Genomic DNA, 121,896 nt, shown 5'->3' with positions numbered 1-121,896 from the left:
GTGGTTCCAGGACCAGGCATCAATATCATGAGCTGGGAGCATAAACTAAAATTCACATTCTAGGCCCATCAATTTGAGAATCAATCATCTAGACCAGTGTTGTCCAAGAGAACTTTCTGTGATGATGAAAACATTCACCTGCCTATTTAACAGGGTAACCACTAGCCAAAAGTGGCTAATGAGCACTTGAAATGTGGCTATTGAGACTGAGGAGTTTTTTATTTAATTTAAATGTAAATAGTCACACATGGCTATAACCTATTGTGCTGGACAGGTCTGATCTAGATAATTCACTCTGGTCAGAGGGCATGAATTTACGGATCCAGATCTATGAATGCAAAAGGAATCCATGAGGGTCACTGGCTACAGAACTGTCTTCTCCTTGTAATGAAGACAAAAGCCAGGTGTTAAAAACAATCCATTTATTGCGTTTTAAACTAGTTACACAATTGAAATAATCAGTTTGGCACTACACTATACAGGGATTACGCCTGTGTATGCTGACACTTAAATACTGTACCAGGACCTCTGCTGTGCTTAGGTCTGTATCGAGTCATTCAGCAAGTAGATACTAAAAAATATACCGTAGTGTTCCTTTAAGGAAGACTGTACAGGGCGGGCTGCAAGATGACATTCACCAACTTGTGAATTACTTGAACCTAGAAGATACCTTGCCTTCTATAAACTGGCCATAGGCAAACATGTGGTGTTCGCATTTAGAGATGCGCACAAAAAGTTACATAAAAGTTCAGACATTCTAACGATAAATAAACTCAAAAAACCCACACCTCAGCTTTTGTAACATGAAAAGATAAAGAAAATAATTTAAAAACACACAAAAAATGGCATTCAATTGGTACAAAAGCCAAAAAAATCACTATAATAAAGAGCTATATGTGTATCTTTACAAATTAATTACACAATGGTGTTGTGTAAGAGGTTGCATCTGTACAAAGTCTTGCCAATGCTATCTCTACAGTTTATACAGTCTTTTACATCTATGTAACATTTATTAAACAAGTCAAATAAATATTAAGACTTATTAGTCTCAACGATTCTGCAGGCAAAAAAAAAAAAAAAAAAGGAAAAGGAAAAAAAAATTAAAAAGAGAAAAAAAATTACAGAATTTCCACAAACACAGCAGACTTCTATTAGTCAAGTGTAACAGTTTTCAAAGAGGGTCAAACAATATTTGCAAAGAATACAGGTAAAAATCAACCAGTCAGGGTTTTTATTGTTGTTGCTGTTTATTTGCAAAATCACACATTGTATACATACATATCAATCAAAAATTTATTCACCAAACCCCTAGTTTTTCAGCAACTGCTCTTCTATTCAGCACCAAAAACTCCAGTCTGTGGGAAACACGTGGACACAGACTTCACTTCTGTGTCTTGGTCGAGCAATCCATCAGGTCCTTGGCTGGGTTCAAGACTTGCCCTCTTTTCCTTCCCTCTTCATGGCTCTCCAGGCTTCAGATTTGTGGCCCACAGGCCTACTACCATCTAAACCCAACAGCCATTTGGGAAGAATTCAAAATAATTTGAGATGAATGAAATGACAGGATCTGTATTACAGATGGGCCTTCTCTATTCCAAGTAAACTGTTTCGTAATGAGTTCCTAGACTCTGTCTGGTCTTGGATGCCATGATCATATTGGGTAATTATTTCTAGCCTGAGACATTATGGCTTTGTCTGATGCCTCAAAGAAAAAGTGATTAATATTCCGGAAATACTTCTGGACAAGTTAGGAAATCAAATGGCAGCTGAGAACCTGTGGAACGCAGACTAATGAGACCAAACACAGAAACCACCAAAATGATGAGAGCTCAACAGAGGCAGAGTTTTAAAACCTGCAGAAAGCCACCACAGATGGTACCTGAGGATCTGGAATTTTTGATGAAAAGAGCTCGAAGTGAGGACTACTCATCTGTATCAAGGAGGAAAAAAATTTCAGTTAGACAACAGGACATCCAACTCTAAGAGCCCAGTAAATGAAATCTTCATTCATCCTATCTCAGTAGAAAGGTTTCTGGGTCCTCCCTCTTTAATACAAAATGGATGATAAATACTTAAGAATCCAGATGAAATGTTTTCACAACTGTAGAACCTAGAATCCCTACGACAACCCAAAATGGCCAGGACCCACTCAGGAGGCAATTAAGAGTAAGATCTCTTTTCTTTTATCTAACCATAAAACCACTCATGTATAAAGGCCCAAAAGCAGTCACATCAATTCTCTGCTTAATACCTAAAGCAGAGAAGAAAGGATAAAATTCTCTGGGAACTTACTTCCACTGGCCATAGTAAAAGTCATGAAAGAAAAAACTTAGGAATACCCGCTTCTCAGTTATCAAACCAATGACCTTTGAGGATGTCAGATTTCTTTAAACTTTGCTGCCTCACCTTTCTATGCATAATAGCAGGGTGACACGAGGAGATCGGTGAGAACAAGCAGCTGGTCATCAGTGAATTGCTGTTTGTGTTCTTGCCAGTTGTCATGGTGCGTCCTTCGGAAATTGGATAAGGTCTTTTTTACAGTCATCTGTAGAGTAGGCAACCCACATACATTTTATTTTAACCTCTCCAGGGTTATATTTAGGATACCTTCAGCTAAATAACAATCCTTCTAGACTTCAGATCTTACACTTCACCAAGAGCTACAAAACCAATAAACCAATCTTACTTCAAAAAGCCACCAAGCTTACTTCTTTAGAATTAGTACTAGCTGCAATTTAGGACAAGCGACCAGAACTCGCACCACATTATTAAACCAGCTTCAATATATACTTACATCTATTTATCAAAGTGAAAAGGACAAAGTCATTGCTCTTCCAAGTTGTTTAATGTAGGAACACAGGTGTTCGCTAAATAATACCGTCACTTTTCCTGTTTAATATTAGCTCCCAGTTAGATACTTCCTAGATATAAAATGCTAGTGAAATAGAAGCATAAAATTTATTCTGACAACACTGACAATACCTTACTTCCACTGGACTCGGAGGGAAAGAAGCTATGGTAATTTCCTTGCTACCAAAAGATCTCAAATATACAGGCAGCAGGGTCTCTGCAAGATTTTAATAATTATTGATAAGTAACTCGGCTCTGGCAGAGGTAGGAGTAGTAGCTTTATCAAAGCAGAAGATCCACAGTATATATATATTAGTATCAATGGTTTCTTACAAAATATCACTGATAATATATGTGCAAAGAAACTAACAAGGGAGAATTTTACCTCAATAGGCTGAGGATCATTCAGATGTGCACTGAGATTCATAAGGAGCTGGGGCATCCAGGTGGGAACATCGTAAGGACTAGAAAGAACACATGCACCGAGTCCCAGCACCCCGGCATGGCGTTTGACCAACTCTGCAAAGAAAACAGCAATATATGTGCAAATATTTACAGGACTCTACTGCACTTGCTACAGTGAAATAAATTAGTTTTCGATCACGCTAGTTGTTTCCAATGTTTGAATTTCTGCATTTAAATATGACTCTGTATGCACACATATCAAAAACATGATTTTAAGGCTAAACTAAAAACATCCTATAGCCGTCCCTCAATGACAGCATAATTATATTTAGGTCCAGAAATGTGTCATGTATTTGGTAAAACTAACATAGTAATGGCTTCTTCTGATCAATTCATATCATATGTGACAGTGCAATCCCTGATCCTAAAAAAATCGCCAGTCAAAATTAGATCCCACTTTTCTGGATGTGACTACCTCCTACAGAATGCATCAATTCATTAGGTAAACACACCGTGAATGTGGAATGTCTGTATTCCACAAAACAGAACTGCTATGTGTCTGCATTCTACAGGGTCTCTTTTCTTCGTTTTTAGTGAAAGAAGTTACATTAAAGTGCTTTCAAATTCTCATTGTTTTTTAATAGAGATGTGTGCGTGTATGTGTTTGTAAGTCTATTATATGTGTGTCCATGTAACGTTGTGGATAGGGAGTTGAAATTAAGAAAAAGGGAATCTGGAGTAGTCATAAACAATGCCATTTGGTTATAACAAAAACCTAAAACTACTTTGGTACTTAATTATTAAAAACACAGTTTTCAAGCAAAAAAACTAGAATATATATTGGTATTTTATTGGAAATTGCTATTAGGTAACTATATGACATAATCAAAACCCTGGCAGACACAGAGAACAGACTTGTGGTAGCGGGGCGCAGGGGTAGGCGGGAAGGACTGGGAGTGTGGGGTCAGCAGAGGCAAACTATTAAATACAAGATGGATAAATGGCAAGGTCCTACTGCAGAGCACAGGGAACTATACTCAGTATCCTGCGACAAACCATAACGGGAAAGAACATGAAAGAGAATGTATATATGTATAACTGAGTCACTATGCTGTACAGAAATTAACACAACACTGTAAATCAACTATATTTCAATAAAATGAAAAACAAAACTGAAACCTTGCTATAATCAGCACTTAAGAGCCTCATATTCCAAGCATTTTCTGCAAATTCAGTCAGCTTTCCACTTAATAATAATCTATGTTTTCCATTATTCTTGTGACTATTTGTAGTTAACAGTGGCAAGATCGGACGCTTCTTTGCAATCACATTTAAATTTCTCTTTAAACATGACACAGTCATCAGATCTCATTCTCTTGTTTACCTTCATGCTCAATTAGAGTGGAAGCTCCTGTAGAATAATGAGTGTTCTCACCCTCTATCAAATGCCTAGTGAAGTAATGATTTTCCTCTCTCCAAATGAAAGCAAGCCTTGTTTTGTTTACTTAGTTTTTTCTCTTAGTACATTTACACATAAGTTATAAATTCTAAAAACAAATACTTTAGATCCTCCAAAATAACTAATTCTGGATACCTCTCTTTATAAAGAGATTTCAGGTGGGTGGGTACAGGCTTGATTTACTACAATAGTTGTATGCAGCCATGTACACATTCCTTTGTACCTCTATCAATTTCAGCCTTTACACCCCAGGTCTTGCCTTCTATATGCAAAGCTTCTCAAAAGCAGGGTCAGCCATTCCCGGTACCTAGCATAGACCTAGGCACATACAAGCATTCGATAAATATTTGTTGAGTTAAGCCTGGTTAATTCCCAAACGGTGTTTTCCACCAGTCTTGTTACCTGCAGAAGGAATCGTATTCGTATCTCCTACAAAACCAGGGTCTCGTTTCCTTTTCTTCGGTAGTTTTGTTTTGCAAAGTTGCTCAAAATGAATCTGCATAGGACTGTCCATGGTAAGGAAGTTACACTGTAACAGACCACTTAAGGTGGTAGCAGCCATTTCTCGAACCTATAGAAGACAATCACTTCCATTAGAGCCAAGATCCTAAGCCTGGGGAGGTGAAGAGAGTGGTAAGGCAACTGGGGTGGGGATTTTCCCTGACATTTGTAAACAAATTGTGTAAATGCTCTTCTGCAGTTTCTTAATAGAGATTTCATCAGATTCTCAAAGGGTCTGTGGCCTCAAGATGGATGAGTCACTACACCAGGTTCGCAGAAAGTTTAATGGTTAACCATGCTATACAAAATTAAATTTCTCCATACATTAATTATTTTCTCACTGACTGATAGTTCTTATCTGGGGTGTGACTGTAAAAGCAGTGCCAGAGCCTGACATTAAAATAAAATTTTCCTAGACTCTACATCTCTTAAAACAACTGCTGTTGTTGCTTTCACTGGTAATAAAGATACAGGATAATATCTATAATTGGCATACATAGTAGAGATTTATATCCATTTTAACTCTTATGAATTTCACAGGCTGTTGTCAGACTATAAATACAGTTTATAGAAGTACTAAATGAAGAGTGTTTAACAGTCCATTTCAAATTGAAATGGGAACTCAAGTTTTGGGAAGACAAAAAAGCTGTAAAAAGTTATCTCAAATATATCACAAAAATTTCTTTTAAATAGTCGTAAGGAAAGGCAATAATAATTTGAAAAAAACCCACTCAAATGCTTTGCTACTTATTCATTCAAAAGATTTTTTCTTAAATTTTTCAATGTGACAGTTTGGGGGTTCTTAACATATTCTTTGCTACTTTTATTACATTATTATATGAAATACATTATAAAATGTTTTACTAATTCATACTTGGTTGCATTATTTCCTTTCATACCATGATTTATTTTTATACTCAACTATTGACTAGAATGCTTTCAACTTCTCACTACTATGCTATAAAACACTTAATTTATATAATTTTTCCATATTGCAATGTATTTTCTTAGGACATGGCTAATTCTAAGAATTGGGATTACTAAATTTCAATGTATCTCCAATTTTACTATTAATTTTGTGGCTACTGGTTGCTTTTCAAAGAGCCAGTGCTAACATACTATGATACAAAACTAATGGGAATACTAGGTTTTAACTTACCAACACTGGTTATTATTATTACACATTTTTGTCTTTGGTGGGTGGAGAGAACATGAAATTAATAGTCTCATTGTTTTAAGTTTGTATTTCTCTGGTCATTAAGAGAGGTTTCACTTTTGTTTACGGCTTATATTGTTTTCACCCATACATATATGATACCACCACCACTATCTACTCCTCAAGATCTTAATGGTCTTCTAATGCTACAATGTTCTTCTCTAGTTTGATGCTTGACCAATTAAACTAATTTCTAATATTCTTGTGGTCAGATTTGTCTATCTCTGGATTTGTGAAATCTATTGACTTAAATACTTAGAATGTCATTCTCGGCTCACAGTTCACATAAATATCCAAATTCATTTCTCCTACTTTCTCTAAGTAAAAAGTGTGTGTTTGGGGTGGGGGTGGGGGTGTAGCTATACTATATCTGGAATACACTTCAGTGTGAGATGTTCTAATCTATTTTCTTTTCTCCAAACTGCTATCAAATTACCCAAACACCTCTAACTGAATTGTTCTTTCCCAATAGTGGCATCTACTTTTGTGATATTTTGTTCCAAGGGTCAGTCTGTACATGTCTATAATAATTAATTTTACAAGGTAAGCAAAAAAAGTATTTAGCTTTATCTATAAAAAATTTCCCAACATTTCTAAAAATTTTCCTTTAAATCTAATAAAGTTTTCTTTAAACATTTCTCATTTAGAGTACCACAAAGTTTTTTTCCCCCAATATTATCATGAATACTTCTGGCTAATTATTACTGATATTCAGTACCACATGTTTTAAAACTGATAGTTTTAATAAATGTCATGCTTATGTTTATAGTAACAGCTAAGTTTAAGCCTACTACATGGAATAAAATACAAGAATAATCTATAAAAATGTTCTAAAACGAAGTCCAGAAAACAGTCCATTTTGCTATAATATTTAAAGGTAGGAAACACTGACTTTTGAGATTTCCACCTTTCCATTTCCAGTCCTTTAAGTTTAATGAAAAAAAAAAAAAAAAGAATACTCTAAAAAAAATTTACAGATAGCTACAAATATTTTAATCGAAGCCTGTCAGAGTTATAACCACTGGGTGAGTACCCTAGGAACTGGACATATCTGCTCCCAGAACACAAGAAAGCTGGAATGCAAAATGCATAGGTTCATAAGGGAGGTGGAGAAATTTCCATTCCCAGTTTCCTAGGGATACAAATCTATTTTCAGTGCTCTCAAATAAAATACAGATAATTACTGGGAGTGCTCCACTACATGGAAAACCCGTAAGTCCATAAAATAAAATAAGCAAACATTTCACAAAATTTTCAATTACATTTTCTTTACCTATGGCCAATTTAGACAGTTATATCTTATTTAATGCTACTTCAGCAAAAAAGTTGACTTTAATTTCTCTACCAAGGAAAATAAAAAGGGACAACAATGTTATCTTAAATCTACTGAATAACAGTACCTATGTGTAGATTTTCATTCCATGGAAACTGCTCTCATACACATTCCTATTAGCCCTTTAAAAATCAGTAAGGTAAGTAGAGTATTAGCACCTGCAATCTCATAGATTAAGAAAACTTTGGTTCATAAATGTTATCTGCCCAATTGCAAAGAGAAGCCAGAACAAGAAGAACATGTCCAATGTTTGTTTCCATCTGTACTACAGGAAATGATTGGGGTATAAAAACTAATCACACAGGGCTATGTTAAAATTAAAGTTACTTTTACTTTACATATCAGTGTGTAAATACTTCTTAAAAGAGGCGCCATAATGCTTTCTTTAAATTTATTAAATTTCGGTTTGCTATAACCTAAATTTTACCTCTAGCTGTTCATCCTCCAAAAGACTTATAACCAGCCACCTGATGTCTTTAACTGCATCTTCATTGTTTAGGAAAATAAACAGGTTATAAAATACCATGGTCTGGAGGTAGGTCAGTACTGTATATCTAGCATGCCAAGAACTGCTTCTTGCTGTCTGTGAATGAGAAATTAGTAGAAATAATGAAAACAGTGCTGACAAGAACATGAGATGACAGTGAAATTACAAATAATCTAGACTTCCAACATAACTCTACTTTTACAGGTATAGCTAGAGCAAGCTCATCTTACATTTCCTTCTAAACAAAAGGCTGCACAAGCTATTTCAGGTAAAAGTTAGTTATTCTGAATGTATGAATGAATGGTTGAGAGTAAAGGGAAAGGAACACAGATAAAAGTCAATTTTAGAAGAATTATTTATAATTAAGGACTCTTAAATCCTCCAACGCTTGCACATTATTTTATTTTACTTTTGATAGTAGCCGGTAGGTAGGGTAATGAAAGCAAACAAAATTGAGAACTACTAAATTCTACTGCAAAAAAATACCATTTGAGGCTGTTAAAAAATATCTTTCAGGGGAAACCATGGGAACATGTCCATTTTTTATATTATATAACGCATGTGTAACCTGCATAAAGCTGAGCACATAGTACACTAAAAATGCAGCCACAGGACTTCCCTGGTGGTCCAGTGGTTAAGACTCCACGCTTCCACTACAGGGGGCGCAGATTCAATCCCTGGTCGGGGAACTAAGATCCCATAGATCCCACATGCCTTGCGGCATGGCCAAAAATAAATAAAATAAATAAATAAAAATGCAGCCAGAAAATATATACTCACTTAGGTCTTTCTACCACAGATCAGAAAATACAAGTGAATAAAATAAAGGGGAAATGGTAAAAGAGAATGCCCACCCCCTCCCTCATAAGCACTTTGTATCCAAGGTGCTTCAATAATTAGCTCTTTATGAATATAGAAAATTTAGGGTTGAGTGACCTGCCCAACGTCACAGAATTCGGTGGCAGAGCCAGGTACAGATTCTAAATCTGTTTCTTTGGTCAACATATGTCTCCTCTCATACTAAAAGAAGATTCAAAATGAATGCAAGTAACAGGTGTTGTGTGTACCGCAGTTGACTTTGTGAAATTCTTAGAACTGTAAACCAAAGATATAAGTGTTTGATATACACTCTTACTTGTTTTAGCACCCGAAGTACCAAAGGCACTTGATGAGGGTAAAGCAACCCCTGAGACATTAGTGATAAACATAACTTTGCATCTCTTTTCAGTTCATCATAGCTATTGTCATTTTCCACTGGGGCGATCTAGAGAACAACAACAAAAAACAAAGACATAAACTGAGAAATAGCTAATAAGTACAAAGGCATCCTTACATGAAAGAAATTACATTTTTAATTTTAACAACTTGTACAGAAAAATCCAAACATACACAAAACTAGAGAATAGTATAATGAATCCCCATGAATCAATCACTTCTTCAACAATGACAAATTCATGGCTAATTCTTTCATTTTTTGCTCCACTGTGGTTCCCCATCCCCCAATTAAATTATTTGAAGCAAATCCCAGACATATTTCATCCATAAATATTTTATTTTCGGGAATTCCCTGGCGGTCCAGTTGTTAGGGCTCTGTGCTTCCACTGTAGGGGGCACGGGTTCAGACCCTGGTCAGGGAACTAAGATCCCACAAGCCACACAGCATGCCCCCCACCCAAAAAAAGTTATTTTTATCTCTGAAAGATAAAGTCTCTTATTTAAAAAACCTGTAATGACATCATACATAAAAATTCATTACAGTTAAAATATATTCAGTAGTGCTCACATTTCCCCAACTATTTGATGCCTGCATATCCCAGATCCCACTTACCATGAAGGCCTAAAGGAGATTCTCAACCTCGATATTTGTATATTCAGGTTAATTGTTAGGCCCGTCACTAGCAAATTATGCAGTACAGCAATCTAATGATACACATTTTTTTTGCAAATTTCAAGTGGATTCAAATAAATCATCCTATCAACCTCATTCTCATATACTATTTGCTTTCTGACTTTTTTCTGAGTGAAGAAAAGGGGTGGAACTCCAGCTATCCCAACATTCACTGCACATTACCCATTTACGAACATATGACATCATGTTCCATACCCACTATGTGGTAGTGGAAAAAAGTTTAGGCACCACTGCCCTAAAGACAAACCATATCTACACCAAGGACCTACAAGTAACAAAGACCTATCTATACACTAATGGCTACTGTCCACTTTTATATCCCAAAAGATCCCAAAGGTATCCATGGGTATCAGGCCCTACAGAGCACTTTAAAAAGTATTTTAGTAGTGAATCCTTCGAAAATTTCCAGGAGTGTTATCTTTTTGAAATTTCCTAAAGACAAAATATACCATGGCAGATGAAAAGTTTAGCATGCCATTTGCTAATAAACAGTAACAAGGGCCCTCCTTCTTAAATAATAACAACTGTACTGACCAATAATTGTCAAGTAGTGGTGATGTCTGTGCCAAGCCTTCCCAATTTGCAATAAGACTAGACTGTTTTCTTAACCACAACCAACCACAGCATCACTACCAACTATAATTTTGGAAACTACCATATAATCTTAGTTTACTAGCTTTATCCACTGACTGGATAGATGAATAATTAAAACCACCTCAGGTTATATCTTGCATCAAATAAAACTTCAATATGATTACCAGACACAAGTTACTTCCTGCAAATATTTGTTAGAACCAACTATATATAGTGCCATTTAGCAATGTAAAATAAATACAATATACTGAACATTTTGATTTTCAAACGTATTATACGTTGAATTAAAAAGTCAGAAATAGCTATATTCAAAAATGTCATTGTGGCTTTTTTTTTTTTAAAGCTATCAATATTTTCCTAAACTATTACTTGAAACTGGCTCTCGGTAAAACAATGTTCTGTCTTTAGACTTTTCATGTAACTGTCAAGATCCTACACTTACCTAATATTGGAAAGATTATTTCAACAAATATTTAACCACTAACACCTAATGATTTTCCTGTGACTATTCTACCTTTCAGAGATGCAAACAAATCATACACAGTCTGAAAACCTATCAACCATCTGATGATAATTATAAATTCCTTTTGAAGGTCAAAAGGGGATGCATTTTTAATTTCAGACATAAACTTACCTTAAAAAACAAAGGTAGAAGCTGAAGTTGTTCAGTGACTGCTGTAGAGAAGGATCTTCCTGCACTCGCCATCAGCCATTTCAATACTTTATGGAAACAAACACAAAGAGTCAGTCTTTGCTATCCAGTTAGAGACTACAAAGTAGAGTGATTCTATAATGCTAGTGTCAGCCACTCTGATAGCTCTTCAGTGTAAAGAAAGAGGTCTGTGTTACCTCACAAATTAGATCAGCAGTGTGACAGGATCCATAACAAATGGTATCAACTAATCTACGGGACTGAAGCCACCCTCAAAGAATGAATCAGCAAATTATTAATGGTCTACAAACACTCACACAAAGTACAAATTAAAACTAGCTTTCAAAAATCCTAACAAAGCAAAGTTAGTTGTTTATACTTAGAATCCTTGAAAAAAATTTTAGATATAAAAACAACAGGGGGGCTTCCCTGGTGGCACAGTGGTTGAGAATCTGCCTGCTAATGCAGGGGAGACAGGTTCGAGCCCTGGTCTGGGAAGATCCCACATGCCGCGGAGCAGCTGGGCCCGTGAGCCACAGCTACTGAGCCTGCGCGTCTGGAGCCTGTGCTCCGCAACAAGAGAGGCCGCGATAGTGAGAGGCCCGCGCACCGCGATGAAGAGTGGCCCCCGCTTGCCGCAACTGGAGAAAGCCCTTGCACAGAAACGAAGACCCAACACAGCCAAAAATAAATATAAAAATAAATAAATAAATAAGACCCGGTGCAACCAAATAAATAAATAAATATTTAAAAAAAAAAAAAAACAAGTTTATCTTAAAAAAAAAAAACAAAAAAAACCCAACAGGGAACCCCCAATAATCAAGACAATTTTGAAAAAGAACAAAGTTGGAGGACTCACAATTCCAGATTTCAAAACTTAATACAAAGCTATAGTAATCAAAACAGTGTGGTACTGACATAAGAACAGACATAGAGACCAACTGAATACGCCAGAGAGCACAGAAATTAATGCTCACACATATGGCCAATTAATCTTCAACAAGAGTGCCAAGATTATTCAATGAAAAAAACGACAGTCTTTTTAACCAATGATGCTGGGAAACTGGGTATCACAAGCAAAAGAAGGAAGCTGGATCCTTATCTTATACCATAGACAAAAATTAGCTCAAAGTGGACTGACGACTGAAATGTAAGTGCTAAAACTATAAATCTCTTAGAAGAAAACTTAAGGGACAAACTTCATGACACTGGATTTGGCAACAATTTCTTACACATGACACCAAAAGCAAAGGCAACAAAAGAAAGAAGAGGTAAATCAGACTTCATTAAAATTAAAATTTTTGTGCATCAAAGGACACTATCAAGAGAGTCAAAATGGGAGAAAATATTTGCAAATCATTTTCAGATAAGGGATTGATATCCAGAATATAGAAAGAACTACAACTCAACGACAACAAAACCACCTAATTCAAAAATGGGCAAAGAACTTGACATTTCTCCAGAGAAGAAACAAAAATGGAAAATAAGCCAATGAAAAGATTTTCAACCACTAGTCATAAGGGAAATGCAAGTTAAAACCACAAGATACCTTCTTCACACCCATAAGGAGAGCTATAGTCATAAAAACAGAAAACAGGTGTTGGCAAAAATGTGGAAAAGTTGGAACCCCTCTGCACTGCCGGTTGGAATGTAAAATGGTGTGGCCACTGTGGAAAATAGCTTGGTGGCTCCTCAAAAAATTAAACATAGAATTACCACATGGTCTAGCAATTCTGCTTTCAACACCCAAAAGAATTGAAAGCAGAGACTCAAACATACTTCTACATTAATACTCATAGAAATATTATTCACAATAGTCAAAAGGTGTAAACAACCTGAATGTTCATGAACAGATGAATGGATAAACACTGAAAACACTATGCAAAGTGAAAAAAGCCAGACACAAAAGGACAAATATTGTATGATTCTCCTTATATGAGATAACTAGAATAGGCAAATTACAGAGACAGAAAGTAGAATGGTGGTTGCCGGGGTCTGAGGGAGGGGAGAATGAGGAGTTATTGTTTAATGGGTACAGAGTTTCCGTTCTGCAAGATGAAAAGAGTGTAAAGATGGATGAAGGTGATGGCTGTACAACAATGTAAATGTATTTGATGCCACTCAGCTATAAATTTTATATTATGTACATTTTACCATAATAAAAAGGGGAGGGGGGAGAAGTCAATAGGATAATCTAAAATGTCTGTTTTTAGAGGGAGTTTCTACTAAGTTTAGCCACTCACTAGTTTTTAAGAGTTTTATGCCCTGGGTTCGTTCATCTTCTTCACCAATTCCATTTTCTTCCATAACATGGTTCTGAATTTCTTCATCTACATCCATGAGGGGTTTCAATTTATCTAGAATTCGAGCAGTAAACTCAGGGACACGAGGGGATGCTGTTGGTGCAGTGTTTGGCAAAGAAACATCTATCATGAATATATAGGTCAGCACACTGTAAAATAAAATACATATAATAAGAAGAGATCCACATTATCAATAAAACTAAGGTTCAAAAGTATGACCCAACCAAAGTAAATTTTCCCAAGACAATCCCTAGAGAGGGTCTTATGCCTGTGCACACAATTCTGAGGTATTAAAAACTACAGTGTGGTGACTACTCCCCACTGGCTTGTGAGCACACTACCATTCTATTTTACATTCAGAGACTCTTGTCTAATGTCCCACAATACAATATAAAACAAAATCTGAAGAAGAGGATATCATGAAACTCAACAGTAACATAACCAGTATGTATTACTAGACATTAATATTTGATAAAAAGAACTCAAGAGGTATACCACACCACAGAGAAAATAATACCTACCTCCCTATTCTTTCCCTGACATTTTTGTAAACCTGGGTGAGTTTGGGTTCCAAGTACTTCAGTAGTCTATGCAATAGCTCAGGTACTCTCCACTCCTGCTGGGCAAGGCCACCTTGCAAGACATAGAGTCGACTAAAAGTAAAGGACAGTAGAGTTGTGTTAGTGCCCGTCTCTACCTTTACATGTTTTTTTTTTTTTTTTCCCCTGTGGCATGTGGGATCTTAGTTCCCCGACAAGGGATCAAACCCGTGCCCCCTGCAGTGGAAGTGCAGAGTCTTAACCACTGGACCGCCAGGGAAGTCCTGCTTTTACATATTGACAGTATAGATTAATGATGTCTGTATTCCACTTAAAAATTGTTTCATTTTCAAACTAACAATTTAGAATAGCACCTTTAGGAAGATTTTATTAATTTTTTCTACATCATTTTCTCTGTATCTCATTTCATCTCCACTGCTATACAATCAAAGGAAACACTGACTTTAGAATACTCATGGAGTTAATCTCTAAGCAGCAGAAGTTTCCTCACTAATTAATAATAATAAAAAATTATTCTTCTTGTTACAGGATTATCTAGATTTTGTCCTCTTGTTCAGTAATTTTTGCAGTTCCTTATGACCAAGCATATTTTTTTCTTAAAAGGATTACTATCTTCTTTCCTAATAGGAAAGAGTGAAAAATTAGAACATGTGATAAAGAAGTTAATGATACTGTCATGGTACAAAAAAGCAGTCCTGATATAAAAGATGTGACAGCGGAGTAGGCTGGACCTACTTTATGTTTGAATTGCTCAGGCTGCCTCCATTTCTCCTACTTGTTCTCAATTGAGAAATAACTGTATTTAGAATCATATGTTGTATTGAATTGAACTATGGTCATCTCCCAGAAGAAAGTGTTACATTATGTAGCCTTTAGGAGTATAGACATTTCACTTCTACTTATACATAAAGAACAAAGATGTTATCTTTCGTTGTAAAATCTTTTGTTAACCTCATAAGCTTCCTTCTCATTTACCATGCATCTACAAAGGATCCTCCTTCACCACTCAGTGGTGATTCCAACAGCAGCTCAAAAAGCCAATGAAGTTTCCGGGGATCTCTGCTTTCCTGTGTTGAAAATATAAAGCAGCAGCAATTAAAACAGAGGTCATACAATTTTTCAAATAAATCAGACATCGTTATTTTAGAAATATAAATAAATATAAGTATAGAGGAAGAAAATCAAACTAAAACTCATAGGCAAGTCAAATCCAAATGTATTCTTATAGCTCATGTTAGAAAGATTAACAGTGAGAAAATTGTTAGCTAAATGGACTCTCTTAAATCAAAGTATAACTGCCCTGGACATATAAGGTGTCAAAAATAATACCTATAACCTTGTATCATCTGGCTTTTACTGTATGTAAGTTACACTTCTAGATATAGGATTTGACTTGTCATTTAATCTAATAATGCAATTACCATGGCAGAGAAGGTATAACAATCACTTAAGAGTTATCACTCAAGGCTTATTTAAAAAGCTAAACAGAACCATCTCCAGTCATGTAAGATGATAAAATTTCAGGATTCAAGAGGTATAATGAGATTTTACACATTTTGAGACATGGTATGAAACAGTTTGAATAGATCAGTGAGACACAAAAATGAATAGGAGAACTTACACAGGACGTTGCTATACAAGTTCCCCAGTCGTTATAAGTTTCTACTGTAATGTTGGACAATGCTGTTCGAAGCAGAGGACACAGAAGCTCCGAAAGCTTCTCCACCTACTCAAAACAAAATACACAGGAAAAAGTTAATGATACTCAGAACATTTTTCTTCAACTATCTTTTTCTCCAAACACACACATACAAATACACAACCTGATACTTCCTTTATTTCTTAGAAGACCCAAATAATCCAAGAAAGTAACTTCACCATGTTACCATGATACATATCCAGGTAATAAGGCCATCTTTTTCCAAAAAAAAAAAATCAGAAAAGAGGAGACACTTTATATGGTTTCTTACAAAATCTCTCATACTATTAAAAAGTTCTCTCTTTAAATGTCTGAATGACATAGTACACTGGGCTGAAACAAAACCTCAGTCATCTCTGTATTTTGCATGCTTATGGAGGTCACTTGATTGAAACCTAATATAGGAAGCGATGACTTTTCAATACAATTTAGTATTAGCCTGAAGTATAACCTTTAAATTCCAAGTTTTGGATGACTATAAATAGCATTTTAAAAGTGTTCAGTTATACAGAGACTGTGAATATATATATGTGTCTAAACATTAAACTGCTTCTCACAGTTTAGTGAGAACACAAATCACCTTGAGATCTTGATAAAATGCAGATTCTGATTCATTAGCTCAGGGTGGGACCTGGGATCCTACTTTTCTAATAAGCTCCCAAGTGATGCCCAAGCTGCAAGTCCATGGACTATACTTTAGTCAAAAGGACCTACGTAGCACAAGTGGGGAGAGAGGGCTTGGGATAAAATTTCCAGTGGTAGCACTAGGCACTGAATAAAAAGAAAAAAACAAGCTATATCTTAAATAACTTATACGGAAATGAGATGTGTTCTAGAAATGAGGTGACTCAAAAATGACAGAGACAGGATGACAAGGATATATATGAACATGGTTAAATAAAACTGTTTCATATGGGAGCAGGAAAATGGCAATATTACAAACTAACGAATAGTTTAATACATGATTCGAATATGTATAACTAAACTAATATATTAAAAAGTGTTGATAATCCTCCTAAAAAGTATGTGTAATTAAGTTTACCAGGAACAATATTTGCGTCTTTTCTTTGAAAAATGGCAGCCTACCTTTTACTCCGGCATTCTGGACATTTTACCAGGTTATTTTCAGTCTAGTGCTTCTTGCTAAGAAACTAACCTTAGGGTGGATATGTAAAACTTAATCTTACAATTAAAAAGACAGATACTCAAAAAAAGGCTGTCAAACTCAAACCATCCACGAGACCAAATGAGTAATGTAAATTAGCACAGAGGCTAAGAGAAAAGATTTAATGAGAAGCTAGAGAGTGCCTCAGGAAGGGAGAAACCCATGCACAGCCCCAGCCAACTGATACAGTGCAGCAATGCGGGACCAGTATTCCACGATCTTCCTATTTCTCAAGAGAAACTAAAATCTTTTTTACAGGATGGAAAATAATTCAGATTTTAAAAGATATTCAATGCCACCTATAGACCACGACTTTGTGACCTATACTCAAAAGCAATATGAAGTTAAACATTTCATATTTTAGGTGTTAACATCTTTTTCTTTTTCTAAAAGATGTGTGTGCCCTTGATGCAGCCGTGAATATGTTCTGATAAACACACAAACCTGCCGTCCACCTTAGAGCTCACAGGCGCCACGGGCTAACCCCATGGAGACGAGACAAGCGGTAGGACCACTGTCCGCCCCGCCGCTGCCCCCATCAGCCGCCCGCCCGGCCACCTGTCGCCTTGCTCCCTCCTGAGGACCGCCAGCCCGAGGTGGCACCGGAATGCTGGCAGAGGGGCAGTGGTGGCGGAGGCTGAGGGACTGAGCTAGGTGTTAATACCTAACGCGTTGGGAATTGCTGCATAAATGGATAATGCAGCTTTAAGAGGGAATGCACTGTACAAATTACATCACCTTTTCAAATGTCCAATGTTTAGAGCCTCTGATTAAACCAGCTATAATTTCTGCAACACATCGCTGGGTGCTCTCATGTGAATCTGCAACCAAATGTTCTAAATGGGGCTTCAGAACTGGCAGAAAGGCATCATCAAAATTTCTGAATATACCCTATGCAAATAAAAATAAGAAAGTTCTTCAGTACTCAAACGACTAGCATCTCCAGTATCACATGCTTATATTTGTTTGCTGTTATGACCACTGTGCTTAAAAAACTCCATGTTCTCCCCCATAGAACTTAACTGTTTTAACAATGTCTGTAAGTTAAAATGGTAAAAACACTGTCATTTGCCACATTACATTAAAATATGATCAGTGAAAGAAAAATTAATAATCTTTCTAACCTTAAAAATATCACACACACCTCAAAAAAAAATCAAATAAACATGAAATGCATAGTCTTGTGGGTTTTGGTTTTTTGCTTCTACTGCTAATTACAAATATTAGAGATAAATACTAAAAAGCTTGTTTTTTTTGAGTCCTAGACCTTAAGCCAAGATGAATATGATAGCCATTACTTCCAGAGTCATTTTAGATAAAGATAACAGATGACTGAACTCAAACTTTGAACAAATACTTTAAAACTTATGAACCTACAAATTGACAGTCACTAAGCTTTATGAAAAGGGTATGTAAATAACATAGTTACCTTAAAGAGGCAAAAACGTCGAGGATTAAATTTATCTTTTCCTTTTCTGTCTTCTAAAGATAGAAAAGTAATTAACTGTTCCACAAATTTAGGATCAGAAAAATGATCAAATATAATCTGTTCTGCCTATAAAGTTAAAAAAAAAAGAACAACATTCAGGGATTAAAATCTATTTAAAAACACGATTCTGAAAACATTAAAATTCAACCATAAAGTTTTGAAACTCAACAGTAAGTTTTTATTTTTGTTCTAAAGAATTTTTAGTTCTCATAGAGCCTTTCTGGAACCAAAATAATATTGCCTCCTAAAAATGCTAAATCCTAGGAATAGCTAAAAGTTTTCCTTCAGCTCTTCAAGCTTGGATTCCACTTCTCAAACTGCGAAATAAAACCAAAAAATGTTCTGCTTGAGAAATGAAGACTTAATGCTATTGTGCCAATTTCTGTGCAAATTAGGAAAATCCTCCAAACTGCAAACCAAACCCCAGGAAATTATTTCCATATTTATAAAATATCAGCAGTTAAAAGGTAAACTTTGCTCAGAATTAGAAAATAAAAGCTACAACATTAACTTAATTGAGGAAGACATAAACCTAAAAGCCCTTCATCAACTTTCAAAATGATAAAGGAGTTCTACAAAGACTACGAAGTTCCGACTTAAATCTACAAACATCTATTTACTGAGTATCCATCATTTATACGCAATAAAAAATTAAAGCCAGTACCCGAGTGCTAAGTAGGTAGTAACTTGGGAGTGACCTTAGATATAGAAGACTTGTGCTAACTGGTCCTAACAGAAGGGGGGACGGTTGCTGGGGAGTAAGGGAGCGCACATTTACCAATACTTACTGTGCTATACTGCAATACACAAATTGGGGGAAAAAAACCCATGAACTTAGTTTGAAATATAAATCAGGGGCCAAAAGTAAGATGCATCTGAACCAGGTTAAGTGTTTACACATGGTGAAATTAAATGCTTACCTCTGTCAAATCCTCCCTGCTTCTGCCAAGCTTAGGCTGCTCTTCCACACCAGCATAAACAACCATATTCCTACACAGTTAAGAGTTTATATTTGTAACACACATAGGAAACAACATTAGAGCTTCATGGACAGAAAGCATTAGAAGGCACTTTTAATGAACTCTAATCAGATGCTAAGTTGTGGGTTATGAGTATATCACTCAGTCTTCCACCTTAAAAATCTCAGGTCATTGCATCCTAATGACATAGATTATTGGTGTCAATAAGAGACAAATAAGTATTTCTTGGGGCTGGTTTAGACATGTGTAGTATTAATAGGTAGGAATATAATTTAGAGCAACTATTAACAAACTCCTTAGATGTATAATGGTGGACTAAGGAAGTCTAAGGGTTTCAGTGGAAAGACAAGGAAAGAGGCAGGATGAGGTATATAGCACTGGCAAGAACAAAGAAAAAGAGGAAGAGGGAAGAGGGAAAAAGCTAGAGATTGTGTATCTTTGGTGACAAAGGACCTCTAACTGCTTCAACTGCCTCAGAACCTCCCTAGAAATCCAGATGATAAAACAAATTATATCAAAGATAAGTTGTTTAATAATAAGGTGCATGGCAAGTTGCAACTTACTGTGGCCAGGTGTAGTATCCCCAGTGAGTTTTTTCCACAAAGCAACTTGACTCCCATTCTTTTTTAGTTCTTGGTATACTTTTGCTATCATAATGCAACCAATGATTATCGGGTCTATCACCAGCAACAATTTGGGTGGGCTTAGGATATCCACCTAAGGAAAAGACAATTACATTTCGTGAACTTCAAAATAACTGTGCAATAATTATTCTCAAATAGTGCTAGTGTGACTTTATCTTCATAACAAGACTCTGTTAAAATTCGCTCAAGGCAAAAGCACATACGTATGAGGCATTTCACATCAGAGAAGGAAAGATGGGATTATCCACTAAATGGTGTTGGGATAGTTATTTGAGGGGAAAAAGTCAAGTTTGATCCATACTTCATCCCTTTTACCCAAATTGAAAGGATTAATTTTGTTAAAACTTTTTAGGTTTGAATTAATTATTTACAGAGCTCAACGAATTCCCATATACCCTCTTCAACTAGATGCCCCCAATTTTAACATTTCACCATGTGTACACTTTGACATTCTCTCTCTCTCTTTACACACACACACACGTACACATGCACCTACACACACTTGTTTTTTGGGACCATTAAATATTCATTTAATATGAGACTTACAAACATGTGTTTCAAGTGAGGGTAAAACAAGATTAGCAGTAGAGAGTATAATGAAATGAAAGTCTTTCCCACATTTAGTTAACACCATTTTATAGTGTTCCAAAATAAAGGTGGTAGTTGGTGCACAGCTACACTCCCTCCCAAAATGGGGTTGGGAGTAAACTGAAGACAGCTGTTTGAATATCTCAGGAGTTATCAGAGATTAAAAAAATTGATAGCCAAAGTAATAAAAATGATGTTTTTCTCCCTCCAAAATCAAATTAACCTTGCCCCTAATCCTACTACTGAGGAAGGAACACTTAACATATTGATGAGTTAAATGGTAATGGTATTTTAAGCCTTTGAAATACAGTTTGATAAATAACTAGTATAATTGCTTAGCTGATGAGATAAGTAAGTAGATGACATGTGTACCCAGAGTGTGTAAAAGCTACACATTTTATGTATTATAAAGACATAAAGAGCCATCTATTTTTATAAATACTTGTTATCACTAGTTTTTACTAAGTCAACTGTTTTCCCTTTATAATATTATTTCATACTTCATATTAAAATCTTCCTATACTTCTATACTTTGTATAGAAAACTACTTGAGATCAAGAACTGTAATTTATACATTTCAAAGAAACTTTCCAAGTTTGACTGAGAGCACTACTCATTACGTTTGATAGCACTTACTGATTTCATAGGGGTTGATGGTCAGCTTTTTGTGGGTTCTTTTTAGCTGCTTAAGAATACCAGCAACAGCTGAGATTGCCATCTAAAAAAGAAGCAGGTAAGGCACATATATCAAAATTTTAAATCTCTCAAATGATTGCTCCCTTGATCAAAAGCAGAAGCTGGGTTTTGTTTCTTTCCAAAGCAGAGAAATACCTCACCCACTGACATCTGGCAGCACAGCCACATGAGGGCTAACTCTGACTTGGACTGAGTCATTTGCAGCTCTTACTCTTAAACCTTCATCCATGCTAGTTTCTGCCTAAAAAACTTTTATCCTTTCTTTGTTAAACCAACTCCTGCTCATTCTTCCTATCTCAGCCTAAACATTTCTTCCTAAGGGTCTTTTCCCAATGTGCCAGGTCAGGTCAGCCCCATCTTGCACCCTACCTCTAACAGTTTTCAAGTTAAAACCAACTAGTTGTATCCCTCAGATACCTTTCCCTTCCTGTAACATGTTATACCTGTAATTAATTTTTTAAAGTCAATCTTTCCGATTAACCTATAAACATGTCCCCTGCTGTATCTCCAGTGTTGAAATGCACAGCACCTGAACTCCTCCTCATATATTTGTTGGATGAATTACTATCATCTCGGAACCAACAGAGGTAGATTTCAAATCAGTACACTTCAAGATATCAGGTGAGGCAAAAATTTTCTAACCCAAGATTATAGCTAAAATAAAGTATCTACCTTTCGAACTACAATTGCATCATGGTTGAGATTCTCAACAAAAAAACGTATGGCACGAAGGGGTAACACTCGGTCATCTCTCAAGAGTAGAGACAAAAGCCCAATGCCTATATGTTCAAATTTCCAGGGCCTGAAAAGGGGAGGGGGGGGGGGAAATCACAAAACATATCATTCATAAAATCACTTTAAAAAAACAACCCTATATTTAAAACACTATAATTTTAAGTTTCCCAAGAATCAAAATAGGTATATTGAAAAATACTGCTCCTATCATTAGCCCCATACTTTCTAAACTCATGAATCAGACTACAACTTTTTCTGACAGTCATTCATGGCCTTCAGGGTAGAAACTTCCTATAATATTGAAGATAAGTTTGAGAATTAAAAAAATATATTTTTGCACTTACAAATTTCTCTGCTCCACACCATCTAGCAAAGTGTTTATCAAATTTTCATAGTTCCTTTAAAAAAAAAAAAATTCAGGTAAGGTATTGTTTTAATACAATACTAAGATGAACATCAAATAATGTAATATAAATTCAAATTCTGGCCAAATTCACCCTCCTCTTCTCATCACCAGACTATAAAGGGTCTGGTGAGAAGAAAGCCAGAGTGAAAGCAGATGCGTGACCCTGGGAAAAGAAAATGAAAGGCAGAGGAAAAAAAAAAAAAAAAAGTGCTAAGTACACTGAGCGACTCAACCATTCCTGAGCGGACATTCCAAAGTAAATTCGTGAGCAGTCATCAATTGGTTAGGAGTGGTCTACCTATGTAACAACCCAGGTATACATGAGGTAGGCTATAAAGTTTATTATTTATATAGAACTGTTAGAAAAAAATTAATAAGCATATTCATAAGGCAATGAAAAAAATAAAGTTAGGAAGCCTCCTGCTTGAGTGTTACAATTGAAGTGTTTTGGTCCCAAAAATCTAAAAGCAGTTTACTAATATCCTAATAACAAATTTGTATAAATGTTATCGATCAAAAAGTTATTATAAGAGATATGAAGAGATAAACATGTTGAACTTGAATTTAAGATTTAATGAGCGGGATATGTGTACTAAAAGAAAAATCAATTCATGTTGAAAAAAACATATGATATTAAGATAACTTTAGGGACTCCCCTGGTGGTGCAGTGGATAAGACTCCGTATTCCCAATGCAGGGGGCCCAGGTTTGATCCCTGGTCAGGGAACCAGATCCCACATGCATACTGCAACTAAAAGTTGGCATGCCACAACTAAGAAGCCCATGTGCTGCAACTAAGGGGCCCTTGAGCTGCAACTAAGGAGCCCACCTGCCACAACTAAGACCCAGTGCAACCAAATTGAATAAATAAATAAATAATTTAAAAAGATAACTTTATCGTGAGATGGTGTTTTCTACCTCCATAGCGGAAAGTGACAATCAGGGATCTTCACAATAATTACCTCTTAACATTTTGGTATCTCTTCAGAATCAATGTGCAAATTTCATTAGGTAGTTATAGTACATCTATATTTTAGAGATATTTAAAACCTACTATCTATAAAGTTATACATCATGATAAGCAGGCATTCATAATTACCTTAGGGCATCAGCATTCCTTTCTTGTTGGCGTTTAAGTCCTTCTTTAATTTCTTCTGAGCTAAGCATTATCTGTTTGATAGAGGGGTTTTTTGATTGTTGAAGTAATTCTGCTATTCCGACACATGACTTTGGAATCTTATTAAAAAGAAAAGCCAGAGAGGAAAATCAAGTACTGAAATACCACAGATGAATCTTGACAACATTATGCTGAGTGACAGAAGCCAGATACCAAAGGCCACAAACTGTATAATTCCATTTAGATGAAATGTCCATAACAGGCAAATTCACAGAGAAAAAAGGTAGATTAGTGGTTTCCAGGGGCTAGGGGTATGGGGGAATGAATGGGAAGCCATTATTATTGGGTACAGGTAAAGCAACTATACTCCAATAAAAACTAATTTAAAAAAATTATTGGGTACAGGGTTTCCTTTTCTGAGTAATTACAGTGTTCTAGAATTAGAGTAGTGATGGTTGTACAACCCTGAGAATATACTATTGTGAATATATATATATATATATATATATATATTCACAATAGTATATAACAGCACACAACTGTTGTGTTAAAAAGGTGAATTTTTTGGTATGTGAATTACATGTCAATTTTTAAAAAAATTTAAAAAGAAAGCATAATCTAACAACCGTTACAAATAGCAAGAGTATGTTTTGCAGAAAAGGAATATATTTAGAGCAGTGGTTTTTAAAACTGACTATGGACGTCAAAAATAATCACTGCAGAAAAGAGGGGGATTCAACCGCACTCACACCTCTTTTACCCATCCCCAATTCTGATGGGTGTGTAAATAGGCGTTTGAAAATTCTTGGATGATGATCTGCTATCTCTTCCCATTTGAGCTCCACTGAACCTGATATTTACTTTTTCATTTGTCAAATCATCCAATTTTAATCTTCACTATAAATTATGGAACCCTGTGGTCAATCGTCTGTGACTTTGACTAGTAGAATTGACCTCCTGAAATATAACCAACTCTTTGAAAAATGAGGCTGCAGACATACAGGGGATAATGGTAAATGCAACAATGTAATAACGCTGTGGCCTCTTGGTAGAAAACCACCTAGTTCTCTCCTGGCCATGCTCCAACTTCCTACTCTACCCTGCCATCTATAGTAATGATCACTAAAGCACTAAAAGGAAACAGAATACAAATGCTTTAAAAAAAATTAGAATCAAACACCAAGAATATTATTACTAAAAAAAGACAAGAAAATAATAGCATTTTGACACAGCAGTGTTTGCACTAAAATTTGAATTAAAAAAACGATTTTGCTTACTGTGAAGTCTAAGCCAATTGTTTCATATTGCCGGTGAATCTTTTCTGCAAGATCATCAAATAGCCTCACTATTGATGGCTTTTCCAGGGACATTGCTTTGCTAAGCCCAGAAGAAACAATTGCTGGCCAAGTCTGTACAATACAGTCCCAATCATGAAGGTTTGCCAAGCATACACCGCTGTGATTTCCAAGGAGACAATACAAGGCACCCTGCAGGAAAAAATGATCAATATGGGAAATAAGAGGCACTGCTTAGTTGTAGCCAACTCACTTACATGTTGTTTTCAAATTTACTAAACACTGATTATTTAAATGCTTGGTACTGGTTATAAAAGAGGTCCCCACATTCAACACGTTACTTCTAGAAACCTGAATTTGACACTTAAGTGCAATCCAGTAATATTTTCTCTAAGTCATTTAACAGAGGGTTAGCTCAAAGAATGGCTATTAATGAGGTAACATAGAAATGTGAAGACATTGCTTTTATGGACATAGCTTCCATTCTAATTCTCTTCTACTACATTTATAAAGGCTGTGAAATGTGTCACTCTTAGCATTTTAGGGTATAACATAATTTAAAAAATAATTTAAAATTATTAAAATAATTTAAATTATTTAAAAATTTAAAAAATTGTGGTTAATTTAAAAGATAATTTAAAAATTTGTGGTTAAATCTGGTTGCCAAGTATTTCTCTAAGTATATAAAAACTAGGTTACTTAATTATACTGTGTACTTTTTACTCATAGGAGCTCAATCAATCAGAATGATTCTGATGACAGTAGGTACCTCTTTCTAAGGTATCCCATTTTAATGAAAAGAGCTATTAGTACCAAAACATTTTATTTCCTGAACATTCACCTGAACAATTCCAATCTGGCTTCCTAACCACCCTGGGCTCTAATCCTCTTTACAGTTCTTATAAGGTCACTGTAACTTCAATTTTACTGACCTAATAGACAGTTTCCAATTTTAAGCTTACTTGACTTGTCTGATTTTGTCCATTTAAACTGCTCTCCACAAGGTCGACAACAGATCACCCAATGAGTTAGATCCTCTACAACATTCTTGAATTACACATCTGCCTTGGGGGTCAGCAATTCCATTACTGCGAAATTCTTTCAACTTTTCTCTACGTTTGAAAAATTTCGTAGTAAAACAAAACAAAAAACCCTATACCTTGAACTGCTGTTGCGTGACATCTTGCCTATCAGGCCGTAAGAACTCCAAAACCAGGGGAATGATATCTCTGCAACAGAAGTTATATGCTCCCAAGGCAGCAAAAAATGTTTGCTGGGCCTTATTTCTGACCTAAAGAAAGAGTTATTAACAGACGACTTTTATTAAAGGGTAGACAAACTACAAAAAAATTTCTAAATGAATCATTAAAACAAAGCAGTGGTAATTTAAATGTTGTCGTAATAACAGAAAAATATACCAAAGCACATAACTTAACAAAAATGAGTAAATGATAATCTTTTTATCAGAAGGAAAGCAAATTACCACCAACCACATCCATGGTTTAAGTTACACTGGTTCAGGGACTTCCCTGGTGGCACAGTGGTTAAGAAATCCTCCTGCCAATGCAGGGGACACGGGTTCGATCCCTGGCCCGGGAAGATGCCACATGCTGCGGAGCAACTAAGCCCGTGCGCCACAACTACTGAGCCCGCGTGCCGCAACTACTGAAGCCTGCACATCTAGAGCCCATGCTCCGCAACAAGAGCCACTGCAACGAGAAGCCTGCGCATCCCAACAAAGAGTAGCCCCCACTCGCTGCAACTAGAGAAAGCTCGCGAGCAACAACAAAGACCCAACACAGCCAAAAATAAAAAAAAAATAAAATTAAAAAAAAAAAAGTTACACTGGTTCAAATAACCTTTTGATAAAGGAGAGACTGAATGGAACTGATATGCATTTGTTCAGTAACATAATCAGCAGACTATTAAACTTTTTATTCTGAGTTACTCTTAATGAGAAGAGTCAGATTTTCTCTTGTGTCTGCACAAGGAAAATCAAAGACTTTCCAAAACACAGAACAACTTAACCTTTTCAATGCAAGCCTTAAGGATAGGCCACATATTTTTAACCCAAACAAAAGATTCAGTATAAATTTATAACCCATGAACTAGTTAACTAGTAATGAATAACTGATTATAGTAAAAGCAATATACTGTACATATTTCAAACTTGTTAAGACAATACTTTAGGCAAAATCTCTGGGTTAGATTGGTTTCCTAATTTACACTATTTTATAAAGACAGAATCATTGGCTGTACATGAATCTCTTTACTTTTCCCAGTTCTCTGTGTTTAGAGATAAATTTTTGGTCTTATGCTACCTGAAAGGGGGGACCCCCACAATTCACATGGTATCAGCTTCCAGAACTCAAGCAGAATGCCTAGGAAGAATTATATGGCCTTCACAGACAGGCCTTCATAATGTGATTTAATTTAAGTGGCATCAACATTACACTAGCACCATCTACCAACGTTAGCTATATATTTTTTAAAAAAATTTGAGAAGCAATTACAAACAGCAAAAATAAACATTATTTTAAAAAGAGAAGCAAGATTAGTTTGAATATATTTGTCATTTAAAATGTAAACTTTCTTCGCCAATAAATTATTTAAATTCCCTTGTTAAAATGGGGATACTTTAGATTGCGTGTTACAAAATGGGTGAGAGGGGGCATGCCCAGACTGTTTGGACTAGCCTTACCTGACTGTATGAACTTGTAGATAAACGAAGAAGATCTCTAATCATATCCTGATGTATCTTTTTGTATTCACAACCCTCAACAGTTAGTGTTCGTAGCTACAAAAAAAAAAAAAAAAAGTGTAAAGCAAATCTCAAAGTTTTTTACTAAAAGTTCATTTAATTATAAAGTAACACCAATAATTAATATTTATCTGAAAAACTGTCATTTAAAAAAGTCACTGTGGGGAGTTCCCTGGTGGCTAGTGGTTAGGATTCCGGGCTTTCACTGCTGTGGCCTGGGTTTAATCCCTGGTTGGGGAACTGAGATCCCGCAAACCGTGCAGCACGGCAGGACAAAAAAAAAGGCATCATGATTTTAAAAAGCTATTTACCTCATGCTGCAACATTACTCTGTCAATCAATAGCGCTCTGATGTGTTGCTTTTTCCCATGGAGCTGAAAAACAGTAGCAAACACTTCAACATTTTCCCTAAATGACTTCAACAATGGTTCCCCTGAATCCCTTAACAAAAAATTAGTTCAAAGAAGGTATAGGATGGGCTGGTGGGTACTGAAGGTATTTCATTTATTCTAAAATCATCAGACTTTTATTCAGTCAAATACTAAAACTACAAAAACAGCCCACTAAGAAAACTGCTTTACTCTATTACATTTATAAACAGCCTTTCTGGGTAGTTGTGTATGTTTACTACAGAATATAACATATTTTATTTTTGTAAAAATTATCTTTTAAGCTCTCCCCCACCCCCAATGTTCTACCCAGTCACTAAAGGCAGATGTCTGGAACGCAGACTGTTCCTCCTTCACACCTGTATCTCACTAGTCATCAAGTCCCCACAATTCCATCTTTTTTTTAAAACACCTTATCTCCACCCCAATGCCAGTGACTGGATTCAGGCTGTGCTTTCCCATCTGAACAATTGTAATAGTTTAACTAAAGCCTCCCGGCTTCCAGTCTCAATCGCCTACTGCTTATTGTTCACAGCAGCGGCAGAGCTTTTAAAAATTCACTGAATTGAATAATGATCTTTCCAACATTTACATCAGATCTACTTAAGAACTTTTAATGACTCCCCCGTTGCTGAATGTAAAACTGAAGCATTTTCTTGGGACAAAACTAGAAATGACCTAGTTTACTTCCTGCCACTCTTCCCTACAAACACTGTTTGCTAAAGCATGCCATGTTTGTACATCTCCCTGCCCTGTCACATGACATTCCCTTTGTCTAAAATATGTAGCACCCTGTGCCTAAACAATGAACTCATATAACCTTTTCAGACTCAATTTCAACAAAAGTCTCCTATAGAAGAACACTGCTATGAACATCAAATGGCTGACTTAAGTATTCTTTCTTCCAGGCTCCCAGGGAAGCTTGTATTGACTTCTCTTGGAGAACAAATATAACATAAGATTACATAAAATGTAATGCTTTAAAGTCATGCCTGTGGACAATTCCTATTTTTTACTCCTTCAGTTTCTTACATGGTAAGAAAGCTGCTGCCAAGTTATCAGACTTGAAGTTGCCATTGAGAGTCCACAGACTATCATGGAAATCGACAGAAGAGTTTGTCTCAGGGAAGTACATTTTTTCTAGGATCCTTTTGATTATACCATCATATAATATTCGAAAATCTACTATTTTTACTTATAGGGAACTTCCTCTGTATGCCAAACAATTGCTAAATCAGGTGGTTATATCAATATTATATATACACCTTTAAAAAAAATTCAGTTTTAGGTGAAAATACTGACCCGATTTTCCATTGATTTCTTTACTAGGTTAAAGCTTTTCCAACGGGAGTCAAATTCATGCTTGTGAGATCCTTGGAATTGCAAAAGGTCTCCAGTAATCTGCGTCAAAGAATTTCAAATTTTATATTTATGAGTCGTCACGTCAAACCCGGTCATATTAACAATTATGCAACTGTTAAATGACAATTGTACCTTTATGATAAGAAACAAGGACTTGGTATCATCTTCTGAATTATTAAGTATGTGGTCTATAATAGGAGGAAAAGAATTTTGGTTAAAATATTTTAAATTACTATAGGACTCCTGATATACTAGTTAAGGAAGAAAAGAAAAAAACAAAAAACAAACGAACCAAAAAAAAACCACTGCCTGATATTCTCACCATTTAAAATTTTAAAATGGTTAAGTAAAAGCACACATGCTATAAAATAAAATTTCTAAATATTTATTAATAAACATAAATTAAATACATATATGTACTTACTAAGAAGTTTCCTTATGACCCTAGCAATTGTTTCTCGGTGGTTCTCTCTGGATAGATCTATTTTTTAAAAAATGAGAGAAAGCATTTTACACACTGAATGCTGACCAGAGCTTTGAAGTTTATATCAACAGTTATGTCAAGAAGAGATAACGTATCCAGGAAAAAAACAAATGGGTCTGTATATGGGAAAAGAATCTAAAAAAGAGTGGAGATATATTTATATGTATAACAGATTCACTTTGCTGTACACCTGAAACTAACACAACATTGTAAATCAACTATACCCCCAATAAAAATTAAAACAAAACAAACAAAACAAACAAACAAAAAAAAAAAACAAAGAAAAACCAAATGGGTCTGTCTTTATCATAGTTGGTTAGTAGCTTGGCATGATACAGAATAACTTTTAAAACCTTCACATTTATAAGAACCTGCTTACAAAACTTTATTAGGCAGGCAAGGAGGAGGGAGATAAAACTATCTTTGCCAATATTTCAAAGGCTCTATCCTCTAATTAGAGGCCATAAATGCATAGGATTCTCTAATTAGTTGTGGTGACCCAAATCAAACAAACAAACAAACTACACCTAATTAATTAATGTATGCAATGAACTCCAATGTTAATCCAGCAATAAGGAAGTGTGCTAAATTTAATATTAGATTCAGAACATTAAATTAACACAAAATATTTTACATAAGTATTTATATAAAATTTAACTCACTATGATAGAAAGATACTATAAAGATAGTTAGAATATGTAAGGGTTTACATCAAGTATAATACAACGGTTCTGTAACAATTCTAACCATAAATGAGCATTACAATATATGAAAGTCTGCCTTTGCACATAGAAAGCATCTATCTTTTACTGGCTATTCTTTATATAATAATTACCCACTTTCTCCAGAAAAAGCAAAGATAATATTAAGTAATTAATATTCATTTTATATATAAAAAAGAGACTAGAAAAACCGTAACAACAAAATTATCCCATTTTAACCCTTGTACAGTAACTAATGAAAACAGTCCATACAGATTTACTCAGATTAGGATTCACATACCATATTCAAGTCCAGTATACAACTTTGTCTCTTCCAAGGACACCATAGTTGGTACCCTGTACAAAAACAAGAATGCTTGTATTTATTAATAATACCAATAAGGAGGTTTAAAGGGAAAAGTGTCATTGCTAGAATGTTTAAATGATGATCTTTAACAAACACAGATCTCTCATCTTCAGTACTTCAATTCTTTACTCTAGCTTTCTGAAGATTAATGCTCTATCTGTTTCAGTAAGGACAGTATTATTCATCTTTAAAAAAATGTTAATTAAATGTAACGACTTTGGGGGGGGGGGGGGAATTCACTGCCCAAATGAACATAACACTGGTATTCAATACTCAAGTGTAAAAGCTTAAATCTGATGTTAAACATTTATACAAGGAAAAGTCAGCTTTACAATATTATAATAAAGGTTAAAACTAGACACCAAAAAATCACCATCAAATTTTACTGTAGAATATACAGCAGACACACTTCTTTAGATAATCTTTACCCTTCCTCTTAAAACCAGCTAAACTGATCTCTCCTGACATCTGCAGTAAAATGCCACTACTTTTGAAGATGTTCAGATGTAAAAATACTACATTAAAAGTCATTTTTTAGGTATGTATGGACAGATTCTATTGGGGAATATGAACCTTTATATCTGAAATCTAAATTTTCTTTAATGAAAAATAAATAGACTTTATTTCAAACTATGAGATTCAATTCAATAACTTTTTATAAACAAAGCGATAATACTTTCTAAGAAAAGGAAGACAGGCACAAATGCCAAGGAAACATGGGGTAAGCGTATCCTATACAAGGCTAATTAGTAATAAATAGACATTTTATAATTATTGCTCATAATCCATGACCTACACAACACTTGTAATGAAGAAAACACTATTTTGAAATCAACATACCCCTCCCCTGTACTGTATTTTTTTAAGTTGAATTAATTAAGTTATCTCTACCCTAATATTTGGTTGTTATGAATTCTGGGATTTATCTAAATGGGTAATAACATTAAGATGACTAAAATGCCAATTATTTAACTATGTTCCTCGCCATAATGTGGATGGCAACAGTACTGTCCCAAGTTTCAAAACCAAGCCTACAGAATATAAACAAAGAATGGTACTATTTCATAATATAAAATGCTAATTTGCTTTTCAGAGAATTTCAAGAATTTCAAATTCAAATTCTTCTTAATATCTGGTTTTCATTCCATAAAGTTTCAACTTTTGGCAACAGCTTGCAAACTTGAACATTCTGTAAAATTATGTATGATTGAAAAATATATATGTATCTAGAGTCTAGTCATTAAAAAATAAAATCCGATTCTTTCACAATGAATTTCAAGGGAAGTCCAACATCTTTACTGAAATTAGATTTGACCAAGAAAGAGAAAAGGCTGTGCTCACACAGTAACAAGCATTAGGCGTAAGACTGTTACCCACCCCCCTCCGCCTTCCCTGGTAAAGCATGGGGAAGTACTTGGCCATAAGCTATCCCATGAGAGTACATGTCTCTTCACTGCTGCTATAAACATAAGTTGTTTCCTAAACTAGGAATACAACTGTACCTCACCCAGTCCATACCTAGTACCACACAATACTGAACCAAGCATGCATTTTAATTATTGTCACAAAATTACTCTTAACAAATGACATTTTAAAAAGCAATCACTATAGTAAGCTATCCTGAAATTTTTTTTTACTATATCAAACAAACCAACAAGCAAACAAAAGGCTATCAGTTGGGAATTTGAAATGTTTTTCTTATATGCCTTTCTGACTCTAGTAACACCAATTACACTATAACTACATTCAATAACAAGTCTCATCTAAGTGCCGTGATGCTAATTCTAAAAATCCATGTGTCACTCTGAATTGTTTCCCTATCACAAGAGTTGATGAAGTACTTATCACTTATTACAATTATTTAGAAACATATCAACCTGTGTGGGATTTTAAAATATTAAGTAATAGATTTAAATTAAAATGGCTTAGGCTTTTACTTTTAAAACCTGAACTAAAACACATCTTACACATCTCAAGAGTATAGAAGGCATCTGTTTAGACATATAGTTCAGCTTTACTTTATTTGTTCTTATCCATCTCAAGTTTCTTTTATGCTTATTTATCTAAGATTCAGCTTTAATTGATCTCTTCTTATCTAACAAATTAATTAAACTCTGATTGTACTGACACCTTTTACACCAAATGCTTCTCAGCGAGTATAAATACATATTTATACTAAATATTTCTTCTGATCTTTAGAAGAATAATTTTCTAAAAGAGATGTCTATCCATTACCCAAGTAAGACTTTATGATTGTATCTCTTTGTGGTCACATTTTAAGTCTATGTGTACTGGGCTGTACTCTCTGATACTTAAATCTGCCCTTGTAACTTTTAGTTATGTACATAATCTTAGCTGAGTAGACTTAAAGTGCTATCAACAATTATAAATCTGCATTCTGATTAAACACTATAGTAGCAATATATACAATTTAAATCAAATACCATCACTCCCCCACCCCGAGTGAAATTCATTCTACTCATCACTGGTTCATTTTACAAACAGTAATATAAAAATAAAAGTATGACAAATAATTTCAATGCAACATATTACAAATAATACCATCTATACAATAATAATCAAGTTAAATCAGGTTCATAGCAACTACATAGGACCACCAAGCCACCTAATTTATAACAAAATGTGTTTAATATCTGTACCACTTAAAAAAAAAAACAACTTGTAAGTTTTCTACATCTATGCTATTTGTACCACTAGATGGCAATCTTCTTCAGATTTGATTAGAGTAGAACGATGAAAATAATCACTGGTGGGAAAGAAAGGATGGTGAAAAAGGAAGAAATGACCAGTAACATAAAAACAAAATATACAATACAAATCAAATATGCAAATGAAGGCTAGGTGAACGGTCACGGAACAACTGCAAACAATAATTCTCCCTTTCTGTAAGTGGAAGAACAACCTACCCTGCTCCAAATCCCTCCCCTCCCAAATGAAAACAAACATAAAAGGTATAAAAACCAAGCCACTAACAGAATTTTTTTCCCTCAAGGTAACAAGTGTTTCACAACAGACAACTGGCCTATTTCTGTGTTCTGTTATCCAGATCAATCCTGGGCATAAACAATAGCTATAAACAAAAATGAAAGGCTGTCTCTGACTCTGCCATGTGAACAAAAGGTTGCCAAGTAAAGAGAATCTTACATACCACTAGGTTTAAAATTAACTCGGAGCATAAGAACTATTTCCATGTCTGACACACAAGTTTTTTAAAAAATCAATGAAAACAGTCAGAAGGTGAAATAAGGAGAAAACAGGGTTACTCACCGTGGAGTAGTAACTGTTTCCTTTTCTGTGTGCAGCTCCCCCAGCAGAGCTGGGTAGTTTCCTGGAGGTGCCAAGAGAGGTTAGCTAGCCCTGCCCCTCATCGCATAACAACACATCCTTTCACATATTCATGAAATGGTCTCAACTCTTAGACCTTAAGTATGAATTTTTTTTTTTTTTTTGAGTGAAAAGTTAGTAAAAGCTGAGCTCCTAAGAATGATTTAACTAAGAATGACTTAACAGATCTATCGGAGGAAAGGGGGCACAAAGTAAAGAAGAAATATTTGAGATGAAAAATGATGACTCCTCTACCTTGAGTAACCCTGTTTTTATAGATGTTAGTTTTTTGCATCCTGTGATAGCTGGTTAGACCTAAAAGATTCTAAAGAAATGGACTGCAAAAGGAGAAATTAATGACAATTTGAGGATTAAAGGCAAGTGTCCAAAATTCCTACATGACCCTGGAAAGACATAATCCAACTTCCACGTCTATAAAGGTAGAACTATGAGTATAAATTATAGCACAAATGTTTCTATGAAATCATTAACTAAAGGTTCCAAGAGCAAAATAGAGAGGTTCCATTTTAAGATTAATTCAGTAACCTTGGTATCTGACAAAACTGTTAAATTTCAAACCGAACCAAACTGAAAAAATTTACCCAATTAAGGGTAAATTAAACCCTCAAAGGACCTTATTTCATCCATCCTTTGAAACAGTAAAATTTATAATATGTACAAGATACTTAGTAACCTTACATTGCTAAAGGCCAAAAAGTACAATGTAGGTACCATTAGGTATATAGTTTACTTTATACTTAGGACAATCAACTCATCTCATCTAAGCTTTTTATTTTTTGTCAGTCTCTAATCACGTAGCATAGAAAATTGTTTTTCACATGTGGCAGCCATTTCCCTCAACAATGGGATCCCACATACTCTATTAGCAATTAAGATTTTCTTACAGGAAAATTCAGAACTGAAATAAGTTTCTGGTTTTTTTACTGCTGCAATTTGCCAGAAGACTAATACTACTGATACATGCACAAGGCAAACTTAGTAATAAGTGATTCGACAAAAAATAATTAAAACAGCTAGAATATTTTCCCTAATTGAGATTTATATAAGAAAAATGTAAGTTTAAATTTAAAAAAAGAATTGAGCTGCTAGGTGCTTCCAAAAACTGGTCTGTTATTTCAGAAAACGTATAATGTCCCACAATACCACAGCCAAACACCACCGGATATCTTAGGCATTACACTAAAGCATTGGTCACCATTATGCGTTTCCTTTTCTCCTCAACTTGGCACATTTTACTCTATCTCCTTTGGAATAACTCATGTCCAAAATAAAAGAGTCTTTTCATCTTCTAGTTTCAAATTGACCTGCTACTGATAATCTCCAAGAATTATGCTACAGATCTTCTTTCTTCAAACTAGGCAGTATGATTCAGTATCACAGAACAATGGCACCATCAATTGAAATTATTTGATTAGTTCTTTCAAATCAATTTACACTTAGAAGATTTTAATAATTATTGACCTATATTAGAATAAGCATTTTAGAAATTTAAAAGGCTAACTTTATTTTATTTTACTTTAGTGAAAACTAACTTACTATCTGCAAAAAAAAAGTTGTAATGTTATATAAAGTCAATGTAAAAAGTCACATATTGCCAAAATAAATTAAAATTTCAGGTGAAGGTGATACCAGTTAGAAATTGGTTTTTAAAAAAAAGGATTCTGTTAAGAACTAATTAAAAGCCCAGGGAAGACTTTACAAACTCTCTCTTTTGACAGTTCAAAGGCAAAGGGATGCTCATTCATCTCTAACTGTACTTTGTTAATCATTACACTGAGTAGGTGTACGTAACTATAAAGAATCCTAAAAATGTGTACTGTTCAGTGATTAAAATCATTGAAGTTTTCCTCGTTGTATATTTTATTTCATTATGTACTAATAAATATACAAGAAAATATATTTTATAATTAAAATATATAAACACATTTATATTAAACATAATTTTGTATTACTTCATTAGGTTTTATTATGTCAAATTTTCATTAAGTGAAAATTCTAAACACAACACTTTTAAATCTAAATCATCTTTCCTTTTCAATTTTTCTGAAAAAAAACCTATAAAGGGATATTCGTGTCAATTTTATAGCTTATAATGTACAGTAAAATGGGCTAACAATCTGCTTAATTATCTTTTGTGGCATTAATAAGGTTTTAATAATATGGTATTGTTTTCCTTATTGAAAATGCATTTCATTATATACAAATCTAACTGGCTTTATAATAACCAAATATATATGGAACATTTGTCCTAATGCACATTTATTTCAAAGGATAAAGACTTTGCTTCAATTCACTAAGATAGTGCACATGGCTCCATGCTGAAATGAACTGCAACGGAAACCTCTAAGCCTCCTGAGCATATCGTAATCATCACTCAGTACTAAAATCATCTAATTATATACACAGAAGATAAATGCTTTTGCTCTTAGATAAATTATTGGATTAAAGGACCACACTTCAACACGTTCAAGCAGAACTAAGTTTACTGATATAATCAATTTGTTATGTATGAAATAGCTTTTTGGCATGCTGTAAAAGTTAAGTTCTTACTAATTACATACTGTTAAAGATCATTAGGAAAATCAAAACCATTTCTGTAAGTCTCTCATTTTAAAATATTGTTTAATATCTCTCTTGACAAAAACGAATTTTGGTAAAATTGCTCTTATATCAAACTATAAAACTGATGAAAAAACAAAGTTCTTTAAAAGAATTCAGTAAATTCCTAGGCAAACTTAAAACAGATTTCCTTACCTGAAATGACCCTACTTCTCCCTCTTAAATCTAATGAGTAATCTAAAAAGTTCAATGCCTAGAAACAGTTTTTAGATAAGTGAAATAAGTGGGAATTATGAAAATGTATGACCCCAAACAACTGATTATGCAGAATACGGAAAGACAAGCAAGCCACATTTTAAAACCATTCCTTGAAACTTTTTAAGATTTTTGTTGCAAAATCAACAAATAATTCTCCCCTTCTGCTTTTCTGAGGGGGCAAGGGTTCCTTACTCATTTTTGTGTGATTTTCATTAACTTACTCAGCAATGAGATGTTGGTGTTCAGAGAAAATGATCTAACATGGTATACTGAAACTAGCATCTCTGTACTTGATAAGTGAGCTAAAGTTATGTACAGCTGATTTCATTTAAACTCAATTTTTTTCAACTTCAATGGTAACACTGACAATAGACTAAATCAAGACATTCATTCGAAATGATAATACTCTGAAAAGCACTTAAATCTGTAAAAGCAACTTTGTGGATCTCAAAAGTTCAAAATCATAATCAATAACATAGAACAAATTTTTATTAAAAAACACCCCAGGTTTTTTGCTAGAAAATCCTTACCATTGATTGCACACCAAAAAAAAAAGGTGTTTCCCTTTCTTTTTTTAAAGAATTTATCTTAATTAACTCAGTAAACTAACAGATGAACTTAATATCTCTAAGTTGATATTTTAAAACTGATTAGCATTGAAAGTTATTCTATCCTGGTACCATATGAAAAATCTGAATAAAGCCCTAATATTTATAGATCTAAACTGTGCCTCAGGTGTTTTTGGCCTAACAATGACAAAAAGGTTAAAGTGATACAGAAACAACAACAATAACAGAACCAGTGACTCATTATGTGACTAAGTCTTAAAATATATGCCAAATGGCAAAAGAGCAAAATATGTAAAGTAGTTATTTTTACTTACAAGTTAGTAACTGGCTCTCCTTTCAATGGAGGTAGGAGGTTTCCTGAGCCAATTAAACAGTTGTGTACTATAGTCAGACTCTGTAGAACATCATCTCTAGAAAAAATAAAAAGCATTTTCATATTTGAGAAGACTCCAAATCCCTATTTAAGAAAAAGCCTTGTAGAGTTTAAGGTGAAGTAAAAAACTTTATCAAGTGGGAATATACAAAATTAAGGCATAGAAATGATGAATGTTTTCAGTTTACCCTCTTAATAGTACAAGGTAATTAAACAGATATTTACTGATAATATTAGACCTGCTTACATTTAAACAGGCTCTAAATAATCACAAGTAACAACAACTGACTGCCCTTTGTGAAGCAATTCTGAACTTAATTCCCTATTTACCCAAAGATCACAACCACTAACAAAAAGGGAAAACAGTATTACAGAAGATTTTCCACTATAGTCTGTCTTTTAAAATGCACTAGCTAGGGACTTCCCTGGCGGTCCCGTGGTTAGGATGCAGCGCTTTCATTGCCAAGGGCCCAGGTTCAATCCCTGGTTGGGGAACTAAGATCCCACAAGCCATGTTGTGTGGCCAAAAAAAAACAAAAAAAAAGACTAGCTAAACATTTACTCCAAAAAGCAGTTCAGAGTACCACACAGCCAACATAAGTCAATCATACTTCTTCCTCCTCCAAGCCCATTCCTACTGGATTTGCTTATCAGAATTTCCTGTTATTTGACACATAGTAATTTTCTTACTATGATTTTAGGAACTTTCAAAGATTCAAACTATAAAAGTCCAGTGGTCTCAAATAATTGTTCCGTGCTAAAGCTCTTTGGGGGAGAAACAATATCTTAGAGAGATTTCTCTAAGTAATATAAATATCAATAGTATGAATTACTAAAAAGAAACAAGCCGATAAAATCTAAGGCAAATCTAGAAAAACAGGCATTTCCTTACAAAGGGGGCATATTTACACACACTTCCCAAAAGACGCACAAGTGACACTGCTAGATAGAAGGCACTAAAAACAAACTAGAAAAAAACTCTGAGTTTTTCTATTTAAGATGTTTAAATATTATGACAAAATTTCTGTTATTAAACTATAAAATGGTTTTATATTATATTAATGTGATTAGAAAACCATTTAAATGTATTAAATGGTTTTCTGATCACATTTATGGCAGACATTCAAAACACACATTGAAAATGAATACATCAGGGACCTCCCTGGTGGCGCAGTGGTTAAGAATCCACCTGCCAATGCAGGGGACACAGGTTCAAGCCCTGGTCCAGGAAGATCCCACATGCCGGGGAGCAACTAAGCCCATGCGCCACAACTACTGAGCCTGCACTCTAGAGCCCGCGAGCCACTACGGAAGCCCATGTGCCTAGAGCCCGTGCTCCGCAACAAGAGAAGCCACCGCAGTGAGAAGCCCGCACGCTGCAACGAAGACTAGCCCCCGCTCACCGCAACTAGAGAAAGCCCACGTGCAGCAACGAAGACCCAACACAGCCAAAAATAAATAAATTAATTTTTTTTAAAAAGAAAATGAATACATCAGATATGCCATTGAGAGAGGGAGAGGCACGAAAAGAATTTTTTAGTCTACAACCATATAACACTAACTGATTATAAAAGAAAACTAACCTAGACATTTCAAGTTCTCCATCCCCACAACGCTGGAGTTTGATGAGCTCAGGCTGAAGAAAAGAGTCCAACAGATAGAAGGCAAAAGCCACTTCTTCAGAAGAAGGAACATGCCACTGGATCCCCAAATTCCACAAGTCCCCTGGTTTACCCCAGTCCTAGAAAATAGCATTTAATTAGCAAGTTGAGAAGTTGGAAAAACACCCCCAACATACAAACATACTTTAAAAGGCTTAAAAGAAACTGTATAGGTAATCCAAACCTAAGGCAGCAAATGCACAAAAAAAGGTATGAAGACATCATAGGAGTCTTTCATTATCACTCCTGAAAAAGGTCTCCCTGAAGAGCCACTCAAATATGAGTTTACTATAAGAGTAACAGTAAGTTTATGTAAGGCTATTGCATTCCACCCCCAAATTATATGGAACTATGGAGGTTAAATATGGCATTAAAAAGTCATTTCACATACAACCAGAAAAGAAGAAAACTAGAGCTAGATGAGAGCTACATCACACTTTCCAAGTTTAAAACATTCCAATAATAGTTTTAGTAATCTACGTTAAAAATAAAGAAGTGACACCTTAATACACAACAAGGAAAAAACCCGCACTTTGAATCCCTTAGAAAAATAACCCAATATATCCTGGAACCCTAAATTATTGAAAATGCTTGCCTTGATAGGAAAGTATTCAGAAGGAGGCTTGTCAAAGCCGCCTGGCACACTGCAGTATTCTGTAGGGTAGATAAGTGTAGTAGAACGAAGAAGGTGATGCAAAAGGTTACAAGACAGAGTGTAACCCTGCTTACAGGTTAAATGTAGGGTTCTTTGGAGAATCTTTACAAGGTGCTCCCTATAAAGAAGCAACTTCTTCCCATCCACTCGAGTAATCTAAAAAGAAAACAGTTAAAGATATTTTGGTTAAAAGATCAAGAATCAACAATTAAAGTTAACTATGTTTGGCCATTAAAGTAGTCTAAAATAGTAACAGTGTTTCTTAAAATGACTTTAATTCATTTTAGGATTATCATTTTAATTATATTCTAACAATGAATTCTTTCTTAAGAACACATTCTTTCTCAAAACACGTTTTCTGAGTTTAGGCTCTGAAGTGCCATAACATCCTTTTCAAGAGGCTATCTCCTTAAAGAGACAAAACTTACTTAAATGGATTTCTCTGTTCTTTGGTTTCTGAACTAACCCCTATAGGAAACTGAAGTTTGACTGATGGCCAAATTTAGCATGGGGTGGGGTGGGGGGGAAGATGCCAAATCTGATACACTTTTCAGTCAGAGTTACCCACAGTAGAATTAATCAGTAAAAAGTCAGGTAGAGCGTTGACCACAAAGTAGTCAACAGTTACCATACTCCTTTTATAATAAGAAAATGAGATTATCTGACTTTTTGTAGTCCCATAAAGACATTTTTCAAACTTATGACTTTACATGTTTTAAAGTTAATTTTTCAAAACAGGATAAATCCTAAGAGCAAGTCAACATTTTCAAAGAAATATTTTCTTATTCCAAAGATTTACAATACCTCAGACAAAAGTTGAAGATTCCATAGTAACTCCTTATCTAGCTCTTCTTCATTTAATACATCATCATCTAAAAATAGCAAAATAGTATCAGAGGGAAAAAAAACAAATATCCAATTAAATGCATCATTTAAAAGTATTTATATTTAATATTTCTAATAGCTGAGAAAAGTCTCTTTTATGAAGTTTTCTTTCTTTCTTCATTAAGCTGGACTTGCTCCAGAGGAGGTGAAAACTCAATTTTCAAGAAAATAAACACACCAACCAGGACGCCTGCCCCTATACATCTCACAAAATAACAGATATTATGGCAACAGCTGAATGCTTCTTGTATGTATGAAAACATTAATGTAATAGAGTAAAATTTCTAAGCTACCTGTCAACCTGGATGATACCTTGTTTTGAGCAATTGTACCCCAAACTGTAAAATTAAAATACTGCATAGCTTAGAGAATCTGTTTCCATCAACAGAGTTGTAGACACCAAGAAAAAATTTTTCTGAAGTTACAAATACAGAATAATAACCTTAAGACTTACTCATTGTAAGTTGAGTTATAACACTGCAGCAGTGGGGAACAAATAGCTTCAAAGATTCCTCCGGGCAGCACTGAAAACATATTTGTATAAATAAGTTTTTTTGAAAGGCACAAATATTGAATAGTCACAAAGTATACACTAGCTCTATTTTCAGTGGCAAATAAGGGCTATAAGCAGCTACTGAAAGAAACGTGTATTTTAAGAATGACAAGCATGTCTAAAATAATTAACCACATAAAACTCGTGGCTATTGATTCATTAATTCATCAGTCCAGAAAACCCCAACTCACCTTCACTGCAGCACGGCACATGTCTGCCACCATGCGGCCTGCAACTCTTGTTTCAAATATATGTGAAATAGAAAAATTAAAAACCTTCTGAAGGGCCACCTATTAAAAGATAATGTAACAAATGAAAATGTCTAACCAGCACGTTTAAGAAAATTAAACATCTTTTGAAACACCAAAGAAAATGATACTCAGACTATACTAAAAATAACCAAGTAGGAAAAATTTAACCATCTGAATACATAAAGATTTGCTCAATAATGCTACATTCAGGTCTATGAATAACCTTTGCACAAAACCCTAATGTGAACAAAACATTTGCGGCACAAGATTTTATTTGCTGCAGAAATGCTAAGCACAAAACCAGAGCTGCTGGAAGCAAATGCTATTTAATTATCTTGTTGGCCAATCCAATATAACAGAGGGAATTTGGGGTAATACCTAATATTTACAGTTTGTCATTCTGACAACTACAAACTATATTTTTCTCTCCTCTAAAAGACGTGAAGCATTCTATTTAATTTTACAATCAAGTCACAGAATTTTAATTTAATTGCTGAATTAAAGAATTAGCTCTAAACATGGATTGACAATGCTGCAAATTACAAACAACTCCTTTCAAAAGATTTTGGTTAAATAAGAGATTATTTATGTTAATTTCTTTATACTAACATAATCTTAGTAAATATTTCATGCAGGTGTAAGGCAGTTTAGCTTTTAACCAGGATAAACATTGAACAATGATAATCTCAGACAGAGAAAGTAGAAACAGAAATGGAAAGAGAGTAGTGGAATAGAAAATATGAAATAAAGACCATATTGTATATAATAGGTATCGACTAATACTGAATAAGTGAATGTTCACAGAATGCCTTATGAGGACAAACTATTTCTCATTCATCATAGTTTGCCAGATTTTTATATTTGGGATTTAATTTCTATTATGTGATGGCATAAACAATTTTCAAAACTTTTCTCCCAAGTAGTATTTTACTGTAAATTTTAAACATACAGTCAATTCTTGTTATTTGTAGTAGTTATGCTCTATAAAATCACTGTGGGCACTGAATTAGCAAATACTGAACCATAGTTCTTAGGGGAAATATAGGATTAAGTTCCTATAAACCTCTGGTTACATTTTCATCAACTGATGGATATATGGATATATAATTTTGTTTATGTGTGGTTCTGTCTGAAGACACTTTAATATACATTGTTGATTCATTAACCTTGAACTCATAGCCAAAAGCACTGTAACTCATTTCTGAACGAAGCTTACCTAAAACATGTTAATATTTTCTACGTTAGGCCCAACACAACTATTTTTTGCTTAGAACACTAGACAGTGAGTGCATCAGCATTACTCTTGGGGGCCATTTTAAAAAGCAAAATCACCAAAAAGCACAAAAATGTGAAAGACCTGGCATTAAATAGATGAAAAAAGGACACTCGTTTACAGTATGAGAGCTAAAACAAGATGTCACCTTATTTGATTTCAGCTGCAAATACGCACAACTCAAAATTTTTGCCACTTTTAAAAGTTTGCACAAAAGCACTGCGAGTACCAATTTTGGGGTTACAAATAAATTTTAGCAAGTACACTATGTTGAATTTGCAAATACAGAATCTGCAAATAATGAGGTTCAACTGTGTATCTTTTCCAAATTTTATTTTATTATTATTTTTTTTGGCCTCGCCACGCCATGAGGCACGCAGGATCTTAGTTCCCCACCAGGGATTGAACTTGTGCCTCCTGCAGTGGAAGCGCGGAGTCCTAACTACTGGACCGCCAGAGAATTCCCCATCTTTTTCAAATTTTAGTATGGAAAGAAAGGATAAGCTGGCATGATGTGCATACAAAGTAACTTGAAGTTCAATTTTTAAAACATCAAATAAAACTACAAGTTGGAATTTAATTCTTTGCAGCAATGCACTCTTACCATAAATATTTCTTTGGAACATTGTGTGAGGATTGTACTAAACGTAGAAGACAGACCTAATTCGACCAAACTCTCCAAGTGAGTCATTTTCTCAGTTTCTGTCTCTTCTCTTGTTTGCTCCAATGTGCTACTTTCTATAAGTCCGAAGCATCTAAATATCCCAAAGAAAGTAAAATTTTAGCAACTAAAAACTGGCTTAACATTTTTTGTTGTTGATTAGATAAATCTATTGTCATGACTATACAAGTGATAGCTACTTAATTTGTACATGGATCACAAACCAACTGTCCTTTTGTAACTTGAGAAGAAGCACCAGCCTTGCACAGTACTGGGTTGGCCAAAAAGTGCCTTCGGTTTTTAAGTAAAGATAAAAGACACATATTTCATTTTCATCAAGAACTTTACTGAACAACGTATTCACCCTTTTGTTCCACTACCTGCTGCCATTTTTCAGGCAACTTCATAATTCCGTCCTCCCAAAACTTTTTATCTCTTTGAGCAAAGAACTGTTCCAGATGCCTTTTACAGCCTTCCAGGGAACTGAAATTTTTTTCCACGAAGAGAATTTTGTAAAGACCGAAATAAATGGAAATCCGAAGGTGCTATGTCTGGTGAATACAGCGGATGAATCAGGACTTCCCAGCCAGGGACTTCCCTGGTGGTCCAGTGGCTAAGACTCTGCGCTCCCAATGCAGGGAGCCCAGCTTTGATCCCTGGTCAGGGAACTAGATCCCACATGCCTCAACTAAGAGTTCGCATGCAGCAACTAAGAGTTCACATACCGCAACTAAAGATCCTGCATGCCACAACTAAGATCCCGCACGCCACAACTAAGACCCAGTGCAGCCAAATAAATAAATAAATAAATATTAAAAAAAAAAGAACTTGCCTTGCCAGCCAAGCTGTAACAGTTTTTTTGTTTGTTGGTTTATTTTTTTATTTTTGGCTGCATTGGGTCTTCGTTACTGTGTGCAGGCTTTCTCTAGTTGTGGCGACCGGGGGCTACTCTTCCTTGCAGTGCGCAGGCTTCTCATTGCGGTGGCTTCTCTTGTTGCGGAGCACGGGCTCCAGGTGCACGGGCTTCAGTAGCTGTGACCTGCGGGCTCTAGAGCTCAGGCTCAGCAGTTGTGGCGCACAGGCTCAGCTGCTCTGTGGCACGTGGGATCCTCCCTGGACCAGGGCTCAAACCCGTGTCCCCTGCATTGGCAGGCGGATTCTTCAAAACTGCGCCACCAGGGAAGTCCCTTTAACAGTTTTTGCCTGATCATCAAAGAAACATGAAGTCTTGCGTTATCCTGATGGAAGATTATGCATTTTCTTTTGACTAATTCTGGACACTTTTTGTCGAGTGCTGCTTTCAGTTGGTCTAATTGGGAGCAGTACTTGTTGGAATTAATCGTTTGGTTTTCCGTAAGGAGCTCATAATAGAGGACTCCCTTCCAATCCCACCATATACACAACATCACCTTCTCTGGATGAAGACCAGCCTTTGGTGTGGTTGGTGGTGGTTCATTTCGCTTGCCCCACGATCTCTTCCATTCCACATTGTTGTACAGTATCCACTTTTCATCGTCCATCACAATTTGTTTTAAAAGTGGAACGTTTTCATTACATTTAAGTAGAGAATCGCATGTGAAAACATGGTCAAGAAGGTTTTTTTCGCTTAACTTATGTGGGACCCAAACATCAAAGTGATGAACACAACCGAGCTGATGCAAATGATTTTCAACACTTGATTTGGATATTTTGAGTATGTCGGCTATCTCCCGTGTGGTATAACGTTGACTGTTCTCAATTAATGTCTCGATTTCACTGCTATCAACTTCAACTGGTCTACCCAACCGTGGAGCACTGTCCAGTGAGAAATCTCCAGCATGAAACTTCGCAAACCACTTTTTTTCAAAAATTTTTTAAAATTGGAGTGTAATTGCTTTACAATGTTGTGTTAGTTTCTGCTGTACAATGAAGTGAATCAGCTATATGTATACATATCTCCCCATATCCCCTCCCTCTTGGACCCCCACCCCCACCCCACATCCCACCCATCTAGGTTGTCACAGAGCACCAAGCTGAGCTCAGCATGTTCCCACTAGCTATCTATTTTACTCGTGGTAATGTATATACATCAATCCTAATCTCCCAATTCGTCCCACCCTCCCCTTCCTGCCCTGTGTCCACCTGTTCGTTCTCTACATCTGCATCTCTATTCCTGCCCTGCAAATAAGCTCATCTGTACCATTTTTCTAGATTCCACATATATGCGTTAATATACAATATTTGTTTTTCTCTTTCTGGCTTACTTCACTCTAGACTCTAGGTCCATCCACGTCTCTACAAATGACCCAATTTCGTTCCTTTTTATGGCTGAGTGATATTCTATTGTATATATGTGCCACATCTTCTTTATCCATTCATCTGTCATTGGACATTTAGGTTGTTTCCATTTGCTATTGCAAATAGTGCTGCAATGAACACTGGGGAACATGTGTCCCTTTGAATTACGGTTTTCTCAGGGTATCTGCCCAGTAGTGGGATTGCTGGGTCATAAGGTAGTTCTATTTTTAGTTTTTTAAGGAACCTCCATACTGTTCTCCACAGTGGCTGTAACAATTTACATTCCCACCAACAGTGCAAGAGGGTTCCATTTTCTCCACACCTTCTCCAGCATTTATTGTTTGATGATGGCCATTCTGACTGGTGTGAGGTGATCCCTCATTGTAGTTTTGATTTGCATTTCTCTAATAATTAGAGATGTCGAGCATCCTTTCATGTGCCCCTTGGCTATCTGTATGTCCTCCTTGGAGAGGTGTCTATTTAGGTCTTCCACCCATTTTCTGATTGGGTTGTAATTGTTTTTTTGATATTGAGCTCCATGAGCTGTTTGTATATTTTGGAGATTAATCCTTTGTCTGTTGCTTCGTTTGCAAAGATTTTCTCCCATTCTGAGGGCTGTCTTTTTGTCTTTGCAAACTACTTTTGACATGTTCGATCAGTCACAGCACCTTCTCCATATACTGCACAAACCTTTTTGCATTTCAGTTGTGTTTTTACCTTTCTTGAAATAATAAAGCATAATATGCCAAAAATGTTGCTTTCTTCTTCCACCTTCAATATTAAAATGGCTACACAAAAATTCACCAATTTTTGATAAGTCTTTTTCTAAATGCACCCCAATATGACAGTTGTCACATACAATCTAACAAAATTGTTTTGAATGAAGTGAAAAGACAACTAAGTACTACTAGAGCCATCTTATGGAAAAAAACAAACAAACCTTTGGGCCAACCCAATAATTAAATACAGGTTGCAATGCAGAACGAGGCTAAAGTTGCTGGGACAGCACATCACTATTTTTGAATGTCAGATAAAGGGGATATCTGGGGTACTTGCTCACCTGTCCATAAACTGTAAGACGAAATCCTCAAATTCAGCTGTGGCAGAACAAAGTTCTCGCTCCACCTGTAACATGTCAACGTGGAGAAAATTTTAGAATAGTCTTTGATTTTTTTCTCTGAACAAAACTCAATTATAGTCTACAAAATGTCTCTAACACTGCATTATTACATTAAGCGCTGTGAGAAACAGCACCATAGTCCCGTATCAATTTAGAATAACTCATCTACTTTCCAGGAACCAAAATAAGAAGTAATCAACATATTTTGTAAGGGCCAAAAACAGAAGTCAGGCAGCCATTTTTTTAAAAATCAATAACAGTTTTCAAACTGCTGGTGTATGTGTAAAGGATTATCTCTCACTACTTAAACATCTAAACGCCAAAAGTCAGGTAGTAACATACTTGTAATAAAGAAAATTGTTCTAAAAAAAAACCAGACAGTAATGAAGAAAATTTCTCTTCATTAGATGCCAATCCCCTTAACAGATTTATTCCTAACATAAGATGGAAAAAGAAAATGCCACCACCTTTGCTTAACAAAACATTAAAAAGTGACAAAACACTGAAATACACCTTTACATGTCACTTGTTTACTAAAATAGCCTATTTTTGACCACCCCCTTTGGTGGGTGCTCTGCAGATTATTTTATCAATGATGACCTCCATTTATATCGTTCTAGTCACAAAACAGTAATTTTAACTTATGAGCACCTCTGCAAAGTTGCTTTTAAACTATCAAATATTACTATGCATATACAGTAAGAATCAGAGCTCAGCTAACCAATCCTTTTACAACCAGAAAGCATCCTTACTTCTGTGAGGTCATTTCTTTCTTGTAGTACAGATGAACAATCTACTAAAGGCACCAGAGTGGAAAATGTTGCTATAAATTGGAATGTGATCTATGGGAAGATACAAAAGATCTAATATTAATTACATAACTCTAGTTCCAAAATACATGTATACCATAAGCTACAATAAAGTACCAAATAAATTATTCTGAGGGAAATCCAACAACAAATTTTCTGAAAGTTTATTAGGTTTAAGCACAAAGTTCTGCAATCTTTTGTCACTGAGAAGTTACTGTGCCTCCCACCAAAAATATAACATTAGCTAAGAGTAAATAGAAAATGCTCATGCAGAAGCTAGAGACCAGGGAAGAGGGAAGGTGAACAATATTCTAAGTCAGAAGGTGTGTGTATAAGGGGAATCTGGCATTTCACACCCAGTAATTTTTATCATGTTCCTTGTGACAAGTGCAGACAAACGGAAGCACAAGTGATCAAATGCTACCATTTTTAATGTATCTGCTTAAGGAAGATAGGAGATACATAATGAGCTTTAAAACACCATATGATCATAAATGCACACAGGTTATGGGAAATTACTTACTAAGGAAGACCTTACATAGATCAACTAACTGTCCACAGATCTAAACTTGGGCATCTACAGATATAACTCTGCTACCATTAACAAATTTTACACTTTACTATGTTCTAAAGAATATTTGAAGAAAAAGTAATAGGATATCCATTTACACAATTATAACTTAGATACAAAACAGAATCATAAATATGCTCACCATGCATTTACTAAAGTCATTTGGATCCACCCCAGGCAATGCTCTCATCAACAGAGGTAGCATGTGTGTTGGACCTTCAGGAAACCACTTGCCCCCTGATACCAAACTGCGGGCTACTCCAATTACACAACTTAACGTAGCTGTGAGCTGGTGAGGTTCTGTTAAAGTCTCTAGTGCAGGATACGTTCTACAGTTTGAAAACAGAATTTTAAAAATTTTCCAACACAGATAAGCATACATAACACATTAAACATACTAAATTCATAAACTGCATTTTGGATTAAAGGTTTGTAGCTGGCACAGTATTCTGAGTGAATATTTGCTCTCAAAGTGAACAGAATCACACAAATAAAGGAAAGGTACATGTTTCCCCAACTCCCTGCCACCTTACCACCTTCCTCCATGCCAATTCCACACTGAAAAGTAACATTAGCTGGTAGATTTTTGCATTCTTTCAGCATCTTAATCCGTTTCCACATTCCAATAGGACTGCATCTAATCTAACTGTCAGCAATTATTAGAATTCAGGAATAACAAGTTACAACTACTCCACGCTTCCCCTTTACGGGAAAAAATAATCTTACTAAAATGCAGAAGGGTCTATTTTATACTTTTTAAAAGACTGTATTTTAAAGTTGGAAATCAGCTATCAGAAACATAAGAGAATATGCCTGAGACTAGAGTGAATAAAACGGGGAATAAGACAAACGCAATCTTTGATCACTAAGTAAGTATTTACGAGCCAAGAACACTCACTCCATGGCTCAGTGATTTCACTTTTGAGAATCTATCCTATAGGGGAAAAAAAATGCAAAATATAGTCAGTTTAAATTCCTCTTATACAGAAAAGGTAAATAATAAGGAAATTTAATTATAAATAAGTAGGAAAAAAGAAGGATTTCTAACTAGGATTAAAAAAAAAAATCAAACCTATGCTTATTTTAAAAGATGAATGAAACAAACCAAAAACTCTTTAGCAGAAGCTGTCTTCAGGAGATGCAAAACTAAGTGCCTAAAATTTTTTTTCTACATTTTTACTTTTAAAAGACTTTTGCTTGGGGACTTCCCTGGTGGTCCAGCAATTAAGACTCTGCGCTCCCAATGCAGGGGGCCCGGGTTTGATCCCTGGTCAGGGAACTAGATCCTGCATGCTGCAACTAAGAGCCCACATGCCTCAACTAAAAAGAGCCTGCGTGCCACAACGAAGATAACGTGTGCTGCAACTAAAAAGACCCCACGTGGCCACATAAATAAATATTTTTTAAAAAAAAAAAGACTTTTGCTTGGAAATTCCCTGGCAGTCCAGTGGTTAGGACTCGGCACTTTCACTGCCATGACCCAGGTTCAATCCCCAATCGGGGAACTAAGATCCTGCAAGCCGTGCAATGTGGCCAAAAAAGAAGAAAAAGAAGAAAAAAAAAAAAACCCGTCAAAAAAGGTAGCGATGCCACTTCTAAACATGACAAAATTACAACTGAGTCTCAAAAAATGTCATTGTATTGACAATTTTGTTAATTAAATATTTATCTTGGCCAAGCATACATCACAGAATATGCTCGTATTAAATTTGTCCAAAATTTGAGAACTAAAGAAAAATGTGATGGATAATTGTATTTGTATTTATAAGCTTTGTTCCTTCTACTAAAAACTTATCTCACCAGTCATAATTCATCAGCTGGAAAACATTAAAATAAGGCAAAACAAAGGGAAAGTAAAGAAACACCAAAACACATCAGAGTTCAAAATTTTAACTATGCAAACAACAGAAGTTCCCCTTTAGAGGCAAGTCTCTCTTCTCCAAAGAGCATCAAGGGACCTGCCACTGACTGATAGCTTCTGCTACCACGTGGAGGTCAAGTAGCAAAGAACACTGAAGGCTGGAGACAGAGTAGAAACTGCCTAACTTCCCCATTCCATTTCCTAATTAAGTTGTACATGCTGGAAGTTTCAAGGCCCCAAGATGTATACATAAAAAAACAGGGGAAGTTGGGAAAGTGAAGTACAACTTAAATAGTTATGGCAGGGCTTCCCTGGTGGCGCAGTGGTTGAGAATCTGCCTGCTAATGCGGGGAACACGGGTTTGAACCCTGGTCTGGGAAGATCCCACAGGCCACGGAGCAACTAAGCCCGTGAGCCACAACTACTGAGCCTGCGTGTCTGGAGCCTGTGCTCCGCAACAAGAGAGGCCACGATAGCGAGAGGCCCGCGCACCGCGATGAAGAGTGACCCCCACTTGCCGCAACTAGAGAAAGCCCTCGCACAGAAACGAAGACCCAACACAACCAAAAATAAATAAATAAATAAATAAATAAATTAAAAAAAAAATAGTTATGGCAAAGAGACAGGGTAAGATAGTACAAGCAACTCAAATTACAAATAATGGAGTCCCATTTTGGTGAAGATCTTTAACAGGATACCCTTTGCCAAGTAAATGTCACCAATCTTCCTGTCTCAACAGTTAGTCAGAAAATAAGCTGTCATCTGCATTCTGCCAGTAAGGACCTTGGACAAATCTGAGTTTTAAGAAACTCAAACTGTTAGATCCTTCTGGGCTCCAAAATCTAACATTCTTCTTCTACTTTTGACAAAGCCATTTAGAGAGGAATCATAAAGCTGAAGTTCAGGGAGCAAAGGAATGAATAACAGAAAGCTTAAGCAATCTGCTCCTGAACACTCAAGACAACTCAGAGTGGCTCTCTCCTACAAAGCACACCAGGCCTATATTGTGACAGTGATGAGGCAAGTGGAGAACTACTTTTGTTACTATTTCAACATGCAAAACAACGAATGCAGTAAAATCAACACTGTGGAAATAATACACACAAGGTTATACAATATATGAAAATAATAAAGGTAACCAAATTTTCTTCTCTATCATTGAGCCTGAGAAATAGAAATGCAAAATCACATTCACTGCCATGTTCTCAATATTTAGTGACACTCACATTTTGTGAAAAAACAGCCAGAGCTTTATTTATGAGCAAAAACTTGAGTAGCTAAAATGTGCAAATAATTCAAAATATTTTATTTTATCCATTTCATATCAATTTTCTTTTCTCTCCAATAAACCTTTATCAAGTTACCAATCATTAGGTTATAATGCCTTGTCTCCTCTAGGGACAGGAATAAGCACAAAGATAGCAAAACAGAAGCCACAGAAAAGAAAAGAAAGCCAAGCACAAGAGTATAGAGAATAACAGTAGCCACAGCTGAGGCTTCAACGAAACAAGTAAAGCTATACTTACCTTTCAAGTACAGGGGGTATTACTAACTCCGGTCTCATGAGTGCAAGATTCTGCAGAGCCTGGGCTGCTTCTAAACTACCAGTTTTGCTAAACATAGCCAAGAGGACAGGTTGAATAATGCATTGTACAAAGTCTGTAACATCTTGATCAGTAAGCTTATGGCTATCAGGCACAGGAGTTAACCAAGAAGGCTTCTTATATCTTTCACGATGTAATCTTCTAACAACACTGTTTGGCAACCGCTGAAGTAGTTTCATTAACTTGTTCTGGGGACACAGAAGCAGAAAGTCCTAGGTAGATTCTAGTTCCCCTATAGATATGCATAGCTCCTCTCTACCCTCCCAAGTAAAGATTTTTAAAATAACAGCTTGTATAATCTTTCTTTTTTTGACTACAACCTTTTTATTTTTTTATTTTTAAAATTTTATTGAAGTATAGTTGATTTACAATGTTGTGTTAATTTCTGCTGTACAGCAAAGTGACTCAGTTATACATATATATATTCTTTTTCACATTCTTTTCCATTGTGGTTTTCACCGGACATTGCAGTTCCCTGTCCTATACAGTAGGACCTTGCTGTTTAACAGCTTGTATAATCTTATTACAAAGACCTGTATGGCCTAACTAGATAGAATAAAATACTCTTACCAATTAATCACTGATAATAATTAATAAAGATGTGTTTCAAATTTCAGTTTTAATTTCTAGCACCACATGAATCTTCCATTACGTGAAAAGCCATTTTAACCAGGCAACTTAAAAACAAACAAACAAAAACACTAACATGATAAAACTGAAAAGATGATTCCATGGTTTTGTGGCATTTTGTTACCAGTTACCACACTAGTATTATCTTTATTTCTATATGTTCTATGAACGCAGTAACTTAATGTAAACTTGATCACTGACATATAGCCAAATCTTAGACAAAGGACAGAAAATGTATCATAGGTTAAACAATAGGCAATAGTTACATGTGACCATATCTTAAAAAATTCCAAACCCTAAGAGTAAAAAAATGAACATTACTCACCAGCCAGCGGCCATTATTTGAAGGATGGTAAAAAGATGTGATGCTGTTAAACAAACCAGCCAAATGTTTTTGCACTAGCTTACTTGGTCCACCCTGTTCAGATAAAAGAGCAAAACTATCAGTACCCACGTTATCTGTAAAATTGAAGGGGTTAACAGGCTCAGGCCTATATACAGATCTCTTAATGTGGTTCATATTCATCCTGCTGGCAAAAATCAATTCTACCTCTAAATAAAAGTCAAAAACAATTCCCGGATGAACTTCATACAATTCAATTCAAGACAGTCTACTAAAAATAAGGGCAAAAAAATAAATACATAAATAAAATAAAAATAAGGGCAACTTACTGAAACCAAATCAGAAAATGGAAAAGGTACCTTTCAATTTAGAGTAACAGTATCTTTTACTCTTTGCAGTTATATAATTTTTCTCACTAAGATTACCATATTACAATAACCAAGTGTGGCAACATTAAGCATAAAAAGCATTCCTTAAAAGATTCAAGAAGTGAAGAAGTTCTCACAGCAGGAAATAAGGAGGTGAGAGTTACATAAATGCATTCAAATATTTTATTATTACTTCTAAATGTTTCAAGTGATTAGACCTGTTATATGTGACCATATTGTGATTCAAAACAGAAAAAAAATTTTTTCCCTTAATCTGTTACCAAAACAGCCAACCAAACAACAATAGAACCTGGGCTGCAGGACAGGGTGGGGTGGGGCGGGGGCGCAGGCGGCAGCAATGAGGAAAAGGCTGGCAATCGTCTTATCAAGTTGAACCACCCTGGGAATAAAGGACTACAACTTGGCCTTGAAACCTCCTATCTGTCTCAAGATGATCTTCTTTCAAGAAACAGCACAGATTTATAATGCATGCAAATGTCAAATCACTGTGTTGTATACCCGAAACTAACATAGCATTATATGTCAATTATATTTCAAGTAAAAAAAGAATCAGCACAGACCTAAGGCAGAATATCCAGTTACATAAGGAACATGTCTTTCTGCTGAAATAAAATCCACATTCACGTTTCCCAATTTAGTACAGGGCAACTACTGAGACCATAATTCCACAGCAAAATACCAACAAAATTTCCAAAATTCTAACATAATAATTAGCACTGTTGATTTTAAAATTATATTAAATATTCATATTTAACACAAAATGAAACTGCCAATGAGAACAATTGTGTGAGAAACAGCAACATTAAAATAAGGTTGATACCAATCACTATCTAATTCTGTGTCTCCTAAAAAACAAGTTCCAACTCATTGCTTATGTAAAATACTAAATATCCGTATGTTTTTGCTGTTGTTTAATATCAGAAAGAAAATGGGATTTTCCCTCTGTTTAATAAAATAACAAAAAAAAAAAAAAAAGAAAGAGGAGCTTGAAATTTTCTTTTCTTTTAATCTTACAATGAAATTTAAGAGCTAAACTTCTCACAACCATTCTGTCTTTTTGACAGAAACAGCCAACCGAGCAGTATAACCTGGGAGAAAATAGCAAACACAGAACAATATCAAATGCAGAATAATTCAAAAAGGAGATAACTGTAGAGGCAATATGAATGACAATTCAGAAAATTACAGTATAAAGTTGTTTTAATACTCTTATTTGGAAGATGACAGTCACTAAAATAATCCTTCATACTTCTCCCTTCACTAAGATTACTTGGTCAATAAGCTTTGTGTTCAATATGATGTTTTATGTGAACACTAACAATAAATGCACTAATATTGAGCATATGCAGAACCCTGAGTTCAAATCTCACCTTTATCATTATCAATTTGACTTGGGAAAGTTCTTTTACGCATGACTCTGGTTCTTGGTCTGTAAAACTACTACAGACATTCTGAATCTCTTAAAACTCTGCTTCCCCACCCCCCCAAATTAAACTATAATTGACCTATAGCACTGTTAGTTCCAGTGTATTACATAGTGATTCCATATTTCTATATATCACAAAATGATCACAATAATCAAAACTCTGAACTTCTGACCCTTACTTTTAAGGTCCATTACGTAAGGAGATTTATAAATGGTACATTATGACTACATTCTGAGTCTGAGAAACATAAGCTTACTCCATCAGAAATATCCAAGAATCAAGTGACCAACTAAGCCACTAATCTAGAATTATGTGATTATGTAGAACTTTTGTGTGGTTACCACAAAATTTACATAAACCATATAAACCAAAGATAATGTATTACAAACCATCATGGCGGTGATCCATATTACAGCATGTCCTATATCATAAGCATTTGTTAAAAATCTTGGGACTAACACTTGACTGCTTCCCACTGGGAGGTTCAGGCTTCTCAGAATTCTTGTAAATATCTTTAAAAAGAAAAAAAAAAGAATTAATAATAAATACTTACAGATATCAAATAACTCATTAAATAACCTAAGTGTTACATATTAGTGTTGCTATATTGAATATATATTCTCATTTGATTGGTTTTTAAGCAAAATGACATACTGTTTAGTAATTTGCTTTATTCCTTAGGAATTTCATATAAATATCTGTACACTTTCTTTAATGACACTCTGAGGTCACAGGCATGTGACTATGAAGCACCCATATCCATGTATTCCAAAATTGGCAAATGAGACTTAAACATAAAAAGGCAAAATGTAGATAACTGTAGTTCAATGTGAAATATTTTGACTACTTTCTGCCTCCCTAAACGCACATAAAATTATTTTTCCTATGCTCTCATTCCAAGCCAAGGATGCACAAAACACAAATATCTTCTGGCTGATTACTCTCCCTCTCAAAATTTTACCATTGACTTTACCCCCTAAGAATCTGCATTTTAATCTGTCATTTAATAACTGTATTTTAATACAATTAGATTTATTTTTTAAATCTGTCGTTAAATATGTCAGATATGGCGGGGCTAAAGATTGGGGAAATTTACTTTTCCTTCTTAGTTTCTATTGGCCAGCAACAGAGAAAGACAGCACAAGCAAAGGCAATCAGAGCATATGCCTTCTGCTGCTCCCCAGCTCTGCTCTACTGTCAGTGTGCACATCAGAACAACCCGGATGTTCCACAACAGCCTTCTTGAAGCTCCACAGATGATTCTACCGCAGGTGAAACGACACCGAATATGCAATACTGCACCTAGAGACATTTTCTAGCTTTACTTACTCTAGGAAAGTATACAATGTGATTTTAAAAGTGGGGAACACTCTAGAAGAACAATCAAATACAGTACACCAAATTCGTTGGAAGGGATGAATGTATGACACCCTGAATAATAGTGTTAGTACTTTCTAAATTACTTCCTCTGAAACTTATAGTTCATGTCCTGCATAGGTAAGACAAAATAATCAAACATTTATGATAGCTTGATATGATCCAATTACTTTTTGAAAATAAACGATCTATCCTTTAAATTACTTATGTTTTTACTAACAGTCAAAAAATATTTTATGTGGTGCTAGAAATAAGAATACAAAACACACTTCTTAAAGACATAAAGATGATGTCAGTGCTATTGTATATGTTCAAATGTTCTTAATTACCTTTGGTACATAAGGATCCCAATCTATGTACCCTATATTATCTGTAGCCAATCGAGCAAAGAGATTTACTAGTTGCTGAAAGTAAACCAAAAAAAAGACAGTTAATACATTTGTTGTTTTTAAGGGTCACAGTCACACCCCTTATCCATTTATTCTTTTCAGAACAATCACTATGGGCACAACTGAATTTAATACTTGATTTATGACTCAGTTTTTTCAAATCTCCAAATTTAAGTTCTGATTCTCGTCACCCATTTAAAAATCAGTTGCAGTTGAAATGCTTATTCAAAAAGGGAAATGACAAAGCATCATCCACAGTGCAAAGAGAAAAATAAGTTTTAATCAAACACACATGTAGAAAACATCCACCAGGTGTCCAGCGCCATGCGAGTAAGGGTACAAAAGGAAATAAACAACAGGGTTTTACTCTTCATGCATTTCACAGTACAAGTATATACTTTCAGATATTGATAAAACCAAAATAAAGAATATTTTGAAAATAAAGAATATAACCAAAATGAATATTCTACTTCTCTTAGAATACAGCAAATAAAATTCTAAAAAACTGACTACAACACTGCTAATAGCCAATTCTAAAGAACTGAAGTCACTTATCAAATGATCCAATATATTTACTTCCAAACTAAAAAGTATATAAGAAAAAATGGGATACTCACCCCCTCCCACTGTGGGAGATTTTGCACTGAAACCCAAAGGCCAATTAATTCATCAAACCAAAGTCTGAAGAAGAAAAATGTTGTTATGAATAGCAAGTGATTTATAGCAAGTGGTTCAAAGCCAGGTATCCTTTGTATTTTTTTAATCTATTATTCTTACTGATAACTACACAACCTAGAAAAAATAATACTGAAAGTTACAAACTTACTGGAAAAAGAACTACTTTTGTCTGAATATTCCCCTTTCAATTTATTTATGCTAAAAAGAATAATCTCATCAAATTTCTACTTCATTGTTAAATAATTGTCTACCCCTATCTAACACCGTTTACAAGTTTCTCCTTCCTCTCCCGACCTTTTTGCTTTAATGCTTTCCCGTTACTACCTGTTCCTGCAACTCTCCCTTACTCTCTTTTAACAGGCCAACTAGTAATTACACCATTAACTAGCACTACAGTAAATGCTCCATAAAAGAAATGAGCCACAAAGTGTTAGGAGCAATTAAATTATAGTGGTGGAAACTCTCAACTTAAAGAAACATTGGATTGGCCAAAAAGTAACATCTTACAGAAAAACCCGAATGAACTCTTTGGCCAACCCAATAGAAGAGAATACAGGGGCAAGAAAACATCTGAATATTATTAACCAATCTTTACAAATGTCAAAGAAATTACAAGTTTTTAATTAAAATTAAAATTTCATAAACATACAGCTAGATACAAAATTTCTGATTTGACTGAAATAAAAGATTTGACATCTCACTATAGAAAACATGCTGGGGGAGTGGGAGGGTTAAGCATGAACCCATAATATACTGATAATTACTATGATCCTTCCAGTCTTTTCTTCATACCTTTTACTTTTTTCATAAAAGTACAATCTAAATATTTTCATTCTTGGGTTTATGATATACCTGTAGTCATCCAAGAAAAAAACAGTTCTTAAAAACAGTGAAAAGACTAGAACAAGTTAAAAAAAAAAAAAAAGACCAAAGAAAAACTATGCTACACATGATGAGGGTTAAAACCAAGGTTTAGAAAAACACTTTTCCCTTCCCTAAACTCTATGCAATTTAACATTTCCACCACTGCCTATTTATTGAAATTTTCAACCCCTTTTTGTACTTATTATTCTTTCTCTCCCAATATCTTAAATTAAAGCCCACATCTTACTTGGCTTGACATACAAGCATTATTCTCTCTTTATTTGCAATCCTATATTTAACTGTTTTAGCCTTCACACACACACTTCAAGTATAAGAAACATAATGGTTGAGTTGATAAATTTTTTACTTATTATTGCTTTAATAGTTTGCACATGTATATACATACATACATATATATGTGTGTGTATATATATGCATGTATTCCCTACTATATTCTAGAATTTGTCAAGATATATATATATATATATATATATATATACTTACTTAAAACCTTTATGATGAAGTTCTGGAGAAAGGGAGGTAGGAAGAAATATTTCAAAATAAGTGATGGCCTTTTGCATCGTTACATCAAAAGGGCACATTAATGGCCGCCATTCTTCTAGCATCTCAGCTGTGGCATCTGCTGGAAAATACCTAATAAAGAAGGTTTTCATGTATCTGATCGTTGGCTAAACGCTCTACATCATTATATGACTGACAAAAAAGGAGGAGAAGGCGAAGATATTCATGAGATAATATCACACACTACCAATGTGTGTGATATTACCAACAAGAAACACACATTTTTACAACTCTAAAATAAACAGCCTATCACACTTAGATAAATTTTCTTGTCTATGGACTTGAGAAAATGTTATTGAGTTGGCCAAAGAGTTCGTTCAGGTTTTTCTGTAAGATGGCTGAACAAACTTTCTGGCCAACCCAACATAAAGTTGATAAACCTCAGATAAAATACAAAGTCATTCAAATCACCTACAAACTTAAACATGATTGTTGTATTTTTTCATCCTATGTGCTGTGTAATAGCAATAGAAAAAAAAATGTCTTATCATAGGGAATCCAGTCTATATAAGAAATGTATAATCAGCAAAGTGAGCAAGAGAACATTAGCCCAGGAACCTCTAGGCACCTTAGGAACAAACCATTTACCCTCATTGGACCAGAGGTTCCCAGGTTGATGTTCTCTTTCTCACTTTGCTGATTATACATTTCTTCCTATATACAAGAGAGGATTGGGCTAGATGATCGAGTCCTACAGGCTCTAACATTGTAAAATTCTATGAAATGGGCAGGAGCATCCCTGGGGTATAGAAGATTTAGAAAAATAAAATCTGAAGTGTGCAGACACACACAAAATGAAGGTAAATGGATAAGGAGGACCCATTATCCATTTGGGTATGGAATGGATACCCAAATGGGTAGGCAACTGGGGTTTAAAATAATGAAAAGCATATGAAAATTTATGATTTGGGTATGGCCCAAAAAGTTAGTAAACCCTTTCAAATATACTTGGAGGTTTGGCCTATACATCATATTATTAATCTTATTATATCTTTATACATCTGTGTTATTAGAATCACACTTCATTCCTTTATGTGAAAAATAAAATTACATTTCTAGTTATTCTTCTGTTGAGTTCATCGAGCATTTATGTACCAGATCATTGTGCAACAGGTTAGAATTAAAAAAATTTTTAAAGGCAGAATATATTCATATATTCTACCTTCAAAGATCTCATACATTGATTCCCCTTCCTAATTTTTCAGAATCAACTGTTAGCCTAGTAATCCAAAACAAAAGCTTGGGCATTCTATGAATTATCTAAGAACCTAAAAACCAGTAAGTACCTCAGTGATGATCAAGTTTCACAAAATGACACTGCTCATTGGTGGCTTATTGAATGACTCAGGTTAGATCTTAAGCCTCTTAAAAGGAGACATTTTATATCTTGAAAATACATTTGCCCAAGACTGAGTAGTGTAGGAGGTCAGCAACAAGTATCTGATCTATAAAATAACTTTAACTCATATTACATATGAGTCATTATGATAAATATACGAATTTCCATTCAAAAGAATTCACTGCATTCATAGCAGAAGTATGTCTTAGAACAGCCTGATAAACAAGAATGAAAAAATAGTTCAAGTCCACACAACTGGACTTTAATTAAACTAAATTCCATCCATATTCATCTTTAAACATAAGAATATGGGATATTCAAAGTCAAATATTTTACTGAAACAGAACACAGTAGAAAAAAACTTATGCGCCATCTTATTATTAGTCATTTTAATATAAGACCTACAAGGCTCATTTTGGAAAATATTTTTGATCTGAGTAACAATACTCTAGGAAAACCTTCCAGATGAAGCCAGTTATACGTACATTATTGCATTCTTACTTTATAATGGGTGACTGACACCCACACCACTTAAAAATTTCTAAATTTATAAATGAAATCTGAAAAGTTCAGTTGAAGAGCTGGAGATGATATGTTGTGCCCAGTGACTAACATCACAATATCAGAGACTAGTTATACCTCTAAATTCCTCTTCAAAGCATACTAAAGATGGGGAAAAGCCCACAGAAACAATAAGAGGCTTTATAAATTGAGAAGCTACTTACGGTCGGCAGCTTTTCACGAGTGTTTTGAGAACATTTTCTACAGAACTGGGGGGAAAAAATCCATTTGATAAATTAGGTTGGTGTATTTTAAGAACACATCTTTAATAAATATCTCTAAGATACACTCATACATTTAGATATTATCTGTGTATATGGAATAACTAATCCTTCTCTTTCATACAGACAAAACTCTAACGATTAACTACCCTAAACTCTGTAATCTACTCCTCCCTTTTGCTCATTCTATGCAGTGAAAAAAAGGGAAGAAAACTAGAGAAAGGGCAAATCATCTTCGATCTTTACAAAGTGGGCAGCAATGACCATATAACTATCAATACATCAAGAAGTATGTTCAGTGGCTTCAAATACTAATTTTAAATTTTTATTAAAGTGCTTTTACATCAAAAAACAAACAGCAAAGTCTGGTGTGCTTCTATCAGCAACTACCAGAAACCAGTTTTCTGTAACCTACTGATGAGAGTTTTATAACCCTCCAAGGCACTTTATTGTGAACAACGATTATCAAAATAATAAGCAACTGCCACCTTTCTGACCAGCTACTTAAAAAGTTAGCTGAGGAACATTAAAAGCTGTAACTTAAAAAAAAAAAAAAAAAAAAAGCTGTAACTTATTTTCCAACTTGTAGGTGGTTCAAGTGAATTTAGGAAAACAACATAAATATTTGTATATGAACTTATAATAAACACTTCTACTTTAATGAAAAGGCTAGTGTGTACTGGTTTAAACACACATCACCAGAATGGATATTTAAAATTTTAACTAGACCACAGTCAAAAGAGGTCAAATGCAAATTAACAAAACAAAGGGTAATTTTGAACTGGAATTTTAAAATAAATGTGTGACTACTTACAATATGATGTATAAAAGTAAAAATAAAACAAGTCCCCAAATCTCAAGAGAAAAAATTATGGGGGAAAGGGGTAACTTTCAGGCAGTGCTTCCACCTGACACTTTCTCATTAAGGTGCTTGAAATTCTTAAGTCCAGAAGTCTATCCAATTTCTCTGAAAGCTTAAGAACTAATTTGCAAAGAAATTCCAAGGAATAACACAAACCAAACTCAACACAAGTAATCAGTGTACTATATAACCAAGAGAGAAAACTATAATTTCATTACTTGAAGCAGTAAGAATCCTCTTTAATTTCAAAAGTACTCAGAAAAAAATTAACTGAAGAGGAAACTGGGTTACAACTCATGAGATAATTCTAAAATAAAAAAGATGACCATACGGCCAGAGAGTCATCGTGGAGCATTTTCTCTGATTATCAAAGAGAGATGTTACCTTCTCTCACAAAAAAAACTCATCAATTCGGAAACAGAGTTTAAGTGAGGGAACATCTAAGTTTGCCTAGTTAAAAAAAAAAGGAGGGGGAGGGGAGCAAACTTCTCTCCAACTACATTTACAACTCCCTGAAGACCACAACTATGATTTTTACTTCTGGGCATTTCCAAAGTGCTTATAACAAGGCTGTGTTCATTTACATATATACATATATTATAAATATATTTATATATTTATTTATTTACAAAGCTCTATAAACATTTTCTATCAGGACAACAAAGAACATCGATCTTTGGATCTTCTTTTAGTTTGGACCAAAGAACCAACTTAGAAACAAATTTTAGAATTCATAGGTAAGATCTGAAGATTCATCTAGTTCCAAACGAAATAAGACATCAACTTAAATGCAGATTTTAAAAAAGATAATTCTAAAATGGTAAACTTATGGTCCAAGGAAATAAGCAGAAGATCTATAATTCTACCAGTTACTAATGTTTGTGTTCATGTTACATTTACTTTTAACTGTTTCTGTGGCAGCTTGTTTGAGAGTACAACACAGAAAACCTGCTATTTTCACTGGTAATTTTTCTATTCTACCAACAAACTTCCATATAATGTCAAAAATGATTCTAGAAAGCAAGTCATAAAAGGCTGCATAGCTACATGTTTTCTCCAGTTCCCTTCACTCTTCAGAAGAATAGGAGGTTAATTATAAGACTTGATAGCTGTCACTTCACTCATTAGAGGAATAGGGTGTGTGGGAATGTGATTTAATTCATCTAAATAAAGTCAGTTTCAACCCCTCCTTATATATAAGGCCTGTGCCATTGGATTTATACTCTTTATCCAGAAAAGGGTACAATCTCTCTAACCTGTGATATCTGTGTAGTGACCTTTTGTGATTCTTGTAATCTCTCAAGATGAAGGGAACAATGTTTCTGTTTAAAAATAAAATAAAAGGTTAAGGCTAGATGCTACTAGATTATATTTCACTAATTTTTAGAGGGAGTGAATAATCACTAAAAACTTTTCCAATTGTTGGAAATTTCTAACACTAAAGTGACAATTCAAAACACTTTTTTTTTTTTTAATCAAAAGGGATCTACAGAGGGACTAAGTTTTGGGTGGGTTTTCTCATACCCTATTTCCTCTTAGTAAACGCATGTTAGCTTGAAAAGAAAGCCACAGTATATCATGTAATGAATGGTTCACAGCCTGGGCTTAGAGTCAGACGGATCTGAATTTGAAAACCTGTCCTGCTACTTACTAGTAGCGCAGTATTATAGCCTCATATCTATATAAGAGCTGTTACAAAAATTAAATAAGATAATGTAAAGAATGCAGTTACCTGGCCCAGAATTAAGCACAATAAATGTTAACTACAATTATTATTTCATATCTGGCCAAAATAAATTATATTTTCAATCTCCTTAAGAACGAAAATTTGTACTCATTTTGCTTTTACATTTATTCTACTGCCTCTGAGAAGCTATTAATTTACATTTAGGAAATTGCATCAAAATAGGAAAGTCCTTCCCCAGCTGCCACCCTATTTATCAGGGCAGAAAGTAAGTTCTTGTCCCAGTTCTTGAGCTCTTGTCCCAGTTTCAACAAATGACTCTGTGTGAATTTTCCTCTCTGGGAGGCAATTTCCTTATGATGATGTTCTTTATGATTCCGTATGTTAATAAAGTATGCCAAATAAATACTCGAGTACTTAAGTATGCCTTAGGTTAATAAATGCCAAATATGTAGCAGAGAAGCCTGAGGAAAGCCAAAAGCCTTAGCCTCCAGTTACTGAGATAGTGGACTTATATAAACCTGGAGGTTTACGATTCCTACCTCCTTAGCCTTACCTAACTGTCAGGACAATATTCACTTCTAAACCAGAGAAATGTACAGCAAATGACAAATTCAAGATGAGAGTAGTGTGGACTGCCCATGGCCAGAAGTATGTTCAGCTTCACTTCACAATTCTTGAACTAAAATTTAACTTCAGAGTAATCATATTTACTTTTTTATACATGAACTGGGAAACTATAACCCTGGTCTATTCTACATAACTCTGTCTCAACCTCCTTGTAACTTAATATATCAGTTTTTTCCTAAATCCAAACAAATCCACCATCAGTTAGTCAAACACTATCCATCTCATATCTAATCTTACAAAATCTAATACTGCTTAGTTAAATCAGCAGTCACTTTTCACAGCCACTTCACAAAAAATTAGGTTTAAGATAATTTTACCTGAGGACAGCCTAAATAAATTATAACATCTTCATCACTGATGTAGCATTAACATGGGTTTTTCATACAATTACTTCAAGAAAAAAGTATGCCTCTATGGCAAGTAAATGTTAAGAAATTGTAATGATTCTGACCACTCGTGTAAAAAGAGTGTGTATAATTGCTACAAGTGATGACAAGCCTGATCAATGTGAACTGAGTATTTTTTAAATTGCTTTAAAAAGAGCAGTTTCTAGAGAAAGATCATTGTAGCACAACTTTTGAAAGAAGCACTATCAAAGTCATTAATAAAAATTAATAAAATCAACCACTTATTCTCTAATTTCCAAATAAAAATAGAATTTTTTAAAAAGCAAATAGAATGTTCCTCAAATACCATTTTTTTTTTGCAAAAAAGAAGAAGGAGGAGAGGACAGAGAAGAAAATAGGGGAAAGGAGAAGAAAGTTTAATAATCCTTGCTTCAAACAATGGAAACAGCTTTTAAAATCATGTTGAAATGCATGGCATTCTAAGCAGTAGTTTCAATAAAGACAAACACATAAGGCACATGAGTTTAAGACTTGAAAGACAAACAGTTAACAAATGAAGCAAGCTTTCACTTTTGATTATAAAAGTGGTATTCTAAAAATAGTTATGAACACATGCAGTCAGCTGACAAAACTGTTTCAAAATGTGTCAGAATACATTTAAGATGAAAATACTCAAAATACTAACTCCAAAAGCATGCCATATTAAAGGGCTCCTTAAGGAATTTTCTGAAATAAAATGTTTGTAAAAAGTCACACTTCTATCCCTGGGCTATTAACACTTGCTATAATATTAAAATCAAGGCAAGTGTGATGAATAAAGTCCAAGAACCAAAGAATCTGAAAATCTTTCAAAGTTAATTGTTGTAACTATATACAGTGTGACCTGAATGGAAATATGGTAACAGGTACTCCTTTCAAAAGGAGAGGTAAAATATGATAATAACAGTAAAAAGTTTAAAGCAAATTAGAGAAAATGAATAAAGAATTAATTACAATTCTGAAAAACTGTTTTAAGTACCATTTTTTCTACCTTTTTTTTTTTTTTAACAGAAGAGACATTAAGTTTCAAATTTTGTCCTACAGTGCTGCCTCTCACGAAGAAAGTGCCCCCTCAGAAGCAGTTCCAGGGGCTTCCCTGGTGGCACAGTGGTTGAGAGTCTGCCTGCCAATGCAGGAGACACGGGTTCGAGCCCTGGTCTGGGAAGATCCCACATGCCGCGGAGCAGCTGGGCCCGTGAGCCACAACTACTGAGCCTGCGTGTCTGGAGCTTGTGCTCCGCAACAAGAGAGGCCGCGACAGTGAGAGGCCCGCGCACCGCGATGAAGAGTGGCCCCTGCTTGCCGCAACTAGAGAAAGCCCTCGCACAGAAACGAAGACCCAACACAGCCAAAAATAAATATAAATAAAGAAATTGACACTTTACTTTAAAAAAAAAAAAAGTAGTTCCAGATGCCCAGTGTTCTTTCTGATCCCTTCAAACTGGAACAACACATCATCATTTTTAAAAACAGGCTGGGGCTTCCCTGGTGGCGCAGTGGTTGAGAATCTGCCTGCTAATGCAGGGGACACGGGTTTGAGCCCTGGTCTGGGAGGATCCCACATGCCGCGGAGCAACTAGGCCCGTGAGCCACAATTACTGAGCCTGCGCGTCTGGAGCCTGTGCTCCGCAACAAGAGAGGCCACGATAGTGAGAGGCCCGCGCACCGCGATGAAGAGTGGCCCCCGCTCACCGCAACTAGAGAAAGCCCTCGCACAGAAACGAAGACCCAACACAGCCATAAATAAATAAATAAAATAAACCCAAAGTTTAAAAAAAAAAACCTGTCATCTTTAAAAAATAATAATAATAAAAAAAATAAAAACAGGCTGCATCAACAGAGCTGCACTTCACAATGTGTGCTCCTTTTAGCGGATGCACACAGTCCTGTGTGTAAGTGCTCCAAGCCACTAGGCCAATAGAGTTCATCTTCTTGGAGCATCAGTTTTAGTCAAGAGATACATATGGAAGAAATTTTTACTTATGAAAGCATTACTTAATAAGCCTAATAAAGATATGAATGTTTAAGATAAAATGTAAAAATTCCAAGAAATTTCTCACACCACACCTCTTAAGAAACATCTTTGGGGAAAGGGAAGGACGTAGTAAATGGACAATCTGAGAAGCACTGGAACAGGAAAAAGAATACTGGTTTGGAAACTAAAAGACCTGGATCTTACAGAATTAAAAACAGAAAAAAAGAAAGCAAGAAGTGCTGGACCAGTGGTAAGAAAACAGGAGGGACTGATAAATGAGGCAGGAAACTTTAACTTGCATGGATGCAGGCTAAGAGGACAGCAAATCCATAAGCCTCTAACCACATGCAGGGCGCATTCTGGAAATGTAAGGGACATTTTTAACTATCACAATCGGGGGGAGGACTCACTGGACTTTTAGTGATTAAAAGCCAGCTATATTAGATATCCTGCAATTCATGGAATAGCCAGACTCAATAAAAAATTATTACTGCAAGACTTTCAAATGTCCCAATGCACGGTTATACAGGTTAAAAATTCTTGAACCTAAAAGTTAACTGCTTTAAACATTAACTATTTTTCACACAGTTTTAATAGACATCGAATCTCTAGGAATACAACTAACATGTAAATTGAAGGAAGGCTGTACTTTGGCTGAAAATTTTACCTACGGTTATTCATGATTCCTGAAAGGAAAAGAAAAATTACAGCATAATGGCAATTCCAGTTGCCCCACTTGATTTGCCAAAACCAAATCCCTGTGCATGTGTAGTTTTCATACAAATATGTAACTAAGATTGAAGATTGCTTTAACAGTCTTAGAACCAAGTGTCACTACACTTGCAATTAGCTGATTCACAAAGAATGAGAATGTCAGAGAATTTAATAATTTTGTTGTTAAAGTGCTTCATGTTTTTCTGGAATGTCATCCTTATTTTGGTAGGGCACAAAAGACAAGTTATGTTGTGAAAATTACACATTGACATTGTTTATTTTGGCAAAAGTCTGCTGCACAAATTCTCTATGGCTTCATATATTAATGTTTCTTTTCCTAATTCATCCTTTGCCTATTTCTTTCACATGTAATAATGTTTAAAAATAATGTTTTGTAATACTAAGTAACTACACCATCCCACATAATTACATAAAGAATTACTGTGACACTATGTTATAAATAAGGCCAGCTCACCTGCAATAGTATCTTACTTCTTTTTTTTCCCAGTCAGTAGTCTGAAATTAAAGTTATTTCTCTCTCTCTCTCATCATATTTAAGTAAGTGTGGCCTGTTATTCTGTATCCTAGCACTCGTTTTTATTTCAATGTCCACTAACAATGCTGCTCTTACATTTTCTTATACTTCTGATACAGAATGTTTTGACCTTTTTACTTTTAAACCCAAACTTACTTATTATAAGTAGATGCAAAATCTGAATACCATACTATTTGGTTTTTTAAAAATATTTATTTATTTATTTTTGGCTGCGTCAGGTCTTAGTTGTGGCACGCGGGTTCAGTAGTTATGGCGTGTGGGCTTAGCTGCCCCGTGGCATGTGGGATCTTAGCTCCCCAACCAGGAATCAAACCCACGTCCCCTGCATTGAAAGGTGGATTCTTAACCACTGGACCACCAGAGAAGTTCCCCATACTGTGTTTTTTAGCATAATAGTGCATGCATGTTTGAAATATATATTGCTTTATAATAAACTACTTTCCCATTATTTCTTTTATGGTTAAAACATTATTTATATTTATTTTTGAGTGTAGAAAGGTCATGTTATTTATGAATTTCATTTTAGAATAGTTATCTATAGAATACAAAAGTCTATTAGAGTTAAGAGTCACGCTGTAAACCAAGTGAAGATTTCATCAAAGACTTGATGTCTCTTCAAAAGACCAAGAACAGCCATGGTGAAACTTTTAAGGAAGGTTTCCATAACAGCAAGGATGATGTGAAGCTTCAGGAAATGACATGGTAATTAGTATCAAGATGCAGGGGAGGAACTATAAACAATGATTGACACTAACAGTAATAAGCGTTAACAAAATTTCCTGGAAAACAATGGCATCGCTGAAGAGGAAAGCCATAGATATTTATTAATAACGACACAGTACTTAAAAAAAAAGTGGCTGCCTTTGCAAAGTTACACCTGTCAGGGCAGGAAGTGTGACACTTGGTTATAAAGAAGTAAAAGAAATGCTGAAGAAGAAATTACTGAAGGAATAGCTTTCCCTCCCCCATGATTTACCAAAGACTTTCAGAGGCAGTCAAAAAATGAGCCAGGAAAATTTTAGAAAGATAACTGATTTTGAACTCCATTTAAAGGTCCCTGAAATCTATGAAATGGTGATTCTAGTCAAAAGTTCAATGGGCTCAGGACTTCCCTGGTGGCTCAGTGGCTGAGAATCCGTCTGCCCATGCAGGGGACACGGGTTCAATCCCTGGTCCAGGAAGATCCCACATGCCGCGGAGCAACTAAGCCTGTGCACCACAACTACTGAGCTTGTACTCTAGAGCCCACGAGCCACAACTACTGAGCCTGCATGCTGCAACTACTGAAGCCTGCGCGCCTAGAGGCTGTGCTCCACAACAAGAGAAGCCACTGCAATGAGAAGCCTGCACACCTCAACGAAGAGTAGCCCCCGCTCACCACAACTAGAGAAAGCCTGCGCACAGCAACAAAGACCCAACGCAGCCAAAAAAAATAATAAAATAAAACAGCTTTAGAAAAAAAAAAGTTCAATAGGCTCAGATTTCGAGGTCTAGTCAATCCAGTCTGTTCCATGCTCCCTCCAGCAGAAATAAAACTCAAAAGTAATCTTTCATGTTAAATTTGGGGTTTTCATAATAAATATTAGTAAAAACACACTTGAACATTGTACCATTTAGTTTCATGATGAATTCTGCCATATTTATGGTTCAAATGGGTTTCCCTGTTTTAACACATGAAATCTTCAGGAAATAAATACCTTCTGACCATGTGACTGACTGAAATACCTTCTGACAGTATTTGTGACTACTGTCCAAAAAACAATTAGGGCCTAAGTTCACAATTACCTATAGTTTTTTTTTTTTTTTTACTTTTTCCATTTACATCATTTCACTATTTACCTATGACCTAAAAGTCTTTAAAGTCTGCTATCTGCAGTCATTTTCAAAAAAATTCACTTACGACTGCTGACTTAAGTGAGGCCTGAGGATTAATCATGGATTAAATGAACTGAACTGGGTAGACATGTAAACATGTCTAGGATTGAGAGAAAAACCACAGAAATAAATGTTCAAAGACTTCATTTATAAAAGAGAAAAAGGAAAATAATACAGGCATATAAAATGGTGTTCTTCAGGAAATGAGTGCATATGTATATGACAAACAACTCTAGATAATAAGAGGAAACAGCTATTAAAAGTTTAAGAGGGGCTTCCCTGGTGGCGCAGTGGTTGAGAATCTGCCTGCCAATGCAGGGGACACGGGTTCAAGCCCTGGTCCGGGAAGATCCCACATGCCACGGAGCAACTAAGCCCGTGTGCCACAACAACAGAGCCTGCGTGTCTGGAGCCTGTGCTCCGCTACAAGAGAGGCCGTGATAGTGAGAGGCCCGCGCACCGCGATGAAGAGTGGCTCCCGCTTGCTGCAACTAGAGAAAGCCCTCGCACAGAAACGAAGACCCAACACAGCCAAAAATAAATAAATAAATTAATTAATTTTAAAAAAAAAAGTTTAAGAAAACATTTCCTAAAAATAAACCTCAATCACAAATTTAAGAGTATTTTAAGCCAAACATGCTAAGACTGGGAAAATTAAGAGCTAGATCACAACTGGACAAACCCTTGTTAACAGGGAAAAATGACACTTTGCAGTCAAGCCTGAAATCACTATTAATCAAAAAGGACAGATGATTATATAAATGTTCAGAATAAAAATACAAAACGTACCAAAATTAGAGACCTGAAAGAGTCAGGAGGTGTGTACAAGAAGCCATAACAGCCAGAGATTTATAATCTTATTATGTCTAAACATTACTAGAAAATAACATAAACCAAAGACCGTGCATTTGAATAGTTTGTGCTATAAGACAGTCAATCACTCAAACTGATGCCTCTTTAACTGGGAGTGTGTGTGCTCTGGGATGTGGGTGCCCCCTGGACTAGGCAAAGCTCCTCCTCTTGAAGCATTCATTTTACTTGAAGAATTAAAACACATGTGGATATACTATGAAGAATGCCAAATGTGCATGACAAAATATTAGATTTCAAACAAAAATCTCTTGTTTTCTTTGGCCAGTATGGTGATGTTAGCTGTTAGAGATATGGTGGTGGGAAATTCTTAAGTGCAGCTTCAGATATAGTTTAAAGAGGGCAATAGCTTGTTTTAGGAGTCAAGATACATAAAAATGAGCACATTAAAATGTGTATTTGCTTGCTTATCTCAAGTAACCCAGCATTTCTCAATCATGATCAAACCCCTAAGAGTCCCCAAAAGTGCTCCCCCAAAAGTACTTTAAATTGAAATACTTACTTAGGAAACCAATTTAATCCCAGGTGCTCTGTCTTGGAATATAATATTCTTTCCACCATGTCATAAAGTGGTCTCCAAGGTAACTCCAAGTCATCTCTTGAAAGAAGTTCCTTTTTCCTAATCAAAGAAAGAGTAAATACATGTGTGTATGCTTGCTCAGGGTGTGTATACTACACATACTACACAGGGAGAACAGTTGTTAAATGTTGCTGTCATCACAGTGGGTTTTGCCTTTCCCCATCCTCAGCCACTCACTGGCAAGACATGGTAGGAGGAAGAACAATGCACCGGACTTTTGCTGCTGTCCAAACCTCAAGGGGCACCAGGTAAAAAGAGGCATTAAAATTTGTGCCACCATTACTGTAGATGAGTTTCATACTTTCCCACACTATCTATGGAGTACTTAATGTTTCCCGAATTGTGCTGGGTGCCTGGGATAAGCAAAAGAATAAATGATCCCTGTCTTCTCAAGGATCTTACAATCTACATAAGGGAAGGTAATTAGTATAAATGAAACAATCAGACAATATATAGTTCAATATGTGCTAGAGAAGAGAAGGCTTCATGGAGGAAAAGGAATCTTAATTAAAAGGTTAATTAACACATGTGGTTTAAACTTATGATAAAGTTTTCTGCAATCTTTTTCCAAAATGGTAATTTGGGACTTGATCTTCCTACCAAAGAACACTTAGCTCTCCTCATTCCCTAAAACCTTGAAGAAAAACAAAAAATCTTAGCAGAAATCACAGGAAATTGACTTACTTTAACAAGTTGATTAAGAGACGTGCAAATCCCTGCATCATGCTGATTTCCAGTTTTGGAATTGATACCAGCTCATATAATAATTTGATAAAAAGAACATGATCTTCTTTGCTAAATTTTCTCCCATAAAGTCGAATATATCTGTAAGAGAAAAATCGATACAGCCTTTAAAAATAGATATGGTGACACATTCATGTTCATTGCAGCATTATTCACATAGCCAAAGTGTGGAAGTAACATAAATGTCCACCAACAGACGAATGGATAAAGAAAATGTTTTATATATATATATATATATATATATATATATATACACACATACACATACACACACACACACACACACACGTATATATATATACACAATGGAATATTATTCAGCCTTTAAGAAGAAAGCTGTCATATGCTAAAACACAGATGGACCTTGAGGACATTATGCTAAGTGAAATAAGACAATCAAAAAAAGTCAAATCCTGCATGATTCCACTTATATGCAGTATCTAAAGTAATCAAACTCATAGAAACAGAAAGTACAATGGTGGTTGCCAGGGGCTGGGAAGGCAGACAGGGAGCTATTGTTCAATGGGTATAGGGTTTCAGTCATACAAGATGAAAAATTCTAGAGATCTGTTGTACAACAATGTACGCACAGTTAACAATACCATACTGTACACTTAAAAATTGTTAAGAGGGTAAATTTAAGAGTTTGTCACAATAAAAAAAAAAATGTATTGTTACACTTTAATTTCAAAATTCTTTGATGTCAAACATTTTATCACACTGCACACTCATCACTGTTCAGGAAAGACTTACTCTATATTTTAATTAAGAGATTACCAAATAAGTATTTTATTGACAAAAAACTTATAATTCAGTTATAATAACTGAATTCACATCAACATTTAATGACCAATTATAACACTGCTGTTTTATTTTTGCATGGTTTTAACTGGCCTTTGGACACAGTAACCTGAAAAGAATCCCTCTGCACCCTTTCCTTTATTAAGCAAGTGCTCATTCAGAACAACAATCTACCTAATGACTTGCTAAAACTACTTAAAAACATCATATCACAACATTATAAAACAGAACAAAAGAGTACAGACATAGAAGTTTACTGTTTTAACCACAAGAATCTTCGATGAACGCTTACTGAGAATCCTGAAACAATACAGCGTTACCTAACTTGTACTATTTGTTTCTAGGGATTAACTCATAACTATAATAAAATTATGTTGCTACCAACATAATTGTATGTTGCACTTACTCTCCCTTGTGGCTAAGAGACTTCCGTGGAAAAATTGAAGAAACACTGCTCTAAGCAACTGAAATAATTTACCTACAAGCCTTTTTACTGTAGTATAAATTGTGTAAACATTAGAGACATAAAATTCATAGAGTCCAAAATTTAATACTATGAAAAGAAGAGACCAACCCAGGGATTCTTAGAGGAGCTAGAACTGCTAACAAAACTAGAGATTTTAGGGGGATTACTCAGAAACCTATTTGCCCTGTCAACAGCAAATAGTTCTTGCCAACCAGAAAGTGATTCCTGCCTCAGCATTTCTCAAAACGCAGACCAAGAAGACTTCTTCTGAAGAGCACAGAAAATACTAAAAGAAGAAAATTAATAACTGGTCTTCATTAAAATCAGGAACTTCTATTCACAATAAAACACCATTAAAAATAAAAAAGCCCAGTCAGCTACTTGGAATACATATCACCATCTGACAAAGTACTCACCCAAACTACTTAAGAACTCCTTCAAATCAATAATAAACACAACCAAATAAAAAATGGGCAAAAGACTCAGGAAGGCACTTCTCAAAAGACAACATCCAGATGACTGATAAGCATATGAAAAGACACTCAACACCATTGCTCATCAGTAAAAGCAAATTAAAACCACAATAGGGGACGGGAACCAAGACGGTGGAGTACAAGGAGGAGCTCTCACTCCCTCTTGTGAGAACACCAGAATCACAACTAGCTGCTGGACAATCATTGACAGGAAGACACTGGAACTCACCAAAAAAGATACCCCACATCCAAAGACAAAGAAGAAGCCACAATGAGATGGTAGGAGGGGCGCAATCACAGTAAAATGAAATCCCATAACTGCTGGGTGGGTGATTCACAGACTGCAGAACACTTATACCACAGAAGTCGACCCACTGGAGTGAAGGTTCTGAGCCCCACGTCAGGCTTCCCAACCTGGGGGTCCAGCAACAGGAGGAGGAATTCCTAGACAATCAGACTTTCAAGCCTAGTGGTATTTGATTGCAGGACTTCGACAGGACTGGGGGAAACAGACTCAACTCTTGGAGGGCACACACAAAGTAGTGTGTGCATCGGGACCCAAGGGAAGGAGAAGTGACCATAGGGGAGACCGAACCAGACCTACCTGCTAGTGCTGGAGGGTCTCCTGCAGAGGCGGGGGGCGGCTGTGGCTCACCATGGGGACAAGGACACTGGCAGCAGAAGTTCTGGGAAGTACTCCTTGCCTTGAGCCCTCCCAGAGTCTGCCATTAGCCCCACCAAAGAGCCCAGGTAGGCTCCAGTGTTGGGTTGCCTCAGGCCAAACAACCAACAGGGAGGGAACCCAGCCCCACCCATCAGCAGTCAATCGGATTAAAGTTTTACTGAGCTCTGCCCACCAGAGCAACAGTCAGCTCTACCCACCACCAGCCCCTCCCATCAGGAAACTTACACAAGCCTCTTAGATAGCCTCATCCACCACAGGGCAGACAGCAGAAGCAAGAACTACAATCCTGCAGCCTGTGGAACAAAAACCACATTCACAGAAAGATAGACAAGATGAAAAGGCAGAGGGCTATGTACCAGATAAAGGAACAAGATAAAAAAAACCCAAAAAACTAAATGAACTGGAGATAGGCAACATTTCAGAAAAAGAATTCAGGATAATGATAGCGAAGATGATCCAGGACCTCGGAAAAAGAGTGGAGGCAAAGATCGAGAAGATGCAAGAAACGTTTAACAAAGACCTAGAAGAATTAAAGAACAAACAAACAGAGATGAACAAGACAATAACTGAAATGAAAACTACACTAGAAGGAATCAATAGCAGAATAACTGAGGCAAAACGATAAGTGACCTGGAAGACAGAATGGTGGAATTCACTGCTGCAGAACAGAATAAAGAAAAAAGAATGAAAAGAAATGAAGACAGCCTAAGAGACCTCTGGGACAACATTAAATGCAACAACATTCACATTATAGGGGTCCCAGAAGGAGAAGAGAGAGAGAAAGGACCAGAAAAAATATTTGAAGAGATTATAGTCGAAAACTTCACTAGCATGGGAAAGGAAATAGCCACCCAAGTCCAGGAAGCGCAGAGAGTCCCATACAGGATAAACCCAAGGAGAAACACGCCGAGACACATAGTAATCAAGTTGACAAAAATTAAAGACACAGAAAAATTATTGAAAGCAGCAAGGGAAAAACGACAAATAACATACAAGGGAACTCACATAAGGTTAACAGCTGATTTCTCAGCAGAAACTCTACAAGCCAGAAGGGAGTGGCCGGATATACTTAAAGTGATGAAAGGGAAGAACCTACAACCAACATTACTCTACCCGGCAAGGACCTCATTCAGATTCGATGGAGAAATCAAGAGCTTTACAGACAAGCAAAAGCTAAGAGAATTCAGCACCACCAAAACAGCTCTACAACAAATGCTAAAGGAACTTCTCTAAGTGAGAAACACAAGAGAAGAAAAGGACCTACAAAAACAAACCCAAAACAATTAACAAAATGGTCACAGGAACATACATATCGATAATTACCTTAAACTTGAATGGATTAAATGCTCCAACCAAAAGACACAGGCTTGCTGAATGGATACAAAAACAAGACCCATACATATGCTATCTACAAGAGACCCACTTCAGACCTAGGGACACATACAGACTGAAAGTGAGGGGATGGAAAAAGATATTCCATGCAAATAGAAATCAAAAGAAAGCTGGAGTAGCAATACTCATATCAGATAAAATAGACTTTAAAATAAAGAATGTTACAAGAGACAAGGAAGGACACTACATAATGATCAAGGGATCAATCCAAGAAGAAGATATAACAATTATAAATATATATGCACCCAACATAGGAGCACCTTAATACATAAGGCAACTGCTAACAGCTATAAAAGAGGAAATCAACAGTAACACAATAATAGTGGGGAACTTTAACACCTCACTTACACCAATGGACAGATCATCCAAAATGAAAATAAAGAAAGAAACAGAAGCTTTAAATGACACAATAGACCAGATAGATTTAATGAATATTTATAGGACATTTCATCCCAAAACAGCAGATTACACTTTCTTCTCAAGTGCGCACAGAACATTCTCCAGGATAGATCACATCTTGGGTCACAAATCAAGTCTCAGTAAACTTAAGAAAACTGAAATCATATCAATCATCTTTTCGACCACAATGCTATGAGATTAGAAATCAATTACAGGGGAAAAAACGAAAAAAACACAAACACATGCAGGCTAAACAATACGTTACTACATAACCAAGAGATCACTGAAGAAATCAAAGAGGAAATCAAAAAATAGCTAGGCAGAAGTAACAATGAAAACACGATGATCCAAAACCTATGGGATGCAGCAAAAGCAGTAATAAGAGGGAAGTTTATAGCTATACGAGCCTACCTCAAGAAACAAGAAAAATCTCAATTAAACAATCTAACCTTACACCTAAAGGAACTAGAGAAAGAAGAACAAACAAAACCCAAAGTTAGCAGAAGGAAAGAAATCATAAAGATCAGAGCAGAAATAAATGAAATAGAAACAAAGAAAACAATAGCAAATATCAATAAAACTAAACGCTGGTTCTTTGAGAAGATAAACAAAATTGATTAACCATTAGCCAGACTCATCAAGAAAAAGAGGGAGAGGACTCAAATCAATAAAATTAGAAATGAAACAGGAGAAGTTACAACAGACACCGCAGAAATACAAAGCATCCTAAGAGACTACTACAAGCAACTCTATGCCAATAAAATGGACAACCTGGAAGAAATGGACAAATTCTTAGAAAGGTATAACCTTCCAAGACGGAACCAGATAGAATTAGAAAATATGAACAGAACAATCACAAGTAATGAAATTGAAACTGTGATCAAAAATCTTCCAAAAAAAACCACTCCAGGACCAGACGGCTTCACAGGTGAATTCTATCAAACATTTAGAGAAGAGCTAACACCCATCCTTCTCAAACTCTTCCAAAAAATTGCAGAGGAAGGAAAACTCCCAAACTCATTCTCTGAGGCCACCATCACCCTGATACAAAATCATACAAAGATACTGCAAAAAAAGAAAATTACAGACCAATATCACTGATGAATATAGATGCAAATATCCTCAACAAAATACTAGCAAACAGAATCCAACAACACATTAAAAGGATCAAACACCATGATCAAGTGGGATTTATCCCAGGGATGCAAGGATTCTTCAATATACGCAAATCAATCAATGTGATACACCATATTAACAAATTGAAGAAGAAAAACCATATGATCATCTCAATAGATGCAGAAAAAGCTTTTGACAAAATTCAACACCCATTTATGATAAAAACTCTCCAGAAAGTGGGCATAGAGGGAAACTACCTCAACATAATAAAGCCCATATACGACAAACCCACAGCAAACATCATTCTCAATGGTGAAAAACTGAAATCATTTCCTCTAAGATCAGGAACAGACAAGGATGTCCACTCTCACCACTATTATTCAACATAGTTTTGGAAGTCCTAGCCACGGCACTCAGAGAAGAAAAAGAAAGAAAAGGAATACAAATTGGAAAAGAAGAAGTAAAACTGTCACTGTTTGCAGATGACATGATACTATACATAGAGAATCCTAAAGATGCCATCAGAAAACAACTAGAGCTAATCAATGAATTTTGTAAAGTTGCAGGATACAAAATTAATGCACAGAAATCTCTTGCATTCTTATACACTAATGATGAAAAATCTGAAAGAGAAATTAAGGAAACACTCCCTTTTACCATTGCAACAAAAAGAATAAAATACCTAGGAATAAACCTACCTAGGGAGACAAAAGACCTGTATGCAGAAAACTATAAGACACTGCTGAAAGATATTAAAGATGATACCAACAGATGGAGAGATATACCATGTTCTTGGATTGGAAGAATCAATACTGTGAAAATGACTATACTACCCAAAGCAATCTACAGATTCAATGCAATCCCTATCAAATTACCAATGGCATTTTTTACAGGACTAGAACAAAAAATCTTAAAATTTGTATGGAGACACAAAGAACCCGAATAGCCAAAGCAGTCTTGAGGGAAAAAAACGGAGCTGGAGCAATCAGACTCCCTGACTTCAGACTATACTACAAAGTTACACTAATCAAGACAATATGGTACTGGCACAAAAACAGAAACATAAATCAATGGAACAAGATAGAAAGCCCAGAGATATACCCACGTACCTATGGTCAACTAATCTATGACAAAGGAGGCAAGGATATACAATGGAGAAAAGACAGCCTCTTCAATAAGCGGTGCTGGGGAAACTGGACAGCTACATGTAAAAGAATGAAATTATAACACTCCCTAACACCATACACAAAAATATACTCAAAATGGATTAGAGACCTAAATGTAAGACCAGACACTATAAAACTCTTAGAGGAAAATATAGGAAGAACACTCCATGAGATAAATCACAGCAAGATCTTTTTTGATACACCTCCTAGAGTAATCGAAATAAAAACAAAAATAAACAAATGGGACCTAATGAAACGTAAAAGCTTTTGCACAGCTAAGGAAACCATAAACAAGACGAAAAGACAACCCTCAGAATGAGAGAAAATATTTGCAAACGAATCAACGGACAAAGAATTAATCTCCAAAATATATAAACAGCTCATGCAGCTCAATATTAGAAAAACAAACAACCCAATCCAAAAATGGGCAGAAGACCTAAATAGACATTTCTCCAAAGAAGACATATAGATGTCCAAGAAGCACATCAAAAGCTGCTCAACATCACTAATTATTAGAGAAATGCAAATCAAAACTACAATGAGGTATCACCTCACACCAATTAGAATGGGCATCGTCAGAAAATCTACAAACAACAAATGCTGGAGAGGGTGTGGAGAAAAGGGAACCCTCTTGCACTGTTGGTGGGAATGTAAATGGATACAGCCACTATGGAGAACAGTATGGAGGTTCCTTAAAAAACTAAAAATAGAATTACCATATGATCCAGGAATCCCACTACTGGGCATAGACCCAAAGAAAACCATAATTCAAAACGACACATGCACCCCAATGTTCATTGCAGCACTATTTTCAATAGCCAGGTCATGGAAGCAACCTAAATGCCCACTGACATACAAATGGATAAAGAAGCTATGGTACATATATACAATGGAATATTACTCGGCCATAAAAAGGAACGAAATTGGGTCATTTGTTGAGACATGGATGGATCTAGAGACTGTCATCCAGAGTGAAGTAAGTCAGAAAGAGAAAAACAAATATCGTATATTAAGGCATGTATGTGGAAACTAGAAAAATGGTACAGATGAACCAGTATGCAGGGCAGAAGTTGAGACACAGATGTAGAGAACAAACGTATGGACACCAAGGGGGGAAAGCCGCAGTGGGGTGGGGATGATGGTGTGATGAGTTGGGCGATTGGGATTGACATGTATACATTGATGTGTATAAAATTGATGCCTAATAGGAACCTACTGTATAAAAAAATAAATTAAATTTAAAAATTAAAAAAAAAAAAAGAAAAAAACAAACCACAATAGGATACCACTTCATACCACCAGACTGGCTAAAATTAAAAAGCCCAACAATACCTAGTTTTGGTGAGAACGTGGAGGAACCAGACCTTTCATATGCTACTGATGGGTGTATAAAGTGGTATAGCCACTCTGGAAAAACTGCTTGACATTACCTAGTAAATGTCTATTAGACATTAGACTGTTTAAAATGCACATTCCTAGGCTCTATCTTAAATCTAGTCCATCGAAAATACTGGGAGTGTTAAATGCAGTAAAGCTGTTTCTTTAAAAAAGAAAGGAAATTTTAAAAAATACTGAGAATGGAGGCTGAGAGTCTCCATTTTACAAAAACAACTCCAGTTTTTTCTATATATTTATGCTCAAAAATTCTACTTTAGACCATATTTAGAGACAGTCCATTCCCTTTTTCCAATTAATCTGCACATTAAATTTTACAACTAAAACTTTGTATTAAAATACTTGAAAACCTTGGGAAGAGTCAGGATTGAACTTTTGAATAGGATATTTTCTTAAACTATCTAGAATATATAGATGACAAGTCATTATGTTCCATCCTCCCACAGGGGAAAAAAAAAACAGTAAAAGATAATACAAAAGCACTTTTCAACTGCTTCCTCCTCACAACCCTACAGTGTACTAATCAAGTGTATTAATCAAATGCTTTAATTTTTTTAAAAAAATGTATTTGTTTATTTATTTATTTTTGGCTGCATCGGGTCTTCATTGCTGCGCGCAGGCTTTTCTCTAGTTGTGGTGAGTGGGGCCTACTCTTCGTTGCGGTGCATGGGCTTCTCTTGTTGTGGAGCACGGGCTCTAGGCGTGCAGGTTTCAGTAGTTGTGGCACATGGGCTCAGTAGTTGTGGCACATGGGCTCAGTAGTTGTGGCACACGGGCTTAGTTGCTCCGCAGCATGTGGGATCTTCCGGGGGCTCGAACCCGTGTCCCCTGCATTGGCAGGTGGATTCTTAACCACTGCGCCACCAGGGAAGTCCCAAATGCTTTAACTTTTAATCTCAAGTAATGAAAGACAGTGGCATGCCAGCAACAGCAATTATTTAACGAAATGTACAATGCTGTCAAGGTTTTTTCTACTATATATCCTGAAGATAAGTTTACTAAATATCAAAGGAAATTTAAGTAAAGTATAAAATTATACAGCACTATTGGAATGAACTAAGAATTGGAGCTTGGCTAGAGGCTAAAAATATTGGTTTTCAATACAAGTATAGTCATTCATCGGTTATTTTTCTTCAAGGCAGTCACTGGGTTTCTAAGGTTCTATATCCATCAGTAAAGTAAAATTAACATCATTTCAGAGCAACATTAAGACTATTTGTTATTATAAAACATATACAACATTTGCAATGAAATTTAACCTTAAGTGTTTTATTTTGAGTAGTCCTAATTACAAGGCAAAAAAATGAAACTTTAGCTTGAAATTTTAAAAACCAGAATTTAAATATTGTCATTGAAAGTACTTAAAAGTATTTATGGATGATTTTTTTCTTCAATCTCACATCTAGCAATATGTCCTAAATAAAAATTCAGAATATCAAAATCAAAATACCAAAAAGCTTTTCAAGAGCACACTTGCAATTAATAAAAATTTCCTGAAAAAACCCTATAAGTCTGATATAAGAGAATGGTTTGTTAAATTGTGGTTTATGCCTTTAGACTACAATGTAGTCATTTAAAATTGTTTTCAAATAATTTTTATGGATGTGAAATGTAATATATAAAAAAATCAGGATATAAAACATTCACAATATGCAACTAAATAAAAAAGAAACAATCATGCATTAAGATTAAAAAATAAACACTATAAAGAGTTACCTCTTTTTTTTCTTTTTTTTTTGGTTTTACAGATTTATTTTCAAAGGGCAAAAAACACTTAAGATAATTTAAGTACAAGTCTAAACAGAGTTACTCTGTCAAAGTCAGCAATGATGCAGAAATGCGTTCTCACTTCCAGACACTCACCAGCATCTTCTGAGTCTTCTCTCAGTGAAGAAAAGGGGTCTGATATTTTATTCACATACCTCCTCCTTATCTGCAATGTAATCTACAATTTCTTGTGGGCACATTAACTTCCCCGCATCTAGATCAGGAATTTCAAACCCAAATTCGTCTTCCATAGCCATGATAATCTCCACTTGGTCCAAACTGTCTAAGCCCAGGTCCTTCATAAAATGGGAATTTACTAAGAGCTTTTGTGGGTCAGTCTTGTCATAGAGTTTCAAGGCGTAAAGAACACGGTCCTTGATTCCCTCTAATGTCAAAGGGGGTATGTCCTTATACTGGTGGCACAGCTGTGTAACTTCGCCTGGAACCTGCGCAAGTACCGAGGCCGGCTGCGGAGCCCCAGGCCTCGTCCGGGCCCCCGAGGGGAACAGGGTGGTGCTGAGCGGCAGGGCCGCGGCCAGCGTGGGGAGCCTGGGCAGCGGCGCGAAGGCTGCGGGCAGTCGGAGGACACAGGTGCAAAGGACACGAGCCGCCATGGCTACGCCGACCCAGGATGCACGGCGCTAAAGTGTTACCTCTTGATGGTCAAACTACTTCATGTTTTTCTATATACCTTTGTTTATTCAAACTCTTCTAAAGTAAACAGGCATTATTTATTATAATTAAAATTAACATGTAAAAACGTTTCGTATCAACCTCTGTTGTATAATGTTTAAAATTAGGTAATCAACATTTCTGCATTTCTACTATTATCTTAATTAAAAAATCTACTAAAGTCCTACTTAAAAGAGCATAGAAGGGATCCCCTGGCGGTCCAGTGGCTAGGACTCTGGTGCTTTCACTGCTGTGACCCGGGTTCAATTCCTGGTGGGGGAACTAAGATCCCACAAGCTGTGCAGCAACCAAAAATATAAAAAATAAAGAGCATAGGAGTCAAGTTGTATGGGTCTCACTAGCCAAAAACGAAACCATGAATCACGATAATTAACTACAATGTATGTTTAAATTCACTAAGTTCATAAAGAATAAAAGGTATCACCATTTTGCAATATCTAACAGATGTAGGACAGTTACTGACATCACAAAAAGAGAAAATCAGGGATTACGCATCTCCGGATAAAATTATACAATACTATTATATAGTCTTGAAAAAGAAAATGAAACTTTATGTCCTTAATAGCAGCAACAAAATCAATTACTGTGTCTTTACCACTTCAATCTGACTTCCACTAAAGGTAATTAGAATTATGTAATTAATAAAGCTGACTTTAAAAGATACAAATAAAAATTGTGAGCTTACAGAAACTATGCCCTCTTTTCAATTTTTTGTGGGACATCTATAAAAACTGGTTGTAAAATAGGCCACAAAGAAAACCTTACTTAATTCTAACATGTGAATATTATACTAGCCAAGTAGTCTGATTATAATAAAATGTAAATTAGAAAATATTAACCAAGTATAATAAAAAGAAACCAAATCATTTAAAAGCATGCATATGGCGATTTCCCTGGTGGCGCAGTGGTTAAGAATCCGCCTGTAGGAGGAGAGCTCTAGCAAGAGGCTTGCTGCAACTAGAGAAAGCCCTCGCACAGAAATGAAGACCCAACACAGCCATAAATAAATAAATTAATTAATTAAATAAACCCAAAAAGTATTAAAAAAAAAAACAAAGAGTGGCCCCCACTTGCCACAACTAGAGAAAGCCCTCGCACAGAAACGAAGACCCAACACAGCCAAAAATAAAAATAAATTAATTAATTAATTAAAAAAAAAAAAAAAGAGTAGAGGCTTCTTCCTTCAACTCTACCATGCTGTTATCCATTGAACTTCCAGTCAGAAGACCTGGGTTTACCTCAGGTTCTGTCACTAACAGTCAAATCTTAAAAAAAAAAAAGGTCAACCCAGAGGATAAACAATGAGTTAAGTGACGGATAATAAAGACAATGTTCCTTCAGTATTTGTACCTAGCCATGCTGGAAATCTGTGGATGGTCCCATAAACCTATACATTTTCTTTTATAAATTTTTTTTAAACCAACTATAAGTTGCATCCTTGAGACTTGAGAGGAAAATATTATTGGGGGGGAGATTATTATTATTTTATCAGGAAAGCAATATATACTTATTTAAATGGTTCAAACAGTACAACAAGCATACAAATTTGAAACTGTTGTCTACAACTGTTAACAGCCTGTATAGTATCCTTCTAGACTTTACTTATATACAAATGTACATACTTTATAAAAACATAAATGCAATGATACTATAGATATTATTTACCACTTATTTTTTTCACTTAATAGAAGTCAAGACACTGTTCAATGCCTATAAATATGGATTGGCCATATTCTTTTTAATAGCTATCTAATATTCCATTATAAAAATAATGTGGCTTCCCTGGTGGCGCAGTGGTTGAGAATCTGCCTGCCAATGCAGGGGACACGGATTCGAGCCCTGGTCTGGGAAGATCCCACATGCCACGGAGCAGCTACTGAGCCCGTGAGCCACAACTACTGAGCCTGCGCGTCTGGAGCCGTGCTCCGCAATGGGAGAGGCCGTGACAGTGAGAGGCCCGTGCACCGCGATGAAGAGTGGCCCCCCTCGCCGCAACTAGAGAAAGCCCTCGCACAGAAACGAAGACCCAACACAACCAAAAATAAGTAAATTAATTTAAAAAAATAAAAATAAAAATAATGATTTCCTCAATCTTCTTTTTTTAGGCATTTATGTTATTCCTGTTATTTTTTAAAATTACAAATAATATTTAGTAGGTATCTTTGTATTTACATGTTTACACAAGTGTACAAGCATACTGAACAATGAATTCCTAGCTCAAATTGTTTGACATATTGGTGGGGAATACAAAACACAGAAAATAAGACATGTTGAAATTCATTACAGAAATTAACCTCATCCTGAAGCTCTGAGTATAAAATGGAATTGGAATGGTATTTTTGCCTGCCTGAGAGGAAAATACTCTTGATGTCCTGATCAAAAGTGCTATCTTTGTCCTCTCTGCCCCTTATAGCTCGTACCAAACTTGAGTATTTTTCACATTCTATCTCATACTATAGTTATGTATGTAATACATTATTCTATTTCTTTAGCTGACTGAAATCTACATGGTGGCAGGGACCATGCCTCTGTACCTATTTAACCTTCGGCTCTAACCAGAGATGAAACAAGGTGAACACTGAGAAACATTTTCTCAACTGACTGAACGTATAAGTATACGTTAAGAAATACAGTGACGTAAGTAATTACAAACAGCTCATTAGGGCTAGTTCTATTTATAAAAAAAAAAAAAAAAAAAACCTTCAAACTAACAATAAATATTTGACCAAATTAAACAAATTGACTTTAAAACATTGAGAGTAGGTTTCCAAAACACTGAAAACCAGATCTATCATCTTTACCAAGTGTAGTACTTCTGATGGAAGGCACTAAACAAGGAGATCTGAGGTCTATACTTCTCTTTACCCCCATCCACCACAGGCTGAACAACACAAGAGTTCCAGCATATTGTATGTCAGAGTTATATCCTTTATGACTTACTAAATAGACAGGACAATTTCTAGAGTAATAAAGTCATTCAATATTAACACCTAATGATGCCTCTGTTCTTTTCCCAGTTGCTTCTCTGTTGAGACACGGATAAGGGGCATTCATTTCTTGAAATGCTTTACTGAGTATCAATTAAGGGCCAGACATGGTAACAGGCAATGGAAACATAAAATAAGTAACAAATGGCCCTAGAGCATGCAGCCTAGAGAGGGAGACAGACAACTGATTATTTCAATAAGTTAAAGTCTGAGTAGAGACTTCAACACTTGTGCTCAATTTGCTCCATCTCTGTTCCCACACATTAAATGGCTTTCTCCAAATTCCTCCATACCTAACCAAATCCTATCTCAAAGCTCAGCTGCCATTTCTCCTTCACTGGTAGTCTTCCCAGGCAACACAGCCCAAGGAGCTTTCCTCATTCTGGACACATGGTTAAGAGCAACAGCCCTGTGTTCAGCAGGGAAATAGGCTGTTACATAACCTCACTAAGACTCATTTTTTCCACGGTAAAATTGGGATAATAAACGTACCTACAGTTAAATGTTTGTGAAAATCAAATGAAATAATGAATATAAAGCCCTTAGCATAGTGCTGGCACATTCTGAGCCCTCCACAAATGGTAGGTAGTATCTATACCACTCATTTAACAATCTATGAATGCTCTCTTGTAAAATCCCTCTGGTTACTGATATTTTTAAACTGTTGCAACTTTTTGTTTCCATCTCTTGTACCTTTATAGCTCAATAAGTAGATGTGGATTATATATCTGTAGTACTGAAAGAAACCTGTAAAATCAGTAGCTTTCAAAATTTTTTGGCCACAACCCACAGTAATAAATATATAATACACTATACACAAAAACATACGTATAACTGAAACAAAGGTCATGATCGTTCACCCTTATTACTTCCAAATTCACTCTAATAATGTTAGTCTCGTTCAACAAATCAAACCAAACGAAACCACACCCAAACTGGTCAAGACCTACTAAACTGATTTCATAACACTTCAGTCATAACTGAAAACTTGGAAAATTCTCTATAAACACTTATAAATGAACATATAGATGAAATATTATGAGACACTCCAGACAAACAAAAACAAACAAAAAACAAAACACAAAGTGAAAAGGACTTGGATATTTGTCTGTTAAATTTTGACTGTTTTTTTTTTTTAAACCACACTTTTTTTTAAAGTCTTTATTGAATTTGTTACAATATTGCTTCTGTTTTATTATGTTTTGGTTTTTTGGCTGCAAGGCATATGGGATCTTAGCTCCCCCACCAAGGAGCGAACCTGTACCCCGTGCATTGGAAGGCAAAGTCTTAACCACTGGACTGCCAGCAAAGTCCCTAAATCACACTTCTAAATCATTACTGAACTGTTAAATGCCAACTTTTCTCCTGCCATTCACAAATTAGGGACCTATTGTTATATGTTGACAGAAATTTGACAACATTTTATTAACTAGGATCTCTGGAAGTAACCTACCTTCCCTTAGAAAACAAGCTATGCCAACTAAGCTCTTCAGGAATCTGTCCAAAATATAAGCACTCACATGCATTCATAAAATTTCTTGCTCTAAAAGCTTCTACTTCATCCTTGGCTTAAAAAATAAAACTGTCATATAGAGAACAAAGTAGTGGTTACCAGTGGGGAAAGGGAAGGGGAAAGGGCAACATAGGGGTAGGGGATTAAGAGGTACAAAATATTATTTATAAAATAAGCTACAAGGACATATTGTACAACACAGGGAATATAGCCAATATTTTATAATAACTATAAATGGAGCACAACCTTTAAAAATTGTGAATCATTATCTTGTACACCTGTAACATATATCATACATCAACTATTCTTCAATTAAAAAAATAAAAGAAAAAGGAAAAAAGAAAATTGTCAGCATCAACAGACAAAAGGATAAAGAAGATGTAGTACATATATACAATGGAATATTACTCAGCCATAAAAAGGAATGAAATTGGGTCATTTGTAGAGACGTGGATGGACCTAGAGTCTAGAGTGAAGTAAGCCAGAAAGAGAAAAACAAATATCGTATATTAACACATATATGTGGAACCTAGAAAAATGGTACAGATGAACCACTTTGCAGGGCAGAAATACAGGCACAGATGTAGAGAACAAATGTATGGACACCAACGGGGGAAAGTGGTGGGGGGGTGGGGGGTGGGTTGAATTGGGAGATTGGGATTGACATATATACACTAATATGTATAAAATGGATAACTAATAAGAACCTGCTGTATAAAAAATAAATTAAATTAAATTTTTTTAAAAAGAAAAAGAAAATCGTCAGAAAATGAAATGAAACACCCACACTTAATAGTTCAAAGATTACTAACACATTCTATATAGACTGCCTACCATTAGAAGATTATAAAGCATTTTTTGAAATGGAAACAAAGAAAACAACAGCAAAGATCAATAAAACTAAAAGCTGGTTCTTTGAGAAGATAAACAAAATTGATAAACCATTAGCCAGACACATCAAGAGGAAGGGGACTCAAATAAATAAAATTAGAAATGAAAAATGAGAAGTTACAACAGACACCGCAGAAATACAAAGCATCCTAAGAGACTACTACAAGCAACTCTATGCCAATAAAATGGACAACCTGGAAGAAATGGACAAATTCTTAGAAAGGTATAAACTTCCAAGACTGAACCAGGAAGAAACAGAAAATATGAACACACCAATCACAAGTAACGTAATTGAAACTGTGATTAAAAATCTTCCAACAAACAAAAGTCCAGGACCAGATGGCTTCACAGGTGAATTCTATCAAACATTTAGAGAAGAGCTAACACCCATCCTTCTCAAACTCTTCCAAAAATTGCAGAGGAAAGAACACTCCCAAACTCATTCTATGAGGCCACCATCACCCTGATACCAAAACCAGACAAAGATACTACAAAAAAAGAAAATTACAGACCAATATCACTGATGAATATAGATGCAAAATCCTCAACAAAATACTGGCAAAGAGAATCCAACAACACATTAAAAGGATCATACACCATGATCAAGTGGGATTTATCCCAGGGATGCAAGGATTCTTCAATATACGCAAATCAATCAATGTGATACACCATATTAACAAATTGAAGAAGAAAAACCATATGATCATCTCAATAGATGCAGAAAAAGCTTTTGACAAAATTCAACACCCATTTATGATAAAAACTCTCCAGAAAGTGGGCATAGAGGGAAACTACCTCAACATAATAAAGCCCATATACGACAAACCCACAGCAAACATCATTCTCAATGGTGAAAAACTGAAACCATTTCCTCTAAGATCAGGAGCAAGACAAGGATGTCCACTCTCACCACTATGATTCAACACAGTTTTGGAAGTCCAAACCACGGCAATCAGAGAAGAAAAAGAAATAAAAGGAATACAAATTGGAAAAGAAGAAGTAAAACTGTCACTGTTTGCAGATGACATGATACTATACAAAGAGAATCCTAAAGATGCCACCAGAAAACTACTAGAGCTAATCAATAAATTCGGTAAAGTTGCAGGATACAAAATTAATGCACAGAAATCTCTTGCATTCCTATACTCTAATGATGAAAAATCAGAAAGAAACCTACCAAGGGAGACAAAAGACCTGTATGCAGAAAACTATAAGACACTGATGAAAGAAATCAAAGGGGACACAAACAGATGGAGAGATATACCACGTTCTTGGATTGGAAGAACCAATATTGTGAAAATGACTATACTACCCAAAGCAATCTACAGATTCAGTGCAATCCCTATCAAATTACCAATGGCATTTTTTTACAGAACTAGAACAAAAGATCTTAAAATTTGTATGGAGACACAAAAGACCCCGAATAGCCAAAGCAGTCTTGAGGGAAAAAAAAGGAGCTGGAGGAATCAGGCTCTCCAACTTCAGACTATACTACAAAGCTACAGTAATCAAGACAATATGGTACTGGCACAAAAACAGAAATATAAATCAATGGAACAGAACAGAAAGCCCAGAGGTAAATCCACGCACCTAAGGTCAACTAATCTATGACAAAGGAGGCAAGGATATACAATGGAGGAAAGATGGTCTCTTCAATAAGTGGTGTTGGGAAAACTGGACAGCTACATGTAAAAGAATGAAATTAGAACACTCCCTAACACCATACACAAAAATAAACTCAAAATGGATTAGAGACCTAAATGTAAGACTGGACACTATAAAACTCTTAGAGGAAAACACAGAAAGAACACTCTTTGACATAAATCACAGCAAGATCTTTTTTGATCCACCTCCTAGAGTAATGGAAATAAAAACAAAAATACACAAATGGGACCTAATGAAACTTAAAAGCTTTTGCAAAGCAAAGGAAACTACAAACAAGATGAAAAGACAACCCTCAAAATGGGAGAAAATATTTGCAAACAAAGCAACGGAAAAAGGATTCATCTCCAAAATATATAAACAGCTCATGCAGCTCAATATTAAAAAAACAAACAACCCAATTAAAAAATGGGCACAAGACCTAAACAGACATTTCTCCAAAGCAGACATACAGATGGCCAAGAAGCACATGAAAAGCTGCTCAACGTCACTAATTATTAGAGAAATACAAATCAAAACTACAATGCGGTATCACCTCACACCAGTTAGAATGGGCATCGTCAGAAAATCTACAAACAACAAATGCTGGAGAGGGTGTGGAGAAAAGGGAACCCTCTTGCACTGTTGGTGGGAATGTAAATTGATACAGCCACTATGGAGAACAGTATGGAGGTTCCTTAAAAAACTAAAAATAGAATTACCATAGGACCCAGCAATCCCACTACTGGACATATACCCAGAGAAAACCATCATTCAAAAAGACACATGCACCCCAATGTTCATTGCAGCACTATTTACAATAGCCAGGTCATGGAAGCAACCTAAATGCCCATCGACAGACGAATGGATAAAGAAGTTGTGGTACATATATACAATGGAATATTACTCAGCCATAAAAAGGAACGAAATTGGGTCATTTGTAGAGACGTGGCTGGATCTAGAGACTGTCATATGGAGTGAAGTAAGTCAGAAAGAGAAAAACAAACATCATATATTAACGCATATATGTGGAACCTAGAAAAATGGTACAGATGAACCGGTTTGCAGGGCAGAAATAGAGACACAGACGTAGAGAATAAACGTATGGACACCAAGGGGTGAAAGTGTCGGGGGGGTGGGGGGGGGAGGTGGTGTGATGAATTGGGCGATTGGGATTGACATGTATACACTGATGTGTATAAAATGGATAACTAATAAGAACCTGCTGTATAAAAAAATAAATTTAAAAAGTCTATGTGTTTGAAAAAAAAGATTATAAAGCATTTTTAATAATTTTTTAAGCAACCTCCAACTTACTTGAAGTAAAATACTACTCTCAAACCCATTTCACAGCTGCAATGGTGTTAAGTTTTTTCTTAGAAAGGGAAAAAGCCTTTATTACATTTTTTAACTCTAAAATTTAGGGTCTGTGTGTTATGAATAAAGCCAAATTAGCATAAAAAGGTAATGACCACTACCAAAATTTTATGGTTCATCTATCGAAAAATTGTAGTAATGATACTCTAAATTTTTAAACACTAAATATTTAACAATTACAATGACAGATTTATTTTTAAATGAAAATTTCAAACTCCCTGATGCAACCTATATAATCTGCTCTCTTCTCTAATTAACTTTGTTAAACCCCACTCCCCATAACCTCTCTCTTTGGGTTATGAAACACACCATTCTCTTCCTCAAACAAGATGCTCCTTCCCTCTTCTTTGGTTAAATATACACTTTCTTTTGAACCCAGTATTAAAACAGATCTCACCCCAAATTCGTTTTCTCCATTTTGACTGTAAAAGTAACAATTCATCAGAAACTGCATAATGCTTTAGTTTACAAGGAACAAAAAACTTAATTCTAATATTACTGAGTACCTATGAATGTATATACTGCTGCACTAAATGCTGTGGGTGCAGGGAAGGAGAAGTAAATATGGAAGACTCTGACCCCAAGAAAGCTCACAGTAGAGAGAAGACAGGTACACAAAGAATACAAAAGCATGAATAAGGGATCAAGAGAGTGCACTAAAAGGGAAGAAATGCTGAGCGCAGGCCGAATATGGAAGTAGCCAACTTCAGGATTCCAAATGGGAATATTTATAGTATGTGCTGCTTTTAACATTCCAGTGGCCAGTATCAATGAATACAGAGGATTTTTGTTGTTTTTTTGCTTGCTGTTGCTTTTATTACCATGTCTCAGCTTGCTTTTCACACAGTACAAATGAGATTTTGGTCTAAATTCTCTACAAACGTTAGAGGAAACACATATTTGAATTTTATATTAAAAAAAAATGTGGGAGGTGGGGAGGGAGATTCACTAGAAATGAGTCTCACTTAATAGAAAAAAAAAAAGATAACTCCCAGGTTCTACAATGAGAACAACTGGTTTAGAAGTTGTGTATTTATTTACTAATAAATAAGGGTCCCTTAAAAAAGTTAGTGATTTGCCTCTGTTTCACTTCAATTAAGAACACACACTTCAAAGACAATTTGATTTTATAAACACTTCATCAAGAAATTGTTTGTAAGTGATACATTCAGATCTCAAAAGAAAAACACATGGTACTGTTTTACTAACTGTTTTCTAACTGCCTTTCTCGGTGCCTCAATGCAGGGCATTAAAACACACCAGTCAGAGTGAGAATTTTTTTTAAGTAATGCGCTTAGCATTCATATTTCCTTCCCCCAAATTTCTTGATGGAGTTACGTCTTGCTTGCCCTGTCCTAAATGAACAAAAATGTGCACTAAGAGAAAAAGAACACTCTGGAACTTCCCTGGAGGGCGGAATTCTTTCACTGACATATCCCAAGTGACACAAACAGTGCCCATCCCATACAAGGCACTCACAAAATAATTTGTTCAAAGAAGACTCCTGTCTCTACTACTTTGCATCAAGCTATGTATTAACCTATGAACCTCAGTGTCTTCATTTTTAAAATAGAGATAATTCAAGGGAGTCCTTGTTATCCCAGGATTGATTCTATGTCTCCAAAGTTAAGACGGGAAGAAAAAGATGTCATAATATGAAAATATTCATTAATGAGCCATTTCTTTTATCTCTGTCCATGAGGTCTGTTTATAGTGAACCTTAGACGAAACAATGCAAATGAAATGGAAACTCAGGAGTAAAATTACAAATTCTGCAAAGAAACCAACTTCATGAGGTTGATCAAAGTAATATTGTTACTCTTTTAGGTTTGATAATGATATTGGTATTGACTTTTTGTTTATTTCCTTTTCCCTTAAAGATATATAATGGAAACATTTATGAATGAAGAATATGCTTCAAAAAAAAAAAAAATGGTTGAAGGGGGTGGTGGTAGGAGACATCTAATTGGCCATGAGTTTGTAACTGTTGAACATGGGTGATGGGTACACCCAGGTTCATTATATTATTCTTTCCTCTCCTGTATATGTTTGACATTTTCCATAATAAAAAAATATTTAAAGCAAAGAAAAAAAGTTAGAAAACTATTCACATCAGAATCACACATATAGTCAATGACAAATGAGACTCAGGCAGAAATAGCCAGTTAACTAGTAAAGAGAAAACTGACAAGGTGTTTTAAAAGAAAGAGTAAGAGACATCCCTGGAAAATGGGAAGAGCCTCAAATATTTTAAAAAATATGTTTGACATTGCTATGAAAAATCAAACATGTGTATGTGTAGGAGCAGGGGGTATATGAGAACTCTTTGTACTTTTTGCTCAGTTTTGCTCTGAACCTAAAACTACTCTAAAAAATAGTATGTTAGTTAAAAAAAACCAAAAAAACAAACAGAAAAAAGAGTGAAAGATAACTTACTGTGCTGTTATACAACTTTATCAGAAAAATCTGTCTCTCCAAAATCAATCAATTCATGTATTTTGTTTTTTCCTATGGAAAATCAACTTTCTCCCTACAAAATTTTGGGTCCTGTTTTGAGTGTGGCCACTTAAATAACAGAGACAAACCTTTTCTACTACTTTCTCTAACTGGCTCTCACTGATGAATGTGGCAATTTGTCAAGATTTTGAGATTCTTTTACAAATAAAAAGCTTATCTTTATTGTGTACTTCACAATTTCAATACTCAAATATTACTCTATTAAGTACATCATGTTAGTAGACAAGATTAACACTGAGATTTAGTGGTTAGCATTTTCTTCTTTCTTCTCTAACATAGAAATGATATGGATTTGGGCGCTCCTGTGGTCACATATTGCTTTCCACAAGAGGAGGTTAGTGTATTTGATAATGTGTATCTTGACTAAACAAGTTTCCAGTGGTTGCATAATCTAATTAAATACATTATGTGGTTTAATCCAATTCCTATCAAGTAAGGCCACATAATATTCTTAATAATAATTAAACAAGGGAGCTCCAGTTTAATTAGCAAATTAATCATTAGCAAATGATTCCTCAGTATAACACAATCATTTCATTCACAGCAGAGAATATAACATTTTCATTGATACAAAGCATCTAAATTTGCTTCATAATACTCCAAACTCACACACTTCACTAAAATCAAAACTCTGCTTTAAAAAAAAAAAAACACAAAAGAAAGAAATGATCTAATTTTGTGTTTAAGATTTTGCTTTTATGAAACAATTCGCTGCTAAGTTTTAGGTTTGAAAAACCATGCGTAGTCTACACTCCCACTCTCCAAAAGAGGACTCTAAAGCTAAGAGAGGTTAAGCAAGACCAAGATGATAAGAGTGGCAACACCAGGTACAGATAAACTTCTTCTGACTAGACCTCACTGCCTCTCATGAAAGGGCCAGAAGGACAAGGGAGAAAAAGCGAGCTTCAAGATTACCTTTCTTCAACTGCTTTCATTCTCTACATGGGCCATACCAGTTATTTACAGATGCCTTTTACTCAGGGTCCAAGAGCTGTGTCTTAACTGCTGTTTTTCAAAGACCATTTAGTTTGTGCCTCTCTTCTCTAATTTGTTTCCTTGCTTCTTAAAAACTAGTCTCATGATGTATGATGCCACACAATCTCACTTCAACAGGCAGTATTAATACTTTAAGCTCTCTGTACAAGAGAGCTTGTATTATATCACAGGGCCAATTTTTAAAGTACACAGAAATAACCTTTCTTCACAGAGATCTGCTAAACAGACCTGCAAGTCTTGAGATAGATTAAAAGATAATTATAACCATCAAAATGAGATAAAAAGTTAAAAAAAATGGGGGGGGGGGTTTCTTGAGTATCTCCTAAACCAGAACTCTACCCAGTCCTGTGACACCCAGATTAGGGATGTATACTTCTGGTCGGGGATCCAGGCCCAGTGTCTCTGAACAGCATTTACACACTGGTCTTCTTTAGGAATGCACTTAATCTGTGCAACTATTTCCAGTAGTTTATAAACTTATCAAACAGTCCTTGGAGAAAGATACACACTGGCTTATTTGAGGCGCTACAGGATAAAAAAATAAAATCATAAAATGCCAGAGCAGGAGTGTTTCTCAGGAATTATTTAGTCCAACTCCCTCATTTCTCTCACAAGTATACTGAAACACATGATTAAAGTAACTTGCCCACGGTCACAGAGCTAGTGGGAGAAATTAGATTTTATTTTCATTACTACTTTCCATTCCTCTACAAAGTACTAAGTATGATCACTACTAAGGTAACAGAGCTATCATCACATGTTTTGGCATCATTTAGATGTAAACTTGTGCAACACACACAAGGCTTAAAAACAACAAGCACAACTATAAACAGGTCACCTTAGCATGACTTAGGAGAAAAAATACACCCAAGATCACAACATGTCCCACCAAGTTCAAAATGTCTCATAGCGTAATCCCAAGAATCAGCTTGCAGCACTTAACCACAGTTCCAAAATAAAATTCTATCTGATAGCATTTGTTGCTGGTTACTTAGATATAAATGGTTTGACGTTCATAGGTTATAAAGCTGTGTAACTGCAATCTTGCCCTAAACACCAAGGACTGTCTCCACTGTATTTTTAGCTCTTTCTAGGTAAAGATACTTATACCTAAAAGCCAAAAATAATAAACCTCCAGGTGTTAATTTGCCAAGCTTAGTTACAATAAAAATGTCAGAAAACAGTGCTTAACTATGCCTGTGTAGATTCTCCATTAATAAATCCAAACCAGATATGCATTCACACACTAGTTTATTTATATATTGTGCATCTAAAAGGAGCTGTTTGTGTCCCCCAAAATGGTTATTTCCTGAAAAATCTAATCTAAGTGATTAAAATGAGGAATTACCGGAATTGACAAGGTAACTTTATTTTTACTGTGCCCAAGTAACACAAAAACCTAGGAGGCTCACTTGAAAAAATTGTGTGAATTTTAATAATTTATAAAACATTCTTCTGTTTTAACCAAAAGTGGTTCTTCTCCCTGTTGCACTTCTTTTTTCCCCAAGTCTCCTATGGATCCTAACACCACAAACTTCTTCAAGCTCTAATCGAGAGGAGAGCTGTTAACCTTGACATAAATATGGTCACTCTTTGAAAAGGGCAAATTAAGCATTTGGGTTTTGCTCTTTAATTAAAAAGGTAATTAGTGCTACCACCAGCGACAACTGGAGATGAGAAATTTGTCAGAGGCTCCCTAATAATTGGCAGATAAGAATCATCCTGTGAGGAAATGTAGAAAAGGCGACTGCATTACAAAACCCTGAGTCATCACCCAGTTCACTCAGCAGATTTGGGTAAACATTAGATAAGTGATTTATGTCTTGTGTGTTCAGCCACCCATACCGACATGCATGCATATACAATGTTACCAGATTTTATGTATAGCCAACCAAACAAGATACAGCAAAATTCTCTTTTAAAAAAGTTCTTCTGACACAGTGAAGATGCCCATCTAGCAAGTATGTCTCTAACCTTTCCCCCAACTGTACTTTACTCGGTTTCCCCTGATTTCAGTGGCACTGTAGTTTGCAGCCAGTTTATACCAAAAAAAAAAAAAAGGTAACAAAAGAAGAATAGAACAACTGAGACTGATTTAGGTAATCTATATTCATCTGAGCAGCTCAAAAATTAACACAAGCCCGATACTAATAACGCCCAGGACAACTTGACAGCTTCCTTCTCTATTTTCCTTAGTATGGCACATTTCCAAAGGAAATGTCATAAAAGGAGCAACATACACTTTCCCGAGGTTCTAAGACTCAACAGTCTCAACATTAACGTCTAGTACACAGCCCAAGAATGCGCTGAGGGCTGATTTTAAAAGTCTTTTCAATCAAACCCACAAAGACTGAGAAGGCCCAAAAAAGCAGAACCTAGAAGTTCCCTACGGCCTCCTTCCCATTCAGAAAGTTACTAGACGCGAACTGAGGGATAGGAAGAGGCAGGGACCGTAAGGGAAGAAAAAACTGGAGTCAACACCAGGAAAAGTCAAGAGTTGTTCGCCCAAAGACGAATCCTCTCTGCTCCCTCCCGCCACCGGCAAAGGTCCAAGGAGGACCCCTGGGGGACCGCTCCTCTCTTTCCCTGCGGGTCCAGTGCCCTCACGCTCCCCCTGGCCCCGAATGTCGGAAGGCAAGAACCCGAAACCTTGGGGAGAAGCAGCTGCGAAGGACACAGAGGGCTGGTGAGAACCAGGGAGATCCCGTAAGAAAAGTGGCAGGGAGGAAGCTTGAGTGCTTCCCAAGCTTCGGTCGCGACCCTGGGATTACTGCACAGAAACGAGCAGCCCGAGCCGGGGCAGAGTTGAGGGTCCAGCGGTCCGGTGCGGACAAAGAGCCTCCCCCCCCAACCCCCCGCGGACGCCTTCACACCGAGCCTTTGCGTCCGGCCCATCCTGCAGGCCCCGGTACACTTACGTGGAGAGTTTCCTGGTCCAGAAGAGGCCCCCGGGCCACAGCTCTTGGAGCTGCACTGCCCGGCCCAGGTTGCTTTTGATCTGGGCCAGCTGCAAGTCGGACTCTGCGTCCAGCCGCTCGGCGTAGGGCAGCAGCTTGTTGTAGACGATCTCCTTCTGCGGGACGAAGCCTCGCGGGTCCGGACCGGGGCGCCCGCCCGGCTCCAAGGGATCCCCGCCGCCCGCCCTTTCGGCCGGCTCCATGAGACCAGGACACCCCCCCAACCCCCTCCCACCCTAGCCCTCCCCGGCCCCCACCCCTCTCCGGGCTCCGCCTCCTCCGCGTCGTCGTCGCCCTCGGCCCTATCGCTGGGCCCCCTCCCCTGGCCGGCGCGCTGCTGGCCCCGCGCGGTTCCCGGTTCGTTGGCGGCTGCAGCAGCCGCTCCGCCCGCCCCGCACCAGCTCGGCTGGTGACGCTGCAGCCGCCGGGCCTGGAGGTTCCGGACGAGCCTCAAGTCACTTCCGGGGCGGGGCGGGGCGGGGCGACGACGTCGGAGGAGACGGCGACGGCGACAGCGACCCTGGGTGCCGCGCCTTCCTTGCAGTGGGCCGGGCTCGGAGCCCCCACCCCGAGGTCCCACCGGCCGAGCTCGAGGGTGTCCCACCGGAAACGCGAGGCCGAATTCCAAGCTATTGTCCTTCCTTGCGTGGGGTCGCGCGCTCCCTGCGTCTGCCCTCGGGAGCGTGTGGTCGCCGTGGCCTCGGACCAGGCGCTCCACGTAGTCCCCCATGCCAAGTTCATGGAAAAACCTAGGTACTCTGTCCATCCCACTTGTTGCTGATAGATTTTTTACTGTGTCCCCTTTAAGCCCCCGTCTTTCTGGCATTCTCCTGGCCGCCCTCATTCCAAAGAAAGGGATTCAACAAATTCATTCAACAAATATTAATTGAACTACTGTCTGTCAGACACTCCTTTTAGGCCCTTGAGATGGAAAATTTAAGAGCACCTGGTTTCTGCCCTCCTTGGACTTAACAGCCGCATGGAGCTATTGACTAGGGAATAAGCAATTACAAGACAACACTGCTCTTAATTGCTAGATAAGTACAGGATGCTTTGGGAACACCTAAAGAGGACTTCAAACTGGAGGGGTGTCAGGTAGTTTCCTAGAAATGATGCATAAAGTTGAGCTTAAGGATTGCGTGCAAATTTTGTTAGGAAAAGAAGAGAGGGGAAGGTATATTTCAGCTGAGGGAGAGCTCAGGCTGCAAGCATGCACTCTAGGAATTCAAAGTTCAGAATGACTGAAGATTGCAGAGAGGGGAGTGAAGAATTGAGACTGAGAAGGACATGCTAGGAAGTTTTTAGAGCTTTATCTTAAAGGCAACAGGAAGCGGAAAAATTAAGCATAGCAGTGGCATGATATAATTTACACTTCTGAAGAATCACTCTGGCTTTGTGTGGAGAATGGATTAGAATAGACAGAATTGGAAACTGGCAGACCCCTTAAGGAAATGTGACATAATGGTGGGCTGCATGTCAGTTGAAATGATTCGAGAGCTGTTTCAGCAAGAATGGCCTGAGCTTGGTAGTTGATTGGATGTGAAGAGTGAAACAGAGGGAGAAGTCAGGATGATGTCAGATTTCTGGCTTGGGAAACTGACATAGAGAACACAGCAGAAACAGCTATGGAGGCAGAATGCCTAAGGGATGGGAAAATATTTTCATGTATGGATCAGTACGAGGGTCATCTAAAAATGGATATGGATTAGCATATAGGTAGATTGGAGGGAATGAGATATAGAGTATTGTTAAAAGATAAACGGAGGCATATTAAAATTTTTAAGAGTTTATTTGAGAAAAAATTTATTGGAATTGGGCAACACCAAACCAGAAGTGGTTAGGAGCACCAACAGGAGCCAGGGGAAAGACTTAAATAAAGAAGGTGCAGAAGCAAAGAAAGGAAATTATTTAATTGGCTACAGCTTAAAGCCTAGTTAGCTGTTTGTGATTAGTTTTCCTTAGTGTTTAGATTTCATAATCTTGAGGCATTTACACACTTAGACTTTGGTTTGCTTAAGTAGGCCACCAAAGCATTAGAGCCACCTTAGTTCAATGGCCTCCTTGTTTAATTAGTTTAACAGTATGAAAAGAATAGGGCCCTGAACCAAACTCTAAAAGAACTCCATATTTAGGGATGGATAAAGAAAGAGAGAGACCACAAAGAATACTCACAAGAAGCAGTCTGAGAGGTAGGCGTTCTAGAAAAGTGGGCTTTTTACAAAAGAGTTTTCAGATGGAGGAATTGATTAACTATACCAAAGGTGACTGAGCGGTCAAATGAGATAAGACCAGAGAAGGGTTTATTGGAGTTATTGATAAAGCAGATAAGAACAGTTTCAGTGGAGTGTAGGGATGGAAACCAGATTACAGTGACAAAGGATGAGTGGGAAGTAAATAAATAGAGACATTAAAGGTGGACAACATTTTTTGATAGTTTGGGAAGAACAAGAGAAAAATGTTAGCTGAAATGAAAAGAGGAATTTTTGAAGGTGGGATATGTTATTTATTATTTATTTATTTATTTATTTATGGCTGCTTTGGGTCTTCTTTGCTGCGCGCGGGCTTTCTCTAGTTGCGGTGAGCGGGGACTACTCTTCATTGCGGTGCGCGGGCTTCTCATTGTGGTGGCTTCTCTTGTGGAGCACGGGCTCTAGGCGCACGGGCTTCAGTAGTTGTGTGAAGGTGGGATATGTTTAAATATTGATGAGAAGGCACCAGTGGAGAGACAGGTTGAAGATATGTGGATGAAGATGACAGAGAGTGGGAGAGAGTGTGGAGTCATTGGCCCTTAGCAGTAAACCATACTCTCCTTCTGTTGTCAGAGGAGGAAAGCAGGGGGAGAAGAGATGCAAAAGCAGAAAGGTTTGCAGATGAAGTGCCTGGAAGTTGGAGTTCTTTCTGATGGTTTCTTTTTTTTTTTTTTTTTTTCCTGTGAACCAAGAGAATGAGAATGGTGCAAGGACATGGTGGATAGGAGATTTGAGGAGATTGGAGAAGGTTTAGAATAGTCTCAAAATTCAGAAAACTGATTAGAGAAACAGAATGCTTGGCAGTTAAGGCCAGAAGCATGAATTTACCATCATCTGTCTGTACAACTTAGTGACTTTCTCCAGTAATGTTTAGCAGCCCAGGATTGTATGATGTACAGGCTGATATGATAGACTGACAAAGAAGCTAGAGAATGTTATGTATGTTAGTGGTAGTGATGGTAGTGGTTTTAGCTACCATTTCTTGAGCACTTCTCTCAGCCTGTGCTTTATCTACATTATCTCATTGAACAAGTGGAGATCATGGAGTTGAGAGTATTTGAAAGAGAATAGTTAACATCTAAATTGGTTGAAGTCTAAGAAGAGAGAAGAGGGCTGATAGAGAGTAGAGAGGTCAGGGGACTCAGATCCTGATGAGGTACAATAACAACATGAAAGGAGTAGCCTGAGCAAAGGATATGGAAGAACAGGAATGTTTAGATTTAAGATTTCAAAGAAGCAGTTCCAGGTGATCTCAGTTTCCCTGTGAATGGAGGTCCGAACTGGAAAAATCGAAAGAATTGTTGGAGCAAAAGGGATGAAGTCTCTTTCTGTTATTCTATATGAAGTTTAATAGCAAACACTATTCATACCTCTTCAGGGGAGATAGGTGGGAGACCTTAAATTTCTCTGGAAGACCTAGGCTACTCATCATTAGAGGCAGTACCCAAAGTCTGGGGTTAATTTTCTCTTCTCAGACCAACTCCCAAGCATTTTTTAATCTCTTAGTGCTCAGGATACTCTGCCAAAGAATAACAACCCAGTATGCTTTCAGTCAGACCCTGAGGGAGACATTGACTTCTTATCAGACTCCTCTAGGAAACACTATAATCACTTTTCTTGGAAGCCCCAGAAAGTGCAATAGCCCTTCATGGAAAATGTTCTGAAGAGAGAGGTTTCTCCTCAAGCTGGAGGAATTGGCAGAGATAATTATCAATCAAATATTTATGTCATTGATATACTTATTGGCCCACTACTTGATAAACCACTTATTAGTAGTGAACAAAAATGACAGGTTGTTAGTTTCATGCCTTCCCCTGCCTTAGTTTTTTCTGTATATGATGTATTTGGGATGGGGGCAGGGTGGGGTGGGGGAGCAGGGAGGTATATTGACAAGTAGTGAATCTCTGTTGTCAGAGCATAATATTTAGAAGTATTTGAATTATATTAGAATGACAAATATAATCAAATATCTAAACTCCTGTTGTGCTGCAGTTATTGAAGTCACAAGAATATTGGATCTGAGAAATGAGGATTTTTTTCCCCTAGTTCCTATATGATTTTTTTTTTAATAAATTTATTTATTTATTTTTGGCTGCGTTGGGTCTTCGTTGCTGTGCGCGGGCTTTCTCTAGTTGCCGTGAGCGGGGCAGGGGCCTACTCTTCGTTGCGGTGTGTGGGCTTCTCATTGCGGTGGCTTCTCTTGTTGTGGAGCACGGGCTCTAGGCACACAGGCTTCAGTAGTTGTGGCTCGCAGGCTGTAGAGCGCAGGCTCAGTAGTTATGGTGCACGGGCTTAGTTGCTCCGCGGCTTGTGGGATCTTCCCGGACCAGGGCTCGAACCCGTGTCCCCTGAATTGGCAGGCAGATTCTTAACCACTGCGCCACCAGGGAAGTCCCCCCTATATGACTTTTAAGTTTTGAATTTTTCAGCCAAAAACCCTTCTCATCCAGCCATAGTATCCACTTCACCAATTAAACTAGAGTATATTTAGAGCTCAATTTTTAATAAGAAGGAAATCACAGCTAACAGAATGAACTTTTCTGTGATTATTTTACACTTTTTCCCTTTCTTGGGCATTTTGCCATTTCACTACAATGCATCCAGGTGTAGGCTTCTTTTTATTTATCTTGCAGTGGATTTGTGTTTCTTAAATTGAAGATTCATATCATTCATCAGTCATGCAAAATTTTCAGCTATTTTCACAATTTTTTTTGTTCCTCTTCTCTCCTTGTAGAATTCCCATTAGACATATGTTGTACTTTCTCATTCTAGTCTAGATATTTCTTGATATTTTGCAAGTCTTTGTCTCTCTGCCTCATTCCAGATAACTTTACCATATCTATTTCTAATTCTTAGAATTCTTAGTTCATTTGTATTGATCTGCTGTTTAACTTGTCCATTGAGCTTCTAAGTCCAATGATTATGTTTTTAAGTTTGGAAGTTCTACTAAGTTTTTTTCAAATATCCCTATTCTATTTTTCATTGTGTTTTGTTCTTTACGGTCCCAATGACTTCTTTAATCATTTTAGACATACTTATTTAATTATTTTAGACAATCATATTTAGACATTCTATTATTTCAAATAATGTTCTATGTGTTTGTTGACTTTTGTTCATGATGGATCATTGTGTTTTATAACTTTTTATATTGTGAGGTCATCTTCACATGGCTTTATTTTCCCTGTGGGCATCCCATGTGACCCAGAGCAATGTCTTTGTTTGCTTGCACCAGGTCCACAGAAATATCATAGGTATAGTACTAACCAATATTTATGTTCATTTTTCAGCTAGTGTAAACTTGGATTTCTATCCTATGCAAGTTACAGGCCTGGGAATTCAACCTATGGAGAGTTGTGTTTTTATGCAATATTTTATCAATACTTCCAACTCCCTTAGGTCCAGGGTTTCATCTTCTATCCTGGAGTAGATACTAAAGCCCAATTCACTTGCTGTTTCCAGATCAAATAACACTACCACAAAGCTGATGCAGAATTAACTAACACGCTTATCACTCTGGATTTCCTTTCCTCTTTGTTTCTAGGAGATATTCCTTTTCTGTGTGTGAGCTCATCTATGGTTATCTCTTGCTTTCATGTTTAACGTAGCATTCCTGTGTAAAAGGGTTGCTGCATTAACTCAGTCTGCCATGCTACTGGAACTGGAGACCTTTAAGGAATAAACTTCTAACTCTAAGATATTAGACATCATGGGAGCAAAAGGGAGTGATTATGGGTAATTAAGAGCTTTTTTAGAATCCTCATATCACATGAGTGGCCATTGATGATGTCTATTCATCAAGCTGTAAAAATGAGTGATGATGATTAAAAAATAATTTACTTTTTATTATTTGTAAAACACCTATTTGATATTTAAAAGCAGAAGGGGTTTTTCAACACAACTGAAGCTCACTCTTTTTGACAAGCTGTGAATAATGTAGGAGGTCACAGCTTCCCTCATAATCAAATATAGTAAAGAGATGTATTTTTTAACAGTAGTTGAAGAAATTAACAATAGAGTCATTGGAGAGATAATAACTAATGCACAAAGGGGATGTACACTCTTTCCACCTACCCTCAGTTTTTATATGTATAAATAGAACAGGCCTTGTTCATAGGCAGAGAATGGAATTGTCTGCATGAATAATATGAATACCAGCAAGACACTCACACGTTATCAGGTACTTGAAATGCTACCCTTTTCAGTCTTTTACTTTGTACTAAGGAGAAATCACTTTTGAAATTTACAGACTCATGAGAGGGATAATATATCAGATCCCTAATTCTCCATAGTGAATTATATATTCAGTAGTTCAACAAACATTTATTGAGTGCCTCCTGAGTGCCAAGTGTGAGATCATAAGATGGATGACGCAGTACTTGTCCTTAAGGGGTTCACTTAGTGGGGTGACAGACAAGTAAACAGATAAAATTGTAACCAAATGTCATCTGTGGTCTTTCTGCCTCTTAAGATCTCTAGAAAAAAGTAATTTAAACTTCCTTCCATAGACTGTGAGAAGTCCAATGCCTCATCCAATAGTTCTGTCCAATTTTGGAGGATGGGGGCTTATGTTTTTATGGTCACTTCCAGCTCTAAACTTTCCTTCTGCTAAACTAGTTCTGTTTACAAAGCTTCTGTTGTCCCTGTTCCAGTACCACTTTAACCCAAACATGGAACCTGGCTTTTTTCCTTACTTTCCACCATTTCCATAAAATAAACCATTCACACAAGGCTTTGTGTGTGTGTGTGTGTGTGTGTGTGTGTGTGTGTTGCTTGTGTCAATAAGATGGAAACAGGTTCAAGGAGACGAAAGGATTTATATGATAGAAATACAAACAACTTAAAATTTAACATAAAATATTTCCCTAAAAGATGTATTTCTGTGTGGTCCATGACATTATCGAGCTCACTATCTAATGGGGCAGTCAAACATTAAACAACTCATTCTGTAGGTATTTAATTATACTTTTCTTAGATGCTTTAGTAGAATAAAGGATGCTCTGATTGTATAAAACAGAGGGACCTAGCCTAGACTGGGAGGCCTAGAAAGATTACTTTGAGGAAGTAGTATTAGATGAATGAAGAGTTGGGGAGAAGGATAATAGAAATGATCTGGCTAAGAAAACAGTATGAATGGAAGCTTGAGGTGGGGGAAGAACTTGGCTTGAGGAGCTCGGGAAAGACCAGTGTGCTCAGGGAGAGAAAGTAAGAGTGGCAGATGTGGCTGAGAAGGCAAGCAGAGTTAGATCATGTAATGCCTTGTAAGTTGGGTTGAGAATTCTGGAGTTTATCCTAAAAGCTATTTCAGATATACAAATACAGTGCTGCAGGCAGTAACCAAATACTTGGGGGAGCTGAAGGGGTGCTATTAGGGTCTTGAAGTCAACTGGATAGGTATACCCCGGGCAGAGACATCAGTATGTGGAAAGCTGTGGAGTTTTCAGTGGGCCCAGTTAGGCCAGGGAGCATTCAGTACAATGAGGTAGGAGCACAGAAAGAGTGGATAATGGCAAGAGAAGAGGTAAGACAGAGAATAGGTAACAAATAGTCATGTATCTATGTATGGTGGTATTGATGGTAGTAGTGTTAGCTCATACCTACCCATAGAGACTGGGCTGCCTTTCTGGACTCATAACCTAATTCATTTTTTCAGTTGTTGCTTTGTTTTGTAAATTAATCTTTTTTTTTTTTTTTTTTTTTGTGCACAGTGCGGCTTGCAGGATCTTAGTTCCCCTACCAAGGATCGAACCCTGGCCCCTGGCAGTGAGAACGCTGAGTCCTAACCACTGGTCCGCCCTGGAATTCCCGTAAATTAATCTTTTTATTTTGAGATAATTGTAGATTCACATGTAGTTGTAGAAATAATACAGAGAGATCCCTTATACTCTTTACCCAGTTTCCCAAAATTGGTATTATTTGTAGTCCAATATCACAATCAGGATATTTACATTGATACAGTCAAGCAAGATAAGAACATTTCTATCACCACAAGGATCCCTCCTGTTGCCCTTTATGGTCACATTCACTTTCCTGACCCCTCCCATGTCCCTAATACCTGGAAAATTACTAATCTGTTCTTTATATAATTTTATCATTTCAAGACGGTTATATAAATGGAATCATACAGGATGTAGCTTTGTGGGATTGGCTCTTTTCTCTCACCATAATTCCATAAAGATTCATCCAAGTTGTTGCGTGTACCAATCGTTTGTTCCCTTTTATTGCTGAATAGCATTCCATGGTATAGATGTACCATAGTTTGTTTAGCCATTCACCGTTGAAGGACATCTGGGTTGTTTTTGCCTATTCCAAATAAAGCTGCTATGAACGTTCATCTACAGGTTTTTGTGTGAACATAAGCTTTAATTTCTCTGGGATAAATGCCCAGGAGTGCAATTGCTGGGTCATGCTGTGTTGCATGTTTAGTTTTAAAACTAAAAAACTACCCAACTGTTTTCCAGAGTGGCTGTACCATATTACATTCTCACCAGCAATATATGAGTAATCCAGTTTCTCTGCATCCTTTCTAACATTTGATGTTGTTACTGTTTATTTTAACCATTCTGATTAGTGTGAATGATATCTCATTATGGATTTAGTTTGCATTTTCCTTATGGCTAATATTGTTAATCATGTTTTCATGTGCTCGTGTGCTTATGAGCTACCTGAATGTCTTCTTTAGTGAAATCTCTGCTCATGTTTTTTGCCTGCTTTCTAATTGGATTGCTTGGGTTTTTACTGTTGAGTTTTGAGCATTCTTTATGTATTCCAGTTGCTACTCCTTCATCAGATATGTGGCTTGCAAATATTTTCTCCTTGTTTGTAGCTTGTCTTTTCATCCTCTTAATAGGGTCTTTTGCAGAGTAAAAGTTTTTAATTTTGATGAGGTCCAATTTGTCAATTTTTCCTTTCATGGGTCAAACTTCTGGTGTCAAATCTAAGAACTCTGCCTAGTCCTAGAGTCAAAGATTTTTTTTCTATAAGTTTTATAGTTTTATGTTTTGCATGTAAGTCCATGATCCATTTTGAATTAACTTTTGTGTGAGGTGTGACATTTAGGTCAAAGTTAATATTTTTGCCTATGAATGTCCAATTAATTCAGTTTTAAATAATACCACTTGAAGGCCGCCAAGAACCCAGTCATTTCATTTCATAGTCTTTACTCAAACATGCTGTGGAAAGGCGCATACTGGCACCATCCACTCTTGTGATCCACTGTGAGCCAATACTTGCATGAAAAGACATATCTCTCAAGAAAAAAGAGAAAATTTTATGGACAGTTCTTCTTTTTTTTTTTTTTAATTTTTGTCCTCATTGCGTCTTTGTTGCTGTGCTCGGGCTTTCTCTAGTTGCGGCAAGCAGGGGCTACTCTTCGTTGCGGTGCGCAGGCTTCTCATTGCAGTGGCTTCTCTTCTTGTGGAGCATGGGCTCTAGGCATGCAGGCTTCAGTAGTTGTGGCACTTGGGCTCAGTAGTTGTCACTCACGGGCTCTAGAGCACAGGTTCAGTAGTTGTGCCTCGCGGGCTTAGTTGTTCCGCGGCATGTGGGATCTTCCCAGACCAGGGCTCGAACCCATGTCCCCTTCATTGGCAGGCGGATTCTTAACCACTGTGCCACCAGGGAAGTATGGACAGTTCTTAAGTCCATAATTAGTAATACAAAGAATACATTTGACTAATTCTGCTAGAATATGGTCCTGCTAAAAATACACCCAATTTACTTTATTCAGAACACTTAAAGTAATGGGCATCTGTAATTGTCTTTGACTACTCAGCATCTGAACCCAGTTGCTAGATTTGGGAAATCCCCCGTTGTGTAGGTCTGGGTGAGAAGTAAGCTCCTACCTCTAACTTCAGAAGCCTAAGGAGTCACCCTCTAATCACTCCCCTGACAACCTTGTGATCCAGGTTTGGTCACCAGGTACTTTGAATCTTGAGCAAGTAGTGCCAAGATGAGGGGATGATGGATGATATTGGATCTGTGGTAGCTATGGCATAGGCAGTCTGGCATTCATGGCTGTGTTATCAGGAGCAGTGGTTGCCTACAGTGACCACTGTGTCAAATAGAAGATATGGTGTACATTGGTGGTGGCAGCAGCATCTTAATCAGACTGTTTCGCTACCCTGACTCCCTTGATTCTAGCCTCTTGTCTGATAATGTTTCTTATCATTTCTCATCAAGTCTGTGAGTTACCTGATACTTTCCAATAAATTTACCTTCCATTTAAGTTAGCCAGAGATGGTTACTGACAATAAAGAACCCTAGCTGATACTTTTAGCAAATGAGACTAAGGCAGTGGTCTCCCACCCCCAGAGTTTCTGATTCAGTAGGTGTAAAGTGAGGCCTGAGAATTTATACTCTAACAAATTCCCAGATGATGCTGATGGTCAAATGACCACACAATCTTCATCAAGTTTGGTGTGATTTTATTTTTCTCTCAAACACCTGCTGATTAGTGTTTCATTGTTTGAATATACCGCAATGTTCTTATCCATTCATCAGATGATGGACATTTCAGTTATTTCCAGTTTCTGGCTATTACAAATAAAGCTGCTGTGAATGTTAATATACAAATCTTTGTATGGACATATATTTCCTTTCCTTTGGGGTAAATACCTGGGAGTTGAATGGCTGGATCATATGGTAGGTATATGTTTAAGTTTTTAAGAAACTGCAAGCTGTTTTCCAACGTAGTTATGCCATTTTACATTTTTGCCAACAGTGTATGATCAGTCTTTTTAACTTTAGCCTTTCTAGTAGGTATGTAGTAATGTCTCATTGTGCTTCCAATTTGCATTTTCCTAATGACTAATAATGATGAGCATCTTTTTGAGTGCTAATTTAGCATCCGTATATCTTTTTTGGTGAAGCATCTATTAAAATATTTTGTCCCCTTTTGGGGGCCTTGTTATCTCATTATTGAGTTTTGAGAGTTCTCTATGTATTCTGGGGATAAATCCTGTACCATATATGAGATTTGCAAATCTTTTCTTCCAGTCTGTGGCCCTTTTTTTCCTTCTTTCTCTTCATAGGCAGAGAGTCATTTTTATAAAAATTATCAACAGCCTCATCAATTTTCCTAATGACCTCCCTTAACTGTTTGATATTCAAATGATTCCTTCTGGAAACACATTCCTTTTCTATTTTCTCTGCTTCTACTGTTAACCGGTATGATTGCAGAGCCTCAGTTGCCAACAGCATTGTATGTGATTTGAAGAATTCGCTAATATCACTTTCATAAACTTCATGAAATCTTGTACCTATTGCAAAATCTGTGGTTAAATTCTTTTTGATTCATATGATTTGGATTTGTTTGGTAGATATTTTTGGATGTTTACCATAATCTCAAAGTTCAAACCAATGAGGATGTCAACTGAAGGGCCACTGAATGAGATAGAGTGGGGAAAATAAGCACTAGTGTTTTGTATGGAAAAATATTTAAGTAAGGGCTCATTTTATAAATTATCAAGTTCATTAGAGAACATTTTAGTGTTATATGACTTTTGCTTCCAGCCACCACAGATTTGTGTAACAAATACTCAAAAACAAGGCCCTGAAAGAAAAGACCCCTTCCTCTCTTAATATTTTATCTCATATCTTGATCCCCTCTTCCCCCCTCATTCTGCTCCAGGTTCTCTGACCTTCTCTCGGTTGCTTGATCAAGCCAAGCTTTTTCACAATGCAAGAGAACCTACTCTTTCTTCTAATCTAATAAGTGGGCCAAGAATTTAGATTTACTCTAAGTGCAGTAGAAATCTATAGACAAGTTTTTAATCAGGAAAGTAACATCATTTGATTTAAACTTTCCAAGGATGTCTCTGACTCTGAATAGAGTCAGATTATTCACAGATAAGAATGGGAATAAGGAGATGAATTAGGAGGCTATTTCAGCAGTCCAGTGAGAGATGATGATGGCTTGTATCAGGGGTGAGAAAATGAGAAATGGTCAGATTTGAGAAGTATCAATATTTTGGAGGTAGAACTAATGAGATTTGGTGATAGAATGTGGTGTGAGAGAAAGGAAAGAGTCACAGATGACGCCAAAATTTCTGCCTTTGGTAATAGCATGTATGGTAGGGTCATTCATTAAGATGGGAAAAACAGGATAGGACCAGGTTTGAGAAAAATCAATCATGAGTTCCATGCTGGCCATTTAAGTTTGCCTGCAAGATCCTATATGAAGATTCAAGCAGGCTTTTGGATATCAGTTTCTAGAGTTAGTGGCAGGAACTAGGCAGGAGCTATAAATTTGGAAGTAGTTAGCATATACATGATATTATATTTAATGTTAAGAGACCAAATAAGATCACCTGGAAAATAGTATAGATAGAAAAGAGAGTAAAACCTTGTGGCTCCAAGTGGGACACAGCAAGAGAAACCAGTTGAGCCTGAGAAAAGGAAAAACCCATGTGTGATATTTCTGCCCAGGAAAGCCCATTAGAGAGTTGGTATCCAAGATTTTTACTGGGGTCTGGTCATATAGGCACCCTCTACTTATAAAATTCCAGAGTTCCAGAAGGAAAGCAGATGTTCAGCGTAAACCACATTTTTTATACAGTGTAGGCTCAGTGAGCCATCATTTTTCACTTAGGGAACAATGGGAACACTCCTCAAAATGAAGCTCCCAATTGCTAGCAAAGGGCCAACCTTGCAAACCCGTTCAAAAGCTAGCAGTCTCAGGGCTGCTATGTTAACTTTTTTCTGTACAGAACGGCATCACAGAAGCTAAGAGAGGAGAATGTTTCTAGGGAGAGACATGCTGCTAAGACTCCAGTAAGATAAGGACCAAAGTGGCCAGTGGAGCTGGCAATATAGAGGTCATTTTTGACCTTGACACACACAATTTCGGAGACATGCTAGGACAGGGAAGCTGGAGGGGGGAGGATTCAAGAGTGACTTGTTGGTGAAGGAGTGGAAACAGCATGTAGAGACAAGATATTTCAAAAAGTTTTCCGTGAGGGGAAGCAAAAGAAAGAAAGCTAGCTTAAAGAAGACACAAGTCAAAAAAGTTTTTTCACAGATGAAAGGTACTCGTACATGTTTGTTTGGGATCAAAATAGTTCATTAGAAAGGGAGAGATGATGATATGGAGAGAGAGGGATTAGGTCCAGAGCGGGAGTGAAATGATGGGAGGAGATCCTTCAGTGAAACGGGAAGGAAGGAGGAGAAAATTTTGTACAGGTTCAGGTAGAATAATAGATTGAGAATCAGAAGATGAGCAAGCTTCTATTTTCTCAGAGAAGTATGAGGCAATGTCCTCATTTGAAAGTACAGGCTTGTGGAAAAGATGTGAAAGGTGTGAGGTTAAAGTAGAAAGTTGGGGATTTGTAGAGGAAGGAGGAAAACAATTTGGGAAAGAATGTAGAAGTTGGGAAGCTGGCAGGAGAGAGGTCATGCTAGGGGTTAAGGAGGACTCTAGAATTATATTTTAAATGTTTTATTAATGAAAAGCAATAAATTGAATTTATATCATTGAAATGTTTCAACCTCCACCAAGATCTACTTCAAAAGGAAACTATTGTATTAGGTAGCAGTTAAAAATAAGAATGAAATAATCAGGCCTTCAACCAAATAGTTCTCATTTATTAGTCTAAAACTACTTTAATGTAACAGTTTCATTCCTAAATTACCAGTGAACAACTAAAACTCAATGACTGACTAATCTCCCCCAGGTTCACACAAAGTATACCTCTAACATAATGCTATGACTTCCCCCATCAAACAAAACAGGAAGAATGGTTATGTTTAGCTGATAGTGTTAGATGGTGTGTCATGTAGAGTTTCCATTACATTCTGAATATCAAGTTGGTGAATTATGTGGAAGTTATTTGTATATATATATATATATTTTCAACACTGCCATTACAGGAGTGTCTTTTCATTTTCACAGAAGTGTGTCATGAACACAAGACATAAAGTATATTCATAAGAAACTTCAAGAGGATTGACGTATACACACTACTATATATAAAATAGATAACTAATAAGAATCTACTGTATAGCACAGGGAACTCTACTCAATACTCTGTAATGACCTATATGGGAATAGAATCTAAAAAAGAGTGGATATATGTATATGTATAACTGATTCACTTTGCTGTAGAGCAGAAACTAACACAACATTGTAAATCAACTATACTCCAATAAAAATTAATTTAAAAAAAAGAAGCTTCAAGAATCTTTGCTATAATATGTCCTTCTAAGGACATATTATAGTGCATATACTGACTCTCATATTTGCTGAACCCCAGCTGCTGCACTTGTCTCAGAGAACTACTCCGCTCCTCCCATTTATCCTATTGTTACTTACAGTTGTGAGATGAAAATTTTCTCTTTAAAATAAATTGGTTTCTCTAAGTAAAGAAATGTCCAAATAGCTACTTTAGTCACTCATTTAATCTCAGGTTAAATCAGAAAAAAGATTTCAGTATGTAAAAAACTCATTTAAGCCTGCAGTGACCTTGGTGTTTTTCTCAATACATAAATCATTATTATCACATTTCTCATTTTTCTAGCTCATAAAATAATCAAACTCAGAATCTGCCTTTCCTAGACACAATTAATTCAGGGCTATAATTTTTACTTGTATGAATTTTATAATGTGTAACTCTGCGTTTATTTCCAAAGTATTTTTATATTAATTGGGGAGTGGGTTGTAACACTTTGAGAGATAAAGGGGAAAGGAGAATTGAGTAGGGAAAGCCTTCAGAGCTGGATGCTGATCTGACACTTGTGAAAGAAAAGTGGGGAGGAAACAGCGTTGGACAGGGAGAGCAACAGACTTTGATGCAGATCTAGCAAAGTCTCAGTCAACCCAATGGGGAGCTCCAGAGCAAAGATCGCCTGATAGAGAAGTTCTGCACTTGGTAGAAACGGCGAGGTCTGGTAGCACTGCTATGCTCAGTCATTGGTGGGTTGCTGCACTGAGAAGATGATGACCTCAGCTTGAATGTTGCTGTGGTAGGTCCCAAAGGTGCTGCAGCTGAAAGCTATTAGCTAACTGCATTCTTCCAGCTGAAGGGAGATCCAAGCAATGCATCTTCATGCCTGCTACACCAGCTGCGCCCCTTTTGCTAATGTTGCTCTCCTCCAACAGTTCAGTTCTGTAGTTCAAAAGCTCAGATCATGGGTTGTTGCAAGTCTCCAACTCTCCTCCTTTTGGCCAATCCCTCATCTCTCAATTAAGCACTCTTAGCAGATTAATCTTCCTAAGAGACCATTTTTATCCTACCAGTCTTTTGCTCAAAAATATTCAGTGTCTCTCTATTTTTAACAAAATTAAGCCCAGACTCTTTAGCCTGGTACTCAAGGCTAACACAAGATTGGCCCCAACCTACCATTCTGTTTTTATCTAACTTTGTGTCCTCTCTAGTCATTCCATGTGGGGCCTACTTGTGATCTCCCCAGAATTTCATTTATATTTGCATATTTCTTGTTGCTCACATAATACTTTCTATTCCATTTGACACACCATTCTCCCTTCTATCTGCCTATCAAAACCCAGCTCATCTTTCAAGGCCCAGTTTACACTCCCTGTCCAACAGAAAGCAGTATCTGACCCTTCCTTGGAAACAGTTCAATATGTCTCCCACTTATTCATATTCTTCCTTATTTTATTACTTATGTTTTAATGTTAGTATGTCTCTTTCCACCTATACTGTCATTTCCTTTGGGATAAGAGGAGCATAATGTTGTTTTTTACTCTGCAAGTAGTTCGTGATTTAATGAAGAGAGAGATGAATGAGGGAATATAGATAGATGGTAAGAAGCCACTACAGAAATGCGAACAATAGAAGAGAGACAGAACTTTAGAGTGATATAGAAAAATACACTGTCAAGTGAAAGAATACTCTGTGTGACTGTTTGGTGGGAATGGATGACCCTCTTTCTTAGGTATAAACCAGGGCAGAATTCTTTACCCAAGATACAGAGATCTTTAGGCTATTGTGGATGGGCTTTGGGGGAGCTTGCTGATCAAAAACTCTGAAATTTATAAAAATTTGTATACATGTGTATGTAACTTTTCTGGGAGTAGGATCCACAGCTTTTATCTGATTTGATTTTCAAAGGGGTCATAAAAAGATTTAAAACCACTTGACTAGGGTTTGGGGCCATGGTAGGAGAGGTCAAGCAGGATTGAGTGTGATGTGGCAAGTAGGAGATCATCGGTAATCTTAAAAAAAAAAAAACAGTTTCTAAAGAGTGAAGAAGGCAAAAGCCAGATTCCCTGGAATTAAGGAGTGAGTGGGTGATGAGGAAGTGGAGGTAGCATACATAGCTTTTCCTTCCAGAAATGTATCAGCGACTGAGAAGGGAGATCTATGATAATTTGAGGAACAGGAGGGTCAGGGGAAGGTGTTTTTGAAGGGGTTAGGAGATACGTGAGCATATCTACAGAGGAAGAGGTGAAAAGGGAATAAATATTAGAGGAAGTAGGTGGGGAAGTGTCTTGGTAGTCTGGGTTTATGCTGTGGCAGCAGTCCCAAAAGAATAGTTACTCAAAACATTCTTGTTAATGCAAACTCTACTGTAGGTTGCTGTCCTCTGTGCCGAGACCCACTGATCCAGGTTGCTTCAATCTTTGGGCTGCATGCCCATGACCAGAGGAGAAGAGAAAGGCAAGAGAGTGATACAGAGGGATCTCGCTGCCACTACTGCGAAGTGACACCTGTTACTTCTACTCATGTTTCACTAGCCAGAACTAGTCGCATGGTCACACGTAATGCCGGGGTTGCGGGGGGGCGGGAATGTAAAAGAAATATGAAAAGGGATTTGGTGAGCATATAATTATCTTTGCTGCATGAACGGATCAAGAAAAAAGCAAAAGGAATTCTGGGAAGTTGGAAATGGCATAGTTTTTGAATATCCCCATATCTTCCTACAAAAACAGGCCAAGTTGGGTAGCAAAACCTAAACCCCACAAACATCAATAACAAGTTTCTGTAGCAAGCTATAAGCTCCCGCATATACACATCATGATAGCAACAAGATTCACATGAGGGAAGAAGCAGAAGGAGCCAAAACAAAACAAAACATCAAATTACCAAAAGATGCCCCTGAAAGAAGGAGTCCCACTTGGTGTATAAAGCTTAGAGAGTTCATTTGAGGGTAGAAGTCAAAATTGATGAGAAGCTTTGTGGACTCCATTTCTCAGGTGACAAAGGGAACCATGAGAAGATCAGATGGTGCTAGAATGGTCTAGGCCCTATGGGATGGTACAAGAATGGTCTAGGCTATACACACTCTCAAAACCAAACTGAGTTTCCTTCCAGGACCAAGACCTGCATGAGAGAGAAACTTCTAGGACAGGACTTAAAACAGGCCACATTTTATAACTACCACAAATAGTATTAATTATAGAAACTCCAAATCTGAAAATTCATCCCTTCATCTATTTCCATACCAATTATATTCAGTAATATTATCCAGTCTTACATATAAGAGGGCTTGCAATGAGATACATGGTACCATTAAGATACTTCAATAATAAAATGCAGTCATCACAGCAACCCTCCAAATTTGATCATAAATTCTCTCCCATTATCAAATGCCCAGGAAAAATTAAAGTCTGAAGATGAAAATTCCTTACACATTAAAGCCCAAAGAAATTAATGCCTGAAGTCAAATTCTCTTGCCTTTGAGATTTAAACTTCAAAGAAATTAATGTCCAGAATTCATTCTTTTCACTTCATATTTTACTCAGTCTTAATTAGAAGAGTACTTAAGGCTTAAATAGGTTTGGAATTTTTTGTAAGCAGTTGTAGCTTGTACAGAAATTGTATTAGTTTAACATTGTCTCCCACTGAGTTTCCAGAGAGTCAAAAAAGTCAGTGAGACACAAAATTATTACAGCACAGGCCCAACACCCATCAAATTTAGAAAGAGCTATTCCTCAGTCTCTGGTGTAGTTATTCCAGGCAAATTTGTGTTCCCAAAGCCCATTAATCAGTGTTGTCAAATACCAGGTCAGAGGGGTCAAGGATGAGAGGAAGAGAAATTCTGACTTTTAGCTTTACCAAGATAGTTGATCTGATATAAGGTTCTGGAATCCATGTCCTGTGAACATAAACTGAATTTGGAGATGTTAAATTTGGCACTTGGAATTTTCCATTTCTAGGGGGATAATTTGCTATCCATATTAACTCTTCTTTCAGAGAGTAATATTTGAGATAGATATTGTTGTCTTCTTGTGAAGCTTAGAAATTTGTATAGCTTGAAGACTGTATTAGTCATGATAGGCTGGATTATGCTGCAATGACAAAGAAGCTCAAAATTTTAGTGGCTTGAAGCAACAACAGTTTATTTTTCACTCATACTATGTGTCCATCATGAATTGGCAGGGAGTTCTGTTCACATTGTATTCACTTAAGGAACTAGGATGACACAATCGCTGCAAGTTTTTCCATGATCTCCACAACAGGGACAAGGAAATGTGACTAATCGTTGTTCCCTGGCTCTTAAAATTCCTGCCCAGAAGTAGCACACATTTCTGCGACTCAGTCTTCCATTCACATACCATTGGCCAAAGCATATTGGAACATGGAAGGATAATCTTGCCTTTGAACTCCAAGTTCTTGCCCCTTCATTGCCACATTGAGAGTGAACTCTGTTTACTAATACTGCTTGTGTAATACCTTGTGAGCCGAAAAGTTAAGTCCTTGGCCATCAGTTGCTGTGACTGCTTCCAACTATAGAATAGTTTAAACCAATGTTTCCCAAACTTGCCTGACCAAAATAATCACCTGGGTGCTTATAATTATTTAATAACTGGGTATAGTTATTAAAAATACTGATTCCTATGTCCTATTCCTGCAGAAATGATTCAGTAGATTTGGAATGAAGCCTAAGAATTTTAAAAAATACCCTCTGTTAGGCAAAGAAACCTTCTTCCTAGCATAGGTACTTTTAAAAGATTTTATTTTTGGAGTAGTTTTAAGTTCACAGAAAAATTGAGTGGAAAGTACAGAGAGTTCCCATATACCCCCTAACCCCACACATGCACAACTTGCCCCACTATCAACATCCTACACCAGAGTGATACATTTGTTATAATGCATGAACTCACACTGACACATCATTCCCACCCAAAGTCCATAGTTTACTTTAGGGTTCCCTTTTGGTGTTGTACATGCTATAGGTTTATCCACCATTATAGTATCATACAGAATTGTTTCACTCCTCTAAAAATCCTCCGTGCTCTGCCTGTTCATTCCTTTCTTCTCCCTAACTCCCAGCAACCATTGATCTTTTAGTTGTCTCTACAGCTTTGCCTCTTCCAGAATGTCATAGTTGGAATCATACAATATGTACCCTTTTTATTTTTTATTTTTATTTTTTTATTTATTTTTATTTATTTTTTTATTTTATTTTTGGCTGTGTTGGGTCTTCATTGCTGCGCGCGGGCTTTCTCTAGTTGCGGTGAGCGGGGGCTACTCTTTGTTGTGGTGCGCAGGTTTCTCATTGCGGTGGCTTCTCTTATTGTGGAGCACGGGCTCTAGGGTGCGCGGGCTTCAGTAGTTGTGGCTCGCGGGCTCTAGAGCGCAGGCTCAGTAGTTGTGGCGCACGGGCTTAGTTGCTCCGCGGCATGTGGGATCTTCCTGGATCAGGGCTCGAACCCGTGTCCCCTGCGTTGGCAGGTGGATTCGTAACCACTGCGCCACCAGGGAAGGCCTATGTACCCTTTTTAGATGGGCTTCTTTCACTTAGTATTATGCACTTAAGATACCTATATGTCTTTTCATGGCTTAATAACTCATTTATTTTTAGTGCTGAATAATATTCCATTGACTGGACCATAGTTTGTTTATCCATTCACCTACTGAAGGATATCCTGCTTGCTTTCAAGTTTTGGTCATTATGAATAAAGCTGCTCTAAACATCTGTGTACAGATTTTTGTGTGAACATAAAGCTTTCAACTCCTTTGGGTAAATACTAATACCAAGTATGACTGCTGGATCATATGATAAGAGTATGCTTAGTTTTGGAAAGAAACTACCAAATAGTCTTCCAAAATGGAGAGATCATCTTGCATTCCCAACAGCAATGAAAGAGATTTCTGTTGCTCCACATCCTTGCCAGCATTTTGTGCTGTCAGTGTCCTGGATTTTGGCCTTTCTAATAGGTGTGTAGTGGATGTCATTGTTGTTTTAATTTACAGTTCCCTAATGATGTATTATGTTAAACAGTTTTTCATAAGCTTTTTTGCCATCTGTATATTTTCTTTGCGAGGTGTCCTTTCAGGTCCTTTACCATTTTTTTTTTTTTTTTTTTTTTTTTTGCTGCATAGTGCGGCTTGTGGGATCTTAGTTCCCCAACCAGGGATTGAATCCGCGCCCTCAGCAGTGAAAGCACAGAGTCCTAACCACTGGACCGCCAGGGAATTCCCTCTTTTACCCATTTTTAATCAGGTTGTTTACTTTCTTATTTTTTAGTTTTTAGAGTTCTTTGTGTATTTTGGATAATGATCTTTTATCAGAGGTGTCTTTTGCAAGTATTTTCTCCCAGTCTGGGGCTTGCCTTCTCATTCTCTTACAGTGTCTTTCATAGAGCAGAAGTTTTTAATTTTAATGAGGTACAGCTTATCAATTTTTTCTTTCATGGATCATGCCTTTGATACTGTATCGAAGAAGTCATCACCATATCCAAGGTCACCTATGTTTTCCCCTAGGTTATCTTCTAGGAGTTTTATCATTTTACATTTTAGATTTAGGTTTATAATCCATTTTGAGTTAATTTTTGTGAGAGGTGTTAAATCTGTGTCTAGATTCACTGTTTTAGATGTGGCTATTAAGTTGTTCCAGCACCATTTGTTGAAAAGGCTATCTTTTCTCTATTGTATTGTCTTTGCCCTTTTGTCAAAGATCAATTGACTTTATTTATGTGGTCTATTTCTGTTTTCTCTATTCTGTTTCATTGATCTGTTTTTAAAATTCTTTCGCCAGTACCACACTGTCTTTTTTTCCTTCTAATTTTGTTGAGATATAATTGACATATAACCTGGGACTTCCCTGGTGGTCCAGTGGTTAAGACTGTGCTTCCAATGCAGGGGGTGCAGGTTCGATCCCTGGTTGGGGAACTAAGATCCCACATGCTGTGCAGGGCAGCCAAAAGAAATTTTTTTTAAATTGACATATAACCACACTGTCTGGATTATTCTAGCTTTATAGTAAGTCTTGAAATCAGGTAGTATCAGTCCTCTGACTTTGTTCTTCTCCTTCAATATTGAATTGGCTATTCTGGGTCTTTTGCCTCCATATGAACTCCAGAATCAGCTTGTCAATATCCACAAAATAACTTGCTGGGGTTTTGATTAGGATTGTGTTGAATATATAAATCAAGTAGGGAAGAACTGACGTCTTGACAATATTGAGTCTTCCTACCTATGATCATGGTATATCTCATTTATTTCTTTGTTTTATTTCATCAGAATTCTGTAGTTTTACTTACACAGGCATTGTACATATTTTGTTAGGTTTATATATAAGTATTTTATATCTTTTGGATGCTAATGTAAATAATATTGTGTTTTTAATTTCATATTTCACTTTTTCTTTGCTGGTAAATAGGAAAGCAATTGTCTTTTATATATTAATCTTGTATCGTACAACATTGCTATAATTGCTTATCAGTTCCAGGACCTATTTTATTGACTCTTTTGGATTTTCTACATAGGTAATCATGTCATTTGTGAACCAAGAATATTTTATTTCTTCCTTCTCAATCTGTATACTTTTTATTTCCTTTTCTTGTTTTATTACATTAGCTAGGACTTCCAGTATGATGTTGAAAAGGAGTAGTAAGAAGGCACATCCTTGACTTGCTCCTGATCTTAGTGGGAAAGCTTCTAGTTTCTCACTTTTATTTTATTTTATTTTTTAAAATTATTTATTTTTATTTTATTATTTATTCTTTGGCTGCATCGGGTCTTAGTTGCAGCATGTGGGATCTTTAGCTGTGGTGCGTGGGCTTTGTTGCCCTGTGGCACGTGAGATCTTAGTTCCCTGACCAGGGATTGAACCCACGTCCCTGCATTGGAAGGTGGATTTTTAACCATTGGACCACCAGGGAAGTCCCTAGTTTCTCACTTTTAAGTATGATGTTACCTGTAGGTTTTTTGTAGATGTTCTTTATCAAGTTGAGGAAGTTCACCTCTATTCCTAGTTTGCTGAGAGTAGCATAGGTTTTTGTCTTATTCAGCTGAATAATCAGCAATAGTAGACTCCAAAATTGCTGTTCATGTTTCTAAAACCTGTACCCCTAGGACTCTAGACTCTAGTGAGGGTCAATACTTTTGCCAGGTGCTCTGTGAGACACTCTGTTTCTTCTGTTTTTGAATTTCATAAACTTCTCAGGTGTGTTCCCACAAGGCACAGAAATTCCTGCATGCCCATCTATAACTACCAAGTTGCCAGTAATTCTTACTGTATTTTCTACTCCTGAGTCTGTGGACAAGCCAAGTTCATAAAGTTTAGTCCCTTTAATTTTGTCCTTTGCCCTGAATGCCACTAACAACTGAAAGTTAGAACTTGTTTTGTTCTCTGAAGGGCATCCAGAACTTGGATTATATCAATAGTTTAAAAACCAACAGAGGCCTAAAAGGGTCTAATCCTGCCACCATCTAGCATTTGCAAGTTCACAGTGTTTACCTGTGTGGCCTCACCTTTCAGAGGGTGCAGAGGCCACTTACAGGTCATGTGCCCAAGACAAGGGTCTTGAGGTTCTGAAACCATGGAACTCAGATTGGGACTTGAACCCACACGCTGGGACTCAAACCCAGCCAAAACCCAGATTGGGACTTGAACCCATGGTCTTTTAACTGAGATCACACACCTGGTCTCAGGACTTAATGAAGCTCAGGTTCTTGATGTCTCATCACAGAAAGGATTCAGTGGAGACAAAGTGGATTTATTTAGAGAGAAACACACTCCACAGACACAGCGTGGGCCATCTCAGAAGGCAAGAGTGACACCAGGGTATGGGGTTGTCAGTTTTTATAGGGGTGGATAATTTCATAGGCTAATGAGTGGGAGGAATATTACAGCTATTTTGGGGAAGGGGTGGGGATTTCCAGGAATTGGGCCACTGCCCACTTTTTGACCTTTATGGTCAGTCTTGGAACTGTCATGGCACCTGTGGGTGTGTCATTTAGCTTGCTGATGTGTTACAGTGAACATATACTGAGACTCAAAGTCTAGTGGAAGTTGACTCTTGGACCTATTTGGTTCTAATCAGTTTATGTCCTGTCCTCGGGCTATGTCATTCTTTTAAAGGTTGTGGCCTGCCTTTAAAAAAATACCCACTCGGTTGGACTTCCCTGGCGGTTAGACTTCCCTGGCAGCGCAGTGTTGAGAATCTGCCTGCCAATGCAGTGGGCATGGGTTCGAGCCCTGGTCTGGGAAGATCCCACATGCCGCGGAGCAACTAAGCCCTTGCACCACAGCTACTGACCCTGCGCTCTAGAGCCTGTGAGCCACAACTACTGAGCCCGCATAAAACAACTATTGAAGCCTGCATGCCTAGAGCCCATGCTCCGCAACAAGAGAAACCCCTACTCGCCACAACTAGAGAAAGTGCATGCGTAGCAAGGAAGACCCAATGCAGTCAAAAATAAATAAATAAATTTATAAAAAATAAAATAAAATAAAATAATAAAAAAAATTACCCACTTGGGGACACACGGTTTTTGAGGGCAGGAGCCCTCTGTCTCCCCCTTTACCTGGCAAAGAAATAAAGCTATTCTTTTCTACTTCACCCCCCCAATAAAATAAAATAAATAAAAATTTTAAAATACAAAAATACCCACTCACCTATGGACCAAGCCTCCATAAACTACAGTCCCTTCCTATGGTTAGAGTACTACATGCTCTGAGACTTACAGCCTCTTTCCCAGACTACAGCTGTTAAAAGCTCATACAACCGCCAAGGTCAAAACATTCTGTCCACACACTAAAGTCCATTCATACCACTAACTTTATATAGCTCTTCTATGTTCCCAGTTTGGGTCTTGATTTTTCAGTATTCCTCAACATCTGTCTGATTGGAGGTCTTCAAACTTTAGGGTTATACTCCCTTTTAAACTGCAGATTTGCCCAAGCCCTATAGGCGTAGAGCTGATCTCCTGAGCACCTTGTATCCAGGGAGAGAGCAATTGGTTCAGGCCGTGTGGGCTGGCTGGCTACCTAGTGATCTAAAGGCTGGTTAGAGAATGCTGGTTTATTTGCACAAATTTACCAATCAGCTAAGTCATTGCACTTTCCCTAAGATAGAGTGAGTTCAGAGGCAGAGAAGCC

General features: G+C 36.5%; 1 protein-coding gene and 1 pseudogene across 4 annotated transcripts; both read right to left on the bottom strand.

The window, feature by feature from the left end:
* Positions 1–407: 407 nt before the first annotated feature.
* On the bottom strand, positions 408–97,589 carry PSME4 (proteasome activator subunit 4). 3 transcript variants are annotated; one of them, XM_082357950.1, is made up of 47 exons: positions 97,322–97,588; positions 72,069–72,209; positions 71,307–71,423; positions 61,196–61,240; positions 59,054–59,203; positions 57,625–57,688; positions 56,948–57,022; positions 55,631–55,753; positions 53,408–53,500; positions 52,375–52,640; positions 49,130–49,316; positions 48,360–48,449; positions 47,548–47,612; positions 44,154–44,304; positions 42,217–42,315; positions 41,927–41,996; positions 41,392–41,459; positions 40,528–40,743; positions 39,855–40,012; positions 38,213–38,308; positions 31,081–31,136; positions 30,019–30,075; positions 29,727–29,782; positions 29,535–29,633; positions 28,155–28,217; positions 27,784–27,879; positions 26,242–26,373; positions 25,065–25,274; positions 23,770–23,906; positions 22,610–22,663; positions 22,203–22,332; positions 21,471–21,552; positions 20,166–20,319; positions 19,543–19,612; positions 18,563–18,688; positions 17,872–18,024; positions 15,891–15,995; positions 15,245–15,336; positions 14,231–14,362; positions 13,650–13,858; positions 11,389–11,474; positions 9,387–9,515; positions 8,192–8,347; positions 5,117–5,285; positions 3,236–3,369; positions 2,407–2,545; positions 408–1,930 (listed from the first exon to the last, which is right to left on the bottom strand). In XM_082357950.1, exons 1-46 carry the CDS (start codon positions 97,561–97,563, stop codon positions 2,411–2,413), a joined length of 5,538 nt encoding a protein of 1,845 aa, XP_082214076.1. In that variant the 5' UTR covers positions 97,564–97,588; the 3' UTR covers positions 408–1,930; positions 2,407–2,410. The 3 variants fall into 3 exon arrangements, with proteins under 3 accessions (XP_082214076.1, XP_082214077.1, XP_082214078.1); XM_082357951.1 differs by having other exon boundaries at positions 408–1,505; XM_082357952.1 differs by lacking the exons at positions 408–1,930; positions 5,117–5,285 and having other exon boundaries at positions 97,322–97,589.
* Positions 79,814–83,402, bottom strand: LOC309612457 (acyl carrier protein, mitochondrial pseudogene; annotated as a pseudogene). Its single transcript has one exon. The product of its transcript is annotated as an acyl carrier protein, mitochondrial pseudogene (transcript).
* Positions 97,590–121,896: the final 24,307 nt, after the last annotated feature.

This window comes from Balaenoptera borealis (assembly GCF_965194805.1).
Source record: "Balaenoptera borealis genome assembly, chromosome: 15".
NCBI classification, from domain to species: Eukaryota; Metazoa; Chordata; class Mammalia; order Artiodactyla; family Balaenopteridae; genus Balaenoptera; species Balaenoptera borealis.
Note: the sequence above shows the minus strand (reverse complement) of the source record. Positions and strands in the feature narration are given on the sequence as shown.

Bases quoted from the DNA above. Each gene is read 5' to 3' on its own strand.
- PSME4 (XM_082357950.1), bottom strand. From the start codon at position 97,563: ATGGAGCCGGCCGAAAGGGCGGGCGGCGGGGATCCCTTGGAGCCGGGC. The intron at 57,023-57,624 runs GTGAGTATCCCA...GTTTACTTTCAG, and splicing joins ATCTCCCACAGTGGGAGGGG to CAACTAGTAAATCTCTTTGC. The intron at 38,309-39,854 runs GTTAGTTTTCTT...TATTTTTTCTAG, and splicing joins GGAGAACTTGAAATGTCTAG to AGATGATGTTCTACAGAGTC.